The sequence below is a fragment of the Hemitrygon akajei genome, chromosome 8 (assembly GCF_048418815.1).
Source record: "Hemitrygon akajei chromosome 8, sHemAka1.3, whole genome shotgun sequence".
Lineage (NCBI taxonomy): Eukaryota > Metazoa > Chordata > Chondrichthyes > Myliobatiformes > Dasyatidae > Hemitrygon > Hemitrygon akajei.
The window spans coordinates 70,407,673-70,551,851 of NC_133131.1; the positions used below are offsets into that span (position 1 = coordinate 70,407,673).

The window sequence follows — 144,179 nt, forward strand, 5'->3', positions numbered from 1 at the left end:
TCGGGGCCTGTAAGGAGCACGTCATTAAGGGAGATACCAGCGCACTGAGCACTGGAGTCAAAGACCACCCTGATCTGATTGGGCTTTTGTAGGTGGCAAACCACAAATGTTGGGAGGTACCAGCACTCCTCGCCTTCCCTCAGTAGCGGTGCTACTTCAGCATGTCCATTAGCGAAGATCTTCTCCATAAATGCTACGTACTGTTGCTGCATCTCAGGTTTCCTTTTCAGGGTTTTTTGCAAGGACGTGAACCGCTTGACTGCCTGCTCTTTGTTGTTTGGCAAGCGCTGGCGTGGTTCTCTGAAAGGTAGTGGGGCGACCCAATTATTTGCTTCGGCTCTGAAGACCTTGGTGTCCATTATTTTTAAGAAAATGGCGTCTTGTGCTGATGGAGCAAGTTTATTATCATGCTCCGTTTGAGCGAAGACTGACTGTCCCAGCGTCTTGTCGGTTACTTTACATTTGTTAAAGCCTTGTCGTGCTTCCTTGGTACACATGAAACTTGTGCAGGGTTGAAAAATTGAATGGCGGCCACCCTCTAGCACATTGGTCTTGAGTGTGTTAACTGTCGGTTTGTGTACATTGCCAAGGCACACCTCTCCTATCACCACCCAGCCCAGATCCAGGCGTTGGGCAAAGGGGGCGTCGTGTGGTCCGTTGACCTGCTGCCTAACCTTGTGCACCTGGAGAACGTCTCTTCCTAATAGCAGGAGTATTTCTGCTTTGGATCCAGTTCTGGGATGTGCTTGGCAATGTGGTGGAGATGTGGCTGGTGTAGCACTGCACTTGGCAGCGGAATCTCGGTGCGGTTATTCAAAATTTCATTGCACTCTAAGAGTGGAGGGAGACAGATGACAATTTTACCATCCAGGGACTCAAGCTGGAAGCCTTCTGCCTTCCTTCCATATCTTTCTATGCTGCCTGAGCAAGTTCTAAGGTAGTATGGGAACTGATTACTCTCAATGTTGAACAAGTCAAAGAACTCTGGTCTGACTAGTGAGCGATTGCTCTGATCGTCCAGAATAACATAGACTTTGATGGCCTTGTCTTTGGCTCCCTTAGGGTACACCTTAGTGAGGCAGAACTTGGAACAAGAATGGCATGACTGAGCTTGACCGCAGACTTCTGTGCAGCTCGAGCTGACAACAGTTGTCCTGGAGTGAGCCTCTCCCTCCCTGCCGTCCTGTTGTGGGGGTGAAGAAGCTTCGTCGGTTTGCAGTAACGGGCCGGGATGCATGGCCCCATCGTGATTAGTGCTATTACATTCCGGGCACTTCACGGAGATCGTACACTCTCTAGCAAGGTGAGAGGTAGAGGAACAGCATTTAAAACATTTTTTCTCCTTGAGAAGGGGTTTTTTCCTAAACGTTCTGCATTTTTTGAGGGGGTGGGGTTTATTGGGGAATGGACAATTCTTGCTATGGTCATTGTTAGTTGTAAAGACTTCAGTTTTACGCACTGAGACAGGTTTATTAATGTTGAAATTATTCAAAGTGGATTTAACTGGCTTGGTGTAAATTGTACTGCTACCTGGACTCATGAAGCTAGGGTCATTTCGCTTCTTCGCCTCCTTGCACACAAACTTAGTGAAATACTCAAAGGGAGGAAATCGACCACCATTCTCTTCCTTGTACTCTGAGCCAACAGACACCCACCTTTCCTGCAGCCCAAATGGAAGTTTGTCCACGATTGGTCTAATCCCGTATGAAGTATCTAGGTATGACAGACCAGTTAAATAGCCATCTTCTTTGGCACCTTGAATCTCCATGAGTAGATCTCCGAGCTCTCTTAACTTAGTGTGGTCCTTGGCTGACACCTTAGGAAAATTTTCCAGGCGTCAAAATAGTGCCGTTTCAATAATTTTGGGGGCCACATAGCACTCCCGATGTCTCTCCCATGCTTTGCGTAAGGCTAGCTTGGGGTTGTTAATGTACACTGAACGTATGCGTCTCACCTATTCGCATGATTCTTTTCCCAGCCATTTCGTCATAAGATCCAACTCTTGGGTTGCTCCGAGCTGGACTCTGTGGATAGCGTTGGCGAATGAGGAGTACCATGCATGGTAACTTTCAGGCTTATCGTCAAACTGGTATAGTCCTGAAGTGACGAGATCTCGTCGTGCTAAATACTGTGCCGTGGGTTCAACTGCTAGTGGCATGCTGGCTGGGGGAATATGTCGGCGGGTATATGACTGAGGGTGTACATTTGTTATGGAATTTGCTGTTCTGAATTCAGCCTTTGCCTCTCCTCTTGCTAAATCTGGTAAGTTTGGTGTCAAGAGGTATTTATCATCAGCCCTTTCATTCTTGAATTCGTCGCAGAGTTGCAAGGGTAAATTGTCTTCCTCGGATGGATGTGATACAATTGGGCCTCTCTGAGACTCCTCATGAGGTGGGATTTTATCATATAAGTATGGAGAGGAAGAACGAATCTTCAAGTCCATTTGAGATTGGACATGGTCGCTTGTGTGTTCCAATCTGGTCCTTTCTGAAGTAGATTTTATGTCAACCAGAACATGCATTTCTTCAGCATTTTCTAATATCTCTGCTTCCACCCTGGCAGCTTCTGCTTCTCGGTGTAGCGTCAGCACTTCTAACTCTGACTCTATCCTTGCCTTTTCCAACTGGTTTTCGGCTTCTCTGGCAGCCGCTTCCTTTTTCAATTTTGCTTCTTGTTCGGCGTACAATGCCCAATGCTGCACGCATGCTGAGCTCGTCGACTTCATTAACTTTGCCTCCAACTTTCACCCTGCCCTCAAATTTACCTGGTCCATTTCCGATACCTCCCTCCCCTTTCTTGATCTTTCTGTCTCCATCTCTGGAGACGGCCTATCTACTGATATCTACTATAAGCCTACAGACTCTCACAGCTACCTGGACTATTCCTCTTCCCACCCTGTCTCTTGCAAAAATGCTATCCCCTTCTCACAATTCCTCCGTCTCCGCCGCATCTGCTCTCAGGATGAGGCTTTTCATTCCAGAACGAAGGAGATGTCTTCCTTTTTTAAACAAAGGGGCTTCCCTTCGTCCACCATCAACTCTGCTCTCAAACGCATCTCTCCCATTTCCCGCACATCTGCCCTCACCCCATCCACCCGCCACCCCACTCGGGATAGGGTTCCCCTTGTCCTTACCTACCACCCCACCAGCCTCCAGGTCCAACGTATAATTCTCCGTAACTTCTGCCACCTCCAACGGGATCCTACTACCAAACACATTTTTCCCTCCCCCCCCTTTCTGCTTTTCACAGGGATCGCTCCCTACGCGACTCCCTTGTCCACTCGTCCCCCCCCCATCACTTCCCACCGATCTCCCTCCTGGCACTTATCCTTGTAAACGGAACAAGTGCTACACCTGCCCTTACACTTCCTCTCTCACCACCATTCAGGGCCCCAGACAGTCCTTCCAGGTGAGACCACACTTCACCTGTGAGTCGGCTGGTGTGGTATACTGCGTCCAGTGCTCCCGGTGTGGCCTTTTATATATTGGTGCGACCCGACGCAGACTGGGATACCGTTTTGCTGAACACCTACGCTCGGTCCGCCAGAAAAAGCAGGATCTCCCAGTGGCCACACATTTTAATTCCACGTCCCATTCCCATTCTGATATGTCTATCCATGGCCTCCTCTACTGTCAAAATGAATCCAAACTCAGGTTGGAGGAACAACACCTTATATACCAGCTGGGTAGCCTCCAACCTGATGGCATGAACATTGACTTCTCTAACTTCAGTTAATGCCTCTCCTCCCCTTCTTACCCCATCCCTGACATATTTAGTTGTTTGCCTGTTCTCCATCTCCCTCTGGTGTTCCCCCCCCCCCCTTTCTTTCTCCTGAGGCCTCCCGTCCCATGATCCTTTCCTTTCTCCAGCTCTGTATCACTTTCGCCAATCACCTTTCCAGCTCTCAGCTTCACCCCACCCCCTCCGGACTTCTCCTATCTTTTTGTATTTCCCCCTCCCCCCACTACTTTCAAATCTCTTACTATCTTTCCTTTCGGTTAGTCCTGACGAAGGGTCTCGGCCCGAAACATCGACAGTGCTTCTCCCTAGAGATGCTGCCTGGCCTGCTGTGTTCCACCAGCATTTTGTGTGTGTTGTTTGAATTTCCAGCATCTGCAGATTTCCTCGTGTTTGCTTAGTAATAAATAATATTGAGAACATGAGTTGTAGAGTCCTGGTAAGTGAGTCCATAGGTTGTGGAATCAGTTCAGTGTCAGGGTGAGTCAAGTTATCCACGCTGGTTTAGTAGTCTGATGGTTGAGGGGTAATAGTCGTTCCTGAAGCTAGTGGTGTGGGAGCCATGGCTCGTGCATCTCCTTCCTGACAGCTGCAATGAGAGGAGAGCGTGGTCGGAATGCTGAGGGTCCGTCTTGATGGGTGCTGCTTTCTTGCGGCAGCCCTCCTTGTAGATGTGCTCGAGGGTGGGGTATTGTTTTTCCCTGTGATGGACTGGGCTGTATTCACCACTGTCTTGCGGCCTTTCCCATCCAAGGGCACCAGTGTTTCCGTACCGGGCCGTGATGCAGTCAGTCAGGACACTCTCCACTGTGCATCTATAGAAGTTTGTAAAAGTTTTAGATGACATTCCAAAGCTGTGAAAATGTCTAAGAAGGTAGAGACACTGCTGTGTGTGCAGGTCCCTGGACAGATCCTCTGAAATGATAATGCCACCCAGTTTAAAGTTACTGACCCTCCCACTATCGGAAATATCCTCTTAATATTCACTTCATCAAGGCCTTTCAATATTCGGTCTGTGGGTTTAAGTGAGCCCCCTCCCCCTCCATTCTTCTAAACTCCATCTAGAACAGGCCCAGAACTTAAATCGCTCCTCTTTAACCTTTTCATTCCTGGCATAATTCTCATGAACCTCCTCTGGACCTTGTCCAGCACATCCTTTCTTAGTTTCTTAGATAAGGGACGCAAAGCTGCTCACAATACTCCAAGTGTGGTCTGACTAATACCTGATAAAGCCTCAGCATTACATCCTTGCTTTTGTATTCTAGTCCTCTGGGAAGGAATGCTGACATTGCATTTGCCATCCTGAACTCAACCTGCAAGTTAACCTGCACGAGGACTCCCAATTCCTTTGCACCTCTGATTTCCTGAAGTTGCTCCCCATTCAGAAAATCGTTTATTCCTTCCACCAAAGTAAATGACCATCCATTTCCCTACACTGCATTCCATCTGCCACTTCTTTGCCCATTCTCTTAATCTGCAGATTCTCTGCTTCCTCAATACTACCTGCCTCTCCACTTATCCTTATATCATTCACAAACTTAGCTACAAAGCTATCAATTCAATCATCCAAGTCATTAATGCACAAAGTAGAGAATCCAACAGTAACCTCTGCAGAACACCACTAGTCACCAGCAGCCAACCAGCAAAGGTCCTCATTACTCCTAATCCTTGCATCCTGCTAGCCACCCTCAGCCTTCAACTCAACCTGAGAAACAGCCTCAAACCCTGATGGCCAAGATTAACCCTACAGATGAAGCAGTGTGTGGAAAACTTTCAGAACAGGGAACTGAACGGCCTCCTTCGACCTTTACCAAAGCCACAGCAGGTTACATAATACGTGCCATTGCAGGAAGTAAGATTTGAGGTTGCATAACAGTGTGCATATTGGTGCTTTACACAATACTAAAGCTGAATTTCAATTATTGCTTTAACTAATTTAAATTATTTTCATCACTTTCTTGACCCGAATGGGTTTTGGTTGGTGCTGGCAAGTTCTCAAGCTGAACACTAACTCTGAAGAAAGAATTGCGCAGGGTTTGCTTGGGTGAAAGCAAGACGGTTGTGTTGATGGAAGGGGAAAGGGTGATAGAAGGGGCATTTGGCACCAGATTTTAGATGACTCAGCTTTCAACCATTCTGCGAGCCTCACCAGAAATGTGAGCTTGCTGTGCATCCCAGCCAGTTACATGCAGTACACTTGACTCATTCGTTCCCCTTTCTTGTCTGTCTTTAGTGCTTTCTCCCCCTCCTGCAGACGTTGCTGTTGTGTTGATTTGTTAGTTATGGGTCTGGTACGTTCTGGGAGATATCTCTGGGAACAGATCACCTCGAGTGTGTCCATGACTTGCTTGCTCCTCATCTGTGGTCGTCTTGCACACTGTAGCCGTCAGATGGTATAAAATTGTGTCCTGACTTCGAGCAGACGGCTGAAATGAGTAGGGGAGGGGGTGAGCAGCCGGGCAGCCAGGAGCAAGGGCAGGGGTAGTGACGAATCTCATTCATTGCCAAGGAAAGTAATCATTCCCCATTCATGAGGGGCATAGATAAGGCAGATGGTCCCAGAATAGGAGTGTCTAAGGCTAGGGGGCTAAGGTTTAAGGCAAGATTTAGAGAGATCCTGAGGGACAGACTTTCACTCAGAGGGTGTATGGAACAAACTGCATGGTATGGTACAGCCAGAGCATTTAAAAGACATCTAGACAGACACATGTGCCGGCCAGTGGTGCAGTGGTATCCACACCAGACTACGAGGCCAGTGGTCGCGGGTTCGAAACCAGCCGGCTCCTTGCATGCTCTCCATCCATGTTGGGTTGAGCGTCGAGCTGGCAACTTTAAAAAAACAGACAAATGCTAAGGAAACAGCAAGGTTGCCGCCCGATACGCCTCTAATGCGAAAAACAACACATGGACAAGAGATATTTGGATGGATAGGGTGAAATGCAGAGAAAAGGGGTTAATTCAGACTAATTGCCTGGTCAACATGGGTGAGTTGGGCGGAAAGACCGGTTCCTGTGTTGTATAACTCTCTGAATCTATCACTGTATTCCTAATTGTCCTTAGTCCGGGATGCCAAGAGATCATGGGGCATGTATTGTGATAGGAATTTCCTACGTGATCTCTCAGTCATTGTGGAAGGTTGTTGACCAAGGCCCCTGAATGGTCTGGAATCAGAGTCAGGTTTAATGTCACGGGCATACGCCGTGAAGCTTGATGTCTTTGCGGCAGCAGAACAATGCAATGGGTGATCATAGAGAGACGTGAATTACAGTAAGTGTGTACATTAAATAGTTACATTAAATAAATAGTGCAAAAATAGAAATAATAAAGTTGTGAGATAGTGTTCATGGGTTCAATGTCTATTCAGAGATTAGACGGCAGAGGGGAAGAATCATTGAGTGTGTGCCTTCACACTTCTGTATCTCCTTCCTGATAGTAGCAATGAGATCAAGGCATGACCTGGGTGATTGGGGGTCCTTAATGATGGATGCCGTCTTTTTGAGGCATCACTCCGTGAAGATGTCCAAGATACTCCTAAACCTGGTGCCAATGGTGGAGCTGACTATGCTTACAACTCACTGAAGTTTATTTTGTCCTGTGCAATATCCCCTCACTCCCCATACCAGACGGTGATGCAGCCAGTTAGAATGTGCTCCACTGTACATCTGCAGAAATTTGCAAGTGTCTTTGGTGACAGACCAAATCTCCTAATGGAATATACCCGCTGTCGTGCCTTCCTGTAGCTGCATCGATATGTTGGGTCTAGGATAGATCCTCAGAGATCTCGACACCCAGGAACTTGAAATTGCTGACTCTCTCCACTTCTGATGCCTCTAGGAGTGTGTGTTCCTGTGCCTTACCCTTTCTGAAATCCACAATCAGTTCTTCGGTTTCACCGGCGTTGAGTGCAAAGTTGTTGCTGTGACACCACTCAACTAGCTGATCTATCTCACTCCTGAACTCACCTTCATCTCCAACTGAAATTTTGCCAATAATGGTTGTATCATCGGCAAATTCATGGATGACATTTGAGCTGTGTCTGGCCACACTGACATGAGTGTAGAGAGAGTAGTTCAGTGGGCTAAGCGCACGTCCCTGAGGTGCGCCAGAGTTGACTGTCAGCGAGGTGAGGAGCCAGGGTTACGGTTGTGAGTAGCTGGTAACATTCTGCAGGAAGGCAGAGCGCGTAAACTTAAGTGTTGTTTTTCTTCGTATACAGGCCTCGCTCTGGTAAATGACTCACCTTATGCACTGACCGCAAAGTGTTGCCAAATTTCCCACCTCATCCTGCAAGTATCCTGGAGAAAAGAATCTGAGATCAGTAATGCTTCATGGCTACTGATAAAGTGTGAGTGCCATGTCCTGGCCACGGGCCAGCTTCTAGTAGACTGCCGAGCCCAGCTGTTGGTGGGGAGGGGACGGGGTGAGGAATGGGCTGTGGGAGCTGCTTTGCCTCTGAAGTAGCTGGTGTTTAAACATGTTGAGAAAATTCATGCTCCACTCTGTGCATCCTGAATGTATCATGGTGTGCCCTGGCAATCTCGTAACCCAAGTGCAGAGGAAAGACAGACTCTGATGTAGAGACGGTGATGAGAATCTCTTCATAATAATTCCAAAAGAACATCAGTGGCTCGGCTGTGTGCGAAGTAACATTCTCAAAACTAGGACCCTGTGATTAGCTCTAATCAGGCATCCACTTAAATAATACAAGTAACGCGGAATCCCCAAACCTATCAAAGTAAACTTCACAACATTACAAAGAGCGAGTCGCTCGACAAAAACACAAGGAACTCATAACAACTCTCGTTAAACAACAATTAACCAACTCAGATGCTCCAAAAACCTCAGAGCCCGATGCTGCCCAGAGCCCCGCACAGGCCCAAAGAGCTCATTACAGAATGGGAGGCATGGCAACCTGTGGGTCACCCCACTCTACTGACCAGCTCTGAAGCTGCTGCTCTGGGAGAAACAGGAGTTGCTCATTCTGTCATGCTTGTCCCTGCCATTGACACGATCCATCCCAGTTCCAAATAAAAACCTCTCAGATTACTGTCATGCTGCTGCAGCTCTTTTGGAGTTCCAAAGGGGGTTCGGAGGTCATACACAATTCCCTCTAAAGCTGACCTTCTAAACTCCAGAGTTTTGGAAGCTTTCTACCCTTCACTGTCACTATGTAAGTAGAGCTTTCACCAAGGACACAAAAGAAACCAGCAGCTATTGGTGTTCATACTTACTGATAGACTCTCAAGTCATTGGGTATATGAAAATGGAGATTGATAGCTTCTTGATTAGTAATGGCATCAATGTTCAAAGTACATTTACTATCAAGCTATGTATGCAGTTTACAACCCTGAGATTCATCTTCCCCAAGACAGCCACGAAACAAAGAAGCACCACAGAACATGTTGAAAGAAAAATTCAAACACCCAATGTGAAAAAAAGGAATAAATTGTGCAAACAGCAAAAAACACAGAATATAAAATGTCAAACCACAGACTCAATTAAACAGCTATGCAATGTTCGGTTTAGTTCAGTTCATTCCAGATTAGCACTGCGTCGCTCATTGACTGCAGGCAATAGAACCAACACACACAAAATGCTGGTGGAACACAGCAGGCCAGGCAGCATCTATAAGGAGAAGCACTGTCGACATTTCAGGCCGAGACCCTTCGTCAGGACCCAGTCCACTTTAATCAAAATCGCAAAAAATAACAAAAATCAAAGAGCAACCAGAAACACATATAACATGAACTGCGGAGTCCGATCCACAAACCATATCAATCAATCCTTGCCCAAGACCCAGGACTCTGGCAGCATCGAGGGAGAGGGAGAGGGAGGGAGGGAGAGAGAGAGATATCCATTGTAGGCACCTTCCTCTGACAACAGAGAGCAAGAGGGAGAGAGAGTGAGACTGGTCAAACATAGGCACCTTCCTCTGGCAACAGAAAGCGAGAGGAAGAGAGAAGCTGGTCAAACATAAGCAGACGATGCTGAACACCTTCAGCTCTCGCCCTTGTTGATTTCAATGATGCTCGACACCTCAATCAATGAGATCAGCAAGGAATGGAGCTGATCATGGGCTCACACCCCAACACCAAACTTCTTATCCTCCAGGATGCACACTCAACTCCAAACCTCACCAAACTCCTTCGGAGACAGCAAAGCGCCAGATTGCTCAATCGGCCGGAAGACACACCATCAAGATGTAAATCACAGGTTCCAGATGTAGCAGAATCATATTTGAAAGAAGAATGAGAAGTAAAAGAAATAGCTCTGTGAACTGTCTGAAGGACGTTGCCTTGGGTCGCATTGTCATCTTCTTCAACATTTACAGGAGTAAGGGTTGAGATGGAAAATAAATCAGGCATGATTGAATGGTGGAGCAGACTCAAAGGGCCTAATTTTGCTCCTTCACCTGATGGTTTTATGGTCTAATATTTCAGCTCCCTCCTGTATTCCTCTCATTGACAACGTCCAGGACAACGTCCAGGACACCACGGACTTCTTTGCCTTCTCCTTCTTAGGCAGTCGCTTCAGGATCAAGGACAGCTCACTTCCAGTTTAGTTTTGTGGTTTCTGAGGTGACTGATGTGGGAACTGCAGACCCTGCCACAGATGAGGTCGGGCAGGGGTGAGTGGAGGGGTAACTTGTGAGCTGGTGTTCTCTTCATACTGCATATACAGGGATGTATGGCCCGAAGTTTCACAATATGTATGCTCCCCACTCTCTCCCATCACCTTTCACCCTCATACTGTAAGTAACCTCCCAGTCCTCTTCCTCTCACTTCTCCATCACCCTCTCCTCGATTTGCCTTCCCCATCCACCCCTTTGATCTTCATGCCCTTTCCCCTCCCTCACTCCCACTCTGGCCCAAAACTTAGTTCACTGTAACTTCTCTGCAGTTCCCCAGACTTCTCTCCCCCTTGAGAGGGAGACTAACTTTCAGCCATACAATGCAAAGCCCTGTTTTTGCCTTGATGATAGCATTTTCCAAGACATTTGCAACACTACATCATCACCCCCACCCTCAGTAATCTGTACAGTGTATTGAGAATGTTACAGTTCATTCACAGGATGTGGGTATTGCTGATAAGACCAACATTTAATGCTATCCCCAAATACCCTCGAATTGAGTACTATTTTGCAGAACCACATTGCCAAAGTCAAAGTAGAATTTGCAGTCATCTGCACAAGTACTCAGGTGCAATGAAGAACTTACTTGCAGCAACATTGCAGGCACATGACATCAGATAAGTAACATACACAGGAAAAAACATAAATATAAGTAAATTATACACAATTTTAGAATAAAGAATGCACTTAGAACAAAACAAAAACAAAGTGCATGGCAGCAATACATTTGAAACCACATTTGCCAAATGGCCTTCTCAAATGCTATAAATTTCTGAATACTTACAATAAGGCCGCTGGATTTCCAAAGAATGTGCAAAATCGCATTTTTTGATGATTTGACAGTATCATTGTCACCATTTCCAAGAGTAAATTGTTAGTGCCATATCTTAATAGCAGTTTAGTTCCTCAATTAGGTTAATGAGATTTGAACTCTCAGTCCTCTGGACTACCAGCCTGTTATTGGAACTGCAATGCTGCTTTACTCTGTTGCCTGGTTTCCCTGAATGCAGGTCGGTGTTATTGTTCAATTCAGGAATATTTTTCAAAAAAATGTTGGATTTGCAGCATTCATAGTGGTTTTCTAAAAGATATTGTACTTCCTTTCTGCAACCAAACATCTACCTATCTTTCTGACTGCACTATCTGCAAATGGACCTATCAAATCTTCCATTGAAGTCTGTTCACATCTAATGGTATTTTTAACTGTACATTATTGGCCTTGTCTCTGTGCCTGTTTTTGCCTGTAGGTTTGGTGTAAATCCAGCTGGATAATATAAATGAATCCTTCCAGTCTCTGTCTGTTTACTTAATGTGATTCTGTCTCTGTCTAACTTTATTTATTTGGTATAGCTGTATTTAACTTCTTTGTCATCTTCTGGCTGCCCATTTACCATTCTGAACAACATTGCTTTACCTTTTCAATGATGGGGAACATCAATCTTATTTAATGGAAGTCTGTTTTTGTTTTGAATTTAATTTTGTTGTCCTGCAGTTTCGGATGGGTTTAGTCAAAACACGTCAATTCAAACATCAGCAGGGCAAAAGCAAACACATTTGTGGTTTTCAGCTTGCGATCTTAGTGATTTCTTATCAGTCAGTGTTCAATGCTTCATCAGCACCCTTGAGCAAGTATTAAAGAACTGTTTCTGTGTCTGGAGCATGTGGCTGTGAAGGGTGAATGCTTATAAAACCCAAGGAGAAAGAGCACAGAATTAGAAACTTGCAATACATCTGTTTGAGTTTGAATTAAAACGGAGTAGCAACTTTATTGCCATGACCACTTTAGCCATTAACTGGTGTTGACTTTACCCTTCACAGGCAGCAGTTTGACCTAGCAAGCCGTACTTGTATGACTAAAAAAGTGGTCATGGCAATAAAGTTGCTACTCCGTTTTAATTCAAACTCAAATAGATGTATTGCAAGTTTCTAATTTTGTGTTCTTTCTCCTTGTGTTTTATAAGCATTCACCCTTCACAGCCACATGCTCCAGACACAGAAAGCAGGATCTCCCAGTGGCCACACATTTTAATTCCACGTCCCATTCCCATTCTGATATGTCTATCCATGGCCTCCTCTACTGTCAAAATGAATCCAAACTCAGGTTGGAGGAACAACACCTTATATACCGGCTGGGTAGCCTCCAACCTGATGGCATGAACATTGGCTTCTCTAACTTCCGTTAATGCCCCTCCTCCCCTTCTTACTCCATCCCTGACATATTTAGTTGTTTGCCTGTTCTCCATCTCCCTCCAGTGCTTCCCCCCCCCCCCTTTGTTTCTCCTGAGGCCTCCCGTCCCATGATCCTTTCCCTTCTCCAGCTCTGTATCACTTTTGCCAATCACCTTTCCAGCTCTTAGCTTCATCCCACCCCCTCCGGTCTTCTCCTATCATTTTGCATTTCCCCCTCCCCCCACTACTTTCAAATCTCTTACTATCTTTCCTTTCGGTTAGTCCTGACGAAGGGTCTCAGCCCGAAACGTCGACAGCGTGTCTCCCTATAGATGCTGCCTGGCCTGCTGTGTTCCACCAGCATTTTGTGTATGTTGTTTGAATTTCCAGCATCTGCAGATTTCCTCGTGTTTGCTGACTAAAAATAGAGATGGTTAGCACTTTGCGATTATAATTTTTGTTTTTCTAGTCACCCTTTCAGTTACATGGGAAAGATGGCTGACTATGGATGAATGCAGACTCCCAATTTTCCATTGCAGTTCTGGAGGCCTTGATGGATAAAACAGAGTGAAGGAAATAATTTTCCTTGCCAGAGGAATCAGGAGACCTTCCAGGCTCATAGTCAGTAGTGAACAAAATCCAAGTGAAAACTTCATCTCCGCGGATATGGCCTGAGTGCCAGATGAGGCTCAAATCCCATCTGCTACCAACTGACCTATTACTCTAACATACCATGTCGGGGAGTGGGAAGAAACACTGAGTGTGGCTCTTCCAGATCCTGTACTTTCTCCCTGATGGTTGTAACGAGAAGAGGGCATGTGCCGGACACTTGTCAAGAGACCGCCTCTTGATGGTGGGGTGGGTTGTGCCCATGATGGAAATATCTGTCTACGACCCCCTGCAGCTTCTTGTGATCTTCTCCATTAGAGGCTCCATACTAGGCTCTGGTATAGCTCAAGGGTGGTTGCAATCTGGAACACCTAAGTACCTGGACTAGCAGCAAGGAATAGAAGGCTAATCAGAAGGTTGCTGCCTGATCATTTCCACTAATCAATGGAGCCACAGTGGGCCCTCTGGCTTAAGAACCAGATTTTTCCTGACCACAGCACTGCCTGTGTAAAGTTTGCACATTCTCCCTGTGACAACGTGGATTTCCTCTGTGTCTTCATGTCCCAAAGATGTGTGGGTTGGCCACTGTAAAATCCCCCCAGAGCAGGAGCTCGCAGCCTTTCCTATGCCATTAAGCAAGGGGTCTGTGGACCCCAGGTTGGGGAATTCAGTCCTAGAGTATTGGTGTGGGAAGTTGAAGAGGCTACGCCCGAGGTCAGCATTGAATCTGGATCTCTAGCACTGTGAGACAGAAGCTCTCCTATTTGCTAACTGATTAATGGAGCTGCCCGGGGAAACACAGATTAGGCATTCAGAGGGCAAAGACCACCTATGCACAAAACATTCAGGATCACCTGTCCCATGACGATTCCTGGTGTGTGTGACTGGGCACCAAATCAATGGAGTTGTTAACTACGTAAGAAAAAACAGCATCGACCGTACCAGTCATGCCCCCCTCTGTGGTGCTCTAAACAACATCTATGCTTCGAGGCATCCAGCTCAACGCTGGCCATAAAAGCTAGCCCCCTCCCAAGTAAGCAGCTGCTGACTATAACAGACTCAACCCCCCGTGAGGGGGCCAGGCCAGACAACATCCCAGGCCGAGTACTCGGGTAGTGCGCACACCAGCTCACCGACGTCTTCATGGGCATCTTCAACACTTCACTCATCCAGGCTGCTGTCACCACAGGGTTCAAATCAGCCACCGTCATCCCTGTATCGAAGAACTCTACACCTTCACAACTAAATGACTACTGACACCAAACATCCTGAAGTGCTTGAACTGCTGGTAATCGTACACATCGAAAACTCCATTCCTGCCACCCTGGACACTCACCAAGATGCTCACTGACAGAACTGCTCTACCACAGAGGCCATAACACCGGTCGTACACCTGGCCCTGACAGAACTGCTCTACCACAGAGGCCATAACACCGGTCGTGCACCTGGCCCTGACAGAACTGCTCTACCACAGAGGCCATAGCACCGGTCGTGCACCTGGCCCTGACAGAACTGCTCTACCACAGAGGCCATAGCACCGGTCGTACACCTGGCCCTGACAGAACTGCTCTACCACAGAGGCCACAGCACTGGTCGTACACCTGGCCCTGACAGAACTGCTCTACCACAGATGCCATAGCACCGGTCGTGCACCTGGCCCTGACAGAACTGCTCTACCACAGATGCCATAACACCGGTCGTGCACCTGGCCCTGACAGAACTGCTCTACCACAGAGGCCATAGCACCGGTCGTGCACCTGGCCCTGACAGAACTGCTCTACCACAGAGGCCATAGCACCGGTCGTGCACCTGGCCCTGACAGAACTGCTCTACCACAGAGGCCATAGCACCGGTCGTGCACCTGGCCCTGACAGAACTGCTCTACCACAGAGGCCATAGCACCGGTCGTGCACCTGGCCCTGACAGAACTGCTCTACCACAGAGGCCATAACACCGGTCGTGCACCTGGCCCTGACAGAACTGCTCTACCACAGAGGCCATAGCACCGGTCGTGCACCTGGCCCTGACAGAACTGCTCTACCACAGAGGCCATAGCACCGGTCGTGCACCTGGCCCTGACAGAACTGCTCTACCACAGAGGCCATAACACCGGTCGTACACATGGCCCTGACAGAACTGCTCTACCACAGAGGCCATAGCACCGGTCGTGCACCTGGCCCTGACAGAACTGCTCTACCACAGAGGCCATAGCACCGGTCGTACACCTGGCCCTGACGGAACTGCTCTACCACAGAGGCCATAGCACCGGTCGTGCACCTGGCCCTGACGGAACTGCTCTACCACAGAGGCCATAGCACCGGTCGTGCACCTGGCCCTGACAGAACTGCTCTACCACAGAGGCCATAGCACCGGTCGTGCACCTGGCCCTGACAGAACTGCTCTACCACAGAGGCCATAGCACCGGTCGTACACCTGGCCCTGACAGAACTGCTCTACCACAGAGGCCATAACACCGGTCGTGCACCTGGCCCTGACAGAACTGCTCTACCACAGAGGCCATAGCACCGGTCGTGCACCTGGCCCTGACAGAACTGCTCTACCACAGAGGCCATAGCACCGGTCGTACACCTGGCCCTGACAGAACTGCTCTACCACAGAGGCCATAGCACCGGTCGTACACCTGGCCCTGACAGAACTGCTCTACCACAGATGCCATAGCACCGGTCGTGCACCTGGCCCTGACAGAACTGCTCTACCACAGAGGCCATAACACCGGTCGTGCACCTGGCCCTGACAGAACTGCTCTACCACAGAGGCCATAGCACCGGTCGTACACCTGGCCCTGACAGAACTGCTCTACCACAGAGGCCATAGCACCGGTCGTGCACCTGGCCCTGACAGAACTGCTCTACCACAGAGGCCATAGCACCGGTCGTGCACCTGGCCCTGACGGAACTGCTCTACCACAGAGGCCATAGCACCGGTCGTGCACCTGGCCCTGACGGAACTGCTCTACCACAGAGGCCATAGCACCGGTCGTGCACCTGGCCCTGACAGAACTGCTCTACCACAGAGGCCATAGCACCGGTCGTGCACCTGGCCCTGACAGAACTGCTCTACCACAGAGGCCATAGCACCGGTCGTGCACCTGGCCCTGACAGAACTGCTCTACCACAGAGGCCATAGCACCGGTCGTACACCTGGCCCTGACAGAACTGCTCTACCACAGAGGCCATAGCACCGGTCGTGCACCTGGCCCTGACGGAACTGCTCTACCACAGAGGCCATAGCACCGGTCGTACACCTGGCCCTGACAGAACTGCTCTACCACAGAGGCCATAGCACCGGTCGTGCACCTGGCCCTGACAGAACTGCTCTACCACAGAGGCCATAGCACCGGTCGTGCACCTGGCCCTGACAGAACTGCTCTACCACAGAGGCCATAACACCGGTCGTACACCTGGCCCTGACAGAACTGCTCTACCACAGAGGCCATAACACCGGTCGTGCACCTGGCCCTGACAGAACTGCTCTACCACAGAGGCCATAGCACCGGTCGTGCACCTGGCCCTGACAGAACTGCTCTACCACAGATGCCATAACACCGGTCGTACACCTGGCCCTGACAGAACTGCTCTACCACAGAGGCCATAACACCGGTCGTGCACCTGGTCCTGACAGAACTGCTCTACCACAGAGGCCATATCACCGGTCGTACACCTGGCCCTGACAGAACTGCTCTACCACAGAGGCCATAACACCGGTCGTGCACCTGGCCCTGACAGAACTGCTCTACCACAGAGGCCATAACACCGGTCGTACACCTGGCCCTGACAGAACTGCTCTACCACAGAGGCCATAGCACCGGTCGTGCACCTGGCCCTGACAGAACTGCTCTACCACAGATGCCATAACACCGGTCGTGCACCTGCCCCTGACAGAACTGCTGTACCACAGAGGCCATAGCACCGGTCGTGCACCTGGCCCTGACAGAACTGCTCTACCACAGAGGCCATAACACCGGTCGTGCACCTGGCCCTGACAGAACTGCTCTACCACAGAGGCCATAGCACCGGTCGTACACCTGGCCCTGACAGAACTGCTCTACCACAGAGGCCATAGCACCGGTCGTGCACCTGGCCCTGACAGAACTGCTCTACCACAGAGGCCATAGCACCGGTCGTGCACCTGGCCCTGACAGAACTGCTCTACCACAGAGGCCATAACACCGGTCGTGCACCTGGCCCTGACAGAACTGCTCTACCACAGAGGCCATAGCACCGGTCGTGCACCTGGCCCTGACAGAACTGCTCTACCACAGAGGCCATAGCACCGGTCGTGCACCTGGCCCTGACAGAACTGCTCTACCACAGAGGCCATAACACCGGTCGTACACCTGGCCCTGACAGAACTGCTCTACCACAGAGGCCATAGCACCGGTCGTGCACCTGGCCCTGACAGAACTGCTCTACCACAGAGGCCATAGCACCGGTCGTGCACCTGGCCCTGACAGAACTGCTCTACCACAGAGGCCATAGCACCGGTCGTGCACCTGGCCCTGACAGAACTGCTCTACCACAGAGGCCATAGCACCGGTCGTGCACCTGGCCCTGACAGAACTGCTCTACCACAGAGGCCATAGCACCGGTCGTGCACCTGGCCCTGACAGAACTGCTCTACCACAGAGGCCATAACACCGGTCGTGCACCTGGCCCTGACAGAACTGCTCTACCACAGAGGCCATAGCACCGGTCGTGCACCTGGCCCTGACAGAACTGCTCTACCACAGAGGCCATAGCACCGGTCGTGCACCTGGCCCTGACAGAACTGCTCTACCACAGAGGCCATAACACCGGTCGTACACATGGCCCTGACAGAACTGCTCTACCACAGAGGCCATAGCACCGGTCGTGCACCTGGCCCTGACAGAACTGCTCTACCACAGAGGCCATAGCACCGGTCGTACACCTGGCCCTGACGGAACTGCTCTACCACAGAGGCCATAGCACCGGTCGTGCACCTGGCCCTGACGGAACTGCTCTACCACAGAGGCCATAGCACCGGTCGTGCACCTGGCCCTGACAGAACTGCTCTACCACAGAGGCCATAGCACCGGTCGTGCACCTGGCCCTGACAGAACTGCTCTACCACAGAGGCCATAGCACCGGTCGTACACCTGGCCCTGACAGAACTGCTCTACCACAGAGGCCATAACACCGGTCGTGCACCTGGCCCTGACAGAACTGCTCTACCACAGAGGCCATAGCACCGGTCGTGCACCTGGCCCTGACAGAACTGCTCTACCACAGAGGCCATAGCACCGGTCGTACACCTGGCCCTGACAGAACTGCTCTACCACAGAGGCCATAGCACCGGTCGTACACCTGGCCCTGACAGAACTGCTCTACCACAGATGCCATAGCACCGGTCGTGCACCTGGCCCTGACAGAACTGCTCTACCACAGAGGCCATAACACCGGTCGTGCACCTGGCCCTGACAGAACTGCTCTACCACAGAGGCCATAGCACCGGTCGTACACCTGGCCCTGACAGAACTGCTCTACCACAGAGGCCATAGCACCGGTCGTGCACCTGGCCCTGACAGAACTGCTCTACCACAGAGGCCATAGCACCGGTCGTGCACCTGGCCCTGACGGAACTGCTCTACCACAGAGGCCATAGCACCGGTCGTGCACCTGGCCCTGACGGAACTGCTCTACCACAGAGGCCATAGCACCGGTCGTGCACCTGGCCCTGACAGAACTGCTCTACCACAGAGGCCATAGCACCGGTCGTGCACCTGGCCCTGACAGAACTGCTCTACCACAGAGGCCATAGCACCGGTCGTGCACCTGGCCCTGACAGAACTGCTCTACCACAGAGGCCATAGCACCGGTCGTACACCTGGCCCTGACAGAACTGCTCTACCACAGAGGCCATAGCACCGGTCGTGCACCTGGCCCTGACGGAACTGCTCTACCACAGAGGCCATAGCACCGGTCGTACACCTGGCCCTGACAGAACTGCTCTACCACAGAGGCCATAGCACCGGTCGTGCACCTGGCCCTGACAGAACTGCTCTACCACAGAGGCCATAGCACCGGTCGTGCACCTGGCCCTGACAGAACTGCTCTACCACAGAGGCCATAACACCGGTCGTACACCTGGCCCTGACAGAACTGCTCTACCACAGAGGCCATAACACCGGTCGTGCACCTGGCCCTGACAGAACTGCTCTACCACAGAGGCCATAGCACCGGTCGTGCACCTGGCCCTGACAGAACTGCTCTACCACAGATGCCATAACACCGGTCGTACACCTGGCCCTGACAGAACTGCTCTACCACAGAGGCCATAACACCGGTCGTGCACCTGGTCCTGACAGAACTGCTCTACCACAGAGGCCATATCACCGGTCGTACACCTGGCCCTGACAGAACTGCTCTACCACAGAGGCCATAACACCGGTCGTGCACCTGGCCCTGACAGAACTGCTCTACCACAGATGCCATAACACCGGTCGTGCACCTGCCCCTGACAGAACTGCTGTACCACAGAGGCCATAGCACCGGTCGTGCACCTGGCCCTGACAGAACTGCTCTACCACAGAGGCCATAACACCGGTCGTGCACCTGGCCCTGACAGAACTGCTCTACCACAGAGGCCATAGCACCGGTCGTACACCTGGCCCTGACAGAACTGCTCTACCACAGAGGCCATAGCACCGGTCGTGCACCTGGCCCTGACAGAACTGCTCTACCACAGAGGCCATAGCACCGGTCGTGCACCTGGCCCTGACAGAACTGCTCTACCACAGAGGCCATAACACCGGTCGTGCACCTGGCCCTGACAGAACTGCTCTACCACAGAGGCCATAGCACCGGTCGTGCACCTGGCCCTGACAGAACTGCTCTACCACAGAGGCCATAGCACCGGTCGTGCACCTGGCCCTGACAGAACTGCTCTACCACAGAGGCCATAACACCGGTCGTACACCTGGCCCTGACAGAACTGCTCTACCACAGAGGCCATAGCACCGGTCGTGCACCTGGCCCTGACAGAACTGCTCTACCACAGAGGCCATAGCACCGGTCGTACACCTGGCCCTGACAGAACTGCTCTACCACAGAGGCCATAACACCGGTCGTACACCTGGCCCTGACAGAACTGCTCTACCACAGAGGCCATAACACCGGTCGTACACCTGGCCCTGACAGAACTGCTCTACCACAGAGGCCATAGCACCGGTCGTGCACCTGGCCCTGACAGAACTTCTCTACCACAGAGGCCATAGCACCGGTCGTGCACCTGGCCCTGACAGAACTGCTCTACCACAGAGGCCATAGCACCGGTCGTGCACCTGGCCCTGACAGAACTGCTCTAACACAGAGGCCATAACACCGGTCGTACACCTGGCCCTGACAGAACTGCTCTACCACAGAGGCCATAGCACCGGTCGTGCACCTGGCCCTGACAGAACTGCTCTACCACAGAGGCCATAACACCGGTCGTGCACCTGGCCCTGACAGAACTGCTCTAACACAGAGGCCATAACACCGGTCGTACACCTGGCCCTGACAGAACTGCTCTACCACAGAGGCCATAACACCGGTCGTACACCTGGCCCTGACAGAACTGCTCTACCACAGAGGCCATAGCACCGGTCGTGCACCTGGCCCTGACACAGCTGTAAAACAAGGACACTAATGTCAGAACACTGTTTCTGGATTTCAGTTCGGCACTCATCATTACAGGCCTTGGTGAGCAAACACTTACTCCTCGATCTAAATGCACCACTGTGCAACTGGGTAGTCAGAACTGCCTAACATGTCACCAGTTCTGGCCTACGCACCATCAAGAACATATGATGGGGAAAGGTGCTGGAAAAGGGCAGATCCCACCCTCCCCTCCCACTCATGGACTGTTTGCCCCACTTCCATCAGGGAGAAGGCTACGTAGTATTCACATCAGGACTACCAGACTCAAAAACATTTACTCTCCCCAAGCAGTAAGGCAGCTATAAAGAAGGCTAGGTTTCATTAGGAGATTGAAGAGATTTGGCTTGTCAACTAAAACACTCAAAAACTTGTACAAATGTACCATGGAGAGCATTCTGACTGGCTGCATCATGATCAGGGATGGGGCTACTGCTCAAGATCGAAATAAGTTGCAGCAACTTGTAAGATTAGTCCGCTCCACCAAGGGTATTAGCCTCCATAGTAGCCCAGACATCTTCAAGGAGTGCTACCTTAGAAAGGTGGCATCCATCATTAAGGATCTCCAGCACCCAGGACACGCCCTCTTCACACTGTTACTGCCAGGACGGAGGTACAGAAGCCTGAAGGCACACACTCAGCGATTCAAGAACAGCTTCTTCCCCTCTGCCATCTGACTTTTAAATGGATATTGAACATTACTACTTCTTGTTTTTGTTTGCACTGCTTACTTTAACTTGACTATTTACCAGACACATACTCAATGTAACTCAGTTTTTTTCTCCATGTTTAATTATCATGTTTTGCATTGTACTGCTGGTGTAAAATTAACAAATTTCACAACATATGCCCGTGCTCTGATTCTGATCAACACCTCCACCCACTAACCCAGCCCTCCACACCACGACTTTATCATTTCCTATCAGTCACTTTATGTACAGACACTCATTTTTGGACATACAATCAATCGACATACATAAGCTTTCTTATGCATTTATATTTATTGTGTTTTTATTTTTATTGTGTTCTTTATCTTATTGTGTTTATTTTTGTGCTGCATGGGATCTGGAGCAGCAATTATTTCATCTCCTTTACACTTGTGTATTGGAAATGACATTAAACAACATGATTCTTGAGAAAGCAGGGATTCTAAAAAATTAAAGTCGGAATAGTTTAAAAGGTTGATAGTTGGTGTGGATTCAATGGGCTGAATGGCCTGTTTCTGTGCTGTATCTCTGTACAACTCTACAGCTCTAAGTTGTGGAGGACATCACACACTATATCCCGTTTTGGATTGGACCTTACAAAGTGTTTGTTCCAGCCAGAGGTAAACTGCTTTAAGCACCATGTTTTCATGATATTCCAAGCAGCCATGTTTTTTCTCTTTGGAGGACTGGCCAATTGTGCCTGAGCTTCAGGGAGACGTTAGCAGTAAGGCATTCAGAAAAGGACCGCTCCTGGGCATCATGCTTTGATGACTAGTGAGCCTTCCCGTATACAGAACTGTGTAAAAGTTTTAGGCACACGTACTGTATACAGCCAGGGTGCCTAGGACTGTATTTGTCAACACCGTGTGCAGAGTGAGTTGGTAAATCCGGCAGGAGCAAAAGATGCTGGGAATGGTAAGGGTGGAGCATTGTAGGAGGGGTGTGGGACAGGTGGCAGCAGAGTGCCAGGGGCAGGGCATGGTGCGGGTGCAGACACACCCAGCTCTGAGACACCAGGCAAGGCCACCTGATTCCAAACCATTGGCTTATTGACTCTCTGGTGCTTCCTGCTCCCTCCCCCTTTCCCCAGCATAGGTTCCCCTCTCCTTGGCCCCTTCTTGCACTCAGTCCACAACAGGCACCCATATCGGAACCACTCACATGTGTCATGATTCGTTTTTTGTGGCAGCAGTACAGTGCAATGCATAAAATTAATACAGCACTGTGCTAAGACTTTTCCACGGTACTGTATCTTCAGCTCCTCAGGGCATTACAGTTGTTGACTCACTACAGACTATGAAAATCTCGTGTCGATTTGGATAAGATGGTGCATTTGATGATTGCTCCTTTAGTTGCAGACTGCTTTAATTACCTGATGACACACCACCTTGCAAATACTGAATGTTCCCAGCACCAGCCTGGAGGGAACAAAAAGCATAGAAGGTGTGACTAAAGATTCCCCCAGCACAAAGGCCGTTCTAGCTGCACTGGTGGTGTGACTACAGATTCCCCCCAGCACAAAGGCCGTTCTGGCTGCACTGGTGTGACTACAGATTCCCCCAGCACAAAGGCCGTTCTGGCTGCACTGGTGTGACTACAGATTCCCCCAGCACAAAGGCCGTTCTGGCTGCACTGGTGGTGTGACTACAGATTCCCCCAGCACAAAGGCCGTTCTGGCTGCACTGGTGGTGTGACTACAGATTCCCCCAGCACAAAGGCCGTTCTGGCTGCACTGGTGGTGTGACTACAGATTCCCCCAGCACAAAGGCCGTTCTGGCTGCACTGGTGGTGTGACTACAGATTCCCCCCAGCACAAAGGCCGTTCTGGCTGCACTGGTGGTGTGACTACAGATTCCCCCAGCACAAAGGCCGTTCTGGCTGCACTGGTGGTGTGACTACAGATTCCCCCAGCACAAAGGCCGTTCTGGCTGCACTGGTGGTGTGACTACAGATTCCCCCAGCACAAAGGCCGTTCTGGCTGCACTGTTGTGACTACAGATTCCCCCAGCACAAAGGCCGTTCTGGCTGCACTGGTGGTGTGACTACAGATTCCCCCCAGCACAAAGGCCGTTCTGGCTGCACTGGTGGTGTGACTACAGATTCCCCCAGCACAAAGGCCGTTCTGGCTGCACTGGTGTGACTACAGATTCCCCCAGCACAAAGGCCGTTCTGGCTGCACTGGTGGTGTGACTACAGATTCCCCCAGCACAAAGGCCGTTCTGGCTGCACTGGTGGTGTGACTACAGATTCCCCCAGCACAAAGTCCGTTCTGGCTGCACTGGTGGTGTGACTACAGATTCCCCCAGCACAAAGGCCGTTCTGGCTGCACTGGTGGTGTGACTACAGATTCCCCCAGCACAAAGGCCGTTCTGGCTGCACTGGTGGTGTGACTACAGATTCCCCCCAGCACAAAGGCCGTTCTGGCTGCACTGGTGGTGTGACTACAGATTCCCCCAGCACAAAGGCCGTTCTGGCTGCACTGGTGGTGTGACTACAGATTCCCCCAGCACAAAGGCCGTTCTGGCTGCACTGGTGGTGTGACTACAGATTCCCCCAGCACAAAGGCCGTTCTGGCTGCACTGGTGGTGTGACTACAGATTCCCCCCAGCACAAAGGCCGTTCTGGCTGCACTGGTGTGACTACAGATTCCCCCAGCACAAAGGCCGTTCTGGCTGCACTGGTGGTGTGACTACAGATTCCCCCAGCACAAAGGCCGTTCTGGCTGCACTGGTGGTGTGACTACAGATTCCCCCAGCACAAAGGCCGTTCTGGCTGCACTGGTGGTGTGACTACAGATTCCCCCAGCACAAAGGCCGTTCTGGCTGCACTGGTGGTGTGACTACAGATTCCCCCAGCACAAAGGCCGTTCTGGCTGCACTGGTGGTGTGACTACAGATTCCCCCAGCACAAAGGCCGTTCTGGCTGCACTGGTGGTGTGACTACAGATTCCCCCAGCACAAAGGCCGTTCTGGCTGCACTGGTGTGACTACAGATTCCCCCAGCACAAAGGCCGTTCTGGCTGCACTGGTGGTGTGACTACAGATTCCCCCAGCACAAAGGCCGTTCTGGCTGCACTGGTGGTGTGAATACAGATTCCCCCAGCACAAAGGCCGTTCTGGCTGCACTGGTGGTGTGACTACAGATTCCCCCAGCACAAAGGCCGTTCTGGCTGCACTGTTGGTGTGACTACAGATTCCCCCAGCACAAAGGCCGTTCTGGCTGCACTGTTGTGACTACAGATTCCCCCAGCACAAAGGCCGTTCTGGCTGCACTGTTGTGACTACAGATTCCCCCAGCACAAAGGCCGTTCTGGCTGCACTGGTGGTGTGACTACAGATTCCCCCAGCACAAAGGCCGTTCTGGCTGCACTGTTGGTGTGACTACAGATTCCCCCAGCACAAAGGCCGTTCTGGCTGCACTGTTGTGACTACAGATTCCCCCAGCACAAAGGCCGTTCTGGCTGCACTGTTGGTGTGACTACAGATTCCCCCAGCACAAAGGCCGTTCTGGCTGCACTGGTGGTGTGACTACAGATTCCCCCAGCACAAAGGCCGTTCTGGCTGCACTGTTGGTGTGAATACAGATTCCCCCAGCACAAAGGCCGTTCTAGCTGCACTGGTGGTGTGAATACAGATTCCCCCAGCACAAAGGCCGTTCTAGCTGCACTGGTGGTGTGACTACAGATTCCCCCAGCACAAAGGCCGTTCTGGCTGCACTGTTGGTGTGACTACAGATTCCCCCAGCACAAAGGCCGTTCTGGCTGCACTGTTGTGACTACAGATTCCCCCAGCACAAAGGCCGTTCTGGCTGCACTGTTGTGACTACAGATTCCCCCAGCACAAAGGCCGTTCTGGCTGCACTGGTGGTGTGACTACAGATTCCCCCAGCACAAAGGCCGTTCTGGCTGCACTGTTGGTGTGACTACAGATTCCCCCAGCACAAAGGCCGTTCTGGCTGCACTGTTGTGACTACAGATTCCCCCAGCACAAAGGCCGTTCTGGCTGCACTGTTGGTGTGACTACAGATTCCCCCAGCACAAAGGCCGTTCTGGCCTTGTTCAGGAGCTGCTGCGCGTGACAGATCACTATCAGAATGTATTTGCATTTCGCTCTGTGCTCAGGTGAATATAGGAAACTTCTCCTTAAAGTCTTTATATATGGACATTCCGTACCTACTGCCTTACATTTCCCCACTAAACTAGCAATATCTTCAAAGTAATTAAAGCAAATGCATAATAATTAACCTTCCCTTCCAGAAACCCTATTAGTGCCTTTTCAATCTGAGCGCTAATTCAAGATGTCTCTGATTTACCTTGTTCAATCTGCCCCTCATTGTTAACCTCTTCTCAGTCCACCAATCACCTACTTGCCCTGTCTCACCCTCCCCACTCCCACCTCTTTACACTGCTCATTTCTCCTCTCCACTCTGGGTCCTGATAAAGAGGTTTGACCTGAAACATCGGCATTTAGACCATAAGACCCCAAGTAACAGGAGCTGATTTAGATCATTTGGTCCTTGGATTCTGCTCCGGCATTTCATCGTGGCTGGTCCATTTCCCTCTCAGCCCCATTCTCCTGCCTTCTCCCTGTTTCCCTTCATACCCTGACTAATCAACAACCTCTGCCTTAAATACACCTGATGACTTGGCCTCCACAGCCGCCTGTGGCAACGAATCCCACAGATTCACCTCTCCCTGGCTGAAGAAATTCCTCCTCGTTCTAAATGGCTGTCTCTCTATCCTGAGGCTGTGCCCACTGGTCCTACAGACTTCCCTCCACCCATGGGAAACATCCCCTCACATCCACTCTATTGAAGCCTTTGAAAATTCGATAGGTTTCAATGAGAATCCCCCCCCCCCCCCCCATTTCCTTGCCCGCTACAAATGCTGTCAGCCTGCCGGGCTCCTCCAATGGATCGTTATCTCTGATTTATTTCCAGCACCTATTATATTGATTTGCACTGGGGTCAGTTTGGTGTAGAATTCAAATTATATTTATTATCAATGTGCATATATATCATCATATTCAACCCACAGATTCACTTTCTTCTGTCCTTAATAGAATAGTGACCGTAACAGAATCAATGGAAGAACACATCAACTTGAGCGTTCAACCAGTGTATAAAGACAACAAACTGCAAATACAAAAAAAGAAAATAATAATAATAAATAAATAAATAAACAAACAAACAAACAATAAATTTTGAGAACATGAGATAAAGAGTCCTTGAAAGTGAGTTGGTAGGCTGTGGGGACATTTCAGTGATGGGGTGAGTGAAGCTGAGTGAAGTTAACATAGAACATAGACAAAGGAATCTGCAGCTCATTACAGGCCTCTGGGCCCACAATGTTGTGTCAACCCTGTAATCTCTAGAAACGACGCAGAATTTCCCTAGTGCATAGCCCTCTACTTTTCTCAGCTCCATTACCTATCTAAGAGTCTCTTAAAAGACCCTACTGTACCTGTCTCTACCACCTGTGCTGGCAGTGCATTCCACGCACCCACCACTCTCTATGTGAAAAACTTACCTCTGATATCCCCCTTTTACCTACTTCCAAGCACTTTAAAACTATGCCTCCTCGTGTTAGCTATTTCAACCCTGGGAAAAAGCCTCTGGCTATCCATACAATCAATGCCTCTCATCATCTTATACACTTCTATCAGGTTACCTTTCATCCTCCGTCACTCCAAGGAAAAAAGGCCAGGTTCACTCAACCTATTCTCATAAGGCATGCTCCCCAATCCAAGCAACATCCTTGTAAATCTCCTCTGCACTCTCTCAATAGTATCCACATCCTTCCTGTAGTGAGGTGTACTAAGCACAGTACTCCAAGTGGGGTCTGACCAAGTCTTATATAGCTGTAACATTACCTCCCGACTCTTGAACTCAATCTCACCGTTGAAGAAGATTGTCACACCATACTCCTTCTTAACAACACTGCCAATCTGTGTGGCAACTTTGAGTGTCCGATGGATATGGACGCCAAGATCTCTGAGATCCTCCGCACTGCCGAGAGTCTTACCATTTATATTATATTCCGTATTCATATTTGACCTACCAAAATGAACCATTTCACACTTATCTGGGTTGAACTCCATCTGCCACTTTTCAGCCCAGTTCCGCATCCTATCGATGTCCCGCTGTAACCTCTGACAACTCTCCAGACTATCCACAAGACCCCCAACTTTTGTGTCATCAGCAAACTTACTATCCCACACTTCTACTTCCTTATCCAGGTCATTTATAAAAATCACAAAGAGGAGGGGTCACAGAACAGATCCCCGCAGAACACCACCAGTCACCGACCTCCATGCAGAATACAAACCATCCACAAACACTCTTTGCCCTTCTATGGGCAAGTACAGCCTCTCCTCTAGTTGGCTTGTCTACATATTGCATCAGGAAACCTTCCTGAACACACCTAACAAACTCCACCCCTTTTCTCCTCTGGTTCAAGAGCCTGATGATTGAGGGGTAATAAGGATTCCTGAACCTGGTGTTGTGAGTCCTGAGACTCCTGTACCTTCACCCTGATGGCAGCAGCAAGAAGAGAGTGTGTCCTGTGGTGAGGGTCCCTGATGGTGGAGGTTGCTTTCCTGCGTTTCATGTAGATTTGTGTAGCTACCATTACTGAACAAGCTTCACGTGACGTCTTAATTGTGAACTTTGTACCTGACAAATGTATAAGTGAGTAAAAATAAAGTTATTTTGAAGCAGTATGCTAGGAGAGAGGTGAGAAATAAACATTTCCAAGGAAATGGTTATAGAAAAGTGGAATATATGACCAATAAGGGACCTGAAGCAAGATATATTTGAGCACAAAAAAGCTGATTGAATACTGGGAGAAAGGTTTAAGCATTATGTTTGAGCTGTTCTTACATAGGGAGGGTTCTAACAAAAGTCTGGGTCAGGATGAGTGTAGCTGCTCATTGATTAAAGGAGGGGAGGGAACTGTCAACTTCCCCTACCTATCATCACCTAGGTGACCATTACACACAGAGACTCTTTTCCTTTTGATTGAAACCAAAGGAAAGCCAACCCAGTGAACCAGCCAATCTGTTTCCTGCTGCTGGGTTTCTGCAAGAAGAACCATTCCCCCCTCACTCCTTCCCCCCCACCCAAAAAAAAGGTTTGTCTCTCTTGTGAGGACAATCTCTTCCTATTCTCGACATAAACTTTTTTATTTAATGCTCATTAGGTTTGGATTTTAAAGACGTGTTGTCAAAGGTCACAACACGCTCTGGTAAATAACATTCACCCTGCTGCGGGTTAATATTACAACACATTACACGGTCTGTACTGAGGGTTTTGAATTACAGTCTAATCCTACACCGAAATAGATCAAATGTCCAAGCCGCACTCTGCGAAGCACAAGAGTTCTGCACAGAATGTACGGTGATGTTGGCTCTCTTACTGAGCACGGATAATCTTGACGTGAGCTTCCATGCCATGTGTCAGACTTGCTAACCACATGACAGCCAAGGTCACACCAAAAGAAATTAGGATTTTTCTTTTGAGTAGTGACAGATAGCAACAGAAATCATGTTGAAAATATCTCACCCAGGGTTATTCTTGTTCCATGATCTGTATTTCGAGAGCATCTTCTCTGACTTTTGTGTGTCTCAAAGTGTATTACAGTTGATTAAGTGTTTTAAGATCTTGTTGCACTGTAGGAAACCCAGAGGTTAGCTTGCACACAGCAAGACAAAATGCAGTGAGAATGACTGGATAATCCAATTTGTGTTTTGGCTGAGCAAAGAATATTGACTGTAATTACATCGGAGAACACCATGTTGTTCTGCAGGACAATCTCATGGAATCGTTTATACAATCCGAGAGTTTCGTGTCTGAAAAAAAGGTAATCCCAATGCTGCAGTACTACCAGAGCCCTGCGCTAAAATATCTGGGTAGATTATGAGCTTTACTTTTCAGAACAGAGGTTGATCTACAACCATCTGACTTGGTGGCAAGACACTAACAGATAGAGTGTGACATTCAGGAAGCAGCTGATTAATCAAGTGTGGTCAGCAACATTAATGGCCAATGAGATGAAATGGGGGAGACAGATCTCCAGTGGACTAAAGGGGACACTGGATATCCTGGTGGCAGAGGAGAGAATGAACACTGTGACAAGAGAGAAGGTGCATGGAATGGGCCTTTGTGGTTTTGACAGAAGGGGGTAATGCAATTGGCTTGACTGAACCAAAACTGATACACGATCGTTGTATTTAGTGTGTGCCAGCTATACTTGCAGTGGTGTCTATCTGATCCTAGGAAAAGAAGGTGGGTTGCTGATGAGGAGAAACAGCTTCTTCCCCTCTGCCATTCGATTTCTGAATGGCCATTGAAACCATGAACACCACCTCGCTACTTATTATTCCTGTTTTTGTGCTATTTATTTAATTTAACTATTTGATATACATAGATATACTCCCTGTAGTTCACAGTTTTTCCTGATTCTATCATGTGTTGCATTGTACTGCTGACAAAAAGTTAACAAATTTGACAACATATGCTGTTGATATCAAACCTGACTCTGACTCTGATTCTTCACATGCTGGAAATACAGAGCACTACAATCCTGTTACAATACAGAGCCCTGACCAAGGGTCTCGACCCAAAACCTCAACTGTTTATTCCCATCCATTGATGCTGCCTGGCCTCCTGAGTTCTTCCAGTGCATTGAGTGTATTGTTAATGGGAGTTTAGCAGGGATAAATATCAGAGGCTAATTGATGTGTTGGAAAAAATGGCTGAGATGCTGGAGCACTTTATCAAAATGACCATGGCCAAAACTTTGGACAACCACTCCCAATCTAACCCCCCAAAGCCCTGTTCCCCTTCTAAATGGTTTTGATTCTCTTCCATCTCCCCAGTGCAAAGTAATCCCTCTCCCTTGCGAGCCCAGCCCTCCACTGCCTCTGCGATGTCAGTGCAAAAGGAGGGAAGGCCTTTGGCCTTCTATTGAACAAAACACCTCGGGCCTCACGATGGCCAGACACGCACTTTTCCCACATTCCTCACTTGTGCCGTATGGATGGTGGAAAGACTTTGAGGGAATCAATGGATGTGCCACTCAGAAAACGCCCAATCTTTATATTCCCCAGGTTGTATGGCTGGTTCAAGTTTCTGTAAGTAGTGACCCAGAATGCTAACGATGTGGTACTCAGCAATAGGAAAGGTAGTTTAGGAAAGATCATTATCTCCTTCTAAAGCATCAATGTTCTTTGCCACCGTAGAACCATGGCCATTCTGTTTGTATTCCTGATTGCACCCTCCATAGTCTTTCACACTCTTACTTATCCAGAACCTCTTTATTACTGCTTTTAAGGGTGCAGAGGAGATTTACAAGGATGTTGCCTGGATTGGGGAGCATGCCTTATGAAAACAGGTTGAGTGAACTCAGCCTTTTCTCCTTGGAGGGAAGGAGGATGAGAGGTGACCTGATAGAGGTGTATAAGATAATGAGAGGCATTGATTGTGTGGATAGTCAGAGGCTTTTTCCCAGGGCTGAAATGGTTGCCACAAGAGGGCACAGGTTTAAGGTGCTGGGGAGTAGGTACAGAGGAGATGTCAGGGGTAAGTTCTTTACGCAGAGAGTGGTGAGTGTGTGAAATGGGCTGCCAGCAATGGTGGTGGAGGCGGATACGATAGATTCTTTTAAGATGCTTTTAGATAGGTACATGGAGCTTAGTAAAATAGAGGGCTATAGGTAATCCTAGTAAATTCTGAGGTAGGGACATGGTCGGCACAACTTTGTGGGCCGAAGGGCCTGTATTGTGCTGTAGGTTTTCTATGTTTCCGTGTTTAAAATATCTAAAATTACTCCTTGCACCTTCCTTTGAGATGAGAGTTGCAAATACTCATGACCCACCAGGATGAAACGTTTCTCTGGAGGGAGACAGAGTGTGGATAAAAGCCATTCAGCCAAATGACTCTGCAATTGCCATCAACCACCCATTTTACTTTAATCCCATCTTTATTCTCCCTTGTATTCTCATTGGGGTGCTGGGGTGATGATATGTCTCTACCAAAGGAGGTGTAAGGCACTCCTTCTCTCCGCTAGCCTGCAGGTCACCCTTGGGCAAGGTGTAGCTCCTGCTTAGCTCCCCTACTGATCAGTCATGTGAAGCCATGGGAGCAGATGGTGGATGGTCGTACAAGCAGCTGGTGCATATCTCAAGCCCTAGTTATGCAACCACTGACGTCAGGCAGACCATCTCTGATGATCATTGATAACGGCTGGGGTCACCTGTCTTGTAAAGACACTCCCCAGAAGAGGGCAATGGCAAACCACTTCTGTAGAAAAGTTTGCCAAGAACAATCATGGTCACCCACATCATACAACAAACATTTTCATCAGCTTCCCCTCGATTCAATCACTCACTTACCCACAGGGGGGTTAGGGGGGAAGGGTTGGGGGACTTACGGTGGCCAATTTACCTGCCCACGTGTGCACCTTTGACACGTGGGAAGAAAACGGAGCAGCTATAAAATAACACAAACAGTTACAGAGAGAGTGTGCCAACTCCACGTGAGGGAGGATTGAACCCTAATGCGAGGGTTAGGGTTAGGGTTAGGTTGAGATTATGCGGGCAGTGGGCGAATCAGCCCTCTTGTGCGTTTTGATCTCGTCACTTGAGATTCAGTTTCACACGACCCTGCCACTTTGATCTGGCCCATGCCTTCATTAACCAGGTCCAACACTTGCCTTTGTTGAATCTTGCCCCTCTTGACATAGGATATCTGGTTTGTGGGGGATTAGCAAGGGTTAATCGGGGTGTGCTTAGGGTTTGTGGGGCTGAAGCCAGGGTTAATTGGGAAGTGCCCAGGGTTTGTGGGGGGGTGTGTCCCTTTTGGACTAGGATTAGGTTTGAGTGTTGGGCTGGTGGATGTATATGTTTGGCTGGGTTAGGATGAGATTATGCGGGCAGCGGGCGAATCAGCCCTCTTGTGCTTTTTGATCTCATCACTTGAGATTCAGTTTCGCGCGGGTTAGGGTTAGGGTCTCTGACACAATGGCTCTACCAGCTGTTCCACTCTGCTGTTAGTTCTCTTCATCTCTATATTAAATGACAACCTACTTATTTCATCAACAGTGATCCCTAGTATCTAAAGAGGTGATGTCTTAGGAAAGCACCCCTCCTACCTGGGCCAGTGCCTCTTCTCACTGCTGCCATTTGGCAGGAGGTACAGGCGCCTAAAGATCCACAGACATCAGGTTCTTGAATCAACCTGTATTTCCCTCAACTTGCTCTAACGTTATTATGTTATTTTTGTTTATTATGTCATGGGAGATCGGTGAGACTTGAAGCGGGGTCTGATCTGAAGGCCTAGAAGCCTGGACACAAGGTGCGCACCCATGCTCGACTCCATTGTTCTCTCCAATTGAGGCGTCAAGCAAGGTTGAAGTTGACGAGGCCAAGAGCGAAGGATGGCCGGACGTTCGGCATCGTCTGTCTGCATTTGGCCGGCCTTCCTCTCCCTCTCTCTGCAGGTGTCTTGGGAATCACATTGCAAGGATTTATCGGAGAGGCTGTGGGCTCGTTTTTGGGGACATTGGAGTTCATGTTGCACGTGTCCCTGGATTCTGCTTGCTGTTTTTTTTTGCTGTTTTTGAGCAGTTTGATTGGGTCAATCGATGCAGTCTGGGATTAAACTGAACACTGATGGACTCCTGGTTTCGTGTTTGATATTCTAGGTGTTGTCCGCTCACTGTTTGCCGGTTACACAATTTGTTCTTTTCTCAGTGTTGGGTGTTTGATGTCTTCTTGACCACATTCCAAGGGGTTTCTTGGTTTTGTGGCTGCCTACGGGAGGACGAATCTCAGAGTTGATTTCTGTATACGTTGATAATAAACGTACTTTGAATCCTTGAATATACACTTCGTATAATTTACGCTCATTTATTTAAGTTATGACTGCCATGTTTATAATGTATTTTGCTGCTGCTACTGCTGCAGAAAAGCTCATTTTCATGGCATTTGTACCCTGGGTAGGTGCTCTCATGGAGACAAAGTTGAATTTGAACTAGTTCTAGATTCTTCCACAAAGGAAAAGATCCCTACAATTCACTCTACTAAGACCCCTTGGGATCTCATACGTTTTACCAAGTCCTGTCAGCCTAGCCTGCCCAAACATTCTTATAAGACAACCTGCCCAATATTGTGATAAACCTCTCCGAACTGCTTCCTTAAATTAGGAGACTAATACTGTGCAAATTTCAACACGTGCTGTTTTATTTTGGAGCAGAGGTGGCAGAAGGTTTACGGAGGAATATAAAATCATGCAGGGCACAGAATAGGTGAATAGGTCCCAGGGTAGGAGAGTCTAAAACCACAAAAATGTGTAGAAGGTGAAGGGAGAAATATTTGAAGGGAAGTTGAGGGATAAGTTTTTCATATGGAGGGTGGTGAGTATATGGAATGAGCTGCCAGAAGAAGAGGTAGAGGCAGGTACCATTACAGCATTTAAATATATTTAGACAGGTACATGGACAGGAAAGGTTTAGAGTGATATGGGTCAAATGCACCAAAGGGACGAGCTTACATAGGCATCTTGGTCGGCAGATAGGGGTTGGTCCGAAGGACTGTTTTCTGTGTAGTGTAACTATATGACTCCAATACTTGGTATCTGATCCCACCAATGCTCTACTTGAGTGAAGTATAAATTCCTCATTTGTATATAATTTGCCTCTTGCAATAAGCAACAGAACTGTGTTAGTTTTCTGTGGCAGTATGGCAGCCTTTTGTGAGCTATGTACCAGGACAATTGGATTCCCCTGAACCCTGTCAATATTTAAATAGCATGCTTTATTTTTACTTTTCCAGGAAGAATGAGCATTTTCACTTTTTTCTCACATTACAATCGATCTTTGCACACTCACTTAACCTTTCCATATCCCTTAGTACCCCCTATTTCACAGCCTGCTCTCCTCTCTATCCTTATCTCATCAACAAATTTAGAAACCATCTCTCTTCTTAGCTATTTAAATTAATGATAAAATATTGAGGCCTCTGCCACATCACTTGTTCCACGTCTTGCCAACATGGAAATGAAAACAGTTTTTGATCCACCTCAATACTTTAGCTTCTACATCATGAGCTTTTATTTTCTTTAGCATTCTTCAATGTAGTACCTTATCAAAATGTCTCAGAAATTGAAGTCCAGTACCCTTTACCCTTCAAACTTCCAATAAATAGGTCAAACGTGACTTTCACAAAATCTTTGTCTTTGCCTGATCATCTTTAATAGTCTAAGTACCCCACTGTAACATCTTTCACAACAGTTTCCAACAATCTCCCTTTGCAGTTTGTCAATCTCCAGTATCTCCCATATTTGAAGAATTACAGAAGAATTAAAATCAACTCATTTTTAAGAGCATGGACACGGGACCTGTCAGCCCGCAGCCTGAACATTCTTTTTTCTAACACCTTTTGGAGATTGTAATTTTCCCCAAGGTCCAGTTTTCCTTACAATCTCTGATATTATCTGTATTGTCTTTTGTGAAGACTGGCGCTAAAATAGCACCTGCCACATTCTACAGGACTACTCTTTCTCTCTCTTTTGCCCATGATGCCACGAGCGTTTAGGGCAGCGATGAAGGTCCTCCATCTCTGGTGGTGTTCAGGGCTTCCTTCATCATGTCAGTAGTTCAGTTTTCACGACTGTCAGTCATGCAGGTCCCGGGTGGAGACTCAGGAACACTGTCACACTCAGATGTAGAAGGATTCTTCATTGCTGTTTCTGTAACAGTTTTGGTTGTCCAGTCAGGGTTGTTGACTCTGAGGTGAACCCCAAACCTGGAGACCAGTGGAACCACTCTTAGTCTGGCCTCTACCCTTTGACCTGTTTGTCACGGGTGACCCTGCCAAGAGCCAAAGCGTAAAGCCCTGACTCCAGCCAACGTAGCTCTCCGGGTCATTGAGGCATGGAACCCTCCAAGCCCTACAACAAAGATGTGGTCCTCTTGGAGATACAGAGCAACACATATTATTAATTCTTAATTTTTTAAAATATTACAGAAGCTTTTATTATTTTATTTTTGTATTTCCAGCTAATTTAACCCCATATTCTAATATGTATTTACTTCCTAATTTAGCATCTAACCACTCTTTACTGTTTCCTTAATTCTGTCCAATTTCATATTTGTACATCCATCTTTGTGCAATTAATTACATTTTAGTAACGGCGAACAGTGGGATCTCCCATTCAATCTTTTCTTTCTCACAAAAATGTGTCTGAGTCTCTCTGCCACTCCATCTCTATTGGCCAACCCCTTCAGAATCAGAATCAGGTTTAATATCACTGGCACATGTCGTGAAATTTGTTGTAATGCGGCAGCTGTACATTGCAATACATGATAATAAAAACTGTGAATTACAGCAAGCTATCACCTATTCTTACAGTACAAAGTGTGTGTGTGTATATATAAAACCCCTTGTCCCTTTACTTGCCAGTTCACTTTAACCAACTCTTCTTTCATGTCCTCATTATTGCCTTTATTTAAGTTTAAAATACTAGCCTTGGGTTCCTTTCTCTCTCCCTCAATCTGAATTTATAATTCAGTCATATTAAGATCTCAGCAACCTAGGAGCATTTTCAGCATAAGATCATTAATACTACAGTACCTCATTACTCAATACTACATCCAGTACAGTATGGCTTGCTCTCTGGCTCCCCAAACCATCCTGAAAACCTGTTTTCTTCTGGTCTACCTGCAGATTAAAAAGAGACACATTATCACTATACCTGCGGAGTTCCCCCAGCACTTTGTGTATTGCTTCAGATTCCAAAATCTGCAGTCCCTTACCACTGCAACTTTCTAACAGTCACTCGTTATTTCAGGGGATGTCGAACGCATTGCAACTCTGCTGTTCCAGGGCCCCACGTGAAATACTTTAGTGCCTGTAGTGGTCAATTTGGTGCAAACTGGTTGCAGCTTTATTGCAGGACAACAAACATGTTTTGCAAATGCTGCAGGCCCATGAGGTCGACTATAGTGAAGTGAAAATTTAAAAAAAACACATCTGTTGGAAATCTAAATTCAGACAGAAGAAGCTGGAAGTGCTCTGTAGGGGAGGTTGTATCTGTGGAAAGAGGTGACCCGACCTGCTGCGTATTCCCAACATTTCTTTGCTTTTTAGTTTAGAGGTTGTCTGTAGATGATGCATCTGCACTATAACTTCCCACCAGCGGACAGAAGCCCTTGAGTAGAAGACATCAATATCCTGGGAAGTTTTGAGGACTGCTTAGTAAATTTTATTTGAATAGGAGCAACAAGGGATATCCCATTGATTTGTTGTGTTCTCGCCTGGGATTAGAAGCTTGTGGGTTTGTCCCACTTGACCTCAAATCCCAAGCATGCACTAGTGTGTGGCAGCACCGCTTGACGTACATGTAATGCAGAAAAGCTGTCTTCTCCCTGAGCTGGACATATAATGATCTACTGCAACATTTCAAAAGGTTTTAGGGAATTATCCTCAGGCTCGTAATGCATGTCAGTCTCTCAATCAAATCACAAATATAAAACAAGTTTGATTTGCTACATATTCCCAAAGTGAATCAACAACCACAGTTCAAAAATGATTTAAGAAAAGCTTGAAATTACCAACAGCTCTCCCACCTCAATATACTGGCCTCTCTCTGCACTCTCAGTCAGACTCATGAATCAACCATCCCTTTGTCTCTGCAGATGATTCTCCTTTTGCTGAGTTCTTCCAGCAGTCTGTTTATTTTGTTCCAAGTTCCAGCACCTGTAGTCTTTTGAGTCTAGAGCATACTGGTTTATCCAAGTCTTTCTTTATGCAGTTTCATCTTTGTCAGAAACAGATCAGCCGTTAGTGGAGACTCAGCCCCAAGCAGCTGAATGACCCATCTTTTGATGCTTACAGCATATTTTTACTGCACTTTTCTCATCACATTCGTGTGCCATGCCTGGAAGTTTGTTTTAAACTGTGAAGTGTATATAAGTTTTATAACTGTCCATGTTCAAGACCAGGCCTGTACACCTAAAACCTCACCCCCACTTCTGATTTCCAGTCTACTTCAAGTAAAGGCCAACATTCCTTTAGACTTTTTTGATTCAATTCCATACCTGCGTCTTGGCCTTTTGTCGCGTATTTAAATACTTTTTCATCTCTGCAGTTCTCTGTTGCTCACAGAGAAGTGATATTCTGCTTTCTTTCATATAGATCCAAAGTCAAACACTAGGAAGTATGCCCCCTGATTTAATTACAAGGAGATCTCCACATATCTTCAGTGCTTTTACAGTGGTCATCATTTCCACCGGGTGAGACTCAGCAAGGTAGTTTGGAACTATTTCTGTGACCGCAAGATAAATAATTGGCCACACAATAGTCCAGATTTGCTTTTCTCCATGTCAATATCACGATCTAATTTCACTCAAGCCTCCATTCATAGTGAAAAATTACATCTATGGCTTTGTTACCTTATTGGACAACATGACCTCTGGTGCTGTCTATGTAGAGCTTACTTGAGATGCCAAGGGTCCTGGTTTCTATCCACATCCCTCTGCCTTTCTATGCCCTGCAGCGTAACTCTGTGTCTACTCATGGTCATCCCCTGGGTCAACGCACCAATGAGTCATAACTTCTAAGTGAAGAGTTGACCTTTCCCCACAGCCGTTCCTTTGTAAACAAGAGGTCTTAACCCCGCTGCTGCCAATGGCTTTCCTTCTGATTCCCCACCACAGTCAACGTTCCCTCTCCTCTGCAGGTCTGAGCGAACAGCGCATTGCTCTCTCCCTCCTCTTTGGGTAATACAATTCTTAATATTACAAAGTCACAGCTCTTAATAGTATCCCAGCTGGTCAAAGTCAACTTCAATAGCTACACTGAGATTATCTCACTTCAGTGGAATTCTGTTGTAATAGGATTGCATATCCTGACCAGAGTTTACATGTTAGGCAGGTTAAATGCAAGCTTTAAAGATTTTCAAGCACCTGCTCTCTGTTCAATCTGGGCAAATTGTGCATGAAATGCCCCATGTAAATTAAAAAGTCCCTGAGCAAGCATTGTAACTTTTGACCACTTCAATCATGGTAAAAATCCCAGTTCAGAACAGCCACGGAACCTGGATGTTGCAACAGTACTGTTAATATTATAGCATCTGTATGTCTAGTCAAACACTGCAGTGAAGTTCACACTTCTCTCTCCCCGCCCTCCAGCTGTACATTCACAGCACCCTGGTTTTCTCGGGACGGGGGCTCACATACTAAACTTCCGATTAGATTCTGGTGTCAAAATGGTTGTTGTCATGCATCTAGTGTGCTAGTGCAGTGGGGAGTGTTTGCCGCTCTCACTTTCGGCTTCCACTGCAGGCTAGCAGTCTCTCGAAAAGGAGAGCTGAGTGTGCAAGTCTCTCTCTGCCAGCACACTGCCTCTCCAACAGCAAGCCTCATGTAGTGCCACCTCGCTGGCGACAACACAGAAACTGAACTCCTTTCGGACTCAGGCTGAACTATAGAGGGCAGGGAGGAGGTCTGGTCCCTGCACACGTAGCACGCAGGCCCACCGGTGTGTAGACACGCCCTGGTGCTCGTGAACCAGATCCCCAGCTATGGGTAAATAGCCCTTTTGCCTTGTGGGCAGTTTTGGGAGAGATGAAGGCTATGGGAGTAAACCCAGACTGCGAATCCGGAGTGGAGTCCCTAAGGCGGCTGGACGTCACTGAACATCCATCTGGCAGCTCCTGCAGCCAAGCTAATGCCAAATGTACTGCTACATAAGCTTTCCTTTGGGCTACACTGGTGAGGCCGAGAGGGGGATCTCCATACCTTCCTCCCAGGCTTGTGAAGATGATGATCTTCACCCATTGTCCTTTGAGACAGATTGATCCCAGCCAGATTCTGGATAAAGCCCACATCCCCATTGAAGATTCTACTTCTTCCTGTAGGCATTGTCATACTGGTTTATTTATTGAAATACAGGCAGAACAGGCCCTTCTGGCCCTTCAAGCTGTGCTGCCCGGCAACCCCTGATTTAACCCTAGCCTAGTCACGGGACAATTTACAATGTCAAATTAACCTACCAACCAGTAGGTCTTTGGACTGTGGGAGGAAACCGGAGCACCCGGAGGTGTGGTGAACTACATATACCTGTCTGGACACGCCCCCTCTGCTGACTGCTCCTGTGGCTCCTCCCACAGACCCCTGTATAAAGGCGATTGGAGGCACTGCTCCTCCCTCAGTCTCCAGGATGTTGTGTGGTGGTCTCTTGCTACTAATCATGGTCCCTTGCAGCTAATAAAAGCCTATCGTTCGCCTCCCATCTCCAAGAGTTATTGATGGTGCATCAATTTTTTAGCTACAATTTTAAAACATGGAGAGCATTTTACAACTGGACAAATTGGACATTGATCCTCAATCACCCAAAGCAGCCATTGCCTTTGAACTCTGGTTTGCATGCTTCCAATCGTACCTGGAAGAGATCCACGTGACTGAGCCTGCTATCATGCACAGAGTTCTCCTCTCCAGGGTCAGTCCGTGGGTATACTCCCTAATCAGGGACCTGCGGACCTACCAAGGGGCACTGGATGCTTCAAAAGACAGTACCTGCGGCCGGTGAACACCGTCTACGCGAGACATCGCTTAGCGACACGGTGGCAGCGGGCCAGAGAGTCGAGCGCTGAGTTTGTCCGGGCCCTACAGACACTCGTGCGGGCCTGTGACTGCAGGGGACTGATGGCGGAACAGCATGCGGAGCTCCTGGTACGAGATGCCTTCGTTGCGGGGATCAGGTCAGTGTATGTGTGCCAGCGGCTGCTGGAAAATGCCGATCTTACCTTACAGTTGGCGATCGAGCTGGCTGACACGCTGGAGGCTGCCCTGCACAACGCTGATGCTGTCCAGCCACGCAATCTCCCGCCGATCCCATGGACGCTGCAGACCCCGCAACCCTCCAGCGAATCAACCACAGCCGCTGCCACTCATGAGTCCGTGAACTCCCCGCAATCGACCACGGCTCTTGCCAGTCGCGAGTCCACACAGTGTTACTTCTACGGACTCGAAAAGCACCCCCAAAAACGCTGCCCGGCCCGAGAAGCTACCTGCTCCAACTGCGGAAAGAAGGGCCACTTCGCTAAGGCCTGTAAGTCTAAACCACGAGCGGGGTTGAGCAGCGCCGCGTGCAAGGCATGGGGGTCACCATCTTGGTCGCTGCCATCTTGCCTGCCCGCCTCGTGCGAGGCATGGGGGCGGCCATCTTTGTCGGTGCCACCTCGCCCCGCCTCCGACCCACGGGTGCTTACCGGGCACCAAGATGGCAATTCAACTCTGGCCTCCGTAACCCTCGACCAAAGTGCCCCACACCAGCTTGCAAGGTCAATGATGGACATTCTGGTGCAGGGGCACAGGACTAGCTGCCAGTTTGACACGGGCAGCGCTGAGAGTTTTATTCACCCGGACACGGTGCAATGCTGCGGACTCGTGACACAGCCGGTAAGCCAGAGGGTCTATCACTTCCTGTGCATCCCCTTCGGTGTCACAAATGGTGTCTCTGTCTTCCAGAGGGAAATGGACTGGATGGTGGACCAGTGCCAACTGAAGGCCACGTTCCCATATCTGGATAACATCACCATCTGCGGTAACGACTGGCAGGATCACGACACTAACCTCCAACGATTTTTCCAAGCGGCCAAAGCTCTTAACCTTACCTATAACAGGGACAAGTGTGTATTTGGAACCACCCGACTTGCTATTCTTGGGTATGTCGTGGAGAACAGGGTCATTGGCCCTGACCCCGACCTTATGCGCCCCCTGTTGGAACTCCCTCTTCCCACCACCCTCAAAGCCCTCAGACGGTGCCTGGGCTTCTTTTCCTATTACGCCCAATGGGTCCCTCACTGTGCAGGCATGGCCCGCCCCCTGGTCAAGTCCACCGCATTTCCCCTCTCAGCCAAGGCCCACGCGGCCTTCAGCTGCATTAAAGGGAACATTGCCAAAGCAACGATGCATGCGGTGGACGAGACCATTCCCTTCCAAGTAGAGAGTGACGCCTCCGACTTCGCGCTGGCTGCTACCCTCAATCAGGCAGGAAGGCCGGTAGCATTCTTCTCTTGTACTCTTCAAGGCCCTGAAATTCGGCACTCCGCGGTGGAGAAAGAAGCCCAGGCCATAGTGGAAGCTATTAGGCACTGGAGGCACTATCTCACCGGCAAAAGGTTCACCTTGCTGACCGACCAGCGCTCCGTTGTGTTCATGTTTAGCAACCAACAGCGGGGCAAAATCAAAAATGATAAAATTTTGCGGTGGAGAATGGAACTCTCCACCTACAACTATGATATCCTGTACCGGCCTGGAAGGCTCAATGAGCCCCCTGATGCCCTATCCCGGGGAGCGTGTGCCAGTGCACAGCTCGACCAGCTATACGCCCTCCATGCAGATCTTTGCCACCCGGGGGTCACCCGATTTTACCTTTTCGTGAAAGCCCGGAACCTGCCTTACTACCTTAAGGACATCAGGACAATGACCAGTGGGAGGAAACCGGAGCACCCGGAGGAAACCCACACAGTCACGATGAGAATGTACAAACCCCTTACAGGCAGCCGTGGGAATTGAACCCTGATCGCTGGTACTGCAAAGCTAGCGTGCCGACAGACAAAAGCCCTGCTTTTAAATCTTCCATTATCTCACTCTTTCCTAACACTGTGGGGTGTCTAGAGAGGGGTAGCACCTCTGGTGAGGGGGCCTGCCGGGCCCTTTTCAGGGCAGCTCGTCCACTTTTGGTCCCCAACTGATGCTTAGCTCTCACCTGTGGCTCCAAGGAGCTGTAGCACGCGCAGCGGCCACACCCCGGTAAACCGTCTCGGCAGACGGGCCAAACCAGGTGAGGGTAGCCGATGGGTCTTCGACCCTCGGTGAGGTAGGGGATCTGCCTATCCCAGCGTGTGAAGTCTGGCCCCGGCAGATTGAGTGGAGGAGACCGATTAATGGTCCAACGGTCAAGAAGGCAGGCCAGCAGGCATTGTAGAGCGCTAAGAGCACATCAAGACACTTAGACATCCTGGTCATCCACTGCAGCAGGAGATGTCTCCAGCTGTAACGGTTGTCCGTGTCATTGGATCAAGGTCTCTTCAGCCGAGAGAGTGGGATTGCCCCTGTGCAACGGCTGTTCCACTTAAAACTCCATCACGCACGGGTTTCAGAGGTGTCTTCTTCGTATCCAAAGGGCTGGTTACCTTTCACAGTAACCAGCCCCACCCTTCAAAATGCTGGAGGAACTCTGCAGATTAGACAACATCTATGGAAACGAATAAATAGTCAATGATTTGGGCCAAGACACTTCTTCAGGACCTGACACAGGGTCTTGGCCCAAAACATCACCTGCTTATACCTTTCCATGGATGCTGCCTGACCTGCTGAGTTCCTACGGCATTCCGCATGTGAGGCATGTGTTCTAGTGTTTTCTTTCAGATTTATTACCAAAACTATTTACTGATGTTTTTCTTATGAATCACCTTTGAGAGGTTTTACTGTTTAAAAAGCAGCTCAAAAGACAAGCTACTGTAAGTTTGTGAAATTAAGGTAATGGAGATTTGTTTCAGTGACTTATCAGTTCCAAGCAGATACACGCTATATCTGTAATAAGGTCCCACACAAAACATCAGCCAGCAAGGTTAGAGTACAGGAAAATATCGGGGCAGACAGAATGTAAAGAGATTTGGTATGTCAACAAAAACATTCAAAAACTTCTATAGATGTACTGCGGAGAGCATTCTGACAGGCTGCATCACTGTCTGGTATGGAGGGGGGGGGGGGGTGCTGCTATTGTACAGGACCGAAATAAGCTGCAGAAGGTTGTAAATCTAGTCAGCTCCATCTTGGGCACTAGCCTACAAAGTACCCAGGACATCTTCAGGGAGCGGTGTCTCAGAAAGGCAGTGTCCATTATTAAGGACCTCCAGCACCCAAGGCATGCCCTTTTCTCACTATTACTGTCAGGTAGGAGGTACAGAAGCTTGAAGGCACACACTCAGTGATTCAGAAACAGTTCCTTCCCCTCTGCCATCCGATTCCTAAATGGACATTGAACCCGTGAACGCTACTTAACTTTTAAAATATATTTTATTTCTGTTTTTGCAAGATTTTTAATCTATTCAATAGACATACACAGTAATTGATTTACTTGTTTATTTTTTTCTTCTATACTGTGTATTGTTAAGTTAAGACATTTGACAGCACATGCTGGTGATAATAAACCTGATTCAGAGAAAGCAAAAGGTGGAAACAAATGGACATTGGACAGGCTATGACTGGTGTGGAGATTGTTGCCTGAGCCCCTTTTATTTACAATCCATTTTGCAGATATGGCTGATCTAAAGATTCAACTGAAATGTTCCTTCCAACATCTTTTCTGCAGCAAACTGCGGCAAACTATTTCCACGGGCAGTGAGGAAGCAAGCTGGTTCGGGGAATGAGCGGCGCTGGGGCACCGTGAGGCGCAACGCATCCGAGCCGCTGGCGGAGATGGAGTGAGCGACTGGAAGAGGAGACGAGGCGGAAGAGTTCTGAGGCCCATCCACCTCACCTGGGTGCGAGGTTGGATCGCTCCAAGCGGCAAGGCGGTTTGGTGAAATTGAGAATGGTTTCAGGTTGGGTTGCCCAAGCGTATCGGGGCACCTGGATTTGGGTCCTGGAGCACGGTACTACCCGGTTTCCAAGTGCATCAATGATTCAAAGCAAAGTGGGATTGTAAGAATGGAAGAGGACGTAGAGACAAGCTAATTAAGTAATTGAGGACATGGCAAATGGAATATAATGTGGAAAGTTGAAAGTTCATCCATTTTAGTACAGAAAACTTTAAAAAAAAACATGGTCTTTTTTAAATAATGAGAGTTTGGGAAGAGTTGATATTCAAAGAGACCAAGATGACCTTGTGCACATCATGGAAACTAACATGGCCCTCAATTATTTGCTATTTAAGTTAATAACCTAGAGGAGAGAAGAAAGAGCAAGGCTTCCAAGTTTGCCGCTGTCAAGCAAATAGGTGGGAAGGCATGTTGTGATGAGGGCATTGTGATTCTGCGATGGGATTTAGATAGATTGAGTGACTGGGCAAAAAGATTTGATGTGGAGAAGAACAAGGTCATACGCTTCTGTGAAAGGAAATCTTCACAGATTTCTAACTGTGAAAGTTAGAACTGTTCGCTGCTATCCCAATAATAAGCCCTGGATCACTAGTCACATCAAAGGCCTCCTAAACCAGAAGAAGAGGGCCTTTAAAGATGGTGATCGGTTGGAGCTTAAAAGAGTTCAGAAGGAACTCAGAGTACAGATAAGGGGGGCAAAGGAGCAGTATAGGAGGAAGCTAGAACAAAAGCTGCAGAAAAAAAGCATGAAGGAGGTGTGGGATGGGATGAAGATCATCACCGGATGCGGTGCAAAGCGGGGGGGCGAACATAAGTGGAGATGTGGAGAAAGCGAACCAGCTGAACAACTTCTTCAACAGGTTCGACAGCTCAATCTCATCCTCACCGCAGAAATCCACACCAGGCTTACTTCCCTCACAGGAAAATAGCCACTCACAGGAGACCTTGCCCACGCCCAGGATTACGGCTGCACAGGTGGAAGGTCAACTGAGGAAGATCTATACCAGCAAGGCGGCTGGACCGGATGGAGTTTCCCCACGATTACTGAGGGCCTGTGCGACTGAGCTGGGAGAACCACTACAGCGCATCTTCAACATGAGCCTGGAGCAGAGAAGAGTACCCAGACAGTGGAAAACATCCTGTATTGTCCCGGTACCGAAGAAACCACAACCAAAGGAGTTGAATGACTTCAGACCTGTTGCCTTGACGTTGCACGTGATGAAGACCATGGAGCGGCTGATAATACAGAATCTGAGGCCACAAACCAGGCTCGCCCAGGATCCTCTTCAGTTTGCGTATAAGGAGAAGGTGGGAGTGGAGGATGCTATCACGTATTTGCTGCACAAATCACTCTCTCACCTAGAGGGGGTCAGTTGTGCTGTGAGGATTACATTCCTTGACTTCTCTAGTGCCTTTAACACCATCCAGCCCAAGATCTTAAGGCACAAACTAACGGAGATGGGAGTAGACTCTCACATGGTGGATTGGATAGTGGACTACTTGACAGATAGACCTCAATATGTGCGGTTGGGAGACTGTAGGTCTGACACGGTGGTCAGCAGCACAGGAGCGCCGCAGGGAACCGTACTCTCTCCGGTCCTGTTCACCCTGTACACATCAGACTTCCAATATAACTCGGAGTCCTGCCATGTGCAGAAGTTCGCTGATGACACGGCCATAGTGGGGTGTGTCAGGAATGGACAGGAGGAGGAGTATAGGAAACTGATACAGGACTTTGTGATATGGTGCAACTCAAACTACCTGCGACTCAATATCACCAAGACCAAGGAGATGGTGGTGGACTTTAGGAGATCTAGGCCTCATATGGAGCCAGTGATCATTAATGGAGAATGTGTGGAGCAGGTTAAGACCTACAAGTATCTGGGAGTACAGTTAGACGAGAAGCTAGACTGGACTGCCAACACAGATGCCTTGTGCAGGAAGGCACAGAGTCGACTGTACTTCCTAAGAAGGTTGGCGTCATTCAATGTCTGTAGTGAGATGCTGAAGATGTTCTATAGGTCAGTTGTGGAGAGCGCCCTCTTCTTTGTGGTGGCGTGTTGGGGAGGAAGCATTAAGAAGAGGGACGCCTCACGTCTTAATAAGCTGGTAAGGAAGGCGGGCTCTGTCGTGGGCAAAGTACTGGAGAGTTTAACATCGGTAGCTGAGCGAAGGGCGCTGAGTAGGCTACGGTCAATTATGGATAACTCTGAACATCCTCTACATAGCACCATCCAGAGACAGAGAAGCAGTTTCAGCGACAGGTTACTATCGATGCAATGCTCCTCAGACAGGATGAAGAGGTCAATACTCCCCAATGCCATTAGGCTTTACAATTCTACCGCCAGGACTTAAGAACTTTTTAAAAGCTATTATTAATGCTTTTTGAGATAGTGATTTAGATGCATATCATATTTTTTACTGAGTTAAGTATTGTATGTAATTAGTTTTGCTACAACAAGTGTATGGGACATTGGAAAAAAAGTTGAATTTCCCCATGGGGATGAATAAAGTATCTATCTATCTATCTAAAGGTGGGCTATTACTCAAGTGCAAAGAAGTGAAGTTCGGAGGCAAGTGTCCTTGAGCCAGAACCATAAAAAGTTTGCAGGAAGATCAAACAACTTGATGCAAAGGGGTTAAAATCTAAGAACGGAGGTTTCTTTTTTATACAGGACGTTGGTAAGGCTGTACCTGGCATATTATGCAGCACACATAAAATGCTGGAGGAACTCAGGCCGCCAAAGGGACCCCGGCTCGAAACATCGACGGTACTTTTTTCCATAGATGCTGCCTGGCTTGCTGAGATCCTCCAGCATTTTGTGTGTGTTGCTTGGATTTCCAGCATCTGCAGATTTTCTCTTGTCCCTGGTATATTAACTCCCTTAACTATAAAAGAGCTACAGGCAGTCCTGTGAACATTCACCAGGTGAACTCTTGAGATGTCCTATCAAGAGAGGACAATTACTGAGCCGGGGGGGGGGGGGGGGTGGTTGAGGGACTAATTCCTTTATTTTTGTATTATCTGAGATCATTTGAGTGGAGTAAATTATACAGGACTTTGGTGAGACCACCTTATCAATCCTGTGGCCTTCTGATTCAAGTATACTTACCACAAGAGTTCAAAAGGAATTCAAGACTAGCTCCTGGTCTGCAGATACACCACACTGAGACGAGGTAAACTAATGTGGATTTCTCTAGCACTTAGTGGAAGGAGACATGATCTTACTGAAACTTACAAAAATCTTAACAGGATTTTATAGGGTTGATGAAAAGCAGATTTCTCCTGGGTGAAACAGGATGTTAAGTCTAAGAACTAAACTCGGCAATTGCGGTCGGGGAGAGTCATTTTTCCAATTAGAGGGATATGAATGCTCAAAATTCTCTCTCCAAATGAGCTGCGGAGGCTCGATCATAGAGTTGAGTCAAATAGGGGATCGATAGTTTTTTGGATTTCAAGGAGTCAATGTTGATCAAAAGCACTTGCTCCTAATTGTAACTTAAGAGCACTACCGAGCACGTGAAACTATCTTCATCCTGATTGAATATTGTGGTTTGAAGAATTTACGGGTGCAATAGCCATCTTTATTATCGAGACCAACATGACAGATCTCATAATTGCAGATGATGAAAAGTCTTTCATCCATGTTTAACTGCAACATCTAAATGGAAAGCTTTTTAAAAAAATTCTCTGCACACTAGGTCATCTATAACCAAAGCAGCCATCGAAGCTGCCACCCTGAGCAGGGTGAATGTACGGAAGGCAGCTGGTCTGGATGGAATACCTGGCCGTGTGCTCAGTCTGTGCAGGGCAGTTGGCCGGGGTCTTCACAGACATTTTCAATCTGTCCCTGGCCCAGGCAGTTGCCCCCACAAGCTTCAAGATCGCCACCATCGTGCCAGTGCCAAAGCATTCCACTGCCACGGGCCTGAATGACTTCCGCCCAGTTGCACTCACCTCCATCATTGCAAAGTGCTTTGAGAGACTGGTTCTATCACATCTGAAATCCTGTCTGCCCACTACCCTGGACCCCCATCAATCTGCGTATCGCACCAACAGGTCAACAGAGGATGCCATCTCCACAGCACTTCACTCTGCCCTGACCCACCTGGACAGCCCCAATTCTTACGTCAGAATGCTGTTCATTGACTTTAGTTCGGCATTCAATACTGTGACCCCCTCCAAGCTGATTGCCAAACTTCGCCAGCTTGGTATCAGCTCATCCCTCTGCAATTGGACCTTGGATTTTCTGACTAACAGATCCCAATCTGTTGTTAGACAACCGCTCCTCCTCCACTCTCACCCTGTACACGTGCGTGCCTCAAGGCTGTGTGCTGAGCCCTCTTCTGTACTCCCTTTTCACCTATGACTGCATTCCTGAACATGGTTCTAACTCCATAATCAAGTTTGCAGACGACACCACGGTTGTTGGCCTGATCAGAGGGGATGACGAGACGGCCTACAGGGACAAGGTCCAGTACCTGCCCGCTTGGTGTGCTGACAACAACCTGGCCCTTAACACCCAGAAGACCAAGGAGACTTCAGGCATGCTAAGAGCCACACTCACGTCCCCATCTACATCAACGGAGCTGTAGTGGAGCGTGTATCAAGCTTCAAATTCCTTGGTGTCCACATTTCCGAGGATCTCACCTGGTCCCGGAACTCCTCCATCCTGATCAAAAAGGCGCAAGAGCACCTTTAGTTCCTGCGCAGCATCAAAAAAGCTCACCTCTGTCCCAGGATACTGATGGACTTTTACCACTGTACCATTGAGAGCATAATCACCAACTGCATCTCAGTGTGGTATGGCAATTGTCCTGTATCGGACCACAAAGCACTCCAGCTTGTGGTGAAAACTGCCCAGATTATCAGCATCCAATTGCCCACCATTGAGAACATCTACGATAAACACTACCTGGGCAGGGCAAAAAGCATTATCAAGGATGCATCTCACCCTAACTGTGGACTTATTACTCTCCTCCCATCCAGTAGGAGCTACAGGAGCCTCCACTCCCACACCAGCAGGCACAGGAAGAGCTTCTTCCCTGAGGCTGTGACTCTGCTGAATCTCACATCCCAGCGCTAAGCAGTATTGCACCCATATTGGACTGTCTCAGGTACTTTTATAATTGTGTGCTGTAGCACTTACTTTTTATTCGCAGTTATTTTGTATGTTTAACACTCCTGTATTCTTTGCATTTCTGGTTAGATGCTAACTGCACTTCATTTGGCTTTGTATCTGTACTCGGCACAATGACAATAAAGTTGAATCTGATCTATTTGAAGCCCCATGTCAACTGAACTGAAGCAAAGAAGGAGTTATTTATACTCTCTCCGGTTTGTCCCTCTGAAGAGCGCAATCCGGCTGGCCCGTAAACTTTAAAGGGTAAATCTTACAACGGCTACTCATCCGCCAGAGTGGGGGAAGAGATCAGTAGCTGGGTTGGCCAGACAGACGCACCCGAGCCACTCCCCTCGCCATCTCCACACCGATAGCCGGACTGCCCGCTCGCCTCTGCTTATATATGGGTTATTTATAGCCGCGCGCGTCATTTGACGTCACCGCTCTTTCTCACCAGCGAAACAATACCGTTCCCCGGAAACCGGCGTGGAACTGCGCTTGCGCACCGCTCGCCTCCGAAAGCCCCATCATGTGTCGCACCTATTTTGCCTGAAAAAATAAAAGTTCACGCCCCTGACAGGAGCCCTGTCATCAGTGTTCGATAGGAATGGCAGCTTCGGGCTAGCGCGTAAGAGTTCGGAGCGGGTGTGATGTCCGGATGAGGAGGGCGGCGTGGAGGATGTAGCGAAGCCAGCTGGCTGGGGTCCTGCGACAGGGCGTGTTCGGGGCAGAAAGTTTCGGCGGAGGCGCGAGCACGGGAACGGGACCGGGCGCGAGCGTAGCCGTTAGCGGCCGGGCGGGGCGATGGCACCGCGCATGCTCTGAACCACCCCCCTCCCAGCACGGACACTCGTCGCTCCCGGCGCCGGGGCTGAAGAGAACGGGTGAGAAAAGAGGGCCACGGTCTTGCCTTTGGGGAGGAGGGTAGTAGGAAGAGGCCGCGAGGGAGGGTTGAAGGTAGGGGACGAAGGGAGGGCTTGAATGGGACGGTGTTGGTTTATTATTGTCACATATACTGAAGTGCTGAGAAAAGCTTGTCTTGCATACTGTCACACAGATCAAATCATTACCCGGTGAATTGAGGTAGAACAATAATAGTGTGGAGTAAAGTGTAAACACTGCCGAAAAAGTGCAGTGCAGGTAACCGGTGAAGCAAGATTACAACGAGGTGGACTGTGAGGTCAAGAGTCCATCTTGTACAAGGGGGCCTTTCAGCAGTCTAGTAGCAGGGTGGTAGAAGCCATCCTCTAGCTGCATGGTATGTGCTCTCGAGCTTTTGTATGGCAGAAGGGAACAGAGAACCTGTTTGGGAAAGGTGGGAGGGGGGAGGGGAGCCTTTGAATATGCTGGCTGCTTTACTGAGGCAGCAAGAGTTATATACAGGGTCCACAGAGTGGAGTCTGGTTTCTGTGATGTGCTGAGCTGTGGAAGAGGAGTTGCTATTACCAAGGTGTTAGTCATCCAGGCAAAGGGACAAGGGAAATGAGGAAGGTAATTGAGGGAGGGGAGTGTATTAGGTGGAACAAAGGAGGTGCAATAAAGGGGGGAGGAGAGCTGGGCTTTGCACATCCATACTCACGTCATTCTACAAATGTGGACTAGACAGCATCCTAGTAAGCTATGGAAGGCTCTTCAACAGGGAGTCAAAATTGCCCAACGCATCACTGGCACCAGCCTACCCACTGTTTGGGACATGTATACGGAAAGGTGCTGGAATGGAATCAGTCACATTGTGAAGGATCCCACCCACCCTGCTCATGGACTGTTTGTCCCACTCCCATCAGGGAGGAGGTGACATAGCATCCACGCCAGGACCACCAGACTTGAAAAAAGTTACTTTCCCCAGGGAGTAACACCTTCACCCACTAACTCTACCACTACTTTATTATTTCCTGTCCGTCACCTTGTGGGTATAGAATCAACTTTTATGTATAAGCTATCTTAAGTGTTTATATCTATTGTATTTATATTATTGTCTTTATCTTACTGAGTTCTTTTTGTACTGCATCAGATCCAGAGTAACAATTGTTTTGTTCTCCTTATACACTTGTGTACAGGAACTGACGTTAAACAATCTTGAATCTTGAACTACTTTCCTTCAACTGTTTGGTTCTTGAAGTAACCTGTACAATTCTAATCCCTATCTGAGCGTAGCAACACCACGAGCACTACAGTGGAGTTTTTTTTTGTTCTAACTGTTCTCTTTTGTGTCACTTATTTTTCTTTTGAATGTTGCAGCTGCAAGTTTTTCATTGCACCTGTGCGCATACAAACTTGGCAATTAACTGAGTGTGACTTTGAGATATTTACATCTAGTTGTTTGTTCATATATATTAGGAATAGGTGTAGGTAGGCCTCTGAACCAGCTGTTCATGGGAGGAGGGCTGCAATGAAAAAGGGGTTGAAATGAAATGGGCAGGAAGGAAGCTGCAGGGAACAGTGAGATGAGCAGTAAAGGAACTGCCAGTGAGGGAACATAGAGGGAATGGCATGCAGGCAGCTCAAGGAAATATGGGAGTGACACAGAGATCTAGGGTGTTTTGGGCAACATGAAAGGGACTCGGGAGCTTTTGAGGGGGCTGACACAAAATGGAGAAGGAAATTTGGGAAGGGTGGCACAAAGGGAGTTCAAGGGTTTGGCAAGGAAGTCTGCAAGGTTGACTGGGCATTGAGCAACTTAACAGGTGTCAATTTGCTGTCTGTGTCTTTTTTAAAATCCTGTTTCAAAGTACATTTACTATTCAACTGAGGTTTTGCATGGATTTCTAGGAGGGCAGTTAGAAATTAATCAGAATCATTCACTGGGTACAAATGTCAGATTTCCTCCCCTTAAGGCAGGTTTAGTGAACTAGATACATTCCTTTGTTCAGATCATTGTTACCAAAAGTTTTGTTTCAAATTAAATCCCATTGTTGAACTTTGTCTCTAGGCTGTTGGTCCAGCCCTCCAGGTTTCTAATCTGCAAATCTAACCACTGTGCTACCAATCCCAGAGTAGACTATTTTTGATAGTCTCACAAGAATTCAATGGGAAGTTTCAGAATTCAGATGCAAAGATGATGGAGAAACAATGAACTCTTTCTGAAATGGAAAGTTTGTGACTTACAGGACAATGTGCAGATGATGTTTCCGTGTCCCTCTTGGCCATAAAGTTAACAGGTTTTGGAAATGTAGTTAGATTAGCCTAGGAGAGTAATCACTGAGTTTTTGTAGGTGATGTACTGAAGTGTTAGAGTGAATCTGCAGAGTGGTGTGTGGCTTTGATCTGGATGATGCCAAACTTGAGTATGTTTGAATTTCACTCTTCTAGCCAACTGGACAGATTACCACTTTAAACATGTTGTATGCCTTGTAGATATTGGAATGTCAATAGGATATGTGTTCTTCCAACCCATTGTTTATGTGGGGGCTTCAATTGAAGTTTTGCTCTTTGGTGATCTCCAGGGTGCTGATTGTAGGGATCCGTAGGACGTAATTGGACTCTCAAATTGAGAAGGTCATTTACTGGTGTGGTTGTCGTGCACATGTTACTAGACTTATCAGCCCATATTATCTAGGGCTTGCGGCATGCAGTCATGCACTCCTTTTGTTTTCTAAGGAGTTGAACATTGTGAAATCATTAATAAAGTTTCACATTTCTGACCTATGATGGAGCGAGAATCATTGATAAAGCACGTCTATATTATTGCCCTGAGGAGTTCTTGCTGTGTCTGGGCTAATTCACTACCGATACCCACAGCGATCTTCCTTTGTGTGAGACTTGATACAAACCAGTGAAGTGTATTTCCCTTTGATGCCCACTAACTTCAGTTTTCACACATACAGTGAGGCAACAATTGTTCAAATGTTTAACCTTCATTTAATCACAATCATAATGCATGAGAATAAGTTCTTCAACTCACTGAGTTTGTTGGCCATCAAGAACCCAATTACACTAATCCCACAACATTTTCATCATTTCCAACGAGATCCCACTACCAAGCACATCTTTCCCTCCCCCCCCCCCTTCTGCTTTCCACAGGGATCGCTCCCTACGCGACTCCCTTGTCCGCTCATTCCCCCCCTCATCCCTTCCCACCGATCTCCCTCCTGGCACTTATCCTTGTAAACGGAACAAGTGCTACACCTGCCCTTACACTTCCTCCCTCACCACCATTCAGGGCCCCAGACAGTCCTTCCAGGTGAGGCGACACTTCACCTGTGAGTCGGCTGGTGTGGTATACTGAGTCCGGTGCTCCCGGTGTGGCCTTATATATTGGTGAGACCCGACACAGGCTGGGAGACCATTTCGCGGAACACCTACGCTCGGTCCGCCAGAGAAAGCAGGATCTCCCAGTGGCCACACATTTTAATTCCACGTCCCATTCCCATTCTGATATATCTATCCATGGCCTCCTCTACTATCAAAATGAATCCAAACTCAGGTTGGAGGAACAACACCTTATATACCGGCTGGGTAGCCTCCAACCTGATGGCATGAACATTGACTTCTCTAACTTCCGTTAATGCTCCTCCTCCCCTTCTTACCCCATCCCTGACATATTTAGTTGTTTGCCTGTTCTCCATCTCCCTCTGGTGCTTCACCCCCCCCCCCCCCCATTCTTTCTCTTGAGGCCTCCCGTCCCATGATCCTTTCCCTTCTCCAGCTCTGTATCACTTTCGCCAATCACCTTTCCAGCTCTTATCTTCATCCCACCCCCTTCGGTCTTCTCCTATCATTTCGCATCCCCATCCCCCCCCCCCCCCCCCCCCACTATTTCAAATCTCTTACTATCTTTCCTTTCAGTTTGTCCTGACGAAGGGTCTTGGCCCGAACGTCAACAGTGCTTCTCCCTATAGATGCTGCCTGGCCTGCTGCGTTCCATCAGCATTTTGTGTGTGTTGTTTACATTTTCATCAAGCTCCCTTCCAGTCCTGGATGATAGACTTCAGTGGAACACCAGCACGGAGGCTGTATACATGAAGAGCTAGTGTCTCTTCTACTTCCTGAGGAGACTGATGTCCTTTGGACTATGCAGGCCTCTCCTCCACATGTTTTACCAGTCTGCTGGGGCAATGGCATCAACATGGTGATGCCAACAGGCTCAATAAACTGATAAGAAAAGCTCTGTATAGGAGTCAAACAGGACACACTGGAGGCTGTGGTAGGACAAAGGACCCTCCAGAAAATCCTAGGAATTTTGGGACAATATTTCTCAACCTCTGCATGCCACTTTGGCTGACCAGAGCACTTTTAGTAATAAATCAAGACAACTGTTCTGCTCTAAAGAGCCCTATATGACAGTATTCTTACCCTTGGCCGTTAGGCTCCGTAATGAGTCAGCCTATAGCAGGAAAAGTGATGATCCCTTCCTGTTAGACTGTTCGTGATAACTTATTTTTTTATTCTTTCTACTGTTCCAATATGTATATCTGTGCACTTGTAATGCCACTGTGACACTGTAATTTCCTTTGGGATCAATAAAGAATATCCATCCATCACCTCAGTAGAGACCATTTACAATGGCTAATTAATGAAACAGTTTGCATATCTTTGGGATGTGGGAGGAAATCAGCTCCATCACTATGCTATACCAATCTCCTCAATTCTGGCATTTAATTGTAATGATCTGTGGAGCTGTGTGGTCCTGACAAAACATAAAATGGGAGTTTCTGAGTATTTTGTTGGGGATTGGGTGGACTGCTTGATAGTGCTATTAATGACAACGTCCATGATTTTACTTTTTGCTCACTACATTTCTTTGAAAGCAAGTAACTTCACATAGAAGCTTACAGCACAGAAGGAGGTCATTAATACAGGTTGCATACCCCTTGCCCAGAATTCTAAAACCTGAAATCCATGACATGATGTCACAAATAGAAAATTTCACAAGGCACTGGGAAGGTTCCCAGGTGATGTGCAGGCCTCTACGCATCACAGACAGTTCTGAGAAGTGATTTCATCTATGTAATGAACAGAAGTTAATGAAAAATAGACAAAACATTGTATAAATTGCAAAATAAAGATCTCAATCGTGTATTGAAAGAATGCATTGGAGTAAATGTGCTACTTAACGGTATGCTGATAATGAAGCAGCAGGTAAATTTATTGATAAGTGAAAATCTTAACACCAGGACAAGTCTCATCCTTCCATAAAACCTTAAAAAAGTAAAATATAAATACAGTGTACTGTAATCTTTTAAAACATAGGTAGGTGGAGACTGAAAGCTTGCCTTTGTATGTTGTTCAACAGATGATTCAGGTATTCTTCCGATGCTACTGCACTGCTTTTGTTACCCCATACTCACTATATTTTCATTATATTAATGGTAGGTAATCATTTTTACTGTGTGATGAACAAGTGAGACATACTGCTTATTAAAATTTAATTTTCTAATTTAAGTTTGAGACATGATTTTTGATTAGGGCACATGGATAACAGAGCGACTATCTACCATCGCCAGATATTACTACAATACTGAGATCACCCAAAAACAAACCTTCATGAAGATCTGCTGGTTAAATTACGTGTCCTCAGCTTGCTGAGTGGATATGGCCTACAGTCCTCGGAGTTGCCTGATGCTGGTAGCCGGAGATGGAGACGTCGTAAGCGATGTGTGAGGAAGCGGAAGCTAGGCAAGCGGGCAGAGGTCCATGCCAGGCAAAAAGCAAACTAGCCAGTCGGCTCTCCCGTCCATTCTGCTCTCCAATGTCCACTCCCTGGACAATAAATTGGACTACATCCGACTCCAATGAAATACTCAGCAGGAGTACAGAGTCTGCTGTGTGTATGTTTTTACAGAGACGTGGCTCGGACGCCGCTGTTCAGCTGGACGGGCTCGCCTTGTTTCGAGCGGACAGGGATGCAGCTCTCTCCGGTAAGACTCGCGGTGGTGGCTTGTGTGTTTACATCAATATGGAATAGTGCAAGAACTCTGTGCTGGTTTCCAGATACTGCTCATCACTAGTGGAGTTTGTGACTGTTAGATGCAGACCATTTTATTTACCACGGGAATTCACCACTGCCCTCATAGTCAGTGTCTACATTCCCCCCAGCGCTAATGCTAAGGAGGCGCTCTGTCGACTGTACAGGGCTATTAGCGAACTGCAGAACGCACACCCTGATGGACTGATTATTGTCGCCGGTGATTTTAACCACACAAGCCTTAAGTCAGCGCTCCCCAAATTTCATCAGTATGTGGACTTGCAATGAGGGGGGAGAATGTGTTGGACCTGGTTTACACAAACATTCCCGACGCGTGCCGGGCAGAGCCCCGCCCACACCTCGGTTACTCAGACCACATCTCTGTTATGCTAATCCCAGCATACAGACCGCTCATCAGATGCTCCTGACCAGTTCAGAAGCAGGTGAAAACCTGGCCAGCAGGAGCCATCTCTGCTCTTCAAGATTACTTTGAGCACACTGACTGGCACATGTTCAGGGAGGCTGCAACCGATGGCGACTCTACCAACTTAGAGGAGTACACAGCATCAGTGACTAACAACATCAGCAAGTGCATTGATGACGTCACTGTGTCCAAGACCATCACTACATGTGCTAACCAGAATCCATGGATGACCGCGGAGGTGCGTGCACTGCTGAGGACCGTGACTCCACCTGCAACAAGACAGCCCTAACAACAGCGAGGGCCAAACTGTCCCGGGCCATCAGAGGGGCAAAGCGTGCACGTGCCCAGCAAATCCACAGCCACTTCCAGGACAGCGGTGACATGCGGCGCATGTGGAAGGACATTCAGGACATCAACTACAGGACAACATCACCTGACTGTTCGGGTGAAGCCTCCCTCCCAGATGCGCTGAATACTATGCTCGTTTTGAGGCGGAAAATGTCGTGGTGGCAGGGAAGTCCACCACTCCTTCAAATGACCGGGTGCTGTGTCTCACCACGGCCGATGTGAGAAGAACCCTGTGCAGGATCAACCCATGGAAGGCTGCTGGACCAGACAACATTCCTGGTAGAGTGCTTAGAGGATGTGCAGACCAGCTAACAGATGTTCTCACTGACATCTGAGCAGCGCCACGGTTCCAACGTGCTTCAAGGTCGCCACCATCGTCCCCGTGCCGAAGAAGTCTGCAATGTCCTGCCTAAATGACTACCACATCCATCATCATGAGTGTTTCGAGAGGCTCGTCATGAGGCACATCAAGACCCTGCTGCCCCCCTCACTGGACTCCCTGCAGTTTTCGTACTGTCCCAAACGCTCAACAGACGACGCCATTGCCATCACTCTCCACCTGGCCCTAACCCACCTGGACAAAAAAGACATGTACGTTCAAATGCTGTTCATAGACTTCTGTTCAGCATTCAACACAATCATCCCTCAGAAACTGATTGGAAAGCTGAGCCTACTGGGCCTGAACACCTCCCTCTGCAACTGGATCCTAGACTTCCTGACTGGGAGGCCTCAGTCAGTCCGGATCGGGAGCAGCATCTCCAACACCATCACACTGAGCACGGGGGCTCCCCAGGGCTGTGTGCTCAGTCCACTGCTGTTCACTCTGCTGAACCATGACTGTGCTGCAACACACAGCTCGAACCACATCATCAAGTTCGCCAGTGACACGGCCGTGGTGGGTCTCATCAGCAAGAACGACGAGTCAGCTTACAGAGAGGAGGTGCAGCGGCTAACGGACTGGTGCAGAGCCAACAACCTGTCTCTGAATGTAAACAAAACGAGATGGTTGTTGACTTCAGGAGGGCACAGAGCGACCACTCACTGCTGAACATCGATGGCTCCTTGGTGGAGATGGTTAAGAGCAGCAGATTTCTTGGTGTTCACCTGGCGGAGAATCTTACCTGGTCCCTCAGCACCAGCTCCATAGCAAAGAAAGCCCAGCAGCGTGTCTACTTTCTGTGAAGGCTGAGGAAAGTCCATCTCCCACCCTCCATCCTCATCACATTCTACAGGGGTTGTATTGAGAGCATCCTGAGCAGCTGCATTACTGCCTGGTTTCGATTTTGCACCATCTTGGATCGCAAAACCCTGCAGTGGATAGTGAGGTCAGCTGAGAAGATCATCGGGGTCTCTCTTCCCACCATTACGGACATTTACACTACACGCTGCATCTGCAAAGGAAACAGCATTATGAAGGGCCCCACGCACCCCTCATACAAACTCTTCTCCCTCCTGCCACCTGGGAAAAGGCACCAAAGCATTTGGGCTCTCACGACCAGACTATGTAACAGTTTCTTCCCCCAAGCTATCAGACTCCTCTGGTTTTTACTGTGTACTGTACCAGCAGTTATGGTTGAAATGACAATAAAAAGTGACTTGACTTGACTTATTGGTAACACATAACTTTAGAGTCGGAAATTATGGTGATCCCAAGCTATCATATTAAATATTCCGAAATCCGAAATTATTTCAGTCTCAAGCATTTTGGATAAGGGATACTCAACCTGTATTGCAATTCTGCTGGTTCTTTGCTAAAGTATCTCTGAAATTTTGTAACTTTCCTTGCTTTAAGTGGTTGTCTTTTGCCTGAGCTATTTTCTGTTAAAAGTATTTTGTGTTTGAATTGCCGTGGATGAATTAATTTCTCCAGTCCCCTCTTCACTCTTAAATAGCGATTTCAGTTTGTCAATCCTTCTAACGAGTTACCTCAGAATAAGTTATGTTTTCTTTATTCACTACTTTAATATTGGGGCTGACAGGCTGGCTGTATTTATTTCAAAGTCGATAATGATATTGACCCTATTTTTAATGATAGTATCTAACCTTCATAACTTTGCAAAATTGACCATTTGCCTGTTTCTATGCTTGTGCTCAACTGTCTTTTATTTTGTCTGGGTTTATTCCCAGAATAAATAACTTAGTGCTTTTACAATAAATTATGTTCTGTGCCGCCAATCTTTCTGCTTTGTAAGGTCAACTTTTATTATTTGCCAGCCTCAGTTTGTGATCAGTAGCAAATCATGTTCTTATGCCAATATTAAGGGCAATCATTAAGAACCTTCATCCTCTTCTCATTACTATAATCCGGGAGTAAGTACAGGACCCAGTCTCAGTGTTTTAGGAGAAGCTTCCCCTTCGCCATCAGATTTCTGAATGATTCATGGACAGTATTTCATTATTTGTCTTTTGCATTATTTGAGACATACAGTATGTCAGTGATAACCTGATTCTGAACCTTAGGATATTTTCTGCAGGAGCCATTAATCATTAGTTTTAATTTCCTATTATGGTGCATTCTATGTTGTGGCATTTGTAAATTAGTCCTGAATGTTTGAGCTATCTTATCAAATTGCATCCAAAAATTCTTAAGCATTTAGTTTTTTTTTGCCTTTAACACAATGACATAACAGAGAATTTTTCAAGTATCTTTGGCTTTATTGAATTTAGATTGACTGTACTTGGGTAACATTCCTAAATGTTAACATTTTTTGCATTATTTGTATTCTGTATTTACAGTGCCTATAAACAGTATTCATTACCCCCCCCCCAGAAAGTTGTCATATTTTGTTTTACGACATTGAATCACAATTGATTTAAGTTGGCTTTTTTGACACTGATCAACAGAAAAAACTTGTGTCAAAGTGAAAACAAATTTCTACAAATTGGTCTAAATTTATTACAATTACTAAACACAATAATGATAGCATAATTATTCACCCCTTTCAAGTCAGTATTTAGTAGTTGCACTTTGGCAGCAATTATAGCCTTGAGTCTATGTGAATAGATCTCTATCAGCTTTGTACATTTGGACACTGCAATTTCACCACCCCCCCCCCCTCGCCATTCTTCTTCACAGAACTACTCAAGCTCTGTCAGATTGAATGGAGATCGTGAGTGAACAGCCCTTTTGAAGTCCAACCACAAATTGTCAATTGGATTGAGGTCTGGACTCTGACTTGGCCACTCCAGGACATTAACTTTGTTGTTCTTAAGCCATTCCTGTGTAGCTTTGGCTTTATGCATGGGGTCATTGTCTTGCCAGAAAACAAATCTTCTCCCAAGTCACAGTTCTCTTACAGACTGCATCAGCTTTTCCTCTGGGATTTCCCTGTATTTTGCTGCATTCATTTTACCATCTACCCTCAGAAGTCTTCCAGATCCTGCTGCTATGAGGCATCTCCACATTATGATGCAGCCACCACCATGCTTCATGGTAGGGATGGTGTGCTTTTGATGATGTGTGGTGTTTGGCTTCCACAGAGTTACTTGGAGTGTTCTTTTATCTTAATGTTGTAGTTTTTGCCAGGGTATTGACTCATCAGCAGTTGGATCTTCCAGATACGGGTGTATTTTTACTACAATCAACTGAAACACCAATCTGATGTGTTGTATTGAAGGAGGTAAATACTTTCTATAGACCTAGTAATCACCTCTTAGAATCTCTGAGAGGGTCCTTGTTGGGTATCCTTGACATGGATATGCCTGTGACAATCAAGCTATCTGTTATCTTTCTGTGTCTGATAAAGTTCTGTGCAAGTGCTTATCCCACTGGGTAAGTCAAAAGGATAGCCTTCCTTCTTTCACAAACATAGTGAAACTCTGCTTTTACAACCTAATTCGAACTAAGTTTTTTTGATTCATTAACATTCTACTTGCTGGCGCTCAGTCTGGCAATGGCTTGATTTTTAACAATTTCACCCATAAGATGTAGGAGCAGAATTAGGCCATTCAGCCCACTGAGTCTTCCCTGCCATTCAATCATGGCTGATTTATTCTCCCTCTCAACCCCATTCTACCATTTCCCCATAACCTTTAGCATCCTTACTAATCAAGAGCCTATCACCCTCCTCTTTAAATATACCCAATGATTCAGCTTCCTCAGCTGTGTTTTCATCAGATTTTTGAAATCCCAGCATGACATTGTCCCTCCCCAGTAATGTTTTAGTCTTCAGCCTTTCCCTTAAGTCTCTATATGCTTGATGAGTTTCTGAGCATCGTAGAATTTAATTGTTCTACTATTGTCCTCTATGCCACTTGGACCCAGAACTCTTGCAGTTTTTCTTTCTTTCTCCATTTGAGATAATACTATTTGATGAACTTGTCCTCACATGTTGTCAGATCTTACAAGGTAGTAAAAGCAATATACAGCCTGTGGTCTCTGTTAGGTTCAGGAGTGGAACCCAGTGTGATCTGCTTTAGGTTATCCACTTCAAGATTTGACGTGTTATGCATTCAGAGATGCGCTCTTGCATGCCACTGTTGTAATGTGTGGTTATTTTAATTTACTGTTGCCTTCCTGTCTGCTTGAGGCATCTGGCCATTCTCCTCTCACCTCATTATTGAAGTATTTTTGCCCACAGAACTGCCGCTCACTGCATGTTTTTAAAATTTTTCTTACCATTCTCTGTAAACTAGATATTGTTGTGCATGAAAATCCCTGAAAATCTACAGTTTCTGAGATGCTCAAACTACCCCATTTGGCACCAACAATCATTTCATGGAGGTTCAACTGAACCTCCTTACCATGTCTGTATGTTTTTATGCATTGAGTTGCTGCCACATTATTGGCTAATAAATGCAAATTTGTTTACCAGTAACATGGCCCTGAGTATATAAATGTAATTTACTGAAATCTTCAGTACATTTTAATCTTATTGGAAGTATTTTGGGGAGGGAGAAAAATAGTTTGATCTGTAAGCAGTAGAAAAAGGAAATTGTGTTACAAATGATAATTCAAAGCAATTGCTATCAAAATTAATCATAAAATAAATTCATAGAACCATTTTGTTGCAGTGCCTTCTCACTCCAAGTCATTTACTTCATGTTGATATGCACATGCATCAGTTGGAGCATGGAGTTTAAGAGTCAGGAGGTTAGATTGCATTTGGGACATTGCGTGCAGTTCTGGTATGGCAATTCAATTACAGGAAGGATGGGGAGTCTTTGGAGGCAATGAAGAAGTTTCACCAGGATGCTGTCTGGATTAGCGTGTATTAGCTATAAGGGGAAGTTGGGCAAATTTGATTCTGTTTCTCTTGAAGTTTGGAGGCTGAGAGGAGACTTGATAGAGGTTTATAGAATTGGAGAAGCATAGATGGGGTAAGCAGCTTTTTTCCCCCCACAGCAGAGAAATGTAAATTACTAGAGGACATGAGATGAGAGAGGAAACTGCTTAAAGAAGATGTATACAGAGGGTTATAAGTGCCTGGAAAGTACTGCTGAGTGTGAACTAGAAGCAGACATGGTAGTGGCATTTAAGTGGGATTTTGACAGTTATATGACTATACAGGCAATGGTGTTATATGGATCATGTACTGTTTGCTAGTTTCAGTTGAATATGGCATCGTCAGCACAGATAATGTAGTGTACAGTTGGCCATCCTTATCCACAGGTTCTGCATGCGCGGATTCAACCAACCGCAGATGGGGAAAACACGGAAGTTCTCTCTCCAGCACTTGTTGTTTGAGCATGTACAGACTTTTTTTCTTGTCATTATTCCCTAAACAATACAGTATAACAACTATTTACATAGCATTTACATTGTATTAGGTATTATAAGTAAACTAGAGATGATTTAAAGTATACGGGAGGATGTGCATAGGTTACCGCAGATCAGGAATCGGAAAAAAAACCGGAAGTTCTCTAAGTTGGAACAGGTACATCCGGTATTATTTAGTGTCAGTCAAACGTTTGTCTTAGTATATAGTATGTATTTTACCTTTCTATGCATATAAAACACTTAAGAAACGTATGTATTTCAATAATTAAACCACTGCGTTGCTTAGTAATAATTGTAGCTTTCATCGGGGCAAGGCCTTCACATGCTCCATTATTCTCACTTTATCCTTTAAAATTGTTCTGATCGTTGACTGACTGTAGCCTAACGCTTTTCCAATGACGTTTCACCTCTTTCCAATCGCTTTATTATTTCCACTTTATTTTCAATCGTGATCGTTTTCCGGAACAGAAACACTGTGGGCGACAGGTCCCAAGCTCTGCCGGGTCCTAACGTCCACAGTATTGAGACAGGTTAAATAAGCTCTGGTGCTCCTTCGGGTCCTAAATTCCACCGACTTGAGCATCCGTGTTTTTTGGTATCCGCGGGGGGTCCCGGAACCAATCCCCCATGGATAAGGAGGGCCGACTGTATTGTGATGTATTATTCTATGTATCCCATTATTTTCTCTTTAGTTTGATAAGCTTTGTAGGGAAGGAAAGAAAAGGAACAAGAGTGACACCTATGTTTTAGGTTTTTCGATGTTAACAATTGGCATTGCCATCTGGAATCTGTGTAAGGCTCTTAATCTGCCAGGGCATGTTCTCCGTGGCTCCTTGGTTATCCTAAATGTGGAGGATTGATTCCAGTTGGTATACTACTTTTTGATAATAGAGGGGAGATGTTTTTAATCAGTGGGTTATGAGATGTTCCAGTTTAACAAAGTTGTGTGAAGGATATTCATATTAGGACACCTGATGGTAATGGCTTCCAACAAATGAGCATTTTTCTATGAAGTAAGAGTCCAGCCTTTGGAGAATTTTTACCTTGACTCTCTGACTTCAGTCGTTTAGAGGCTATTTGAAATCGAGCTTAGTCAGGTGCTGCCTTTAAGGCTGTTAGAAAGGGCTGTTTTAACCTGGGATTTGGCTGTTTTGTTCAGGTTGACATCTAGGTACTAATAAAGCCTGTAACCAAATAGACCTGGTCTCTATTTCCTGAGGAGACTGAGGTCCTTTAACATCTGCTGGACGATGCTGAGGATGTTCTACGAGGCTGTGGTGGCCAGTGCTATCATGTTTGCTGTTGTGTGCTGGGGCAGCACGCTGAGGGTAGCAGACACCAACAGAATCAACAAACTCATTCGTAAGGCCAGTGACATTGTGGGTGTGGAACTGGACTCTCTGACGGTGGTGTCTGAAAAGAGGGTGCTGTCCAAGTTGCATGCCATCTTGGACAATGACTCCCATCCAGTCCATAATGTACTGGTTAGGCACAGGAGTACATTCAGCCAGAGACTCAGAGATGTAACACTGAGCGTCATAGGAAGTCATTCCTACCTGTGGCCATCAAACTTTACAACTCCTCCCTCGGAGTGTCAGACACCCTGAGCCAATAAGCTGGTCCTGGACTTATTTCCACATGGCATGATTAACTTATTATTTAATTATTTATGGTTTTATATTGCTATATTTCTTCACTATTCTTGGTGCGGCTGTAATGAAACCCAATTTCCCTCGGGATCAATAAAGTATGTCTATCTGTAAAGCTGAAACTAACTCTTGCTGAGACTAAGTGAAAATCAAAGGTTAGTTTTATTTGTCACATGTACATGTGTCGTTCTGCATCAATGACCAACATAGTCTATATATGTGTTGGAGGCAACCCCCAAGTGTCACCATGCTTCTGGCACCAACACAGCATGCCCACAGTTTACTAACCCTAACTGTACACCTTTGGAATGTGGGAGAAATAACTACAGATGTTGCAGATCTAAAATAAAATAGAAATATTATTGATCCCAGCATTTTCCTTTTAATGTGAATGAGTGCGTAATACCATAATTGATACCTAATTTTTCTGAATAGTGGTAGTTGGTGTATTGGACTTGCTTCATTCACAAAAAATAAACCAAACAGCTTGGTTAGACAGTGACTATTCTGCACTAGAAATTTTAGCATAGCAAAACACTGTCTGATCACATAGCATTTGTTGGTATCTATTGTTCTAAGTTACTTGTCTGTCATTTGAAAGAAACCAAATTGACTGAAAGATGACTTCTGTGATAGCTTGGGGAGAAGCTGAGGTGGATCAGCCACTGATACTTCTTGCTAAAGATGTTTGTAAGTACTCACCCTTCCATTTTGGCACTTGCAGTTTGGATTCTGCCGTCTTTAAGAATGGTGACCTTCCTGAGGTAGCATGTTCTTGTAAGCTGTTTAATTGTTCACCATCAATCTGTTGGAGGATCTCAGCAGATCGGACAGCATCTATGGAGAGGAGTGAACAGTCTAATGTGTCAGGCCAATACCCTTCATTAGCCGTTATTGGTTGATGTTTGCTTTACAGCACAAATATATTGTAGTCCTATTCAGATTTATGCATTGATACCTCGTTTTTAGGGGGCTAATATCTTTAACACTCCTTATCAAATTAAGATCAGTTAGCATCCTTGCTGAATTGTGGAATAAAACTGGGTCATGAAGTTCCCATTTGTGGTGGTGTAAATTTCCACTGCTGAAGATGCTTTATTAATGTTCAGAATTGAATTGTCAAATTCATTCAGACTGTATCCTATTTCGCACAATAACACAACACAGTAGTGGTAGGCTGGTGGGTAGAGAAATGGAATGGGTATCTCCACAATTTATGGATGAGACTTTTTATGGAGGCTCTGCGGTTGACTTTCCAACTAATGTAGTTTTGGATTGTTGTACCTGCATCTCTGTAATACAGCCCTTGCTATTTTAAGACTGGTTCGGTCAGCAGTTGGGCGAGTTTCTCAAAGCTAATATGAGCACTGTATCACCTATTTCCAAATCTTATTAGGCAAATTTATAGGTTTAGTTATGTTGTATTTACAAAAGCATACACTGATAGGTTTGTTCAAAGAGCTATGGTGGAGATCTAAAATAATACCACAGGAATTGTGGTTCATCTGCCTTGAATGAATTGCATGTGATATATGGTAACAGAAAAGATAAATGTAAAACAATCTTTTTATATCACCATTTTTCTTCCTTGTGGTTGTGTTGGAAGTTGGACCTTGTGTAAGGACTGAGATTCAGACTGTTACTCTGACAGTGACATCTATTCGCTTGATTATTATTGACATCACCTCGTATGAACTTTTAAAACCCAGCAAATGGTGCAGTCATTTTATCATCAGTACTGGATCTGATCTGTTTAAGATACTAAGCTGTTTTGTGTTGTTCTCTCTGAAGAACTTGCTTACAAAAATAAAATTATGTAAGTTCTGTTGTGTTTGGGTGTTCCAGTCACTGTTGAGCTTCATATTAATTCCCAGCAGTTAATGTCCTTCAGTGCACAATGGATGTGAAGGGTAATTGAAACTTCAGAAATAATTTGTATAGTAACTTGGTTGAGTGGTTATGTGACTTCATAAATTCACTTTAAAGTTTCATAATAGCATTTTGAGTGGTCTTGCCACTAATGCAGATTACTATTATTTCTAAAATGCTGTATTGATGTTGTATGGAATTAATGTATCAAAGCACAGTAATATTGAACTGGTGACAAAATAATTAATAAAATCACGTGGCCATTTGTTTAATCCTGATTTGTGTTCATTTTTATCGTAGCAACAAATTTGTACTGATCTATGCGTATCTTAAGTTGTGTTATTCCTAGCCCATCTATTCCCCCCCCCCCCCCCCAACACACACACAATAATCCACAGGTCTCTCTGTAGTTTGTTTTGGTCAAGTAACTAAAATGCGTGTGAGTTCCTGATCACTATTAAATAAATTAACTTATGATAACATTAGACATGATGATAATTTGCTGGTTTGCATTAATTGTACCTCCTACAGAGTCAGTCCCTGATTTAAATAAGTACACATAGAACACAGAGCAGTACAGCACAGGAACAGGCCATTCGGTCCACAATGCTGTGCCAAACCAGCTACAAACCAAATCAAAAACAGCCAAATCCTAATTCCTCCTACCTACATCATGTCCATATCCCTCCACCTTTCTTGCATCCATGTGCCTGTCCAAATGTCTCTTAAAAGCCTCTAATGCATTTACCAAAACAACAGGCAGTGCATTCCAGGCATCTGTGACTCTCTAAGTAAAATACTTACCCCTCATATCTCCCTTGAACCTACTCCCCTCTCACATTAGATGCAAGCCTTCTGATATTAGATATTTCAATTCAGTGAAACAGAGCTCTTTGTCCACTCAATCTATGTCTCTCATTATCTTGTAAACCTCTATCAAATCTCCCCTCAACCTCTAATGCTCCAGAGAAAAATAAGTTTATGCAGCCTCTTGTGATGGTACATGTCCTTAAACCAGGCAGCATCCTGGTAAACCTCTTCTGCACCCTGTCCAAAGCTTCAACACCCTTCCTGTACGCAATACTCCAGATGCGGCCTAACTAGAGTTTTATAAAGTTGCAATATAACCTCTTGACTTTTGAACTCAGTGCCTCAACTAATAGAGGCAAGCATGCCATAATCCTTCTTAACCACCTCATCAACCTGTGTAGTCACTTTCAAGGAGCTACGAACTTGAATCTCAAGATCTCTCTGCTCAACAACATTGTTAAGGATCTTGCCCTTAACCGTGTACTGTCTGCTTGCATTTGCCCCACCAAGGCACAACACCTCACATTTATCTGTGTTAAACTCCATCCACCATTTCTGCAACTGATCTATATCATGGTGTCAAGAGAAAATCTGCAGATGCTGGAAATCCGAGCAACACATGCAGATTGCTGGAGGAACTCATCAGGCCAGGTAGCATCTATGGAAAAACTAAAAGGTACTGCCAAAGGGTTTTGGCCCAAAACATCAACTGTACTTTTTTCCATAGGTACTGCCTGGCCTTCTGAGTTCCTCCAGCATTTTGTGTACATCACACTGTATTCTTTGCCAGTCTTCTACTCCAGCAACTCCAGCAATCTTGGTCTCATCCCTAAACTTACTAACCCACCCATCTACATTTTCATCCAGGTCATTTATATACATCACAAACAACAGTGGTCCTTGTAGAACAACACTAAATACAAACCTGTGGCTCAAGTAAGGCCCTTCAACCACTACCTTCTGTCGTCTTTGAGCTAGCCTTTTCTGAATCCCAACAGCCATTTCGCAGCGGACCCCATGCATCTTATTCTTCTGGATTAGCCTCCCATGAGGGACTTTGTCAAATGCTTTACTAAAGCCCATCTAGACAATATCCATTGCCCTACCCTCATCAATCTCTCTCCTCACCTACCTTGTCAAAAAACTCAATCAAGTTGGTAAGACGCAATCTGCCACGCACAAAGCTATGCTGGCTCTCCCTAATTAGGCCATGATCTTCCAAATGCTCATATACCTTATCCCTGAGAATTTTCTCCAGTAATTTCCGTACAACTGATTTGAAATTTGTAAATGGCAAGCACATGGTTGGATTTTTTTTTTTTGTAATTGACTTTTCTTTCTGGTATGCCCTAAACCAGGGGTGTCAAACTCATTTTAGGTCACGGGCCAGATTGAGCAAAATGCAGCTTCATGCGGGCCAGATCAGTCGGACGCGTGCGAACGCAACTTTCGTTGCCTCCATTTTTTCAGCCTGCTCTCATGTGTCTCAGTCTCTGCTATAACTACAAAGTGTTTCACTGTACAAATTCCGTTTCTTATGAAGAAAACTGCCGAATAAACACTAAAAACCCTGAAAACCTGGTACCTGAATAAACTCAGCATTAGCCATATCATACGCCATAGGCGCTTCGATTACTGGGGCCAGCTTTAATAGTAATTAGATATTATCTCGCGGGCCAAAGATAATTCCTTGAGTTTGACATATATGCCCTAAACCAACCATGAAAGTTACACTGGAAACATTCTTACTATGTTAGCTACTCATTTTCTAGACCATATAGCAATGTGGGTGAATTACAGTATCAGGATAAATACAAAAGCTTGGCCTCAGTTTTCTTAGTCTTGTGCCAATAATATTAAAACAGCCAGAAGAAACTTGCATTCATGTAGAAATGCTGTTTGCGTTTTAGAAACTTAGCTGGTGGTGTAATGTAGGAAGCATGCCAGCCAATCTTTGCACAACAAACTCCCTCAAACAGTAACAATTTTTTGTAATTATGTCAATTAAGGGATAAATATTAATCAAGACACATAGGATAACTTCCCGATTGATTAACTTACTACTGTGGGATCTGTGTCATCCCTCACATTTAAAAGGCAGCATCTCAACAGAGCAGTGCATTATTTTGTAAAAATGTAACTCTTCATAACATAATTTGATTATGCAAGTTGCACGAAGTAATTCTTGGGCAGGCAGAGTTTAATAACTTCCTGCTGCATAAACTTCTCTCAGCACTATTACCTGAATAACGGCTTTGACACTGCATGTTGCTGCAGATTACATTCAAGTTTAGGACAGAAATTTATGATTGCTTTTTCAAGTGCAACAAGTTCACCATTACCACCTTTGAATTTTGTACTGACAAATCTAATATTCCCACCTTTCACGATTTCCAGATTAGCTCCAAAGGGAACCAGGAAATGACGGAATACAAACTTGTGGTGGTTGGAGCTGGAGGTGTGGGAAAGAGTGCCTTAACTATCCAATTGATTCAGAACCACTTTGTGGATGAATATGATCCAACAATAGAGGTAAGTGGGCACAGACCAATGGATAGGTTCTTAAAGTAAATTTGACAGATTTTTATTGGAGTTTGTGTTTGAACTAATGTAGTTTTCTTTCCTGCAGTCAAAAAATGAATCTGGATTTGACATTGAACTTTTCTAAAATACTTCCTGTTATTGATATGTGAAACAGTTACCGTGCTTTCCAGCCGATTAAATGCTTCAGAAGTGTAACACTGTTGAAATGCCAAAATCAGTAGGCATTTCTACATTGCAAGTCACCCAGATCAGATGTTTTTAATATTAAGGGATTACAGACGGTCTGGATCAAAGCTCGAAGTACATTTATGACCAAAGTATGTACACTATATACAACCTTGAGATTTGTCTCCTTAAAGACGGCCACAAAGAAACCTGATAGAACCCATTTTTTAAAAAAACACCCTTGTGGAAAAACAAAAGAACAAATCGTACAAACAATAAAATGTAAGCGAGTAACATTCAGAACTAAAGCTCATGAAAGTGAGTTCACAGCCGCAAAGCCAGTCCAGGTGTCTGTTAGTTGCAGGCCACAGCCTCAGTTCAACAGAGACAGGCTGAACACTGCTCTGTGCCTCGCTTCTGGCCCTGATACCCGAACTTTTTCAATCTGGCCTTATGCTTATATCAGCCAACATCAAGTTGTCCCTCACTCTTGGGTTCAGCCTCCGCTGCCTCGACTCTACCTTGCCCCGCCTTGGATCCATCACTTTGAATTGGTTCCAAGTCTGTTCAAGCTTATTTCCTGCTCTTGGGCCTGGGCCCTGCCACCTTGATTCAGCTCAGACACACCACACCACAACCACCTTGCACCATCGAGACTTCTGTTTGCGCAAGTGGTTCAAAAGCTCAGCGCTAAAAGGGAAATTACAGACCATTAATTGCAGTGATCATTTACCAGAAAAAGTGTGATTAATAGAGTAGTTAGTACAGTTTTGTTTGCTACCAGTAAGATGTCTCTGTGTTTCACCAGCACCATCTTAAATTGGATATCAGTAATAACTGCTATGCTCTTAGAATAATGTCATGTCATTTAATTTTGAACTTCAATTTGGTGTCTCATCAAAACAATGGCATTTCTCCCTATTTGATACTGCCCCGTTACTGCAATGACTATGGAAGTCTAGATGTAGTGCTCAAATCTTTGGAATAGGATTTAAATCAGTAATACTCTGACAATTTTATTGAGCTGCAGCTGGCATTCTGTTACAATGGGCACTAATGTTCACTTGTCATATTCCAACTGAATTAACTTTTCCTGTATGCTCGATAATTCCTTAAAAGATGACAACATTGACAAATGTAACCTGGCTTTCACTAATCCATGAATTTGCTAAATGTTTGCTTGTCTCTTATAAAGAAGTATTCTATAGATTTTTTGTTACTGATCTATGATGATAGAAAATACTGATTGGCCAGTATATTCTACATCTTTATACTTTCCCCTTTAGTCAGTTAACGTTCACCATTTTCCAGTATATGGTATAATTTCTGTTTTGAAAGAACTCTGAAACAAATAGTGCTTTTTCAAAAGTGAAATAAAAATTGTTAGAGCCGGTAACTTACTAATGCAGAAGGAAAATATTCTGTGTATTGGAAGTCTGAAGTAGAAAAAAAATATTGGAAAAGTGCAGCAAAGTACATTTAGAATTATTGAATTGTGACTTAATTGATGACCATTCACTACAGAGTTTGTACTGGCTTTTATAGAGCATATCAGTCAGTTCAATATCCTACTCTTTTTCTGTAACCTTGAATTTATTTTCCTTCAAGGTTCTTGTTTTTTTTTGAAAGCCCTGATTAAATGTTTCTACCAGCACTGCAAATAGGCAGTTCTAAATAGTAGCTATTCTATTTGATTTTTTTTTGCATTTTCTCCCACCTCTTGCCATTGCTTTTCATCCATGTCCACTGGCATTTTAACTGTCTTCAGCAGTAACAGCTTCCCTCAATCCTATTTAAACACACCAGAGCTGTATCAAAACTTCTATCTACTTCTTTTGCTACAAGGAGAACAAATGATCTTCTGCAGTCTAATCTTTCAACTAAAATCATTCATATTTTACCATGCTATTAAATTTTGAGACCTTTCTATGAGACCTTCTTCCTAAAGTGTGGTGGCTTTAATTGGCAACAATTATAGATTGTGGCCTATGAGAATCAGCAAAATTCCTCTGCTGTTGTATTCAGTAAGTCTGTTCACAAGTCTAAGATTCCAAATGCTTCACTAAACACACTCTCAAGGTGTTCTGTCACTTTCAAATATTGCATGCAAATATTCCAGGTCCTTTTCTTCCTGCACACCCTTTGGACGGAGTGAAAAAAAATTAATGTTTTTTCCTACTCAGTCTTTCGATCTAAGTGTTTAATTTTATGCTCTTCTGTATTAAATTTAATTTGTCACTTGCCTGCTTATTCTGCTAGCCTGTACTGTCAGTCCCCTTAAGTGTGTTGTCATTGTCCTCACTTTTATTTGGTCTACTATATTTTTACATCACCTGCAGGTTTTGAAATTTTTGCCTTTCATATTAATATCCAAGTTAATCTATATAGGTAGTGGTCCTAGCACCTAACCTGGGGAGCTCTACCATTGTCCAGTCTGATAATATCCATTTTCTTTGTGTCATTGATTATAGAACACTGCAGCCCAGAAGCATGCCCTTTGGCCACCTGGTCCATGCTGAACTATTCTGCTTAGTCCCATCCACCTGCACCTGGACCATAGACTTCCACACTCCTCCCATCCCTTGTTTCTCTTAAATGTTGAAATCGAACCTGCATCCACCACTTCCACTGGCAGCTTGTGCCACACTCTCACCATTCTCTAAGAAAAGCCCTTAACATTTCACCTTTCACCCTTACCCTATAACCTCTAGTATTCTCACCCAACTGCTATGGAAAATGTCTGCTTGCATTTACTCTACTCATAATTTTGTATACCTCTATCCAATCTCCCCTCATTCTCCAACACTCAAGGGAATAAAAATCCTAACCTATTCAACCTTTCTCTATAACTCAGGATCTCAAGTTCTGGCAACATCCTTGTAAATATTCTCTGCACTATTTCAATCCTATTGATATCTTTCTTGTAGGTAAGTCACCAGAACTGCACACAATACTCTAAATTAGGTCTCATCAATGTCTTGTACAAGTTTCACATAACTTTCCAACTCTTGTGTATTCTGTACTTTTAATTAGGCTCTCTTTATGACCATATCTACTTTCAAAGAATTATAGATCTGTATTCCAAGATCCTCTTGTTCTATGTACCCCTCAATGCCCTGCCTTTCATTGTGTAAGTCCTACCTTGATTTGTCCTCCCAAAGTGCAACGCTGTCTCCAAATCAATTTCTTATTCATGCTGTTTATTCGATTATCTTCAATTTACATAACATAAGAAATGGGAGCAGGAGATGGCCATCTGTTGATCTGGCCATTGACTCATCTCCGTCAACTTTCCTTTTCCCCATAACCCTCAATTCCCCTACTATGTAAAAATTTATCCAACCTTGTCTTAAATATTTATTAAGGTAGCCTCCACTGCTTCATTGAGCAGAGAATTCCACAGATTCACCACTCTCTAGGAAAAGCAGTTCCTTCTCATCTCCATCCTAAATCTACTCCCCCGAATCTTGAGGCTATTTCCCCTTTTTTGCTAGCTATTCTTTAGGTTGGGGTTTCATAAAATGTCCTTTGAAAATCTACATTGGTGACATCTTTTGCATTCCCTTCAGCAGCTTCTCTGTGTGTTATTCAGAAAGTCAGAAGGCATGGGATCCAGGGAAGTTTGGCCAGGTGGATTCAGAATTGGCTTGCCCGCAGAAAGCAGAGGGTCGTGGTGGAGGGAATACATTCGGATTGGAGGGTTGTGACTTGTGGTGTCCCACAAGGATCGGTTCTGGGACCTCTACTTTTTGTGATTTTTATTAACGACCTGGATGTGGGGGTAGAAGGGTGGGTTGGCAAATTTGCAGACGACACAAAGGTTGGTGGTGTTGTGGATAGTGTAGAGGATTGTCGAAGATTGCAGAGAGACACTGATAGGATGCAGAAGTGGGCTGAGAAGTGGCAGATGGAGTTCAACCCAGAGAAGTGTGAGGTGGTGCAGTTTGGAAGGACAAACCCCAAGGCAGATTTCAAAGTAAATGTCAGGATACTTGGAAGTGTGGAGGAGCAGAGGGATCTGGGGGTACATGTCCACAGATCCCAGAAAGTTGCCTCACAGGTATATAAGATAGTTAAGAAAGCTTATGGAGTATTAGCTTTCATAAGTCGAGGGATAGAGTTTAAGAGTCGCGGGGTAATGATGCAGCTCTATAAAACTCTGGTTAGGCCACACTTGGAGTACTGTGTCCAGTTCTGGTCGCCTCACTATAGGAAGGATGTGGAAGCATTGGAAAGGGTACAGAGGAGATTTACCAGGATGCTACCTGGTTTAGAGAGTGCATTATGATCAGAGATTAAGGGAGCTAGGGCTTTACTCTCTGGAGAGGAGGAGGATGAGAGGAGGCATGTTAGAGGTATACAAGATAGAGGAATAGATAGAGTGGAGAGCCAGCACCTCTTCCCCAGGGCACCACTGCTCAATACAAGAAGACATGGCTTTAAGGTAAGGGGTGGAAAGTTCAAGGGGGATATTAGAGGAAGGTTTTTTACTCTTGAGAGTGGTTGGTGCGTGGAATGCACTGCCTGAGTCAGTGGTGGAGGCAGATACACTAGTAAAATTTAAGAGACTACTAGACAGGTATATGGAGGAATTTAAGGTGGGGGGGTTATATGGGAGGCAGGGTTTAAAGGTCGGCACAACGTTGTGGGCCGAAGGGCCTGTACTGTGCTGTATTGTTCTATGTTCTATGTTATCAAGAAGTTAAATCAATTAGTTAAACATACAGGTAGTCCCCGAGTTACGAACATCCGACTTACGGACAACTCGTACTTACAAACTGAGCAAGGAGAATGCTGTCTGACATTTTAAGTCAAAACGCGACGCCATCCACCATTTTAAGTCGGATTGCGATGCCGTTCGCCATTTTAAGTCATTGCGGTTGACACTGTGTTGAGTGTTTAACTTTGTATTTGGCTTAAATTTTTCTTGGCAATATTCACCCTGACCCCCCCCCCCCTCTTCTGGTCGGCTGGTGACTCAGTGAGATCAGCGCTGGGCTCAAGTTCGATCCAGTGACAGACCACTCCTGTGCCGGATTGATGTCGAGCTTGAAACTCGACCTCATTAAAAAAAAACACTGCCACCTCCAGTTTAAATTCCCACGCTGAATATTGTGGAGGATCAAATACCCAAATCCAGCATAGCTCCCACTTGTCCTATTTAGCCTATCTCAGTGCGGCGGTCCTTAGGACCCAACGGACCTCGGGAGCCGGCACAGCTTGGGACCCGCCGCCTGCAGTGTTTCTGTTCCATTGACGGGAAGCGATTGCGATTGAAAATAAAGTGGAAACAATAAAGCGTTTGGAAAGAGGTGAAACGTCATTGGAAAAGCGTTAGGCTACAAGTCAGTCAACGATCGGAGCAATTTTAAAGGATAACGGATAAAGTGAGAACAATGGAGCATGTGAAAGGCCCTGCCCCGATGAAAGCTACAATTATTACTATGCAACGCAATGGTTTAATTATTGGAATACATATGTTTCTTAAGTGTTTTCTATGCATAGAAAGGTGAAATATATACTGTATACTAAGACAAACATTTGACTAACTGACGCTAAATAATACCGGATGTACTTGTTCTGACTTACGTACAAATCCGACTTAAAGACGGACTCAGGAACGGAACTCGTACGTAACCCGGGGACTGCCTGTAATTTGGTTTCAGAAACTTCATTCAGACTCTCTTCATTACATGAGCTTCCCTAAGTGCCAGCTAACTTTATTCTTAGATTATGGTTTCTAGGAGATGAAATTATGGTTGCTAGGCCTTTAAAATACCCAAAACATTAATTATTTTTGTCACCTTTTTGTTTGATCTACCAAGTCTCCATTCGTTTCCCTTCATTTTGGATGACTTACTACTATCAATATTTGCTAGTGAAAAAACACCAAATGTTCTACACACTCAGCAGGTCAGCCACTGCTTGGTTTATCTTTCTGTGGATGCTTCCTGACCTGCTGAGTTTTTCTGGCAATTCCTCATCTTATTTCAGATTTTCACATTTTTTTTTAACAATTCCCATTAACTCTTTGTAGGACACTTTCCTTTTAAAGTGCAATTTCACATTTTTCTTGCAGCTTTTGCATGCTCAGAAATAATCTAAATGTCAATATTCTGGAATATATTGTTTCTGGAATACTTGTAGACGGTTGAGTGACTATAAACTTGAAATTGAAATTAGTGCTTTTTATTTGCCTGTCAGTGTAATTGCTTGGTACTATGACTGCAGAACAGAATTTTAAGAATGATGCTGGTCGAAACTCCCTAGTCTGGCACTCTTGGGATTTGACTGGTGCTGGACCATATATAGTTCCCCCGATCATTTTCCCCTGAGCAGGAGTACTGCTTTTTTTTAAAGTACAGACACTCCCTGAGCCATGTAAATAATAAGAGAACTGACTTGAGCCTGAAGTTTCTGTAAATTGGAAACATCAGCTGAGGTTGCAAAAGTTCCATTGGTACAGTAATTAGCTACGGATTAGTTATAGATCCTAGCTAATTAGTGTAGATTTGTACCACTGATTCAAAACATAGTGACTACAGAATGCTGGACTGGAGAATTTCATCCTGTATTTTTGTGCTCGTCTGTCTTTATACTAACCTTCCAGTGTGCTTGTGGGTTCAAACATTTCTACTTGCTGCTATATCACAAACCTAGGGGAAATGTGTATAATCAGTTGAAATGTGTACAATTTTCAATTCTCAATTCATGGGTATTACTGTGTAATGATTGCTGAAATATAATTTAAAATAAATTCATCTTGTTTTTCTCTTTAGGACTCCTATAGGAAACAGGTAGTGATTGATGGTGAAACATGTTTGTTGGACATTCTGGATACAGCAGGTCAAGAAGAGTACAGTGCTATGAGGGATCAGTACATGAGGACAGGCGAAGGATTTCTCTGTGTCTTTGCCATAAACAATCATAAATCATTTGCAGATGTTCACTTGTACAGGTGGGTGGAATATTTATTCTACAATCAGCTTTTGAGAAGGTTAAAAGTAAGTTTAAGTTTTAGATCACTGGCTACCATTAAATTCGCATACTGGCGATAAGTGCCTATGAAAATCTGCCTCAACTTATAAACTAGCCAGGATATTGTTTAAATTTCATTTTGAGTCTAAATCTATGGAGATATTTTGGCAGATGAATAATTCCTGTAGAAATAACTGATAGAAACTTCAGAACTTTAAAAATCTGTCCTGGAAGCAGCCCAAAAAAAGACTTTCTGTACCAACTTCTGTACTTCGTGGATGTTGCATTTTATTTTAAGAGTGGCATACTGAAGACTACAGCTATAGAGTTCTAAACATAACTATAGAAGCATAATGGCCAAATTGTCTATGGTAAATTGGGAAATTTAGTTTAAAAATATATCAGATATTGAAAATGTTTCATAATGTAGACAGAAAGGGTTAGTTCAGTGGACAACTAATTTCATTAGTTCAGCACCGTGGGTCAAAATGCCTGTTGCTGTGCTGCACTGTTCTATTATCTTTAATTATCAGTAAAGCTCCCTAATGTTGACAAATAACAATACCATGGGAAAAATCTTTTATGAAAGGATTAAGTGTTAGATTACAGGAAAAAATGGATTTGTGAAATTGGAATATAGTTAAAGGAGGACCAAAAATTGATGTGAGGAAATAAACCTATGAGTAATACAAAAAATGTAAGAGCTACTTGAACTGTACAGAAAGAGAGTAAGAAAATAATTCAGATCAAAGAAACGAGTATTAAGGAAACAATGTTCATGTAAGTAAGCATGTCTGCCTTAATCATATTAGAAATAATAAGGATGTTATGGGCTAATAGAAATTTAAAGAACCATTATTAAAGAAATAGTGCTAGAAAAATGAATGTGGCTAGAAATCTATCAACGTGGGTCCTGAATGGCAGCCTTTTCTAAAAAGAGTGAGAAGATGATAGCTGTTGTGAACTTCCAAAATGTTCTCTTTGGAACACAAGAACATAAGAAAGAGGAGCAGCAGTAGGCCATCCGGACTGTTGAGCTCATTCCACCATTCAGTAAGACCATGGCTGATATGACCATGGATTCATCTCCACCTACCTACCTTTCCCCCGTAACCCCTAAATCTCCTACTATGCAAAAATCTATCCAACCTTGTCTTAAATAAATCTACCGCATCATTGGGCAGAGAATTCCACAGATTCACCACTCTCTGGGAAAAGCAGTTTATCCTCATCTCCATCCTAAATTTACTTACCCGAATCTTGAGGCTATGTCTTCTAGTTCTAGTTTCACCTACCAGTGGAAACCACTTTCCTGCCTCTTTCTTATCTATCCCTTTCATATTTTTATATTTTTCTGTAAAATCTCTTCTCATCCTTCTGAAGTTTGGATACACTACACTTGGTCCCTCTTCCAAATTGTTAATGTATATCGTGAACTGTTGCGGGCCCAGCACTGACCCCTGCGTCACACTGCTCACCACTGATTGCCAACCAGAGTAACACCCATGTATCCCAACTCTCTGCTCTCTATTGGTTTACCAATCCTCTATCCATACTAATACATCACCTCCAACTCTATGTATCCTTATCTTATAGATAAGTCTTTTATATGGCACCTTATCAAAGGCCTTCTGGAAATCCAAGTAAATAATGTTCATCTGTGCCCCTTTATCCACTGTGCTCGTTATATCCTCAAAGAACTCCCGTAAGTTTGTCAAACAGGACCTGCCTTTGCAGAATCCATGCTGTGTTTGATAGATCCATTTCTTTCCAGATGCCTCGCTATTCCTTCTTTATTGATAGCTTCAAGCATTTTCCCAATGACAGATGTTAAATTAACTGGCCTATAGTCACCTGCCTTTTGCCTATATCCTTTTTTGAACAGTGACGTGACATTCACCTACTTCCAATCTGCTGGGACCTGCCCAGAGTTCAGAGGATTTTAGTAAATTATCACCAAAGCCTCTATTATAACCTTTGCCATTTCTTTCAGTACCTTGGGATGCATTCCATTAGGACCAGGAGACCTGTCTATCTTTAGGCCTACAAGTTTGCTGAGTACTGCCTCCTTAGTGATAGCTATTGTTTCGAGGCCCTCGTCTCCCATTGCATCCATATCTAAATTGAGCTTAATAACCAGTGCACGTGTTACAGTGTGTTAACGTGTGCTTGATAGTCAGTATACAGATGAATAAAAATAATGAATTGTTAAATTTGGTTTGGTAATTGGCACAAGAGATTCTGCAGATGCTGGAAATCCAGAATAACACACACAAAATGCTGGAGGAACTCAGCAGGTCATGCAGCATCTATGGAAATGAATAAACAGTCAACACTCTGGGCTGAGACCCTTCATCAGGACTGGAAAGGAAAGGGGAAGATGCCAGAATAAAAAAAGTGGGGTAAGGAGGACAATCTAGAATGTGATAGGTGAAGCCTGGTGTATGGGAAAGATAAAACACTGGAAAAGAAGAAATATGATCAAAGAGAGTGACCCACAGGAGAAAGGGGAAAAGGATGGGCATCGGGGGACCACAGGAGAAATGGAAGAGGAAAAGCAGCAGGGGGAGGTGAAGGGCAGGTAAGAGGCCAAAGTGGAAAATACAAGAGGAAGGGGGGAGGGGAAAAGAAAAAAAAGAAAGGGGGGGAGAAGGTCATCAGAAGGAAAAATCAATGCTCATGCCATCAGGTTGGAGGCTACCCACCAGGAAATTCTGCTTTTGACAGATGGAGTGGTGGTGATTGACAGAGCAATTCTCCAGTTTATATTGGATCTTACCAATGTAGAGGAGCCCGCATCGAGGTACTATAGATGACCCCAACAAATTCACAGGTGAAGTATTCCCTCACCTGGAAGGAATGTTTGGGGCCCTGAATGGAGATGAGCAAGTAGGTGAATGGGCAGGTGAATGGGCAGGTGCATATGGGGATAAATCAATTGTTAAATTTGATCTGGTAATCAGTATGTAGGGAGTAGCAGTAAATTGTTAAATAAACAGCACATTAAATTAGTATAATTGCAATAAGCATGCAGTAAATTTTGATTGAAAAGCAGGAAATAAGATAGCTTGATACAGTCAATTATTAACGTGAGTTTGTAAATGAATATCCAAAAGGCTATAAATTGTTAGATTGGGCTTAAAAGCCAGAATAAAATGAAAAAAGAATCATGGAGACACAAGAGACCACAGATGCTGGAATCAAGAGCAACAAACAATTTGACTCTTGGTGCAGTGTTTCAACTAAAACATTAACAATTTCTCTCCTCGCAATCCTCGACTCCAGAGATCCTCCAGAAGATTGTTGGAAGAAATTTACAATGTTGCCGAATTGGGTTTGATACCCAGTGTGATGTTACAGCAATTCATTCTGATTTGCAAAGAAAGTGACAGTTATTTGTTAAGTTAGACTTTTCTAATCAATGCAAGAATAGCATAGTGTTTAGTTTCTTGATGAACAATACAAAACTGGGCTTGATGACTAAATTTTAAATGGAGCAGTGTATATACACTTACTTGATGAAACAGGTTTGTTAAAATATACATGAAGATGAAAGATTTGTTTGATTGAGCTTGATGGCCATTATCCAGCAGTTGGATTAGAAAATAATAAATCAAACACTGCACTTTGGAAAGGAGGAAAATAGTTGATGGGTGAAACTGGGAAGAGGGAGGGTTGAAGAAAAGAGCTGAAAAATAGATTGGTGAAAGAGCTGGAGAAGAAACTGATGGGAGAGGGTAGAAGACCATGAAAGAAAGGGAAAGGGGAGGAGCACTAGAGGGAGGTGATGGGCAGGTAAAGAAATGAGGCGAGAGAAGGAAATGGGAATGGTAAAGGGGAGCATCTGCAGATTTTCTCATGTTAGTACAGATTGAAGAGTCATTTGCAAGTTCTCAAGATGTTACTTAATTGGGTAATTAGTGCTAGGCTTCAGGTACACTCTAATGACTGAATGAATGTGATATATTCAAGTTACTGATGAGAAAATGAGGTGGTGTTAGGGCAGAGGCTAAAAACAATGTCGGCAAGTTACGTCAATGGCTAAAGTGGCAGTGAAAATGTTAGATCATTCACTTGGTTAGTAAGTAAGGTATAGAGTATGGTACAAAACTCAACAAATGATAGTAAGATAGCTTGTGATAGGTAAAAATTACTCGGAGGGCAAGTGGTATGTTTACTTGTTTGTGAATGTTTGGAGTTTTCTTCAGAGTGTTATGTATGCTCAATCATTTATTTTACTCAAAACTAAAGTTGTTAAAATTAGGAGAATAACATAGAAAATTAAGTTAATGCTGAATTACAAAGAGGTCTTTTGTTTTGGTTCATTTAAGTTAGCTATTATTTGGGAAAGGTAGTTTTGTTTAAAAAAAACAAGTAAACTTTGGGTTTCTATAATATTTTGGAATTAAATTTGTAGTAATTATAGATAACACTTGCTTATTCTGAATCATTTCTTCTCATCTGACATTTTACCAGTCAGGGTTTCTTTTCCAACCAGCTTGCCCTATCACGTCACTTGATGTTCTCGTGTGTTCACAGAGTATGTGATGAATCAGCAGTTCACATTTTTAAACCCTATTCTTGAAGCAGAAGTCAAGGGTGCTAATAGAAAATATATTTTTGTCAGTTGGATCATTACATAAAATACATGAATTTTTGAAGTCTTAGACTTTTATTATATTGTTGGTGTAAAACAGGGGTTCCCAACCTGGGGTGCAAGATGGAATTTCAGGGGGTACGACAAAGAGTGGCTTGTGTGCTTGAGTGACAAGTCACGAGTCATCACTCAGCCAGCTGCCAGTGTGCCTTGAGAAGTGGTAGTGTAGCAGTGTGCTACACGCGGCGCTGAAATAACGACATGGAGTCGGTGAGCTGGAGTTGCAAAAGAGGTTTATTCAAACTTCGTGGCCTCGCTTTAAAGCCTTCCTGTTCCCGGCCTCCCCGGGCAGGAATACTGTAGGGGGTGCGTATTCACAGTCCCGTCACGCGCGTGGGCTTTTCCCCTTGCTGGTGAAGAAAGCCTGGCGCCCTTTTTGGGACCGGCCTCAATGCCGGTGCGCACCACTTTGTGAGCCGGTTCGAGTGCGCTGGGAAATGGGTCACCACATAACCACCCCCCCCAGAACCGGCAATATACCCCCCAATGTCCTCAGTTTGGGTCTGACTCTGTTTGGGAGGTCTGCCTCTGCGCTGCGGTGCCTGAATCTCGACCGGCTACGCCAAGTCCACATGGGCCAGTTTGAGTCAGTCCACCGTGAAAACCTCCTCTTTCTGCCCAATGTCCAGCACGAATGTGGACCCGTTGTTTCTGATCACCGTAAATGGCCCCTCATAGGCCCGGTGTAGCAGTGCCCGATGTCCGCCCCGTTGTACAAAAACGAACTTACAGTTTTGCAGGTCTTTGGGTAGGCAGGTTGGGTTCTGCCCAATCTGTGAAGTGGGTATGGGGGCTAGGTTACCAAGCTTCTCGCATAGTCTGCTGCGGGTTCTTCCTCTTGCCCCCTTGGGGCTGCTATGAACTCTCCTGGGACGACCAGGGGTGTGCCGTACACCAACTCGGCCGACGAGGTGTGCAGATCCTCTTTGGGTGCCTTGCGGATTCCGAGCAGGACCCAGGGAAGCTCGTCCACTCAGTTAGGCCCTTTGAGGCGGGCCATGAGAGCCGACTTCAGGTGATGGTGTAAACGCTTCACTAGTCCGTTGGACTGTGAGTGGTAGGCAGTTGTGTGGTGCAGCTGTGTCCCCAAAAGGCTGGCCACAGCCGACGACAGGCTGGAGGTGAACTGGGCGCCTCTGTCGGAGGTAATGTGGGCCGGTACACCAAAGTGAGATACCCAGGTTGCAATCAGTGCTCAGGCGCAGGATTCGGAAGTGGTGTCGGTGAGTGGGACTGCCTCTGGCCATCTTGTGAACTGGTCCACGATAGTCAGGAGGTGCCGCGCTCCTCGCGACACTGGCAGGGGGCCCACGATATCCACATGAATATGGTCGAAACGCCGGCGGGTGGGGTGGAACTGCTGCGGCAGGGCTTTGGTGTGCCGCTGCACCTTGGCTGTTTGGCAGTGCATGCACGTTTTGGCCCATTCACTGACCTGCTTGCGGAGTCCGTGCCAAATGAACCTGTTAGCTACCATCCGGACGGTTGACCTGATGGAGGGGTGCGCTAAGTTGTGAATGGAGTCGAAAACGCGCCGCCACCAGGCTGCCGGAACGACGGGGCGGGGTTGGCCGGTGGTTATGTCACGGAGTAAGGTCTTCTCACCTGGGCCTATGGGGAGGTCCTGGAGCTGCAAACCGGAGACTGCGGTTCTGTAACTAGGGCTCTCCTCGTCTGCCTGCTGCGCCTCCGCCAGCGCTTCATAGTCTACCCCCTGGGACAGGGCTTGGATGTTAGGTCTGGAGAGAGGGTCCGCCACGACATTGTCCTTTCCCGAGACGTGCCGGACATCCGTCGTGTATTCGGAGATGTAGGACAGATGTCACTGCTGGCGGGACGACCAGGGGTCGGATGCTTTCGTGAACGCAAAGGTAAGCGGTTTGTGGTCCGTGAACGCGGTGAAGGGCCTACCTTCTAAGAAATACCTGAAATGCCAGATTGCCAGGTATAGCGCCGACAGTTCCTGGTCGAAAGCACTGTATTTGAGCTCGGGTGGTCGCAGGTGTTTGCTGAAAAATGCCAGGGGTTGCCAGCGACCCTCGATGAGTTGTTCCAGCACCCCACCGACTACTGTGTTAGATGCGTCCACTGTGAGGGCGGTAGGGACGTCCATTCTGGGGTGCACTAGCATCGCAGCGTTTGCCAAGGCTTCTTTGGTTTTAATGAAAGCGGCGGCGGTCTCCTCGTCCCAGGTAATGTCCTTGCCCTTACCCGACATCAGGGCGAACAGGGGGTGCATGATTCGGGCAGCTGAAGGGTGGAAGCGGTGGTAGAATTTCACCATACCCACGAATTCCTGAAGGCCTTTGATTGTGTTGGGTCGGGGGAAATGGCAGACCGCGTGTACCTTGGCGGGCAGAGGGGTTGCCCCGTCTTTAGTAATCCTGTGGCCCAGGAAGTCGATGGTGTCGAACCCAAACTGGCATTTGGCCAGGTTGATTGTTAGGCCGTATTCACTCATTCGGGCGTAGAGTTGACGGAAGTGGGACAGATGCTCCTGATGACTGCTGCTGGCTATGAGGATGTCGTCCAAATAGATGAAAGCGAAGTCCAGGTCGCGTCCCACCGCGTCCATTAACCGCTGAAACGTCTGTGCGGCATTCTTTAGGCCAAACGGCATGCGGAGGAACTCGAAAAGGCTGAACAGGGTGATGAGTGCCGTTTTGGGGACGTCGTCCAGATGCATTGGGATTTGATGGTATCCCCGGACGAGGTTTACCTTGGAGAAGATCCGTGCGCCGTGCAGGTTTGCTGCAAAGTCCTGAATGTGCGGCACAGGGTAGCGGTCCAGTGTTGTAGCCTCGTTCAGCCTGCGGTAGTTGCCGCATGGTCTCCAGCCCCCTGTTGCTTTGGGCACCATGTGCAGGGGGGGAGGCCCATGGGCTGTCGGACCGCCGTATGATCCCCAATTCCTCCATCCTCTTGAACTCCTCCTTCGCCAGTCAGAGCTTGTCCAGGGGAAGCCTTCGAGCACGAGCGTGGAGGGGTGGCCCTTGTGTCGGGATGTGGTGCTGTACGCCGTGTCTGGGCATGGCTACCATGAACAGTGGCGCCAGAACCAATGGAAAATCCGCCAGGACTCTGATGAAGTCATTGTCGGACAGCGTGATGGAGTCTAGGTGTGGGGCCGGCAACTGGGCTTTGCCCAGGGAGAACGTTTGAAAGGTCTCGGCGTGGACCAGTCTCTTCCTTGGCAGGTCGACCAGTAGGCTGTGAGCTCGCACAAAATCCGCTTCCAGGAGCGGTTGGTCTATGGCGGCCAGTGTGAAGTCCCACGTGAACCGGCAGGGGCCGAACTGTAGCCGCACCGTACGGGTGCCATAGGTCCTTACTGTGCTGCCGTTCACGGCCCTCAGGGTGGGACCCAGTTCTCTGTTGCGGGTGTTGTAACTCGTCGGAGGTAAGATGCTGATCTCGGCTCGGCTATCCCGATGGCCAGCCGCCATAGCCATCAGCGGCGGCTGGCCCTGGCGTTTCCCAGGAACTTGCAGGGCGGGCTACAGCGGTGGGCTTCTGCGCCCCACCGCTGGTGGTAGAAGCACCATTGTTCGTTGGTCTCCTCACCCCTGCCTCTGGGGTTAGTGGGCTCTGCGGCTGGGCCTGGTCTGGTGATCTGTGCAACGGACGCCCCACTCTCCTTCTTAGCTTTCCACAGCACATCTGCCCGGGCCACCACCTTCCGGAGGTCGCTGAAATCCGTGTTGGGCAGCAGCAGGCGTATGTCCTCGGGCAGCTGCTCCAGGAACGCCTGCTCAAACATGAGGCAGGGCTTGTGTCCTCTGGCCAGGGACAGCATCTCGTTCATCAAAGCCGATGTTGGCCTGCCTCCCAAACCATCCAGGTGCAGTAAGCGGGCAGCTCACTCGCACCGTGAGAGTTCGGAAGTCCTTATGAGCAGGGCTTTGAATTCTGTGTATTTGCTGTCCTCTGGGGGCGACTGTATGAACTCCTCAACCTGGGCGGCTGTCTCCTGGTCGAGGGAGCTCACCACATAGTAGTAACGTGTGGCATCTGAGGTTATCTGCCGATTGTGGAATTGGGCTTCTGCTTGCTGGAACCATAGGTGAGGTCACAGCGTCTAGAAGCTTGGCAGTTTTAATAAAACTGCATGAACAAATGCGGTGTCGTTCATCTCCGGTCCAAATATCGTTTAGGCCGTCGGGGTCACCAATTGTGGCGGTGTGCTACACGCAGCGCTGAAATAACGACACGCAGTCGGTGAGCTGCAGTTGCAAAAGAGGTTTATTCAAACTTTGCGGCCTCGCTTTAAAGCTTTCCTGTTCCCGCCCTCCCTGGGCGGGAATGCTGTAGGGGGTGCATATTCACAGTCCCGTCCCGTGCGCGGGCTTTTCCCCTTGTTGGTGAAGAAAGCCTGGCGCCCTTTTTGGGACCGGCCTCAATGCCGGCACGCACCGCTTTGTGAGCTGGTTCAAGTGTGTTGGGAAGTGGGTCGCCACAGTAGTAACGTTTGTCCCAAGCACACTCCAGTCTCCCACTGCCCGAGTCGAGAGAGACGTAAACTCACTCCAGTCTCCCGCTGCCCGAGTCAGCATTGAGGATTCTCATCAGTGTTACCTGGGAAGTTACACCTCAGAGTTGAGGGGTCTCATCAATTCACTGTTTACAATTTTTTCTGAATAAATTAGAATCTAATTGCTCAATTTATATTTGCATTTTATGCACTGAGTTAAAAGCTTTTTTTTTAAAGTTTAATTTATTCACCCACAGTATTGTATGTGGTTCAATTTGTGGTTCAAAAATTAGAAATTAGACTTCTTCATCTTCAAATGTGATATTACTTTTGTAGGGGGTGCGAACATTAATCAAACATTTCCTAGGGGTGTGGGGCATAGAAAAGGCTGGGAACCACTGGTCTAAAAGAAATTGAGCTCTAGGTGTGAGCCGCATTTTTGAATAATGAAATATGCTCCAGACTTGTATTCCCTGCTTTCCCTGTTGATGTCCTTAACATTGGATAGTGCTCATCTCATCTGTATTACCTCAGATAGCATGGCCCTATATGATCACAGCCAAAATAAAGGTGACCCAATTCAGTGATTTAATCTTTCCATTTATACTCTTGCATATTAGGAAATTTTAGGCAGTGGGCACTGCTTTACCTGTGTGCCTTTTCCGTTCTTGCACTCTCCTTGATATTTGTCCTTCAGCTGTTTTAGCATTGCACAGTGAAGCATTTCTGCTTCAATTGGTTACTCAGATCTTTCACTTTCTTCACTACTACTAATCTGCTTTGCTGTATTCTTTTAGCTAATGAGTGAACTACAACCAAATCAGCCTTGATTGTAAGGAGAGGATGAACTCAAGCTGCTGTGATGATTATAATTTGATTGTGTGTTTTTCTTTATTTTGCTATAATGATTAAGGGTGCCTGTGTAAAGCAGCTGTAATTATTATACAAGGACAAACCATTCAATTATTAGTTTAAGTGGGAACCGATTCTGTGTGTGTTAATGATTTAGATAATTGGAATGTGTGATTCTATGAACCATTGAAGTTCAAAACCAAATATGAAAAATGAACCCAGTTAATTTTATTTGACAATTGAATTCAAAACAACATTAAATTATTTGTACTAAATTGTGCAGTTCATTCATCTTACTATTTGTTGCCTAGCATTTATTCAGTAAACTCATGTAGCAAAATTGATTCCATCATCTTTTGAAGCACCTTTGGTTTCTTACTGTGCTCATCTAACTATAGCAATTGTTTCTTAACACCTTTTGAAATGTTCACACTAATTTCTGTAACATGAACATATAATTAATTTATTTTGTTGTTCATTCAGAGAACAAATTAAAAGAGTAAAGGATTCTGAAGATGTCCCCATGGTCTTGGTGGGAAACAAATGCGATTTACCTTCCCGAACTGTGGACACAAAACAAGCGCAAGAACTGGCTAGGAGTTATGGGATACCTTTCATAGAAACTTCAGCAAAAACAAGACAGGTAAGTTGTGTGGGAGAATGTTGGAAAAACTCGTGCTTAGGCTGTGGGTGAGTCAAATCACTGACTTCCAGAGTTTCATTGTTAACTGAGGTTGCATTGAAATATGACCAGAATACAGGGGTTTGTTGTTTGCAAGTGCGTGAGTGGAAATAAAATAATGGATTTGAGGAAATGCAAAAGTAGTTTTGGGAGTCTAAGTAAAGATCTGTTCCCAGTAAATAATGGGGTAGATGAGATGGTTAAGGCATTTTGATACCTATCTTTTTATTGATTGGAACAAGGATTAAAGTAGTAGAAAGATCATGCTAGAATGGTATCAAACTAATTAAACTTCCAAATTGTTGTTTATAGATCTAGTCATTATTGTAACAGACAAATACAGTGGATTCTGGTTAATTGAGCCAACCATTAAATCAGGGCATCTGCTTATTTGGGACAACACTTAAAGAGCTAAAACTAGTTGGAAAAATAGCCGGCATTCCCTTCATTTATTCCCTATGCCAATTAATTGGGACAGGAGACTGTTGCTGAACAGTTTCTAACAAGCCTCAGTCACACACACTTGTTTGGCTATTAAATAAACCTTGCTTAGAGCAAACAGTTTTTAACTGGTGTCAGTTGTGTTAGTTTGTGTTCAAAACGCAGTGATTTTTATCATTGATAGTTCATGAGAAATGAGCAGTGAGACATTTCAGAAAAGTTTTGCTCACTGCGGTTTCAAGCATTTAGACATAAAGATGCCAGATATGGCTGGGAGTGAAAATGAAATGATTTCACTACTTAAGTTAGAAACTACAAAGAATTTCAAGATTTCAATAATCTTGAGCATAAAGTGAAAATAAAGATTTGGAAGATGCATTGTACGAAGGCAGTCCATTATCTGTATTAGGTGTCAATGCTGATTTGGTTCATTTACAGTCAGTCAAAAAAAGCAAGGGAGCATACACAAGAGTTCCTCTGTCAACAACTATTAGGAACTATTGATAGTATTCTAATTTGTTCTGTATTTCACTTAAATACATAATTTGTTACTCAGTTAAATGGTAGTTTATCTTTTACGGCAAGATAGCACCAGCGACCAAAGGCAACGTCTTGCAGACAGCTCAAAAAACTGCAAGATAATCTCCTAGATATATTTATTCTGAACTGCAATGGATTGCAGCCTGTGATCTTCCCTTTTAAGATGCCCTTTTGAGCTGCTAAGCGATCTGGCATTTTTAGATCTGCATCAATGTCGGGTGGTGGAAGTCAAGTCAAGTCACTTTTTATTGTCATTTCGACTATAACTGCTGGTACAGTACACAGTAAAAACAAGACAATGTTTTTCAGGACCATGGTGCTACATGAAACAGTACAAAAATTAGACTGAACTACGTAAAACTAACACAGGAAAAGAAACTACACTAGACTACAGACCTACCCAGGACTGTATAAAGTGCACAAAACAGTGCAGGCATTACAATAAATAGTAAACAAGATAATAGGCACAGTAGAGGGCAGTAAGTTGTTGTCAGTCCAGGCTCTGGGTATTGAGGAGTCTGATAGCTTGGGGGAAGAATCTGTTACATAGTCTAATCGTGAGAACCCGAATGCTTCGGTGCCTTTTCCCAGATGGCAGGAGGGAGAAGAGTTTGTATGAGGGATGCCTGGGATCCTTCATAGTGCTGTTTGCTTTGTGGATGCAGCGTGTAGTGTAAATGTCCATAATGGCGGGAAGAGAGACCCTGATGATCTCAGCTGACCTCACTATCCTCTGCAGGGTTTTGCGATCCGAGATGGTGCAATTTCCGAACCAGGCAGTAATGCAGCCACTCAGGATGCTCTCAATACAACCCCTGTAGAATGTGATGAGGATGGGGGGTGGGAGATGGACTTTCCTCAGCCTTCGCAGAAAGTAGAGACGCTGCTGGGCTTTCTTTGCTATGGAGCTGAGTTGAGGGACCAGGTGAGATTCTCTGCCAGGTGAACACCAAGAAATTTGGTGTTCTTAACAATCTCTACCGAAGAGCCGTCGATATTCAGCGGGGAGTGGTCGCTCCGTGCCCTCCTGAAGTCAACAGCCATCTCTTTTGTTTTGTTCACATTCAGAGACAGGTTGTTGGCTCTGCACCAGTCCGTTAGCCACTGGACCTCCTCTGTGTAAGCTGACTCATCGTTCTTGCTGATGACACCAATTGTGGTCTTGTCATCTGTGAACTTGATGATGTGGTTCGAGCTGTGTGTTGCAGCACAGTCATGGTTCAGCAGAGTGAACAGCAGTGGACTGACCACACAGCCCTGGGGAGCCCCCGTGCTCAGTGTGATGATGTTGGAGATGCTGCCTGTGATCCCGACTGACTGAGGTCTCCCAGTCAGGAAGTCTAGGATCCAGTTGCAGAGGGAGGTGTTCAGGCCCAGTAGGCTCAGCTTTCCAATCAGTTTCTGAGGGATGATTGCGTTGAATGCTGAACAGAAGTCTATGAACAGCATTTGAACGTACATGTCTTTTGTCCAGGTGGGTTAGGGCCAGGTGGAGAGTGATGGCAATGGCGTCGTCTGTTGAACGGTTGGAACGGTACGAAAACTGCAGGGGGTCCAGTGAGGTGGGCAGCAGGGTCTTGATTTGCCTCATGATGAGCCTCCCGAAACATTTCATGATGACGGATGTGAGTGCAATGGGACAGTAGTCATTTAGGCAGGACACTGAAGACTTCTTCAGCATGGGAACAATGGTGGCGGCCTTGAAGCACGTTGGAATGGTGGCACTACTCAGGGAGATGTTGAAGATGTCAGTGAGAACATCCGCTAGCTGGTCTGCACATCCTCTAAGCACTCTACCAGGAATATTGCCTGGTCCAGCAGCCTTCTGTGGGTTGACCCTGTACAGGGTTTTTCTCATGTCAGCACCTGTGTCATTTGGAGGAGGGGTGGACTTCCTCTCTGCCATGTCATTTTCTGCCTCAAAACGAGCATAGAAGTTATTCAGCACATCTGGGAGGGAGGCATCACCTGCACAGTCAGGTGATGTTGTCCTGTAGGTGATGTCCTGAGTGCCCTTCCACATGCGCCGCATGTCGCTGCTGTCCTGGAAGTGGCTGTGGATTCGCTGGACGTGTGCACGCTTTGCCCCTCTGATGGCTCGGGACAGTTTGGTCCTCGCTGTTGTTAGGGCTGTCTTGACGCCTGCTCTGAAGGCGGAGTCACTGGTCCTCAGCAGTGCATGCACCTCTGCAGTCATCCATGACTTCTGGTTAGCGTGTGTAGTGATGGTCTTGGACACAGTGATGTCATCAATGCACTTGCTGATGTAGCTGATCAGTGATGCTGTGTACTCTAAGTTGGTAGAGTCGCCATCAGTTGCAGCCTCCCTGAACGTGTGCCAGTCAGTGTGCTCAAAGCTGTCTTGAAGAGCAGAGATGGCTCCGGCTGGCCAGGTTTTCACCTGCTTCTGGAGTGTCTGATGTGCGGTCTGTATGCTGGGATTAGCATAACAGATGTGGTCTGAGTAACCGAGGTGGGGGTGGGGCTCCGCCCGGTACACATTGGGGATGTTTGTGTAAACCACGTTCAATGCATTCTCCCCCCTCGCTGTGAAGTCCACATACTGATAGAATTTGGGGAGCACTGACTTAAGGTTTGCGTGGTTAAGGTCTCCGGTGATGATAATCAATCCATTAGGGTGTGCGTTCTGCAGTTCGCTAATAGCCCCGTACAGTTCACAGAGCGCCTCCTTAGCATTAGCACTGGGGGGAATGTAGACACTGACTATGAGGGCAGTGGTGAATTCATGTGGTAAATAAAATGGTCTGCATCGAACAGTCACAAACTCTATCTGCAATCTGTATCTGGAAACCAGCACAGAGTTCTTACACCATTCCATATTGATGTAAACACACAAGCCACCACTGTGAGTCTTACCGGAAAGAGCTGCATCCCTGTCCGCTCAAAACAAGGCGAGCCCGTCCAGCTGAACAGCGGCGTCTGGGATTGCATCAGTGAGCCACATACACACAGCAGACTCTGTACTCCCGCTGAGTATTTCGTTGCAGTCGGATGTAGTCCAGTTTATTGTCCAGGGAGCAGACACTGGAAAGCAGTATGGACAGGAAAGCCATCTGGCTAGGGTTTGCTTTTTGCCTGGCATGGAGCCCTGCCCGCTTGTCTCACTTCTGCTTCCTCGCACATCGCTTACAACGTCCCCATCTCCGGCCACCAGCATCAAGCGACTCCGAGAACTGTAGGCCCAATCCCCTCAGCAAGCCGAGGTTACGTAATTTAACCAGCAGATCTTCATGAAGATTTGGTTTTGGGCAATCTCATAGTTGGCTCCTTTAATTTGAGTAAGATTAAAATCGAAGATGAGAGCAGAAAATGAACGGGTGTTCAGCGCCATCATGCTATGCACCCCAGTTTGGGGGCAGTTGTTGCCCTGCAGCCGTCAGGTTCCTAAATGGCTCTGCAGCTATGGACTCTTTCAGGGACTCTGCAGTTCATGTTCTACATGGTTTTATTTACTCCCCCCCCCCCCCCCCCCCCCCAGTTCTATGACTTGATCAAGGCATTTCAGCATTGAACTGACACCAGCTGTGGCCTACAACCATCAGCACTCACTTCAGTGCTGAACTGGCTCTGTGGCTATGATGGCCCTTAGCCATTGGGCTCCTGGACTGACATCACTCGCCTCAGTGCTGAACTGGCTCTGTGGCTGTGGAGTCACTTTCAGAGTTAATGTTCTGTGTGTTATTTGTTTAGTCTTTTATTTTTTGCATGATTTTTTCTTTTTTCACACATTGGGTGTTTAATCTTTATTGTGTGGGCCTTTTTAATGATTTCTTGTTGCGTTTATTTGTTTTGTGGCTACCTGCAAGAACACAAATCTCAAGGTTGTATACAGTATACATACTTTGATAATAAATGTACATTGAACTGTTTCCATGAAACTTCAGCTAACTGAGGCAGCCGCTTTATTGGGCCACAATGTATTGGTCCCAATGTGTCCCAATTAACCAAAATCCACTGTATATCACTAGAAGGATACAGAGAAATGAGCATACAGGTGTCCCCCGTTTTTCGAATGTTCACTTTACGTCAACTCGCTGTTGCGAAAGACCTACATTAGTTACCTGTTTTCGCTAACTGAAGATGATTTCACTGTTACGAAAGAAGGCAGCGTGTGAAAAAAGGCAGCACGCGCCGAGCAGACTAGTTCCTCCCCCGGAACTGCATTCTAGCCAGCATTGCTTAAACACGTGCCTGGGAGCATCTGTGCTTTATGTCAATTTTTTTTTGTGCATCCGTTAACAAGATGAGTTCTAAGGTATCGGAAAAACATAAAAGAGTGTGTAAGGGCGTTACACTTAGCATAAAACTAGACATAGTAAAGTGTTTCGATCGTGGTGAACAAAGTAAGGATATAGTGAGTTTGGCTAAGGGTTTTTGGAAGTTGACAAAGATGATGTTGAAGAGGTTTTGGCATCCCATGACCAAGAACTGAGAGATGAAGAGCTGATGAAGAGGAAAGGATAACAATTGCAGCCGAACCCAGTAGTGAACGGCCTGAAAGTGAAGACATCCAGGAAGCAATTGCATGAGATTTTTGCTGCGATTAATAGACCTTGGAAAATGATTCTGGAGAACTAGTAATAGGGGACCAAGAAATGGCAGGCAAACTGAATAAGTATTTTGTGTCAGTCTTCACTCATGGAAGACTCTAGCATAGAGGTTCCCAATATATGGTTCATGGACCACTCGGTTACTAGTAGGGGGTCCGTGACATAGAAAATGGTTGGGAACCCCTGCTCTAGCAGAAGACCAGAAATGCAAGGGTGTCTGGGCAGAAGTGAGTGTTGTTGCTATTACAAATGAGAAGGTGCTTGGGAAGCGGAAAAATCTGAAGGTAGGGAAGTGGCCTGTACCAGATGGCCTATACCCCAGGGTTCTGAAAGAGGTAGCCAAAGAGATTGTGAAGGCATTAATAATGATCTTTCAAGCATCACTAGATTCTGGGATGGTTCCAGAGGACTGAAAATTGCAAAAGTCACTCCATTCTTAAGATAGGAGGGAGGCAGAAGAAAGGAAATGATAGGCCAGTTAGCCTGATTTTTATGGTTGGAAAGATCAGAAAAAACTTTTTAACATCCTGACTTTTTGTGTGAGGAAGAATATTTTACTTTGTTGGATATCCGATAAGGCCCCTGGACTTTTTGGTTGGCATAAATTAATCATGGAATACATTCCTTTGGACTTTTTGACATGCATGGTCCACTCAAAAACAAATAGTTTTCATAAAACATGGCAACCTTTTCTGCAGTATGTAGATGTAAACCTGTCTGCTATACTAATAAGGGCTTTTGTATAGGATGTTGGATGGAAGTGTTCTGATAGCTGATATTTGTGAGGGGAAGAAATGTAAATGTATCTGGAAATTGAAAGTTTTGTTATGCTGAGTAAAAAAAATCAAATTTTAAAAGAAGAATGAGGTTTCACGGTCCTAGAAGGCATGTGACAAATAGGCCTAATCAGCATGGTTTTCTAAATGTGAAATCTTGTCTGATAAATCTGTTGGAATTCTTTGTGGAAATAACATGCAGTATAGACAAAGGAAAGTCAGTGGATGATGCTTATTTGGATTTTCAGAATGTCTTTAACAAGGTGCTGCACATGAGGTTTCTGAATAAGATAAGAACCCACGGTATTACAGGAAAGAGACTAGTATGGATAGAAGATTGGCCGACAAAGCAGGAGGCAGAGTGGGGGGGAAAGGGGGTCTTTTCTCATTGGCTGTCAGTGATTAGTGGTGTGCCACAGGGATTGATGGTAAGGAATGCATTCATTTCAGGAGGGCTAGAATACAAAAGCAGGGATGTAAATCTGAGGCTTTATTGTTGTTCGTCCTTCGGAGTCGAAGACGACCACGACTTCTGTCCGGTGGAGGGTTTGTGACTGTGGGTCCGGAGGTGACTGGTGAGGCCAGTCCGGGCCCTGAAAGCTCGCCCACATGTGTGACACATGAGGGTAGGTGCTGCAGCGGAAGTGGAGGTAGTTCGAGCCTTGCGCGCAGCGCGTTTCCTCTGAGCCTCTGCGGTGCGTCTGATTTATAATGAATTAGTCAGATCACACTTGGAGTATTGAGTGGAGTTTTGGGCCCCTTATCTAAGAAGGGAAATGCTGGCAGTGGAGAGGGTCCAGAGGAGATTCACGAGAATGATCCCAGGAATGGAAGTGTTAACATGAGCATGTAATGGCTCTGGGCCTGTACTAGCTGGTGTTTAGTTGAATGAGTGTGGATCTCATTGAAACCTATTGAATATTGAAAGGCCTAGATAGAGTGGTTGTGGGTGGAGTCTAGGACCAGAGGGGATAATCTCAGAATGGGGGATATCCACTTAGAACAGAGATGAGGAGAATTTCTTTAGCCGGGTAATGAATCTATGGAATTTATTGCCACAGGCGACTGCTGGCCAAGTCATTCGGTATATTTAAGGCAGAGGTTGATAGGTTCTTGATTAGTGCATCATTGGTTACTGGAAGAAAGCAGGAGAATGGGTTGAGAGGAAAACAAATCAGCCATTATGGAATGGCAGTGTAGACTCGATGGGCTGAATAGCCTAATTCTGCTGCTATATCTTATGGTCTTTTGACCTATTACTTGAGCAGAAAGATCAATAACTAGGGGACATCAAGTTAATTTGGTTAATGGGAAGTGCTGAGGGAAATTGAGTTGGGGAGGGGTGGGGATCACCCAAAAGTAGTGAGGATTGGAACTCTGCAGCTGAAAGAGTGGTGAAGGCAGAACCCTACATGTATTTTTATCTGGATGAACCCCAGTAATGTCATCAGAAGTTGGGACATGGGTGTAACAAAAATAATTGTTCAACAGCACAGGCACAGCTGATTGAGAGCTATTTTGTGTGTTGTACATTTCTATGAATCAACTACTTATGGGATGAAGATGTCATTTGAAGATCGTTCAAGTAGAGTTTTGAATTGCCAAAATTCCTTACCTACCTTTACTCTGGAATTTGCTCTTGTTCATTTCTAAAGCTAGTGTTGAAAGAGCCTAAACACAAAACCACATCTTCTAGTTATTGATAGCATCTTTATATTTCAATGCATTAAAGTTTCTCAATCATTAGTTTCTATACTAGACGTCTCCAATACCAAGTTATTACTGGACAAACCTGCTGGTGCAGCCTGTGCACTGGGTAAGTTTGTACATGCCTGGAATGACATTTTATTAGATTTGTACAAACCCCATTTCCAGAAAAGTTGGGATATTTTCCAAAATGCAATAAAAACAAAAATCTGTGATATGTTAATTCACGTGAACCTTTATTTAACTGACAAAAGTACAAAGAAAAGATTTTCAATAGTTTTACTGACCAACTTAATTGTATTTTGTAAATATACACAAATTTAGAATTTGATGGCTGCAACACACTCAACAAAAGTTGGGACAGAGTTAAAATAAGATTGAAAAGTGCACAGAATATTCAAGTAACACCGGTTTGGAAGACTCCACATTAAGCAGGCTAATTGGTAGCAGGTGTGGTTTCATGACTGGGTATAAATGTAGCGTCCATCAAAGGTTCAGTCTTTGCAAGCAAGGACGGGTCGTGGCTCACCCCTTTGTGCCAAAATTCAATAGACAATAGACAGTAGGTGCAGGAGTAGGCCTTTCGGCCCTTCTAGCCAGCACCGCCATTCACTGTGATCATGGCTGATCATACACAATCAGTACCCCGTTCCTGCCCTCTCCCCATATCCCTTGACCTGCTATCTATAAGAGCTCTATCAAACTCTCTCTTGAATGCATCCAGAGACTTGGCCTCCACTGCCTTCTGGGGCAGAGCATTCCACATATCCACCACTCTCTGGGTGAAAAAGTTTTTCCGCATCTCTGTTCTAAATGGCCTACCCCTTATTCTTAAACTGTGGCCTGTAGTTCTGGACTCACCCATCAGCGGGAACATGCTTCCTGCCTCCAGTGTGTCCAATCCCTTAATAATCTTATATGTTTCAATCAGATCCCCTCTCATCCTTCTAAATTCCAGTGTATACAAGCCCAGTCGCTCCAATCTTTCAACATATGACAGTCCCGCCATTCCGGGAATTAACCTTGTGAACCTACGCTGCACTCCCTCAATAGCAAGAATGTCCTTCCTCAAATTTGGAGACCAAAACTGCACACAATACTCCAGGTGTGGTCTCACCAGGGCCCTGTACAGCTGCAGAAGGACCTCATTACTCCTATACTCAATTCCTCTTGTTATAAAAGCCAGCATGCCATTAGCTTTCTTCACTGCCTGCTGTACCTGCATGCTTGCTTTCATTGACTGATGTACAAGAATCATGAGAGAATTGTTAGTCAGTTCAAAGGGAACATTTCCCAACACAAGATTGCAGAGAATTTAGGTTTTTCAACATCTACAGTACATAATATTGTGAAAAGATTCAGAGAATTCAGAGACATCTCAGTGTGTAAAGGGCAAGGTCGGAAACCACTGTTGAATGCGTGTGATCTTCGAGCCCTCAGGCAGCACTGCCTAAGAAACCGTCATGCTACTGTGACAATTATAGCCACCTGGGCTCAGGAGTACTTCGGAAAACCATTGTCACTTAACACAGTCCGTCGTTGCATCCAGAAGTGCAACTTGAAACTGTATTAGGCAAGGAGGAAGCCATACATCAACTCTATGCAGAAACGCCGGTGAGTTCTCTGGGCCCGAGCTCATCTCAGATGGACCGAAAGACTGTGGAACTGTTTGCTGTGGTCAGATGAGTCCACATTTCGGCTAGTTTTCGGAAAAAAACGGGCGTCGAGTTCTCCGTGCCAAAGCTGAAAACGACCATCCTGATTGTTATCAGCAAAAGGTGCAAAAGCCAGCATCTGTGATGGTATGGGGGTGCATCAGTGCCCATGGCATGGGTGAGTTGCATGTATGTGAAGGTACCATTGACTATGAGGCGTATATTAGGATTTTAGAGAGACATATGTTGCCATCAAGGCGACGTCTCTTCCCGGGACGTCCATGCTTATTTCAGCAGGACAATGCCAGACCACATTCTGCACGGGCTACAACAGCGTGGCTTTGTAGACACAGAGTGTGTGTGCTTGACTGGCCTGCTGCCAGTCCAGATCTATCTCCTATTGAAAATGTTTGGCACATCATGAAGAGGAGAATCAGACATTGGAGACCACAGACTGTTGAGCAGCTGAAGTCTTATATCAAGCAAGAATAGACAAAATTTCCAATTGCAAATGTACTACAATTAGTATCCTCAGTTCCAAAACAGTTAAAAAGTGTTATTAAAAGGGAAGGTGATGTAACACAATGGTAAACATGCCTCTGTCCCAACTTTTGTTGAGTGTGTTGCAGCCATCAAATTCTAAATTTGTGTATATTTACAAAATACAATTAAGTTGGTCAGTAAAACTATTGAAAATCTTTTCTTTGTACTTTTGTCAGTTAAATAAAGGTTCACGTGAATTAACATATCACAGATTTTTGTTTTTATTGCATTTTGGAAAATATCCCAACATTTCTGGAAATGGGGTTTGTAGAAACAGTGCAAACTGATACTTGTCTGGCCTTTTGTGAACTTGGTATTCCAGTAAGATGCTATTTGTCCATTCCCCCCACCCTCCCCCACTTCAGTTGTCTTCCTCCTCCCTGGTAGGTGCTGACCTCTTGTAGTTAAATGAAGTTTGTCATAAAGACTTTTTAAAACTAATGCACTTTTCTGGAAAGAGATATCCTGCCCTAAAAGCTCTAGCCTACATGCGTCTCTCGCATTGAGCTCATGGGAAACAGGGTGGGCAATAATCCAGTGACACCTGATCACTGAAGAGAGCAAATTTATTGGGAGTTTTTAAATGTTAATGGATTAATTGCATATACCGGTAGTTCTTGCACCCGCAGGTGTCCTGATAAAGGGTCTCGCCTAAAATGTTGATACTTTATTCCTCTATAGATACTACCTGACCTGCTGAGTTCTTTCAGCATTTTGTGTGTGTGTGTGTGTGTGTGTTAGTTTCTCTGGGTTTCCAGCATCTATTTCTTGTGTCCACAATAACTCATATTTGATCACTAGGTAGTGTTCAGAGATGACCCTTCCTCAACCAAAATTTGACTTCCTTATCTTTAAAGCTAGATGTATTTTGAGGAACTGAAGTCATCTACTCCAGTACAAAATTTAGTTGTTGACATTATGATCTGTAAGACAAGCAAATGCTATTGTGTCCACTCTTTACTGAAGGCACATTTGATTCGACCAAGCTTTATTTCCTATCAGTACTGAAAATACATCTTTTCTAATGCAGTCTTCTGTGAACTGTCCATGCAACTAAATCCAGTAAACCAGTCCAAGTAAAATGGATTCTGAAGATTCCAGTGGTTGTAGTTCATCTCGGTAGCCCCAGCATCTCTAGTTGTCCAAGTCAGTGTGGCCGATGAGGCTAGTGTTTGATTTCGAAACTCCATAGTGGAGCAGGTGTGTAGTTTTCCAGTTGATGTGTTCCTTCCACGATGTACAGCCAGCTTCTGTGCACTCGCAGTGGATGGGCTCAACACCTAGCCAAATGCTGCTGCTCCATTTTGAGCATACATCGGCCAGAGATTTCCACAAGTCAGTTGGATATTACTGTTTTTCAAGAGAGCTTGATACAATCATTTCCTCTGTAATTTGGCAATGGAGCATAGAATAGTGTCTGTTTCGGGAGTCAGGTACTTGGCATGTAGATCATATGGCCTGCCATCAAAGCAAAATGAGTGTAATTTCTTCAAGGTTGGCCTGGGAAAGGCTTTTTAATGTTTGTTAATTTATCTTACCAGTAGATTTTGATGCTTTTGCTGAAACATATGGTATTTTTGCAGTTCTGTGAAGTGCCTGCTGTAGACAGACAATGTCTTGGGGTTGTAAAGGAGACTATGGATTACAGCTCTCCATTGTAAACAATGAGTTCAAGTCTGGTTTCTAGTCTTAGTCGTCATCCCTTTTTTGGATGGCTGTGAGAGGAAAGAATATCGGTTAACTTGGTGTTTGGATTTATATGCTCAATAAACCCAACATCTTATTGTAAGATGTAATGTACTCACTGAACATGTCTGGTTGAAATAGTGCATTTAACAACTACATATTTTATTTTTTAGTTGAATTTAATGTAACTGGTACATAATATTTGACTAATTTTAAAAGCTGTCTGATTTTAAATGAGTTTACTACCAGAGATATTAGGGAAGGCTCAGCTGAAGTTATTTAACAAAGTGCTTGGTGGAATAAGACTCGCCAGTTTGTTGGAGTTTGAAAGATCTGTTTAGAGCTCACCCTTACAGAAGATATAAAACTAATGTTGAAGTTATAAAATGATAAGACAATTATATTTTGGTATGTTGTAAAATATAATTATCTACATACCAATATGATTTTGCACTACTATGGCCTAAGATGCAATAGGCAAGCACTCTTATAAAAGAGCCATTGTAGTCAAAATATTAATATTTGTATGGTTTTATAGTTAAGAATCTCTAAAAGTAATACATTGACTACAGATATATATATTTGTATACTCTTGTTTTTAAATGTTAATTGAAGTCTATTACTGATGACTATATTTGAATATATCTGTTCTCTATCAAGCAATTAACAGAATGTTGTATTTGAATTAAAGGGAGTTGAAGATGCATTTTACACACTGGTACGAGAGATTCGGCAATACAGAATGATAAAACTCAACAGTCAAGATGATAGAAACCAAGGTTGCTTGGGGTTAAAATGCATCATTATGTAATTAGGTAGGTATTATTTTTGTGTGTGTGTCTGTTTTTTTAAAACTTAGTTCTATTCAGCCAGGACAATGGAATATAATCCATGCTCAGAGAATCTGTTTCTATGCCTGCAACCAAGAGGCAGGTTTATCTTTAATTGAATATGGGTCATTTGTATATTAGCAAACTAAATTGACTTAGATGAACTACCCTCCAATTCACATCAGTTATGTGTTTATAGCATGCACTTCAGGAACAGCTTGAATTCTGTGAAGGCAAGTAAATATTTTCTTTTGTATGCAATTCTAACACTGCCTGATCATTTTTGTGATGTGACATAAGAACAGAAGACACCAGACTATTAAGCAGGTTAATCTACATCACAAGCTTTTGATGTCTTTTAACTCACTGATATTTCATTGTAACTGGAACATGTTCAAGGAAAACAATTCTTTTAGCAAGCATTTTGAAATGAAAAAGGAAGGGAAAGAGAAAAAAGTACTTGTATAAATTCAGAGACATGAATCTCCTCACTAGCCTTATTACATATCCTTCTTGATATCATTTCCTCATTTTCCCTTAAGTCGTAAGTAATACAGCATGGAAACAGGCCCTTTGGCCCCCGTGGTCCGTTGCAACCACAGCATCCTCTCTTCTGGTCCTGGTTCACATTTGGCCCAAAGCCCTTCCCTTCATTTACCTATCCAAATGCCTCTTAAATTTTGTAATTGTACCCTCTTGACCACTTCATCTGGTTACAGATTCCAAGTACTCATTACCCTCTGAGATACCTCTCAGGTCTCTCTTAAATCTCTCCTCTTGTATCACTATCCTGTAGCTCTGAAATCCTCAAATCTGGTAAAAGACTACAACGATGCATCTTATCTGTAACCCTCATGATTTTATAAACCTCTATGAGGCCACCAGTTATGTTCCTACACTACAAAGAATAAAGATTCTGTGTAGCCAACCTCTCCCTATGACTCCAGCCCTCTAGTCCAGGCAGCATCCTTGTAATTCTCTTCTGCACCCTCTCCAAGTTTTCCATTCTTTCCTGATTGGTATTCTCTTTCAATTCTGTTATTATCTTGATAAATCTTTTGTATTTTCTCCAATATTTCTACATCCCTTTTAACTCAGAATCAGGTTTATTCTTTGTTCTTTATTATCACCGGCATGTGTTGTGAAATTTGTTAACTTAGCAGCAGTACAATGCAATACATGATAATATAGAAGAAAAAAAGAAACAATAATAAATAAATTATAGTATACGTATATTGAATAGATTAAAAATCATGCTAAAACAGACATAATGTATATTAAAAAAGTAAGGTAGTGTTCAAGGGAATCAGATGATAGTGGGGAAGAAGCTGTTCCTGAATCGCTGAGTGTGTGCCTCCAGGTTTCTGTGCCTCCTACCTGATGGTAACAATTAGAAAAGGGCATGCATCACCAGCATATGTTTTGAAATTTGTTGTTTTGTAGTATTTTGGACATAATAAAAGCTATTAGTATGTATAAAAAGTTAAATCCAATTAAATAAGTAATGCAAAAAGAAAAGTGGGTATTACTGAGGTAGTGTTCATAGGAACATTGTCCATTCAGAAATCTGATGGTGGAGGGGAACAAGCTGTTCCTGAAATGTTGAGTTTGTTTCCTGTGAACCCCATGGTTTCCTCGGCTCCGTAAGTCTAGGGAAGACACTCTCTGGTCCAGCCAAACTGGTGAGATTGAGACTGCTCTCCCACCCCAAACCCTGGTGTGCGTGGATGCTGTGTAATTTGCTACCCTGTTTTAAATTAGTGCCACGAAATAACACGGCACACTGCATACCATTAAAGGAATTATATTTATGAATCCTAAGAGTTAATAAAGAAAAACAAAAAAAGGGGGCCCATTGTAATTGAGCAGTCAAGTGTGCTCAAGTTGGAGCTCATCTTGAACTTCTTGGTCACTCACGTGCTCTGCCCTTGGTCTGCATGAAAGCTCACATCACCTTCCGAACATCGCTGCAATCCATCTCGAACAAACAGGTCTCCCACTGGGTCATATCCTATAACCAGTTCTCGCCAATGTCTTCTTCCTTCAATTCCTGTCGAACCAAAACCCAAGGCAATCCTCAGTGTCCCTCCCCGCAGTTCCGACATCCTAGTTGGACAGCACGTATTCCTCATCATCCCTTATCTTCAACATTAACCCAAGCAGGCTGAAAGCAGAACAGACTGCTCTTACAGAACTGCTAAATGAAATAGGTACAGCATAACAGTAAAGATGTTAACCAGGGCATTGCACGTCCTTGATGATAGTAATGAGAAGAGGGCTGGCCCTGGGTGATGCGGCTCTTAATGATGGATGGTACTGTTATGAGGCATTGCCTTTTGAAGGTGTCCAGGATGCTGGGGAGGCTGGTGGCCATTTTAGAGTTGTCCAAATTTACAGTTTCTGCAGTTTTTTCTGATCCTATGCAGTGACCCCTCCATATCAGAATACTCTCCAGGTTACATCTGTAGAAATCGGTGAGCATCTTTGACATACCAATTCTTCTCAAACTCCTAATGAAATATAGCCACTATCATGCCTCCTTTGTAATTTCATCAATAAGTTGGGCCTAGGATAGATTTTCGGAGATGTTGTCACCCAGGAACTTGAAACTGTTCACCTTTCCACTCTTGATGAGGACTGGTGTGTGTTCCCTCAACTTTACTTTTCTGAAGTCTACAATCAATTCTTTGGTCTTACCTACCATTAAATGCAAGGTTGTTGCTGCAACACCACTCAACCAGCTGAACTATCTTGCTTTGTACACTGCCCCATCACCATCTGAAATTCTGTCATCAATAGTTGTGTCGTTGGCAAGTCGTTGTGTGTAGGTGGTGTTTGAGCTGTGCCTGGCCGTACAATCGTGGGTGTAGAGCGAGTTGAGCAGTGGGCTAAGCACGCATCCTTCAGGTGTGCCAGTACTGCTTAGTTCTAGAGGAGTTCATGGTAAATTGGTAAAATATCTTCCAGAATGCATGTATCTATTACCTCAAAGCCTTCAGCCTGTTAAAGTAATTGTTTTACAAGTAATATATCGACCCTTTTCTCCCTACCTAAATGCATCACAGCTGTGTTGTTGTCCTTTTCTTCTAGTTCATTAATATCTTTATTTTGCAGCTTCTCTATTAGAATTATAAACCCTAAGTTGCAATCCACATTTTTACTTTGTACTTCCAATTTCTTTTCCAGAACTATTTAAATGTGATTCCAACACTGGGACATATTTCCGACTTTTTTGATCCATTCTCTCTTGTTTCATAGTTTACTATTCATTCTAATATTTGTCACCATTTGCACTCATGTTTTCACCTTGGTCGTGTGTCTATTGAGAAATTTTTAAGGAGTTTTGAAAATTCTTTCATCCTTAATACTTCTCAGTACAAGGTCAGTCATTCCATGACTGATACCTGATCTCACTTTTTAGGTATTTTTCTATAGTATCTTTGTTTGCTGGCACAGACACACAATTGATAGAGCTGCTTCCTTACACCACCAGAAACTGTGTTTTCTGTGTGCCACTAGACAGGGGTGGTGATGATGGTTTCCCTCCACATTGTAAAACCAGCTGGTTGGTAGGATAATTGGCCTCGACTAATCATCTCTCGTGTAGATGAGTAGTAAATTTTGGGAGTCAATGGGATTTAAAATAGGAATGGTGTGTGATTAGCATAAATGGGTGCTGAAGATGACATTGAGTAAGAGTTATGAGATTGTTGCCTTCCTGTCAACAGCATTAAAACTAGTTTTGTTCTTTTATTTGATTTGTTCTCTCTGTTTAAATCTAGAAATCAAATTTGCCTTAAAATCTATTCACAGTTACCACTTTTTAGTTCACTAAAGCTACAATATCTGGTATAGAGTACACCAAATGGATTATAATGTGAATTGAAATCTTTTCATTGTGCCTGGCTGTTCCAATTTGAAAATGAGCCCAAGCTTATTTGAGTTTTAGTTGAATTTTCAATGAGTGCACTTGTTTTGAATGTTTATTTTTTCATTCCTTTTGTACAAGAGGATTGGGGTGATTTTTGGTCACTGCTAAAGAATAGCCCTGGTAATCCTTAAAAATGTTAAAGGAAATCAAACTCGGATTGCTGACCTCTGATCCACAGCATCTTCAGGTGGCAGAGTTCTGTGGGTCTGCCAGCAAAAATGTAGAGATTTAATGTTTTAAGGAAATTAAGGCATGAAATATCCACTGGAGTTGCAGAATGTCTGAACTGTATTTCAGAATGTCTCATTATAATATCAGGTTGCAGAATGTGTGACTGTTCTAACAATTGCTTTTGTTTCTCCTGTAGGTTATTGGATGCCTTCTATGTGATCTGTAAAATATACAAACCGGGGCAAAAATGGAAAAAAAAAGACCAACATTCTTTGGTGTAAAATTCCTGACCCCACCTGACCCTTTATATATATCTATATATATATATAAAAGAACTGTTGTGATGTACAATAGATTTACTAGGTACAGGTGCACTGTTTGCTCATTCTCTTTCTGTGCATTACACTAAATGTACCGGAATTAATTTTATAGTACACTAACAAAGTCATATTGCAGGTGTGTTATCAGACTGTGGTACAGACTAGTCTGAGTGCAAACTGATTTTTTTAATATAAAGTGCCTGTTTACTGTAACAAATATTTTAGCTGTTTTGAACCCCTGTGCTTACTAGGACTACCTACTTTTGTCAAACAGATTCCAGATGTATAAACAAATTTTCATTCAGTTTGTTTGACCTGCAAGTTTGGAATACTATCAGTGTGATGAGATCTGTATTCATAATTCATATGAGTATGAGCACCAAGTATTAAAAGGGACACTCAAGGTAATAAAGCATTGCAGCTGTGATACCAGCAAATGCACTCCTGTTAAATTGTAGCCACAATTACCTATTATAGCAGATCAATTGATTTGACTATTTTAACCTGTGCAAGAAAGTCACAAAGTGGTTGTACCACACTTGGTATGAGGAGTGTATTCTTTATATTTAATTGCCTCCATTGCTAAATTATTGTAGCCCTGATGAAGACTAGGTTGTGTGTCCACCATCCTGCTTCAAGAACTGGATACAGTGTTTCTGCAGAATTGCTTTCTTCTTAACTTCTCTGTAATGTCTCTGCTTAATCATAGAATGTCTTGCCTTAGCAATGGACTGGCATGCATTAAAATAGAAGATTCAGTAGTGCCCTCAATCAGTTATCATGGTTCTAAATTTATGTTGTCAAAAGTACAAAAAAAAAATTTGTTTTCTTTTGGAATAATTTTATGACTGTGGTAATCTTGAGCTGTCTGTGATTCAAATCAGATTTGTTGTGAAGGGTCAACCCTTTCCAGTTTTAACACTCACTTTCACTGCAAGGTACTTGGCTGAAGTTGCTTATGAGCATTAATAGGCAAGGAAGGAGGGCCATGTGTGCTTTATTTTCCTCCTTGTCGCACTATATTAAGGAATGTTCATCAATTGTTTCAGCAAAGATAAGCAACATTATTGGCAGACTGTTTGGTGATGTGGTTCAATGACAGTTGTAAGGTGGGTGGAAATGTAGAACAAATTTGCTAGAAACACTAGCCAGTCACTACATATTTCTAAGCAGTAAATAACTTTTTTATATAAGAATAATTCAATCCTTGGGCTTCTCTTTGTGTGTGTGTGTGTGTGTAGTGGGGGAGGGAGAGGGAATCTTTAACATGGTTTAGATCTAAACTTTTCCTAAGTTCTGCTTTGCAGCCATAAAAGTAATACCTAAATGTTTATTGGTGGGAACACTGTTTCTTTGAAAACACAGCTTTAATACTTGGAATTTTTTTTTAGATATTTCAGTGTAACTTGGATATTTGATGTAATCAAATGCCACATTACTAATTCAAAAACTGAACAATTCTGCAATATTTCCAAGAATAAGGCATGTTTGAATCAGGAAATCACTTGTTTGTTAACAATGATGTGCAATACCAAATAGCAGAGATACACGCTGTCTGATATCTTGTTCATAATGTTCTGCCATACTCGGCTCTGCACAGGCATTGCAGGTTTTTCACAGTTCCCGCCTTAATAATATTTTCATTTTAGACTAAATTTAATGTTCGTTATGTTGTGATCTTTAGTTTACAGCAGGTATTGCTTTGTTTTATAGGCTACTGTCTACTGCCTGCATGAGTTCATTTATCATGGCCTCTAGGTCAGGAGGGCCGGTAGTGTTTATTGTTCAGCTTGTGGCCTGTAGAGGCACCTGTACCTGGTAGGAAAGGAACAGAAGTAGGCCATTCAACTCTTGTTTGTTCTGTTATTCAGTTTTTTTGGGGTAAATAATATCAAGTTAAACATGTTTTTCAATGTGACATATTCTGATAACCACTGTTAGTCTTTCACCTGAAAAAGACTGAATCAAATTTTGCATTGAACATTATTGCCTAATCACATTTCGAGCTCTGACAATATGTCTTTAATTATAATACCCCCAGTCTTAATATAGGCTTAAAAAGATGTTTGATTTACTAGCAGTCCTAGCTGTTTTTGTCTCTTCTAGTTGATATATTTTCCATCTATTTACAGTTTAGAAGTGACAGCTTGTTCAGATACATCTTGACAGTATTTAGTCTCTTTCTCTGCCATGTGCTACGTGCTGTTCCAGGATATTCAGTAACTGTGGTCTTCTGTTGAACAGACTGGGGCAAATGGTTTTCATGTTTTTATTCTGAGTAATCATACGGGTGATAATTTGAAAATACCAGTTTCATGTTAAAGTTTGGAACTGGAAGCTTTGACCACTAGATCTATAGCTAATGTCAAAATCATTGTATTATTGATTGACTAACACAATCATTTAACCATTAGGGAAAGAACATAAGTAGGCATAGACAGTTCACCTTGCCATTCAAATGAGATCAGGGTTATTTTGGCAACTAATTCCATAGGGCCACCAATACCTCAAAGCCATCATTAACTTATTTTTAAGTGTGGCTAAATTTTTTATTGAGACCATTGAAGCAGAAGTTGCAGGCTAGTTTTGTTTATTATTATTCCCAGTTGATGTTACAGGTGGGCTCGTTTGACTCATTAGCAGAATCAAGACATCAAAATAGTGAAAACTGAATAATCTGCTCAGAACCTCCCATACAAATACAAAAATTCAAAATTAAAAGCAGGAAATGCTGTAAGCACTCAGGAGGTCAGGCAGCCTCTGTGGAAAGAGAAACTGACTTGATATTTCAGGTAATCAGATCAAACCTTAACAAATGTTCTGTGTTCCATAAAATGCTGTGTCATGTAGCCTCTGGAAGCTAGCAAATCAGACATTAGTTTTTTTTTAAACTGCATTGGTTTACTTGAAAACAATTTTGAATTTTTTTGTTTGTAACCTTTGTGGTATTGTATGCGGTTGTGATTGTATTTAATGTTGACATGTGTTTCCAATTATGTTCAGTGATCCAAGTTGATCTCTTGAGCCTGATGACCTTTTCTGATGTAATTAAACTATTAGCCTACATATAATGGCAAGGGTTGTGTTTAGCATGTATCAAAACATATGCTGTTATTTCGGACAGACTGACAACCATTGACTTCAATAGTGTTGAGATTCTGAAAGGCAGCATTTTTTTTTGCTTCAGTTTGCAGGAGCTGAGACTGAACATCCTTTGCAGATGAAGCTGATGTTTTCTGCCAATAATGTTGTCACATCTCCTTAAATCTTTTTTGTACTCTGAAATTCATATAACAAATTTTCTATATGTAAAAATATTAAATTTAATCGAAGTATAATTGAAAAGTTGTAAGTTTTTCCTTGCTCTATATTCCCTATTATATTGTATAGGAAGTCATTGTACAGTCTGCAGAGAGACACTATTTTCTCAATTGTTTATTTGTAATCTTCTCCATCCTGGGCTTGAGTTTAATATATTTTGATAAAATAGAGATGCTTGCATTGACAAGTTTGTTACTACTTTGCTACATTCATTCAATCACGTTTGGTGTTGAATTGTCCACCATTCTAAAAACTCTTCTTAAAAAAAAGATGCTGTCTCTCTCTAGCTTGTGCATAATAGAAATGCTTTTCTTGGTTCTTCTGAGCATGTCCCAGAAACTTAGTTTGTATTGGTATTTTCTTGGTTGAAGGCATATATTTCTGTGATGCCTTGTTCCAAGTAAGCATGTTCAGTATTTTTAAGAGATTTGGATAAATATTGATTCACTGATGAAAACATACTGTAACATAGTGTTTCTCTTGTTTTTACACTAAACTTTTGCTTATTTGGAAATGCTCAAAGTGCACATTATAGCTTTAAATCATAATTTGAATTACAGCTCTCTAAGGTGACTGCAGTGTGAGGAACTATGCAGTATGCATAGCAATTCTGAAGGAACACATTCTGTAAATTTAACAGCATGTTTTCAAATCCATTCAAAAACATACTAAACAAAGTTGGTACTAGGAACCTGATGCAATGCTATATTCAAGATTATTGAGCAATGTTTGGATACTACTTAGCAAGTTAATAAAGCTCACTCCCATTGTTAAACCTTTAAACAAACCTTGCACTAATAGCTTTCCTCCGATCGCCAATAACCTGTGTAACAACATAAATAATGGTGGATATTCCATCACATGGGCTGAATGGAACTCTTTAAAATTAGAGATAGAATGAAGCATCAGTTTTTTTAAGACCCAATAAATTATCAAAAACTCTGAATATCAGTTTCCAGTGAAGAAATGCCATTAAGATTTGGATTACTGGAATTGAGCACATTATTGATCCAGATTTTATTATTAATTTGCTTAATTCTTCTTGTACTTTTGAAAGCTCTGCCTAGATGAGGATCTTTTAAGTGTTTTTGAGATTCTTCACCATTCTCTGCTTCTGCACCTCTCAAAATTACATTTAATAATTATATAAAAAATAAATGTTTCTAATCTTTTTATTTTGTGCACTCAGGGTTTTCAGATTTAAGAATATTCTGAGTGATGAAAGGAAATAATTGTGTGTATCCTTTAACAATGTAAATACTATATCCTTTTACTTTTTAATAACTCCAGTGTGTGTCTTGTACTGGTTTGCAAAATGTGAAAATGGCTGGCTGAAAGTACATTTTATGCATGTTACAACTAACTGCTTTTTTCCCCCAGTGTTGGCCTTTTCTGTAAATAAAATTATTTTAAAACAGAAATGTTCTGTACATGAAAGAAATTTGTGACCTCTGGGACAAAGGAACAAACAAACACTGGTGACCCTCTTTCTCCACGGTCTTATGTTTCTCCTGAATGCAGGAACATTCGCCATGAGCCATTTTGTGTATTCAATGCAGTGAAACAATAAAATGACTTTTTTCTCTGTAGTTGGTAGTCTGTACTTCTATATCAGTTTGTTCATTTACTTCAATGTATAGTACTGTGCAAGTCTTTGACACGTGTAAAAAATCCTGTAAAGGGAAGATGCTTTTAAAAATGAAATGAGCAGTTTCTAAATATCAATAAATTTACTACAAAGAACTGTAAAATGTAAAAAAAACTAAATCAAATCGATAATTGGTGTGGCTACCCTTTGGCTTTAAAACTGCATCAATTCTCTTGGGTACACTGTCATGCAGTTTTGTAAGAAAATTGGCTGGTAGATTGTTCCAAGCATCTTGGAGAACTTGACACAGCTCTTCTGCAGACTTTGGCTGTCTCATTTGCTTCTGTCTCCAGGTAATCCCAGACAGCCTCAATGATGTTGAGATCAGGACTGTATGGATGACATTCCATGTGGAAAGCATATATTAAAATCTAGGGTGCCTAAGACTTTTGTACAGTATTGTACTAGATAAATACCTTACTGTTTATTTTTATAATCTTCTAATATGTTGTACAAATCAATCATATCATGCTCTACGCTGGTTATAAGATAGCCTAAGCATTGCAACTTTATCAGAGTGAAGTTTTGAATTTGGTCAGCAAGGTCCAGTAATTACTGGCTGGCACAATAACAGAAGTGTAGAATTGCTGCTCACAACATCAGCAACTGGGGCTCAGTCTGATTTCCAATGCTGACCATGTAGTTCTCCCCATGACTGCATAAATTTCCTTTGTTTGCACGAATTTTTTGTTATATCCCAAAAATACGAGGATTGGTGTTTTATTTGACTGCTGTAAACTTCACCTAGTCCTGCTGAAGTGTTTCGGTCCAAAATGTCAACTGTACTTTTTTCCACAGACGCTGACAAAGCACCTTTTTCCTGCGTTGTATAGCTCGACAACTTCCCTTAGAATAGAAAGTGTCAGATGCAGTTACAGCACATTTGTTCTTTAAAGTCTGCTGTAGACTTAAAAGTAAAATTTTTATATAATTAAAGAACAATTTTTGTGCAATTCTGAAGGCTATAAAGTGAAATTCAGGTGCCTGAAAATACAGTATAAAACAAGATTTGATAGAGATAGCACAGCAGGTTATCTATTATGGGAATTGATGAACAGTGGATTCCCTAGCAACCATACATTGTGGTTTCATCTTGGATTTTGATTGAAAATTAGTTTATCTCAGTAGGTTGGGGAAGAGAGAGTGACCATTTAGATTAGGTGGCAAACCTGGAAGTGGACAGTAAAGGCTGATTTACCCAATTTCCCTCGGGATCAATAAAGTATGTCTCTGTGATTTATACTCCGTAGGTGTCGCGTACCCTACGTAGTAGGGTGACGTGGCGCCGCAGAAGGCTACAACTGTGATTGGTCCGCTTGGTAGATCGTATTTCCGGTTGCTTCTCCGCCATGTTTGTAGGCTGTGCATACAGCGATACGAAATAGATGAGATTACTTCGGAAATATCAAGAATTAAGAAGAAAACGATTGATCTGGAAAGCAGAATCCGCAGGATGAATTTACACATACTGGGTCTGTCTGAAAACACGGAAACTGATTAGCCATTAAAGTTTTTTATGAACATACTATACTCACTTTTTAGTGAGCTGCTTGCAGCTCCTCTGATGATAAAGCTCCCCGAACCCTCTGTCCGAAGCCTTCAGCTGAGATGAAACCTCGCCCTGTGATCTTATGTTTGCATTACTTTACAACTAAAGAAGCAATCCTCCGTGATGCGAGGAAGTGGGGGAAGCTAATTTATAACGGGATTCGTATTTTACCCCAGAGCTCTATGCTGAATATCGGGAAGTGATGGCTGAACTTTATAAGAATAACTGTCGTCCCTCTGCACTATCCGGCTTGTCTGAGAATTTTTCCACCCAATGGTCGCCCAAAATGGATTGACTCCCCAGAAGAGGGTTGGAAATTTATGAAGGAGTTCAAGCCCGTGTTGCAAGCAACTTGAATAGTTAATCCTTAGCTGGGAGTCGTTGGTACGGGAGTCTGTAGCTAGATCGATGAAAGTGTGGTCCACGTTTTATGTGTATCCAGACATTGACTTGGCTGGTTTATTGTTTTTTTTAAATCTTTTTTTTCTCCTTTGGGTTTCATTTTTCTCCTTTCTATCTTGTTTTGTCTTTTGTTTTTCAGCCTGTCCTTTTTCATTTTTCTTTTCTTAATAAAAGTATTTAGAACTGTTGTTTGCTTCAATGCTCAATATAGTTTTGGATTTAATAGACGTATATTTACTTATTTTTTCCTTGACTTATAAGTGTCTAGCACTAGTCGTAACATATTGGTTGGATTTATCTTTTTTTGAACATACGATTAACTTATTTTAAATGAATCTAAGATGCCCGTTGTTAGGTTTTAACCTCTGTTAGACATATCAAAATATTTGAAATTATTTATTACTTCATGTATTTTTTGTTTTGACTTTAGTGGTGTTAACGTATAATTTTGTAGTGTAGCATGCTGTCCACCTATTGGACGGTTTCGGGTCTGGGGAGGGGCGGGGTTGAGGAGTTTAGGGGTTTAGGAGTTTTTCGACTGGGCAGTCCTGAGACGTTTTCTTGTCAATCATGTTGAATTTTTTTTCTCTCTGATCGAGTCCATGCTTTGTTCTCCCGTGGGTTTGGCCTGCGACTGCGCAATAACTTACTTCACAAAATCTTAAAGCTTAAATATGGATGTTAATAAAATTAATATAAGATCTTGGAATCTGAACGGCATGAACCAACCCATCAGGCAGAGAAAGATCTTTAAGAAATTAAAACACTTCAAGCTGATATATTTGCGCAGGAGACTCATCCGTAGGGAGGATGAAAATTGTTTTTTTTTTAATTTTAGAGGGGTTCTCAATTTTACTCTTCATCAGTGTGGTGAACTACATATACCTGTCTGGACACGCACCCCCCCCCCCACCCCCACTGCTCCTGTGGCTCCTCCCACAGACCCCTGTATAAAGGCGATTGGAGGCACTGCTCCTCCCTCAGTCTCCAGGATGTTGTGTGGTGGACGCTTGGGGCTTGTGCTTTCTTCCAGCCAATAAAAGCCTACCTTAACCCACGTCTCCGAGAATTATTGATGGTGCATCAATCAGTAACTAAAATTAGAGGGGTATCTATTTTTATTAATTCTAAAGTCTCGTATATTTTAATACTGTTACTGATTCAATTGGAAGATATTTAATTGTTACTGGGTTGTTATGTGGTCAGAAGGTGGCTCTGGTGTGTGTTTATGCACCTAATATAGATAGCCTGAATTTTTTAATAAGTTATTTTCTGCACTGCCGAATTTAAATGAATATAAATTGATTATGGGCGGTGACTTTAACTGCTGTCTTAATCCTTCGATTGATAGGTCATTAACTAATCTGTTGCTTCCTAAGGCTGCGACCTGTATTAATTTTTTTATTAGAATATGGTTTGGTTGATATCTGGAGATTTATGCATCCTAACGATAGGGATTTTTCTTGTTTTCACATGTATAATCATAAATACTCAAGAATTGATTATTTTTTGCTGGACACGCGATTGGTGCCCTATGTTGCCAACTGTGGATATGACGTCATCGCGCTGTCGGATCATGCGCCCACAAAACTAACATTGAAGTTCCCTGACAATATACTGAATGCATCCCAGTGGAGATTTAATGCTACATTGCTGGAGGATTCAGCTTTTGTAAGTTTTATTAAAGAGCAAATCCTAAGAAATCTATTCCTTCTATGCTATCTATATTTTCTGAATTCAGTAGTTTTTCTGGATATAAATTAAATTTACACAAAAGTGAGTTATTTCCTATGAATAATCACTTGGATCAATACGATCAAATACCTTTTAGTTGTACAATGTCCGGTGTATGTTACTAAAAAGGGCTTCTTTGGTTTGTTACGAGTAGGAATGTTTCTTTGTTAAATGTTTCTCTCGCCGTTGTTTCGCTTTAGAATGGCTGATATGGTAATTGTATTCATTTGTTAATCAATGGGGAATGTTATTGTGTTTTGTGAGGCTGGGAACTTGGGGGAGGGGTTGCGCGGGCTTGGGAGTGAAGGGAGTCGGCAGGAGAGACGGACGAGGAAGGTGGACGGGCGCTGGACCACCGCGACTGGCGCTAGATGGCTCGTAAGACCACCGGGTGGTCCCAGGGGTGACGACGTGGCTGTCGGATGATTCGTTGATTGAGCTCCTACGATGTGCACTACACTGACTGAACTTTGATAAGTTGGCGCCTTTTGTTTTTTTCTTTCCTTGTATATATATATTGTATTGCCTAATACTTCTTTAGTTAATGTTAGTAAATTCTATAAAGTGTATGTCATAACGGTATTTGGTGTGAAGTTGATACGGTGAGCGGCGCGAGGCATAACCTCGATTCTCACAGCACCTGCGTGTACGGGAGGTGGGTTGGTGTGTGGCTGGATCTCCTTTTCCCCTAGACATATACCAGCCTGTTGGGTAAGTGTTACATAGTATTACTAAAAATCACTTATCTTGCTATTAAAATTACTAAAAAATTTTAAGGACCTGTATAAATATAATTTTCTCCCATTAATTGATTATACGCAACAAATACTTTCTAAATGGTCTGCTATGACGCTATCATTAATTGGTCGAATTAATACTATTAAAATGATAGTTCTACCGAAGTTCTTACATACATTTCAAGCAGTCCCTTCCTTTGCTCCTAAACTCTTTTTTGATAGAATAGACTCTAAAATCTCATCTTATATTTGGAATAATAAAAATCCTAGATTGAGTGAACATTTATTGCAGAAATTAAAACAGGACAGTGGTATGACTTTGCCAAATCTTAGAATGTACTACTGGGCAATTAATATTCGATATATTACCTTCTGGATTCACTATTTAGACATATATGACTGTCCTTTATGGGTGGATTTGGAGAAAGACTTGGTGAAGGGGTATTCTTTGGCCTCTTTGCTGGGAGCTCCTCTTCCTTTTTTGCTCTCTAAGATTGGTAATCAAGACCTCAATCCCATTAGTAAACATACATTAGAATTTGGTTTCAGTTTTGCAGATTTTTTTTGAGTTAAATAATTTTGTTCTTTCTAGTAAAATCCATCTTAACTATTTTTTTTAAACCATCAATTTTAGATCAGGCCTTTTTAATTTGGAAAACCAAAGGATTGCTTAATGTCTTTCACTGGTGGATATGTATGATTTATCTAATGCACACTTTTTTAGATATTTACAAATTAGGAATTTTATTTTTTTTAATGTATTTTGCTTCCAAATTACCTCTCTGCTTATCCACCTAATATGATAGATACCCCTTTTCAGGTATCTATTTCAAGTGGTTTTTTGAAACCACTTCAAAAAGGATTGATAGCTACAATTTATAAATGGTTATTGAATTTACGAAAGATAGATCTAACGATAAAACTAAAGGTGCTTAGGAATTGGAATTTCAGGAGTTACTTTCAGATAATCAATGGAGTAAAATTTTTCATTTGGTAAATACTTCATCTATTTGTGCCTGTCATTCCTTGATACAGTCAAAGGCAGTGCATTGGGCACATATGTCACAAAGACAAATTAGCCCATATTTTTCCCAATATCAATCCTATTTGTGATAGATGTAATGTTGAGGTGGCCACTTTAACTCACATGTTAAAGTGTCACGGTATAAAGCCGGATAATTTTTGGAAAGATGTCTTTAAAACTTTATCAAAAGTCTTGGGTCTGGACTTACAACCAAATTTACTTACAACAATTTTTGGGATTATTCCATTAGAAGCAGGATATATTCCTGTTTCCGCTCAGCGCGTGATAGCCTTTTCAACTTTATTGGCTAGGAGAGCCATTTTACTTAAATAGGATCCTAATCCACCTACTGTCTTTTATTGGCTTTCCTCCATTATGTCCTGTTTAAGTTTAGAGAAAATAAGAAGTCGGACATTTGATACATCCTTTAAATTTTAAGAAATCTGGCGACCTTTCATTCAATATTTTCATATGATTTCATTTATTGATTTTTGTACTGACTCTCTTCCAGTTATTTTTCTGAAGTTTTGGATTTGATCAGAAAGTTTTTCTTTTCTTGGTTTTACTCTCAGGCTGGACTGCCCAGTCCCTTTTTTTCCTTTTCATTTTTGTTTGTGAAATTTTTTATATGAAAAAAACACTAATCTATACAAAGTCTTTTTTCTCTTAATTCTCCTCTATCAATTCATAATCTTTCCTCATTATACATTCTATATCAGATTAATACTATGCATGATTTTGATAATGTTTATTTCACCTTTATGTATTGTTATTGAGATATATATTAGAGATAATTCTCCTCTTGCTTGTATATATGTTCTTTTTAAATCAATAAAAAGATTGATAAAGAACAAAGGTCTGCTGGCCCAACATGGGGCTTGTTATTTATTTACTAAACACAAAGGACAATTCCATATTTACAAAGTATGGACAATGCTTTCTTCACACCTTTTGATTCACATCCATCCCACAGACACCAGCATCATCTGTGGACAGGGATTCACAGCTTTTAGGAATGCACTGTTTCAAATTAAATTCACAATACATTGTCAAGGAACAGAAGACTGGTAGCCAAAGTCATTTGCTAAATCTAAAGAATCTAAACCCAAAAATCATTTCAACAGTCCCTCCTCTTGGCCCTTTGGGCAGAAATAAATTTGTACCAGCAAAGGCTGACCAAGAAGGATCTACTCAAATAGGGCAGCTAAATACACCCTGCCTCAGAATTCCCCCCAAATTTTGTGAGCTGATATCTACCCTAGCATTCTCTAATCACTACCTACCAAATGTTAAGCAGAGAGGTTGTTCCAGAAACTTGAGCAAGTCTTAATTTGAGCAGCTTCTTTCATGTGCCTGTCGGCTCTTTCCCCGCAAGCAGATTTGCAGCTTAATCACATTCCTTGTCTTCACCACTTAATTCTCTGGTCACTGAAACTTTCCAGGAGCACCGACAGGCATCGATGTACATCGATGTACAAGAAGGGGTTGGGATGGTCTCTGTCAATGCCTGCAAGGACCTCTCCTCGATGGCACCCCCTTCCGAACAGTCCAGTCGATCACTGGCCCGACTGCTGAAAGAGCCCAGCTCCTCATTCAGACTGGGGGTGACTGCCTTCAGATGCCGTGTGCAGTCTGAAATGCCATCCAAGTTGTGAAACTTGCAGTCTCTGCTTTAAATTAAAAATCCTTCCCCATCTATTTTCCAATATGTTTTCTATTCTGTGCTATGAAACAAATCATATACCTTCAGCAACCAGCCTTCATTACAGAGTACCGTCATCATCACACTTTAACATGCTATTCACGGTTTTCCATCATGCTCTGTGCCTTTGCCACGCTCTCGGGGTCTTCTGCCTTTGCGTTTCCCCCGGGTTTGTTTTCATCAGCTGTTGTCAGGGCTGGTATGGCCGGCTGGTGTTCCTCTCTTGGGCTCTCTGTAATTACATGGTTACTGAGTACACTTCATCCCCCGCTCTGTCTGTGGGAGCAACGGGAGGCTGAGTCGTATCCTTTAACCTGAGTCCAGTGTTTCCACTGGCTGCCTCGCCCAGTCTGCACACAAAGTATCATTGGTTATGAGTACTATGTGGTCCTATCCACCTGGGGGCAAACCCTGGCCTTTCCGGCAGCTCCCTCACCATGACTTGGTCACTGGGCTGTGGAAGGACCATCTCCTTTTCCTCCAGCTCTCTCTGATCAGCAATGCGCTGTTGTTTTGCTCAGTCCTTCAACACTAAGTTGGTTACAGAGGTAATTCTTCCCTGAGACCCAATGTGCGGTTTGGGGTTGCACGCAATCATCCGGATTCCTAGCAATACATCAACCCATGTCTTTCCCTTCTCAGCTATAGCTTTGGCTAAGGCATTCTTGACTGTTTGGTTCATCCTTTCTACCAATGCTGAAATCTGAGGATGGCAGGGTATGTGGAACTGATAGATAGATAGATAGATACTTTATTCATCCCCATGGGGAAATTCAACTTTTTTCCAATGTCCCATACACTTGTTGTAGCAAAACTAATTACATACAATACTTAACTCAGTAAAAAATATGATATGCATCTAAATCACTATCTCAAAAAGCATTAATAATAGCTTTTAAAAAGTTCTTAAGTCCTGGCGGTAGAATTGTAAAGCCTAATGGCATTGGGGAGTATTGACCTCTTCATCCTGTCTGAGGAGCATTGCATCGATAGTAACCTGTCGAATCCCTAGCAGTCAGCACATTTCCTTAATCACTTTGCCTGTGAAGTGTGCTCCCTGATCCCACCCACCTGAACTGGGGTTCCCCACCTTGGGAGGAATTCCTGAACTAGAATCCGTTCAGTGGTGCTGACAGTGCAGTCCCTTGCTGGGAAAGCCTCTACCCACCCCGTGAAGTGATCCACAATTACTGGGCAGTAGCTTTCCCCCTGCTTTTATGTAGGGACTTCATGAAGTCCTGCTGGATATCTTCCCAGGGTCCCCTTGGCTGTGGTTGATCGACCAGCTGTAGCTTTCTGCCCTTACCAGGATGAGGCTGGGCAGAAAGTGGCAGAATTTCTCAACATCCCTGCCCATCACCAGTCTTGCTGGAGGGTCATGAATATGTTCTGCCTCCCCTGATGCATCACCCCATGATACAACTTCAGTAGTATCTGCCTAATACATGGTGGTGCCACGACTCTTCTGCCTCCATCTCTTCATATTCTTTACTAAACTGGCTTCTGTTATTTCTTCCTGCACACTCACAATTTAAATTGCCTTTTGTTCCTCCGCTGCCTTATTCACAGTAATGTCTGGCCTCGGAGGGACTGGAAAAACTTTATGTTCTGGAGACTGGCCATTCAGGATTGTTGCAGGGCCTGCCACTATGGGATGCAATCTTGGCATGGTCTTAAGGGCGGCATAGCTTGTTGTTAATGGATATGGTCCATTGGGCTTTTTTACTGGCCATATAGCTGAGTTAGTAGTTGCCGCAGTCTCTCTGAGTGTCCCCGGGTGTTTTAGTTCCTTCACTTTACCCTGAACAACAGTCAGTGCATCAGTTCTTATAGGGGACTGCTTATGGAACTTATACAGACCCTTGTCTATCTTAACTAGGTTAATCTTTACTTGACCACAATTCTGCTTGTGTCTACCTCACTTTGCTGGGAATTGCTGGCTTCCATCTCTGATGATTGGCACAGCTGCGACTATGCTACCCAGGTTGTGTATTCTATTGGTTGTACATGTTCGCTGCCCCTGACTTGTCCATATTATTTCTCCATTTCCCAAATCTATAACGGCCCCTCCTCCCCTTGGGATGTCTATTCCAAGGATAGTGCTGTCATTATTTGGGCAGACCCAGAAATACACTGGATTTGCACTCCCCCGATTTCGAGTATTTGCAACTCACTTCTTTCTGCTTTCACTGTTTTCCCTCCTACACCCCTAATATCAATGGCCTGTCCGGTTGTGGGCCAGGGCAAGTCTATTATCAATACCAATCCCATGTCCACTAACATATCACATTGCTGTCCCCCTGACAACACTGTTGTGTACAACTGCGGGTCACCAGCTCTGGCAGTGGGGCCCGCTGCCACATCTTTTTCTGACCTTTACCAGCTCTATGATCTGACTGACAGTCAGATTGATCAGACTGGGCATTGATGGGGTAAGAGATTGTGTGTCTGCTGTGACGTTCACCTGTTTTTCTTTCCTGTTTTGGACACTGCCTCCAACCATGTCCCAAATGGCCACACCTGTAGCATATCAACTCCTTTACCCTCACACGTCTATTCCAGCAATTCCTTGCTTTGTGCCCTGGCTGCCGGCAGACGAAACAAACTCTCGGACATCACTGCAGCTGCATCCACTAAAGTCAATTAATGATTTCTCTTGCACTTTCTTCAGTCTATCTCACCAGCCCACGAAACTAACTGCAGAGTTGGTCAACCCCACCATATTGCCTAAATCTAAAGATTCCTGATAGGCTGAGCTCAGGCCTTCCTTCATTTTCAGGAAGACTGGGACATCCCTCCCTGGATTATCCAACCCAGAATACTTCTCATAAGCTCAATATTTACACTCTGCATAATCTATGGCCGTCTGACCAGCTTTTTGAATCGTTGCCATTATCGTTTCCCAGTTACTCTCACCTCCCCCAGTCGCTTTCTCACTTCCCCTTTAAAAGAGCGATATCTTTCTTCATTGCTGGCGTTTCCGGTAGTTGCCCAGGCACCATCCCGCACCCCCTGGGTCATCCTGTCCCATATATTCCTTGGGCATTTCGCTTTTACCAACACATGTATATCTTCAGGGTGCGTTTGGTGAATTTCAGCCATTTTAGATAGATAGATAGATAGATAGATAGATAGATAGATAGATAGATAGATAGATACTTTATTCATCCCCATGGGGAAATTCAACATTTTTTCCAATGTCCCATACATTGTTGTATCAAAAACTCATTACATACAATACTTAACTCAGTAATAATATGATATGCATCTAAATCACTAACTCAGAAAAGCATTAATAATAGCTTTAAAAAAAGTTCTTAAGTCCTGGCAGTTGAATTGTAAAGCCTAATGGCATTGGGGAGTATTGACCTCTTCATCCTGTCTGAGGAGCATTGCATCGACAGTAACCTGTCACTGAAACTGCTTCTCTGTCTCTGGATGGTGCTATGTAGAGGATGTTCAGGGTTTTCCATAATTGACCGTAGCCTACTCAGCGCCCTTCGCTCAGCTACCGATGTTAAACTCTCCAGTACTTTGCCCACGACAGAGCCCGCCCTCCTTACCAGCTTATTAAGACGTGAGGCGTCCTTCTTCTTAATGCTTCCTCCCCAACACGCCACCACAAAGAAGAGGGCGCTCTCAACAACTGACCTATAGAACATCTTCAGCATCTCACTGCAGACATTGAATGACGCCAACCTTCTAAGGAAGTACAGTCGACTCTGTGCCTTCCTGCACAAGGCATCTGTGTTGGCAGTCCAGTCTAGCTTCTCATCTAACTGTACTCCCAGATACTTGTAGGTCTTAACCTGCTCCACACATTCTCCATTAATGATCACTGGCTCCATATGAGGCCTAGATCTCCTAAAGTCCACCACCATCTCCTTGGTCTTGGTGATATTGAGACGCAGGTAGTTTGAGTTGCACCATATCACAAAGTCCTGTATCAGTTTCCTATACTCCTCCTCCTGTCCATTCCTGACACACCCCACTATGGCTGTGTCATCAGCGAACTTCTGCACATGGCAGGACTCCGAGTTATATTGGAAGTCTTACGCCAGAATTCTGAATTCCCACATGCGACTTTAAGTGAGGGCAACTCTGCCAAAATGCTGTTTCTCCCCGCGGGTGAATGGTTTATGAATGGTCGTAATCGGGGTCAAGGTCTGCCTCAGATCTTCAAGATTCTCAACCTGACATTGCTTGATCTCAAACGGTGCCATCCCGACAGATATATCTGAGTTAAGTCTCTCCCTGACATATCTCCACACTACGCAAAATATAAAAGACAGGTACCAGTTAAACAGTACATACCGTAGTTAAAACCGCAGTGTATGTACTCCTCAATCTGCAACTTTTGAGCATCTGAACTCATGATGCCTGCTGTATTCCTTTGCATCAAACTCGCAAAACGTATACACTTAAAATGCAGCTCCCTGAACAAGTAAACACGCCCCCACTCTGGCGTCCTGAAACGCTGGTAACCACCTTTCGCAACTGGTGGCTCCATCCCAGCAAATTAACATGCAAAGTTTTGTCTCTTTACATAAATACACACGCACACACACACTACTTTTATATCTACCAGTACAGCTATCCGTGTTTGTGATACCCTGTGTTCCCATGTACCACCAGCCTGAACAGATCCAAATGTGAGTGCTATTTTAGAAAATACTCACCCACTCAGACTGCTAAGATTGCTGGCCACACAATTGCTCATGAAGGTATCCCACTGCTGACACCAAATGTTGTTGCATGAATGAAATCACCAGGGAAAGTTACTGGTAGATACAAAGCAGCTTACTTAGTCGACAAAACAAGGTACAGCAGGCATCATACGGAGACACTTTCAGTGGAAAGGTCTGCTGGCCCAACGTGGGGCTTGATATTTATTTGGACAAAGGATAATTCCATGTTTACAAAGTATAGACAAAGCTTTCTTTTGAAACTACATGCCAACTTCACACCTTCTGATTTGCATCCATCCCACAGACACCAGCATCATCTGGACTGGGATTCACAGCTTTTAGGAATGCATTGTTCCAAATTAAACCCACATTTTTAAGCTACAGATGACTGGTAGCCAGTCATTTGCTAAATGTAATGACCCAAACCCAAAAATCACTAACAGAATCTATCAATGCTGGCTGATTATTGTTGGACCCTTAAACAAGAAGCCTCAGACACTGAGTGCAAATGAAAATCATCTACAAAACATGTTTAGCTCAGTTAAACTTTTGCAATGTGTTAACACCATTGTGCAATCAGACACATTCTATTGAATAAAAGTTAATTTCTTGTTTCTCCAAACTCCTGAGTAATACAAGTGTTTGTATGAAGATTTAAGTGGTCTATCATTGTCCAAAAAAAAACTGAGGAAGCAACGCTCTTGAAAAAAATTGTTGTCCAGTGATATTATGAAGTGTCTACTTTTGGATATAGGCCGAAGGTGTTGCCAACCAACCTGGACCAGTTCTCAGCTCAGCCTCATGGTGCAAATATTTAGCACAAGCAAAGGCAGTTTCGGTTGGTAATTTTATTTGGTATTTTCATAGATATATATGAACAAAAGCAGACTTACTGTAAATTCTCTCTTGCTGGGGATCTCTTTTATTCTGACACCATGTTAGAGTGACAGAATCATAGAGAAGTACAGCACAGAAACAGGCCCTTCAGCCCATCTAGTCTGTGCCAAAAGCGTTTAACAGCCTACTCCCATCGACCTGCACTAGTACCATAGTCCTCCACACCCCTACCATCCATGTACAGATCTAAACTTTGTTTAAACATTGAAATGGAGCTCACATGCATCACTTGTGCTGGCAGCTCATTCCGTACTGTCAGAGTGAAGTGTCAGGGTACCTCAGAGTGAAGACGTTTCCCCTCATGTTCCCCTTAATTCACCTTTTACCCTTAACCCATGATCTTTGGTTGTAGTCCCACCTAACCTCAGTGGAAAAAGCCTGCTTGCCCCTCTATACCCATCAGAGAAGTTTTGAATCTGCTGGAGGTTTGGGAGAAAAACGTCATCTCTTGGTTTGTACAAGTCAAGGCCCAATTCACACTGCGAGAAATCTCCCTGGGTGACACCAGATATTATTACAAAGTAGGACTGAACACAATAAAACTCACCCTTTGCAGATGTAACCCTTTCACCAGGCTCGTAGGCTAACAGACATGCATCGCATGGGTACCAGTGAGAAGGCCTCTTCCACAAGTCTAAACGTCGGAGCTCGTTTCTGTAGTATTTGGGTGTATCACTTTACTCACGGTGCTGCATTTCCACCACCAGCCACAGGCTGAACTTCCCTGGAAGAATATCACAAACAAATGGAGAATTACTCCTTGCAATTGGGTCTCCCCTTTTGGTGGGATCCTCCAAATGTCTTGCCTTGTGTTCTTTGCCGCACTTCCTCACGAAAGTCCCCAAACCAGACTACTGTCCTTCCAAAATCTGATCCTGCCCAGCTCTCTCAAATCATCCATCACATCTCCCTGGGCAGAATGCTACATGTTACCAAGTCAAACCCCATAGGAATGTTGTGTCAGCCAAAGTTGAGCAAATGGCTCCTTATCTTCAGCCAGCCAATTCACTATTTTCTTCTCACATCCAGGATGAAAGACCTCACAGAAATTGGTTACACTAAAGTTATCATGGCATGGCCTTAGAAAGAACGTGTGTGATAGGAGTGCAGCCTGTGATGACTGCTAGCAGGCAAACATTAACCATCATGTTCAGGCTCACCTTAAGAGGCTGGTCTGGCAGGATGGTGTAAGGATGTGAAATTTTTTACTGCACTTAGAATTCTGTGCTTGGTTGACAAAAAAAAGTTGTTATGTAATCCACTAAATGTAAAATGCCTCTGCCATTTTATTTACGAAAACCAACATCATGAGGTCAATTGTGACATGATGAGTACATGTCACTGTCTTGGGGCACTGTTCAATATCATGATAACTGCAGGACAGGAGCTGTCCAAGATCTGTGCTCCTCTCTGCTCAACAGAGGGGTATCTTACAGTATTGTTTGGAAATCCAACAGTATTCCCTTGGGACAGTCAGGCAGTCCTATTTCTGCCTGATCAACCACTGCAAGCTCTTTGCACTGTTGGTGCTTTGCCTGTGAGATGGTGGGTCTGCCCTTGCCTTCAGCTGGTGGGCCTGCAAGAAGTATGCCAGAAAGAACCCCTCACTGAGGCAGCTGAATCTGGAGCAGACACGGCCCAGCACAAAGGTAGGGAATTGATGCCCAAAGCTGAGTGTGCAGAGCCAGATGACTGGGGATGCTCTGGTCTATCAGTCATAATCGAGACAGAGGATGTGGAGGCTGGAAGCTCCGATCCTAGAGAGACAGAATCGAATGGTGACATGAGAAAATCTGTATCCTGGTGAGGGAAGGCCAAGCCCTGAACCAGATGTCCAGGAATTTCCTTTCAGAGGTGCATAGCCCACAGCCGATCCAAGATGTTGAAAGGAGGGATACCTGGAATGAGAAAGTGACAAATGAAATCAAGGACCAATCAATGGCTGGCCAAGAGAAAGTGACAAGTGAAAATGAGGATAAAGCAATATGTGCAGAAGAACCAGTGTGGAACGATGAAGCGAGCCCGGGGTCTAGGTCACGTGACGCCACACAGGCGCTGGTAGGCAAGGGAAGAGTGCCATTGAGCAGAAGAATAAAATTGGTGGACACAAGTCAAACAGTTAAGGAAAGAAGCTCCATTGAACTGAGATCGGCTGGGGATGCATAGAAACCTAGGAAGAAGAATTCACGATGCAAGGGTGGACAACCAAGAGGATGTTGGAGGGTCAACAAAGAAAGATCAGCAGAGATGTAGATGAGGGGGACATAGAGGCAAGGGAGGGGTTTTCACATTTTGGAAACTGCTGCCTGAAGGTATGACAGGAGAATCAAGAAAATGGGAAGAGGAGTCTGCTGATATCATCAAGAGCTCAGAAGTCTCAAATCCAAATTCTTCTAAAGAAGTTGAAGGTAAAAATGTTTTATGTATAAACTACACTCAGTGTCCTTCTGTTGTAAAAAAAAACAGCTGTTCTCTTTTGCTGACATTGTATGAGAAGTTGTTGCGGCATCATTCATCTAGGTTTTCAGTCTCCTTCCTATATGCTGATTTGATTCAGCCAACAACTGCAAACTAGAATATTGCATTAGAGCTGTCCTTAGCCCCATAGATTCAATTACAAAGTGACTAGAGCAGGGGATTAAGCACAGTGTCTTGTGGTGCACCGTTGTTGATGGTGATAGTGAAAGAGGTGCTATGAATCGGAACTGAGGTCCACAAGTGAGGAAATTGAGGACCCATTTGCACAAGGGAGTGCCGTGACTTGGATCCCAACATAGGGAACGTTTCTCTGGGCTGAGTAAGCAACTGAGGGTTTGAATCGAACACAACCGAGTGGTAGGGCGCCCCCCAGGTGTTTTACCTCTGGCCACTCTGTGTCCAGGCAGGCATTCTGCCCCTTGCCCATCGAGACTAGTACCTTGATGGGATCCAGCGAAGCACCCGGACCAGGAGAGTAAGGGAAGCAATTATTTTGTGAGTATAAAGTCTGCGGGTGCTGAAGAATTGGGCAACAGGGCTCTGGCCTGGTTGATTAACTGTGTAATTGAGTCAACTTATCTGATTGGATAACGGGCACAGAAAGGACCCGGTCTATTTGTATAATTGGGCAACAGGTCGCAGGCCTGGTCGATTGAGTCGACTTATCTAATTGGGTAACGGGCACGGAAAGACCCAGTCTATTTGTATAATTGGACAACAGGTCATGGGCCTGGTCGATTGAGCTGTATAAGTGAATAATCAGCACAGGATGGGGCAGACTTTGGATACAGAGGGCAAGGGAACTCCCTTGCAGTCTATGTGTGAACAAATACCAGATAAAGAATAGGATCTCTGGATGTTAAGTGCAGCACTGACTAAGAAACTGGGAAATGCAGTGTGGCCATTGGGAGGAACTTGGGATTTAACCTCTTGTGAACAAGCAGTAAATTTAATATGGAGAAAGAACTGCAGTAATAAGTGGAAATTATTGATTATGAATGGAAAGATAGAGCCGATACCAAATGGAATAGTACTTCACTGGCCAGTTGGAGGAATAATGCCTGTGATAGAGGTATGTACGACAGAAAGGGCTCCCAAGAGTTGGGAGACACTAAAAGCGGATTGTGAGTGGGCAGATGGGTGACGGAAGAGGGAGCAGGAAAAACAGTGTAAGCAGGCAAAGGCTGATATGGACAGGCAGGAAGGATTAGATCATCAATATCAAGCGCACAAGGGAAAAGACTCGGGATCCCGAACCTATGTCTGGCATACTGACTCTTATTTGATGATTCTGGTGAGACCGATAGAGATGAGGAATGGGGTTGTTATCCCCGACAACCACCCCCGCAAATGCCCCCGACTCCACCAACAGCACCCCCACCACCTCCCTATCAAGGCCCTGCCCAAGAGGGAATATCAAACGAGTGAAATTATATTCCTGTAATGGGGGGAATGGAGGTGGTCATGGCCTGGTAATAGAGGGGACGAGGCAGAGGAACTCTGAAACTTGGCTGAAGGGATGACTATGTCACCGCCACACTAATACCCCATTCGCCAGATGCCGAACCCCCAGGCTGGTCAGGGAGCAAACAGAATCCGACCATGGAAGTGTACGCTCCCTGGAAATGCCAGGAGATGATAATGATTATGAATCAGGCACCAGATAGAAGGGAGAAGCAGGCAATGTTCGCCCAATATATCCGAAGCCAATAAACATTACAAAGGTTTTGGAATGTAAGCCCAAGCTAGGGGAGTCAGGATCCGACTATTGGGAGAGATTTGTGGCCTGCCACGGGACATTTGCAGGCGATTTTGCCTTTAGTGATGGCCGTGATTCTCCGTTATTTAATGCAATGATTTTGCAGCATATGCCTTCTGACATCACGGACATAGTCAGAACGTATCAGAATCAGAATCAGAATCTAATCGCCAAGTACCTATGCACATACAAGGAATTTACTTCTGGCAGATGTTGTCTCTCTGCTCATTACAATAATAATGATAAATATAAATGAAAATATAGATTATACATACAGGTAGTGCAATCCAAGTAATAGTTAGCCGACAGTTAACCGGCAGTTAACTGTTCAGCAAAGTGACCGCAGTAGGGAAAAAACTTCTCCAGTGCCTATTAGTCTTAGTCTGGAGGGATCTGAAGCGCCTACCAGACGGAAGCAGATCAAACAGTCCGTGCGCAGGATGGGAGGAGTCCTTTATGATGTTCCCCGCCCTCTTCTTCAACCTGGAAGAGTACAGGTCCACAATAGAGGGCAGGGAGGCTCCAATAATGCGCTCGGCAGTCCTCACTGTGCGCTGTAGTCTGGTTCTATCCTGCTTGGTGGCGGCTCCAAACCACACAATGATGGAGGTGCACAGGACAGACTCAATGACTGCAGTGTAGAACTGCAGCAGCAATTCCTGAGGCAGACCGTATTTCCTCAAGAGCCGCAGGAAATAATTCTCGATCTCAGGTGAGACGGGCAGTAGTATACTACTGGGATAAACACGGTGAGCCACGGTCCCGCCCCTGGTCCCAGATAAAGCTGAGTATGTACAACGCCCCTTCCAGAGGGAAATAGAGACCCACTCTTAAGGGGAGGAGGGCTGAGAGATCCTGACCGGCAGTTCCCAGTGTGGCCCAACCCTGATGATGGGGAACCAAGGCATCAACCTTCCGACTGGTGGCAATCGTCTAGCCGCAATATGGTTCAAGGACACCCAAGTGGATCGCCACGAGGCCTTGGAAGATATTGCCCGGAACCTGATGGATCCCCGAGAGGCCATTGCTATAACTGCGGCCACTATGGGCATTGGAGGGCCAACTGCCCACAGAGATCGAGAGCCAATGGTACCTTAAAAGATAAATCAGCCAAACTTACCCAGGAGACCGGACTGACCTGGTTAAAGGTTCTACCCTTGGCCCTGTTCCCCGTGAGAATCACACCCTCAGTTAAAACCGGGCTATCCCCTTCTGAGATTATCTCTGGGAAACCTATGCCAACTCCATGGAGGTTGGAATTGGCCCGAACTCCCCTTCCTGAAAGGATGGACATGCATACCTTGGGGTAGGAAGTGGGAAAATATTTATGCAAATTAACTAAAACTCTCCAAAGCTTGCACTCATAAGTACGACAGGCCTATCGAGAGGACAAAACACAGTCTAAGGGCGACTATCCCACTATCGAGCCTGGAGATTTTGTGCTGTTCAAGAACTGGGATCGTAAGAAGTTGGGACCGAGGTGGAAAGGACCGTACCAAGTGCCACTGACAAAACCTACTGCAGTCGGTGAAGATGGAAGGACAGCTCCAGTGGATACATCGAACAGACTGTAAAGACGTTACTGGTGGAACTGAGAAGGACTGAAAAATGTACAGGTTCATGCTGATTTTAATGACCCTAAGGAGACCTGCCCATCTTGGGAGGCCCCCAGGTTAACATGTTTTGGTCCCTCTGTCACACCTATGCCAAACAGGTAGAGCTAGGGGCCTGCTGGGTTTGTTTCGAAATCTCGCAGCATGGTAAACCTATGATTCCAATGTCAGTAATCCCACTCAACCAGAGTGAGGTACTCTCAGCCTGGGCTTTCTCAGATAACACCCAGGGAACTGAGATGCAAAACTGTAGTTCAGCCAAAGGTGACTGTAGCTATCAGTGTTTTGAGGGATGGTATCTCAGGCCCCCACCAAATGGAACCTCATATACAGGAAAACATGCATCCTGGCCATACCTACGGGTGCTTAGCAGCGGAGTAGTAAATGCCAGCTGTTACTGTAACTTCCACGGAGGGGAAAATGCAGTCTTTTTGGGAAATAGCAGCTGTATCACCTATACCACTGCAGACCCTCTATATTGTATTGGCAGAAAAAGGAGGATCCTGTGCTATTATAGGAAAAGAATGCTGCACCTATATCCCAAACGAATCTTCAAATATTACTGATCTATCCAAACACATAACTCAAGATATCCAGAACATCTGAAATGTTGACAGTAAACTACACAATTTTGGGGCTAGTGAGGCAGGGGAATGGCCCTGGCCCTTTAATATATTCGGGAACTTCTGGAGGTTATTTTTGCATTTTGGAAGTCTGATTGTATTAATTTTGATTATTATCTGTATTCTACGGTGCCTTTGGCCATGTTTTGTATCATATTATAGAAGCAACAATCTGTTCTGAAAAGTTATCATGTAATGATAAAAAGGAGGGAATGATGAAATTTTAAGGGAATTGGGGGACATAAGAAATGATCTGCTAATTCTGGTAAATAGCGGGTTAAGAATTAAGTGCCAGCTTGTGTATGCTCTGTTCTGTGAAAAGTTGCAGAGACTGTCCTTGACTGAAAAAACTGCTTTCAGTTTGTTTGTATTAACAGTTCACAGCTGTCCCTTTGAGAATGACCCGTGGGCTGTAGGTTGCATTCATCATGCCCCACGATGTCACATCACTGATCTATGTTCCCACCTTCGTCTATTCAAGTTTTACTGATAAGGCAAGAATTTGTCTTTAATTAAAACCCGTGATTTAGTGTACTCTCTTAACTAATTAATTAAGTTTTGCTCTAACTGACTTGGCGGGAATATCCTAATATGAGTGTTCTTTGTCTGCTATTCCTATAAAGTGTAGCGTTTCTGCCTGTCAAGTCAGCTCGTTTGAGCCACCAGGGAGAGAGAGTAACTCTGTCTCTTTGATGTTCGGTTTCGAGTTTCTTGCCGGCTGAGCTCGAACAATAAACTGGTGAAGAGTTGAAAGTAAAGATTGTGTAGTCTGGCGAATTTGAGTTTTACAGGAGTATTGATGCCTTGGTGTTGGAGTTTATTGATTAAAGATATCAAAGCCATGCTCAGGAGGAGCAATTTGCTGAAGATTGAGTCTTGGTCATGGGTGAAGTTCTGCTTTTTCAAGCTCCAGGGTGACTATCAGACCATGTGGTGCGGCTTGTGAAAGATTTTCAAGAAGGCCAAAACCCAAATGAGTGCCGTGCAAGTCTTAGAGAGACTCAGTGAGTGAAGAACAGAGTTTGAAGAAAGTTGACAATGGACCAGCAATGCCTCTGATTAGACATTGATTCATGATATGACACCATGTTGAAGCCAGTGGTGTTGCTACCTCAAGGGATCTGTAATCTGAGTTCTATTTTCATTTATTTTATTAAGAGCCCACCTACCCACCTATTTACAACCCGCCTACTGCCAGGCTGTAAAAAAGACAATGATTTACCTACTAACCAGGATGTCTCTGGACTGTGGGAGGAAAGCGCACCAGCAGGAAGAAACCCACTTGATCACAGGAAGTACGTACAAACCCCTTACAGGATTGAAATCTGAATCCCGACACCCAGAACTGTCATATCATCATGGTAACTGCTACCTTGCCGTGATACCCCTTATTTTTTGTGCTTTCAGTCTGGAGATTGTACATTCTCTCTGTGGACACGTGTTTGCCCTGCGAGCTTCAGTTTCCTTCCACTTATTAATATTGGCATATTATTGTCACATGTAATGAGCTTCAGTGAAAAAATTTCAAGGTCAAATGGCCTAATTCTGCCCCTATATCTTATGGTCTAATGGTTTGATAACTTCACACTAAAATGGATTTGGTGTGGTGGCTTGCCCACGCGGCAAGCGAACCAGTTCCATCAGTCGCGGGTGAGTCCGCAATCAGCGGCAACCGAGGCGGCTCTGAGTGCAGGGCAGACCTCAGCCCGGAAGCTGACATCACTTCCGCCCCACAAAGAGCGGGCGATGCTGGGAGTGGGCACTTAAGCGCGCATGGATTGAAACATTAAACAGTTCAACCAGACCCTGCTTGACTCAGTGTGTTGCTTTCACTCGTTGCGTATCAGCACGACCACATTGCTGACCCCGACGGTCCAACGGCATTTGGACTCAGCATGAACGACTCGGCTCTGCAGAATGTATTTTCCCTTTAACTGCCAACCTTCTGGGCCACTCAACCCCTGGTCTGGTTCGAGCAAGCAGAGGCCCAGTTCCAGGTCAGGCAAATTGTCTCAGACGCCACCAGGTATTACTACATGGTGGGTGCCCTCGACCAGGAGACAGCAGGCTGCATTATTGACTTTCTGCGTCAGCCCCCAGCAACAGACAGGTAAGAGGCACTCAAGGCCCTGTAATTCCGCACATCTGGCCTTTCTCACAGCGAATCGGCCACGCGGTTACTGCATATGGACGGCCTGAGCGACCGCGTGCCATTAGCCCTGATGAGCGACATGCTAGCACTGGCAGACGGCCAAAAGCCTTGCCTCCTTTTTGAACAGATCTTCTTGGAGCAAATGCCAGAAGACATCCGCCTCCTGCTAGCAGATGAAGACTTCAGAGACCTGCGCAGGGTGGCTGCCCGTGCGGATGTGCCAAACAAAATGGCGGAACCACCATCGAAATTAGTGCTGCGGCACGGCTGAAAGCCCAGCCCTCCAACACCCCAGCAGTGGGGCACATAACACCCACACCAAGGGACAGCACCATTTCTGAATCTTGGTGTTTTTATCATCAAAAGGTGGGGTTCCGGGGCCTGCCACTGCCAACCGCCATGCTCATTCCAGGGAAACGCCAGGACCAGACGTCGCTGATGGCTATGGTGGCTGGTCACCGTGATAGCCTCCTCTACGTTTGGAACAAGCACTCCGGGCGTAGATTCCTGGTGGACACGGGGGTGAAAATCAGTATCCTACCCCCCTCGGGCCACGATACCTGAACTAGAACAGGACCAGAACTTACGGCAGCCAACAGCAGCACCATCTGCACCTACGGCACAAGAACCATCCCCTTGTAGTTCGGTTCCAGCTGTTTTACATGAACATTTACGCTGGCCGCAGTATCACAGCCATTGCTGGGTGCAGACTTCCTCCGTGCGCACTGTCTGCTTGTGGATTTGAAGGGACGACGATTGGTCAATGCGAAGACATTCCAGACTTTCTCCCTCGGTGAGGGCAGGTTACTGGCCCCATACCTGGACTCCGTCACGTATTCAGACAACGAGTTCACCAGAGTGTTATCGGAGTTCCCATCTATCATCACGCCACAGTTTTCCTCAACAGGCCCCTAGCACGGCGTGATGCACCACATCCCCACACTGGGACCTCCCCGTCATGCCCAGGCCTGCAGGCTACCGCCCGACAAGTTCCACCTCGCGAAAGAGGAATTCAAGAAGATGGAGGAGATGGGGATTGTGCAGCATTCCGACAGCCCGTGGGCCTCCCCACTCCATACGGTGCCCAAGTCCACGGGAGGGTAGAGACTGTGTGGCGACTAGAGCAGGCTGAATGACGCCACCACGTCCGATCGCTATCCAGTACCACACATCCAGGACTTTACAGCCAACCTGCACATCTTTTCGAAGACTGACCTAGTCCGAGGGTATCATCAGATCCCAGTCCACCTGGATGATGTACCCAAGACGGCTTTCATTACCCTCTTTGGCCTGTTTGAGTTCCTCAGGATGCCGTTCGGGCTCAAAAACGCGGCGCAGATGTTCCAGTCCCTGATGGGCACAGTAGGGCGAGATCTGAACTTTCTGTTCATCTACCTGGATGACCAGCCGCTCCTGCTAGGAACATCTAGCACATTTACGCCTGCTCTGCCGCCACCTAAGTGACTACGGCCTGGCTATCAACCCTGCCAAGTGCCAGTTTGGCCTACCTGCAATTGACTTCTTGGGACACCGGATCAACTGCCATGGAGCTGTGCCTTTGCCGGCAAAAGTCGAAGCCATCTGCCAATTCGCCAGACCCAGCACTGTTAAAGGCCTGCAGGAATTTGTTGGGATGGTTAACTTTTACCACCATTTCCTGCATTCAGCGGCCCGGATCATGCAGCCCCCTTTCAGTTTGATGACCAGCAAGGTCAAAGAGGTCACCTAGATAGAGGAGGCAACGGCAGCTTTCGAAAAAGCCAAGAACTAACTAGCAAACGCCACGCTCCTGGTCCACCCCCAGGTCGACGTCCCCACTGCCCTCACTGTGGATGCCTCTGACGCGGCAGTTGGCGGCATGCTCGAGCAACTCATCGAAGGCCAGTAGAAGCTGCTTGCTTTTTTCAGCCGGCACCTACGACCCCCTGGAACTTAAGTACAGTGCTTTCGACAGGGAGCTGCTAGCCCTGTAACTTGCCATCTGGCACTTCAGGTATTTCCTGTAAGGGAGAGAGTTCACGGTCTTCACAGACCACAAGCCCCTCACCTTCGCATTTGCCAGTGTTACGTTCGCATTTGGCAGGGTGACTTACCAGCAAAGATAGAGAGGTCCGCTGAAGTCTGATGCTACTATTTTCAAACGTTTTTATTTATAAAGGGGCACAAATGTATGGTTAATACAAAACATTCAGATCATATACGTCGTCAATACTCAATTTAAAGCACAGGTATAGTAATTGTAAGATTCAAAATTAAGATGTGCGTTTCTGACAGGTCCGGGTTAAAGTCAAAGGACAAATGTGATTTAATTATGTCTAGGGACAACTGTGATTTAATTATGACTGGGTTAAAGTCTGTAAACAAGTGTGATCTAATTATGAATGCAGAAGCCTTGACAAAATTAACTGTTTGTGGAATCATTGAAGTCCTGAGATATGGACTATTGTTTTACAGAAACGAGTAAAAAAACAACTCCAAATATGGAATGGGAAAACACTGTGTACCTCCCGAGTCAGGGAGGGGAGGGGTAAGGAAGAAGGATAAAACCTGCTGCCCTGTAAGGTTCAGGGTTCCCTTCTCTGAAGGGGCCCAGCTCTGCAGAACTGTTAATAAACTTTGTTTCCTGGAATTTGTCTTGAAGCCATTATTCGGGAGCGTGGCTCGTTTCTGACAACTTGGGGTGCTCGTCCGGGATCCACACTCCAGCCGTGAGGCGGGCAAGGAAGGACATCGGAGAAGGTGCACCCTGCCGAGTTCGGCAGTCCCTGATTCCTTGCTTGTCGCCCCGCGCGGCTTGAGCGAGTGATATCCGGCGGACTCAAGGAAACAAAGAGGGGTTGTCGAGGCAGTTGAGACAGTGAGCGATCGAGTAATTTCTGTGCACAGGACCCAGGTAAGAAATTGAATTCCTGTAGAGACGTAGTACACAAGAATCGTGGAACTGCGGGGTTTCTGCAGGTGATTTCTCCTGTAGAGACGTAGTACACGAGAATTGTGGAACTGCGGGGTTCCTGCAGGTGATTTCTCCTGTAGAGACGTAGTACACGAGAATTGTGGAACTGCGGGGTACCTGCAGGTGATTCTTCCTGTAGAGACGTAGTACACGAGAATTGTGGAACTGCGGGGTGCCTGAAGGTGAATTCCTGGGCGATCGCGGGAATACAGGTTCCGGAATTGGACAGGAGTGACCGAGCTAGGTGGGTCACATTCAAATTAAATTCCTGTAGAGACGTAGTGCACGAGAATTGTGGAATAACGGGGTGCCTGCGGGTGGATTGGAACCGAGCAAGTCCTCGAGATGGGGAATAAGGGGTCTAAGAGAGACAAGGGTAAAGGAAATCCAGGCGCCAATGATGAAAAATACCCCGGGGTACCCCCTGATAGTCCATTGGGACGGATGTTAGAAAATTGGGATTATGGGAGGCGAAAAGGGAAGTCAAAGAAAAAATGATACAGTACTGTGAATTCTGGTCCCGCCAGCCGATCCAAGGGTCGGCTGTGTGATGGCCTAAGTTCGGGTCTAGCAAGGATTGGGTACAACAAGCCCTTAATCTGTACGTGAATTCAAAACCTAACATTAAACCCGAAGAAAGTGATTATGCCCTATGCTGGTTACCAACGACAAATAGTTATAAATTGAAAACGATAAATGAAGGGGGACAGAAAAAGAATACATGGGAGATGCTCGACCACCTGCCGCCCCATATGTGCCCCCTACCGCTCCGCAAATCGAAGACCCTGAGACGGAGGTTGGCCAACAGCTGATTCGTGTTGAATTTGTATCGAAAGCATGGCCAGATTAAAAAAAACTGGAAAAACTAGAAGATTGGAATACTAAACCCTTAAGTGAACTACTTAGGGAGGCACAGAAAGTGTTTGTAAGAAGGGATGAAGAGAAACAAAAGAAGATGGCAAGGATAATGGTCCAGACAGTGCGACAAGTAACCGCAGATAGTAGAGAGAGAGACGGGGACCATGGTTGGATCGAGGTAGTAGCCAGGAGCAAGGAGGAGGGCTAAGGAAGGCTTTAAGATGTTTTCACTGCAACGAAGAAGGACATTTCAGGCGCGAGTGCCCCAGATACCGACGGGAAGTGCACTCGTACGCTATGATGGAAGATGAAGACTAAGGAGGTCGGGGGTTCCACCCCTTGGGGATGAATTATCGGCAGGAACCCCTGGTAAATTTAAAAGTAGGTCCCCAAGGGTCAGATACAACCTTTATGGTAGATTCGGGTGCCGAAAGATCTAGCGTAATCCAGATTCCTCCCGGCGCCCGAACCGGAACAAAGGTAATGGGAGTATCCGGTATTGGAGGCAAAATAATACAAGTACCTGATATAGAAAACGTGAAAATTGAACATGAGGATAGGGTAACGGGACAGGACCTGCTTTTGTTACCCTCTGCGAGATTCAACCTGCTCGGGCGGGATCTGCAAGTCAGGCTAGACATCGGGACTGTGCCCAGGAACGGGAAGATAATGGTACAGCTGTTTGCCCTCAGGGAAGAAGACGATAGGAAAATAAGCCCGGAGGTATGGTACCAGGAAGGGAACCGGGGGGGTTTGAACGTCCCCCCTTGCAAATCTCGCTATTACCTAACAGTCGCCCAGTGAGAAGGAAGCAATACCTCATTGCAATGGAAGGAAGAAAAGGGCTGCAGCCGGTGATTGAGGGATTGATACCTGACGGACTACTGGAGGAATGTATGTCACCATATAATACCCCAATACTCCCGGTGCGAAAGCCAGATGGGACTTATCTGATGGTACAAGACCTGCGGGGCCTAAATGCAGTAGTCCAAACCCGATACCCGGTAGTGCCCAACCCTTACACACTGATGAGTAAGATCTCCCCTGACCATGAATGGTTCAGTGTAATAGATCTAAAAGATGCCTTCTGGAGTTGCCTGCTAGAAGAGAGCAGTCGTGACATGTTTGCATTCGAATGGGAAAATCCTACGACGGGGCGGAAAAGACAACTCCGGTGGACGGTCCTGCCACAGGGGTTCACCGAATCACCTAACCTATTTGGGCAGGTCTTGGAGCAAGTACTAGCAGAATTCCAATGTGCTCCAGAGAGCCAACTGCTACAGTATGTGGACGATCTATTACTATCCGGGCCAACACAGGAAGGGGTGCAGGAAGACACCATCAGACTACTGAACTTCCTGGGGAAGCAGGGGCTACGGGTCTCAAAGAAAAAGTTACAATTTATAGAAAAGGAAGTAAGGTATCTGGGACACCGGGTCAGTAAAGGACAGCGATGCATTACCCCAGAAAGGATAGCTGGAATAACGGGAATGTCACTACCACACCCCGTGGCATCCCCAGAGTTCGGGAAGAGTAGAACGAATGAACAGCACCCTAAAGGCACAACTGACCAAGTTGATGTTAGAAACCAAACTACCATGGACTAAGTGTCTCCCTATTGCCCTTTTAAGAATACGAACAGCGCCCCGCAAGGACATAGGAATATCCCCATATGAGATGTTGTTCGGACTCCCGTATTGGAATAAGGTGGAAGGGTACCCCACGCTACAAGGGGGTGATATCTTTGTAAGGGACTATTTACTGGCACTGTCCCGTTCCTTTGCAGAATTGCGGAAAAAGGGTCTCTTGGCCCAGACTCCGCTGCTCGATTTTGCTTTACATCAGATCGTGCCTGGAGATTGGGTTCTGGTAAGGACCTGGAAGCCGGAGAAGTTACAGCCACAGTGGGAAGGCCCTTTCCAGGTCCTGCTAACAACAGAGGCGGCTGTACGGACAAAAGAAAAAGGGTGGACACACGCATCCAGGGTAAAAGGACCGGTGAAGCCCGAAAGCCGCACTGAGTGGACCTGTGTTCCCGGTGAAGAACCGATGGTGGTGAGGCTAAAAAGGCAGCAAAAATGAACTCTATGTGGACTGTAACATTATTGACTGTAATATATTTGATTCTATATGTCGGGGAAATTGAAGGGAAATGTGACAAGTGCAGAACCGTGGTACGAGTGGGGCAGAGGGTGTTCCCAGGATCATTTGTATCCCACTCGCATGTGAATGATCGATGCTATGATCTAAGCAAGAGAGAAACATGTGGGGAGAATAGTAAACCTTATTACCAAGTCTATAATAAAGGATACATGGGACAGGGGGGGACCATGAGAAGTCTCAGCTGTCCCAGGAAAGACTGGAGTTCTTCCTCCTGCATCAGGAGGGTGACCGGAAGCTGGGAATTAAGCTGTTTGATTCATTAAGGAGAGAAACACGGGAGATAAAGGTGGGCGAGTGGGGTGATGAGTGGCCACCGGCTCGCAACATTGAATACTATGGGCCAGCGACCTGGGCCCAGGATGGGTCGTGGGGGTATCGCACTCCTGTCTACATGTTAAACCGAATTATTAGACTGCAGGCGGTGGTGGAAGTGATAACCAATCAAACGGCACTGGCATTGGAGCTGTTGGCAAAACAGCAGAGTCAGATGCGAACAGCAATATACCAGAACAGGCTGGCTGTGGATTACCTATAGGCCTCTGAAGGCGGGGTATGTGGGAAGTTCAATCTTACAAACTGTTGCCTTAAGATAGAAGACAGTGGAAAGGCCGTGTTAAAAATATCCGACAAAATTCGGAAACTGGCCCACGTGCCAGTACAAACCTGGAGATCCCTGGGGAACATGAGTTGGCTAGACGGGCTACTGGGAGATAGTTGGTGGCGCACCGCTCTCCTAGTAGCAGGCGGGGGTCTAATGATTCTCTTACTTTTGCCATGTTTGATTCCTTGTATACGAACACTGATCAGGCGCAGTATATTCCAGCTCCAGGCAGTAGCGATACCCCATCATGGGACAAACGAGCTAAAACTTATGCTATTAAAGAAGAAAGTGGGCCCCCTGGGAGTGAGAGAAATGCTAGCTGAAACGCACATCTTAAAAAGAAAAAGGGTGGTATTGTAAGATTCAAAATTAAGATGTGCGTTTCTGACAGGTCCGGGTTAAAGTCAAAGGACAAATGTGATTTAATTATGTCTAGGGACAACTGTGATTTAATTATGTCTGGGTTAAAGTCTGTAAACAAGTGTGATCTAATTATGAATGCAGAAGCCTTGACAAAATTAACTGTTTGTGGAATCATTGAAGTCCTGAGATATGGACTATTGTTTTACAGAAACGTGTAAAAAAACAACTCCAAATATGGAATGGGATAAGACTATGTACCTCCCGAGTCAGGAAGGAGGGGTGGTAAGGAAGAAGGATAAAACCTGCTGCCCTGTAAGGTTCAGGGTTCCCTTCTCTGAAGGGGCCCAGCTCTGCAGAACTGTTAATAAACTTTGTTTCCTTGAATTTGTCTTGAAGCCATTATTCGGGAGCGTGGCTCATTTCTGACAGTAATAATCAATCAGAAATAAGCTCTATCGTTGTCTAGGGGATAATACTGAGTCCACTGGAAATATAAAAGTCACTCATAAATCTGCAGGCTTTTCCGTTTGGGAACCGCTGACATTTCACGTGTTGGAGAGAGAGAGTGGTGAGAGAAAAGAACACTTGCCCGTTGTCTTTGCGAAGCAATTCCCTGGAATCAGTTGTTAGTTAAAAACGATTTTCCTTTGGTTTTCAGCCACAGACTCCCGATCCGGAATCTAACTCACGTGGCTTCCTTCAAAATGGCTTCCCGCTCTGACGGGAAGCGCTATCGTGTCTTCTTAGTGTGTCTCCTTGGTGCGTCTGAGGGGCCGACTCAGCAGCTCACCCTTTATCGGGACTTGCAGAGTTGTAGCTGTCAATCAGGGTGGGGTGAGGCAATCTCTCCTCATCTCCCAGCCCAAGTTGCCCTGAGGGTTTGCATGTAACCCAGTCCCCATTCCACAAAGGTGTCTCCAAGAGACAATGGCCATTTCCGTGGCTTTTGTCTGGCTGAGAGGCCAGACCACATTCCAAAACCTGGAGGCCTCTCCCTCACTCTCCTGAGTCCAATTCAGCACGTCACTCTCTCTCTTGGGTCATTGACCCCCCCTTCACTAGGCTCTTGCGATTCTCACAAAGGAGGGGGCTGGGGTCATAACACCAGTGTCTGACCCATGGTCGGGCCGCCAGCAACGCCACCTGTCATACATCTCGGAGTTTACCACCACGATCAAGCACATCTCCGGGAAGGACAACATGGTAGCCAACACAGTGTCACACACCTCCGTCCAATCAGTGCACTCTGTCTCCGGGAGTGGTTTATGCGGCGTTAGCTAAGGCGCAACGACTGGACAGCGAGATGCTGGCGTACTGACCCACAGTCTCAGGACTCCGCCTCCAAGACATACCCATTGGGCCTGAAGGTAATGAGCTCCTTTGCAATGAGTCCACTGGGCAACCTCGGCCCATTGTCTCGACCGCTTGAAGGCACCGCGTTTTCGACGCCTTGCACGGTTTAGCCCACCCTTCCATCCGGGCGACCATCCAGCTGATTGCAGACAGGTTTGTGTGGCACAGCCTATGCAAGCAGGTCGGGCACTGGGCCAGGACATGCACGCACTGTCAAACCTCCAAAATCCAGAGGTACGTGAGTCCCCACTGCAACCCTTCCAGCCGACACATAGGAGATTTGAACATGTCCACATGCACATCGTCAGCCCACTGCCGGTTTCACGAGAAGCGAGATACCTGTTCACCATGGTGTACAGGTTCACGAGGTGGCCGGAAGCTATCCCACTCGCTGACACGGCCACGGAGACATGCGCCAGAGCCCTGATTAACAACTGGGTGGCACGGTTCGGACTCCCAGCCCATGTCACTTCAGACGGGGATGTGCAGTTCACATCGGCTTTGTGGTCTGCACTGGCACAACTTCTCGGAACCCAGCTCCACCGAACGACTGCTTACCACCCACAGTCCAACTTCCATTTGGGCTGCATGAAAGGTGGGTGTCTGTTGGCTCATAGTACAAGGAAGAGAATGGTGGCCAATTCCCTCCCTTTAAGTATTTCACTAGGTTTGTGTGCAAGGAGGCAAAAAAGCGAAACGACCCTAGCTTCAAGAGTCAAGGTAGCAGTACAATTCACACCAAGCCAGTCAAATCCACTTTGAACAATTTTAACATCAATAAACCTGTCTCGGTGCGTAAAACTAAAGTCTCCACAACTAACAATGACCCTAGCAAGAATTGTCCATTGCACAACAAACCCCACCCCCTCAAGAAATGCAGAACGTTTTTTTCTTTGACGAGAGAAAGGCCCCTCTCAAGGAGAGAAGAATATGTTATAAATGCTGTTCCTCTACCTCTCACCTCACTGGAGAGTGTACGTTCCCCGTGAAGCGCTCCCAATACAACAGCACTAATCACGATGGGACCATGCATCCCGGCCCGTCACCGCAAACTGACAAAGCTTCTTCACCCTCACAAGAGGACAGCAGGGAAGGAAAGGATCACCCCGATACAACTGTTGTCAGCTCGAGCTGCACAGACGTTTGCGGTCAAGGTCAATCAAGCCGTTCTTGCTCAAAGATCTGCCTCACTAAGGTATACCCTAAGGGATCCAATGACAAGGCCATCAAAGCCTATGTAATTCTGGACGACCAGAGCAATCACTCACTAGTCAGACCAGAGTTCTTTGACTTGTTCAACGTAGAGAGTAATCAGTTCCCATACCACCTTAGAACTTGCTCAGGCAGCGTAGAAACACATGGTAGGAAGGCAGAAGGCTTCCAGCTCAAGTCGCTGGATGGTAAAGTTGTCATCTGTCTCCCTCTGCTCTTGGAGTGCAATGAAATCTTGAATAACCGCACCGAGATTCCGCTGCCAAACGCAGTGCGACACCAGCCGCATCTCCACCACATTGCCAAGCACATCTCAGAACTGGATCCAAGAGCAGAAATACTCCTCCTACTCGGAAGAGATGTTCTCAGGGTGCACAAGGGCAGGCAGCAGGTCAATGGACCACACAACACCCCCTTCGCTCAACGCCTGGATCTGGGCTGGGTGGTGATAGGAGAGGTGTGCCCTGGCAACATGCACAAACCGACAGTTAACACGCTTAAGACCAACATGCTAGAGAGTAGCCGCCATTCAATTTTTCAACCCTGCACAAGCTTTATGTGTATTAAGGAAGCACATTAAGGCTTTAACAAGTGTAAAGTAACCGAGAAGACACTGGGACAGTTAGTCTTCGCTCAAACTGAGCATAATAAACTTGCTCCACCAGCAGAAAAAACTCAAACGAGCGAGACATTTGAGCTGATCGAACCCGAAAGAGACTCGGAAATTCGGCCACAAATACAAACTGGTGTCACCTATCTGGAAGAATCAATCCATACCACTGAACGCTTTCAGCAGTTCTCCACTTTGAATTCCTTAGTGAGAGGATTTGAGTTCCTCATTCACATGGCCAGATCCCACAAACACTCATCCTGAAATAGTAAATGCAAAGGATGGCACAAATGTGACTTACCTCGCACTGTGGACGAATTGGCCCAGGCAAAGGACGTCATCCTTAAAGCAATTCAAACAGCAGCTTTTGCAAAGGAGTTTTCGGCCCTCCAAGTTAATAAACCAATACCAAAGGACAGTCCTTTGAGGAAACTCAGCCCGATCCTGAAGAACGATCCCATTTGCATCGGAGCCCGATTAATACACTCTCACCTTTCAGCTGCAGAAAAGAGCCCAGTAATCCTGCCCAAAGACAGCCATGTGTCCTTACTGCTCACACGTCATCACTACAAACAGGTAAGGCATCAGGGCTGTCACCTAACGGAGGGAGCAATCAGGGCAGCAGGACTGTGGATCTTGGGAGGCAAAACACTGATCAATTCAGTACTCCACAGATGTGTAACCTGCCGGAAACAGCGAGGGAAGCTGGAAGTTCAATGTATGGTGGACATCCTACCAGAACGCCTCAAAGCCTGCCCTCTTTTTATGTATGTAAGGCTCAATGTATTTGTTCCCTGGACCATCACCACTAGACGCACCAGAGGAGGACAAGCAGAGAACAAACGATGGGCCATCATGTTCAGCTGCATGAGTTCAAGAGTGCTGCACACTGAGGTCATCGAATCTTTAGATACATTCAGCTGCATTAACACTCTCAGGCGCTTGTTTTGCATTAAGAGGCCCTGCAAAACAGTTAATATCTGATTGCAGCACAAACTTTGTTGGAGCGTCCAAGGAGCTCGGGATGGACAAAACGGTGCAAAGGTATCTCAGTGAGAAGGGATGTGACTGGGAATTCAACACGCCACACGCCTCTCACACGGGAGGCTCTTGGGAGCGGATGATTGGCATTGCCAGAAGAATCATTGATTCAATGTTTCTGCAGCAACGCACCCGACTGACCCACGAAGTACTGTGCACACTAATGGCAGAGGTCACAGCCATTATAAATGCATGACCACTCCTACTTGTCTCTTCTGACCCAGAAAGTCCCTTCATACTCTCGCCATCAATGCTCCTTACGCAGAAGGCAGGAGTTCCCCCCCACCTGGGGACTTCTCAGATAAGGACTTGTACACAAAGCAATGGAGACAGGTTCAGGCTCTCGCAAACCAGTTCTGGTCCCATTGGAGCCATTAGTATCTACCCTTGTTGCAACACAGACGAAAGTGGACAGAACCTCACAGGAATCTTCAAGTTGGAGATCTAGTCCTGCTCAGGGACAAGCAGATCGCCTGCAACTGCTGGCCAATGGCCAGAATCACTGCCACATTCCCTGGCAGGGATGGACATGTCAGGAAGGTTGAGTTAAAAACTTCCGACCAAGGTGATGTGAAAACTTACCAAAGACCAATTGCAGAAGTCGTTCTACTTCTACCTAAAGACTGATCTAGAGACTAAAGTTCTGTATCATGTTCATAGTGACCTTACAAAGGTCAGGCAGGGAGTGTGTTGCCCTTAAGGTATTTGTTTAGCTTTATTACATTTTCACTTCAGTAGTTCGTTTGTAACTATTTTCTAGTTAAAGTTAAGGTTGATAACTACATTGCAGTTGTTGAAGGTAAATTCATTGTCTGTGATGTATCGCAGCATGTGATGACGTCACACCCAGTTTCGCCGCATCTTGTGGGTAAATACCATGTTTGGAGAAACGGGAAGGCGGGGGCTTGCGTGTGTAGGATCAGCGTGAGAAAAGTTCCATTTCTACGCACTAAGAAACATCATAGAAGCAATGCCTTTTCACCATACGTTAATGTGGAAGAGTGAACAGTAAACGGTTAATCTTACTGCAATCTTACTGCCCTCATTGACTTTGGTTTAACTTGGTGTTAGTTCAGAGTGTCTACACCCTGCACCAGAACACTTTACTTACAGTTTCATGCAGTGTGGTGAAAAATGTTCAGCAGACAAGGAAGCAGCAGCAAAGTTTGTTGATGAGTTCGCCAAGTTAGTCTCCGATGAAAAATTAAGCCCCGAGCAGGTGTACAATGCTGATGAGATTGCTTTGTATTGGAGATGTACACCAAGAAGAACACCAACAACAGCAGATGCAGAATCGCCAGGCTAATTTCCATCGACAGGCTAATTGAGTTGACAGGTGAATTGCTGAAAGGATTAGAGCAACAATGTTTTATAACTGAGCAAGAAATAATGAGTGTTTATATGCTGCAGGATAAGCTAATCAGAGAGAGACCAAAATATATGAAACAGCTTACCTTGGAAGATACGTTTTTAAAAAATTGCTAGAAAAAGTGCAACAGGGGAGCTAACACTTCAAAATCCAGTGCCATCAACTTCTGCTCATCCAGATGTGCTGCCAAGATAACAATTTTTGAAGAAACTGTTGTGCCAGTTTCAGCACCAGTTCCTGATGCTTCACTCATTTTTCAAGATGAGGATGTTGATGATCCTCACAACCCCACACTTGCAAGACATGTAACTTTGCCTGAAGGTACATTAATTGTCTCACATTAGAAGCAGAAGTGCTCAACTTTTCTGTACAATTCCTGTACATTTACCTGTACTTTTTTAAAAATCTGTGCCTGTACGGTATTTTACTTAATTAAAATTTCACTTGCTACTCATTTAACATTTCTGTTTCATTATTATCTAACTTGTACTGATTTACATGATATTTTAAAGGTATGATGAGGCGGTTAGCTATTGCTTAATGTGATCCTTCTGTAATTCAGCATTTTCACTAATCCAGCACTCCTCAGGTCCCAATGGTGCTGGATTATAAAAGGTTGACCTGCACTTCTGTAGATTTTCAGCTTCCATAATGCTACCGGCCCCTCAAACTATTTTTGTATCAGCCTCTGCAAACTTGGCCAAAACCATCAATTCTGCCATCCAAATTATTCACATACAATGTGAAAAGAAGTGGTCCTAATACCGACCCCTGCAGGACACCACTAGTCATTGGCAGCCAATCAGAAAATGCCCCATTTTTCCC

At 45.0% G+C, this 144,179-nt stretch overlaps 1 protein-coding gene across 1 annotated transcript; it reads left to right on the forward strand.

The window, feature by feature from the left end:
- Window positions 1–49,863: 49,863 nt before the first annotated feature.
- On the forward strand, window positions 49,864–109,414 carry LOC140731969 (GTPase NRas). Its single transcript, XM_073054007.1, has 6 exons — window positions 49,864–50,145; window positions 69,382–69,516; window positions 76,473–76,651; window positions 87,135–87,294; window positions 99,944–100,067; window positions 104,381–109,414. Exons 2-5 carry the CDS (start codon window positions 69,406–69,408, stop codon window positions 100,061–100,063), a joined length of 570 nt encoding a protein of 189 aa, XP_072910108.1. The 5' UTR covers window positions 49,864–50,145; window positions 69,382–69,405; the 3' UTR covers window positions 100,064–100,067; window positions 104,381–109,414.
- The last annotated feature ends 34,765 nt before the right edge of the window (window positions 109,415–144,179 follow it).

Excerpts from the sequence above, each read along its gene's own strand:
- LOC140731969 (XM_073054007.1), top strand. The coding sequence starts at position 69,406 with ATGACGGAATACAAACTTGTGGTGGTTGGAGCTGGAGGTGTGGGAAAG. Across the intron at positions 69,517-76,472 it reads AATATGATCCAACAATAGAG|GACTCCTATAGGAAACAGGT; the intron begins GTAAGTGGGCAC and ends TTTTCTCTTTAG. Across the intron at positions 87,295-99,943 it reads CTTCAGCAAAAACAAGACAG|GGAGTTGAAGATGCATTTTA; the intron begins GTAAGTTGTGTG and ends TTTGAATTAAAG.